At 40.9% G+C, this 135019-nt stretch overlaps 3 protein-coding genes across 6 annotated transcripts; all 3 read left to right on the forward strand.

Annotated features, from left to right (window-relative positions):
• Positions 1 to 34507: 34507 nt before the first annotated feature.
• Positions 34508 to 50779, forward strand: PABPC1 (poly(A) binding protein cytoplasmic 1). Its single transcript, XM_062570459.1, has 15 exons — positions 34508 to 35241; positions 40286 to 40479; positions 40581 to 40696; positions 42295 to 42434; positions 43304 to 43398; positions 44907 to 45044; positions 45141 to 45236; positions 45719 to 45991; positions 46179 to 46269; positions 46448 to 46558; positions 47398 to 47552; positions 48024 to 48108; positions 48347 to 48477; positions 48803 to 48898; positions 50341 to 50779. The coding sequence occupies exons 1-14, from the start codon at positions 35049 to 35051 to the stop codon at positions 48893 to 48895; spliced, it is 1911 nt and encodes a 636-aa protein (XP_062426443.1). The 5' UTR covers positions 34508 to 35048; the 3' UTR covers positions 48896 to 48898; positions 50341 to 50779.
• Positions 50780 to 57617: 6838 nt separating this feature from the next.
• Positions 57618 to 96471, forward strand: SNX31 (sorting nexin 31). The gene is made up of 14 exons (XM_062568551.1): positions 57618 to 57683; positions 57766 to 57840; positions 63663 to 63777; positions 64902 to 64966; positions 81807 to 81917; positions 85257 to 85347; positions 87064 to 87151; positions 88265 to 88334; positions 88834 to 88926; positions 89592 to 89795; positions 90268 to 90363; positions 91582 to 91659; positions 92712 to 92771; positions 95468 to 96471. The coding sequence occupies exons 1-14, from the start codon at positions 57618 to 57620 to the stop codon at positions 95561 to 95563; spliced, it is 1308 nt and encodes a 435-aa protein (XP_062424535.1). The 3' UTR covers positions 95564 to 96471.
• A 598-nt stretch (positions 96472 to 97069) lies between these two features.
• On the forward strand, positions 97070 to 121566 carry ANKRD46 (ankyrin repeat domain 46). Of its 4 annotated transcripts, none has more exons than XM_062568314.1 (4): positions 97070 to 97149; positions 113038 to 113381; positions 114639 to 114797; positions 119523 to 121566. In XM_062568314.1, exons 2-4 carry the CDS (start codon positions 113071 to 113073, stop codon positions 119737 to 119739), a joined length of 687 nt encoding a protein of 228 aa, XP_062424298.1. In that variant the 5' UTR covers positions 97070 to 97149; positions 113038 to 113070; the 3' UTR covers positions 119740 to 121566. The 4 variants fall into 4 exon arrangements, with proteins under 4 accessions (XP_062424298.1, XP_062424300.1, XP_062424301.1 ...); XM_062568316.1 differs by lacking the exon at positions 97070 to 97149 and adding an exon at positions 97731 to 97858; XM_062568317.1 differs by lacking the exon at positions 97070 to 97149 and adding an exon at positions 98990 to 99012.
• Positions 121567 to 135019: the final 13453 nt, after the last annotated feature.

A 135019-nucleotide genomic window follows, 5' to 3' on the forward strand; every position in this document is an offset into this window, starting at 1 on the left:
GAACTTCAATAGATGCAAAACACAGCAGGGTGGTTTGATCTGGTTTTGCTTTTAATGGGAGCTTTAAGCAGCGTGAACTATACAAGAGGTATATATACAACAGCAGATGTAGATTCCCTTTGGAGAAGAGAAGGGATAGTGTGTGCACGAGTAAGCCTATTCGCACTGGCTGAGGTCAGGATGACTCTTGGATCGTCGGGCAAGGCTGTAGCTAGAGCAGCCCTTATCCCCATCATTTCGATCGGGGACACATCTGGAGATGTTCACTGAAAGGAGTGCTTCTAGCGGTGACGCTTCGTCATGGGCTAATGAAGATTATCAGTGAAATATTTCACAGGATAGAGCCAAGTCTATTGTAATAGGTATCAAATTGGTTATTTAAAACCAGAAAGAAAATGGCTCTTTCAGATTGAATTCCCAAGCAAAATACAGCAACAGTTACACCTTGGAAAAACAAAAGCTCTTAAGTGCTTCAGGGGTTCACTGCACAAGCAGTACAGCACTGCTCGCCCTCTCTGGAACCCATGTTTTTGGAACACCCAGGGTTACTGCTGAGAGTAGGAAAGTTTTAGACATTTTTCAGAAAACTTTTTAGTAGAGCTATTCTGTAGAAGAAGAATTTTTAATGAAAGTTCTTCTAATGCAGCTACTGAGATCAGTGGTTAAGCTCTACAGGCAAAACCTTCAAAAGTTTAAGCTTGTAGTGACTGAAAGTAGCCTTTCAAGGACATTGAAACATACTGGGTGCCCAGAATGAACTACTGGATGTGGATCTGGAACACTATAATTCATTACAGACCCATAATTTGTGATTCACTAACTTCAGAGAAAAGGACAAAATGAGAAGATCCCAAGGACAGTACTTCAAGTATGTCAGGTCCTGAATTACATGTCTAGACACTTATCTTTAAAAATGCTTGGAAAATAGTTGAAGAGCATTACTATTTTTAATGGTAGGCTACCTTTCTTCCAATTTTTTCTTTTTTGGGGAGAGGAGGGCAGGGTGTTTGGAATCTTCTTTTATACAAAAGATGTGCTTCCCCAAAGCAACCAAACAGATTACTTCTGTTAATCAACCATTTCTTGTCTGACAGGAAACTTCGATTTGGTGGCAGATGTTTTCTCCTTACTGCCTATATTTTCTCCATGTTTTCTCTTCTCCTTGCTCTTAATCCTGTTACATTGTTTAAACTGTGCTGCAACTCTCTAAAAGCTGAAGCATTTCGTCAGGAATCTACGTATTTCTGGTGAGTATAGTGTTATCTCCATGTTGGAAGCATTCATTTACAGTGCAAGTGTGGCTGTTGGATTAGTGCCATCTATATAAAAATCACTGAATCAAGAACAGGAAAAGACCTCTTAAAATCTAGATTTCATGTGCTTGCACTCTCATCCCAGCAGACCTCCAGAAAGACTGGCAAGCATAAATGGGCCCCTGGTGACTGTAGGGCAGACATAGCAGCTGTCAACATGTAAAATTGCAGAGCCAAGTCTGAAGCTGCTGAGTGTTTGGGGATTGTTAAAGAGGAAAGAATCATTTAAATACAAATTGTTACCATAATAAAATGCCCTCATTCGTAGATGAATGTCAAATATAATTTGTTTGGGTTATTTCTTTGCCTCTCAAAAGTAGTATTTAGAAATGCTGTGATCTGGTTTGACGTTTTCTGCTGGCAACAAAGAGGAAAGCAGAAACGATCCCCAACTTTATACCACGTAGTATGGCGCTTGTCCATTGCGCTGAGCATTTTTAAGAGGCTCATTATAGTTTAACTTTCTGGGACAGGGTAGTTAAGCTGTTTGCTGTTAATACTAAGCCATTTAGCATCAGCATGTTTAATTCCCACTCCCATTGCCAGAAGGAACCGGAGAACCCTTCTAGGTCAGTCAGGTCACCTCTGGAATGCCAGCAAGTGGCATTTCATGAATGAGAATTGTTCTGGTCAAAAACATTGACGTACCCGTACCGTGGCCTCTGGCTACTCAGCAGGTCCTGGCGCTAACCAACGGTAACAGGTTGTAGGCATCCTAGAGAAAACACTAAACTTAAGCAAAACATCTGTATACATGTTTTGAGACCCGACAGCATTCCTGTACTCAGTTTCACAATTGGTAGGTGGTTTATTTCTGTTCATTGTACAGAAAGCTTAACCCTTTAGTGCATAAAGATGAGATTTCACCTAAACTAGAAGACGTGAGGCATTTGAGCATTCATCTCCCATGTTCTCATCTATCAAAATGTGCTGAGTTGTCCATGGACATACAGAAAGAAGTATGACTGTAGAAAGATGACATTTTGTATATTTAAAAAGAGAAAGAAAAACTTCATGAAAAAGTACTATGGCTTTCTAGCTTCTCCAGTTTCAGCCACAAAAAGGTTATAGAATCTTGTCAAGAATTTGACAAGAGTGAAGAATTATTCAGATCCTGAGACAGAGTGGCTAACTTCTAATTTTAGGCTAACAGCAACCTATTACCTAAAGCAGTGAACACTGGCAATAAATGGCTCTCTCCAAGATGAGGCAGGCTGATGATCAGTCTACAGTTCTAGCATAGCTTGAACTTTAGTCCTGATCTGCCAGGGCATGAGGATGTTTCTACTTACTGCTGCCCATCAGTAGCATTAAAGAAAACTAAGATAAGGAATTTTGCATACTATCCGTTTCTCACCGAACTATTTTGTCAGATTTTAAATTAATTGTGTGCTGAATCCCAGACAAAATGAAAGGTTGAACCACTGAGGCCATAAAACCATCTTTCATTTAAAAGTTAGAGAAGATAAGTTGTGGTGTTATGTATTCCAGAAGATGGATGTTTTATAGAGAATCCAAACACATACTTTGAGGTGAGCAAAGAAAGGTTTAATAACAAGACTATAACAAAAGTTGGGAATTAAGGAACTAAGCAGACATGCTAAGAGAGATAGAGAAGTGAGGTAGCAAGAATCAGAACTCAAAGCACACAGTAGATTACAGCACCCAACTTCCGAGCCAGCCACCTGAGCATTTCAGTAAGGGCAATTACATCAGTGCATTCAGTGAGACCTTTCCGTTTTGTAGGTTTGGGAAGTGTTTCACAAAATACTCACATGCGAACTTGTTAAATGAGAGTTTTGATACAAAATGTGACCTACAAATGATCTGGGCTTCTGCAAAATGAGATTATATTCATTAAATACAGCCTTCAGAGAGGAGCAAGGTTAGACTTACGGGTTTTTTTTTTTCCTCGCCTATTTCCTACTTAAAAACACTTATGCTCAATATATGTCAGGCCTGTGTTACCTACAAAACTGATGAGATTTTTGATTAAAATTTGGGTTTGATTTTACTGCTTTCTCCATTAGGAATTTAGGTCCTAATTATAGTCATAGGGCAACTTGTGAAATGACAGCATCATCAGTGTGAAAATACTAAGTGCTGCACAGATAAAGGTTTTAAAGGGAGTCCTTAATTGGATTTGATTTTTCTTAAAAAAAAAAAAAAAAAAAAAAAAAAACTTATGAGCACTGGGATGTATCTTTAAAAGCCCAGCAATCTTTCATGTTCCATTATTGCAGGAGCTCAAAATTATTATCCGGAGGGGTTGGTCAGCAAAGGGAATTTTTGCTTCGGAGACTATTGTGGTGGTGTAATATGCACATTTTTTTTTTCCTACTATTGAATCTGTAACATAAACAAGGCCTAAGATTTTGAATACACTTGGAAAGTAAAGTCAAAATTGACCAGGTTTGACATCCTGAACTGCAGTGGTTACCAGACAAGGACAATCTCCAGCCATCGCAGCAGAGCTACTGGCCTGCCATCTCCCCAGCAGAAGCCTGGGTGGAGACCAAAAGCAACTTGCTGCCTTCCTAAAATCTTACTACTGTCAGGAGCAACTGCCAGCCAGACAAACTGCCTGAAGAAACCCTTGGGTTCCCAGATAGGTTAAGTAGTTTGGTGGAGAGGTGTGGTAGAGGGCAAGTAAAAAAATGGAAGGACTGATGAACTTTCAAGGAGGGAAAAGGGTATAGTTCTGATAGGTGGGGTGCAAGGGAAAGTCACTTTATGATGGGATAAACATATTGGTAATAATGGAAAAATTCTCTGAGGAAGGCCTTTGTTAATATTTTGGTAGTACATCATTTTCTAAACTCAAGAAAATGCAAAGGATGGATCCAAGATGCCTTATCCAGTCAAAATGAACTTAATTAGGAATACCGACTGAAAGTAAAATGAAAGGCTAAAACGTATGGCTTCAGGAATGTTTTGTGGTGGCAGAAAATCTACATGTGGAGAGGAAGGGTAGGTTTTAATGGCTACAAGTCATGAAGTTGCTAATGAGTTTGCAGCCTCACCAGACTGTGCCTCATGCCTCAAAGATCCAGTGGTACATAAGCCAGCTTCTTCTTTATCCCAGTAGTACCTGGCTATCAATTACAAAGGGATTCAATTACAAAATCAATTACAAAAAAGCTGCTGTGCTTGTTTCAGCCAAGAAACTTGAGAAAAATCTTTAGCTTAAAAAAACTCTAGATTTTTCAGTTTCCAAATTTCAAGATTTTTATTTTTTCCCTGTCAGATGGATGAAACGAGATAACCAAATACCCAATGATTTGTTCAGTTTCTTTTAGTAATAGAGTATGTGTGATACCTTGCTGCAAAATAGAGGAATCCTTTTCTTCCCAAAAGAAGTTCAAGAGTTCAATGTCTCTGTTTTGTGTTGCACCCGTTTTTCAAGCTGTGCTGTTTTCCCATCTCCGTGATCATGTTAACTGGGGAATATACATGTTCAGCAACTATTCAGCAACTGCTGAACATAGGGATGCATCCCTTTGAGTGCTGCCATCTGTGATTAACTTCTCTGAAACACCGAACAAACCGATTTCAAGGGACAAATCGTGGCGATCTCCTCTTTGCAGCCTGACACAATGGAAGTCACTTTTGCCAGCTTGGTTAATGCATTGTGGTTGTTAAGACTTTGTAGCATGAAAATGGAATGATAATGATAAAGCCTAAACTTTTCTCTCCTTAAAAGCTGTCCCTAACGATCAAGGCTGAAGCAGATTAGTGGAAGAACTCAAGGTAGCTGCCTACCTTTCTCCTGTTCTTATTTATTGGCTAAAGGATGTTTGAGAACTCTTAGGAGACATTTGTGCCATTAATAATGTCAGCAAATGGGCCTTATAAATGGGCATATAAAACACATGCCTGGAGAGGAGGGGTTTTGTATTCTCGGGGGAATTCTCTGTAGAATTCCCGCTCTGACTGGTTTGGGTTCTGGAGTTCCTACCTCTGGTCGTAATTGCCTGGCATCTGCACCTGGCAAAGACAGCCTCAGTGGACAACTGGCCAGACACCTACTAAAAGCTTGGCACCTACAATGAAGTACCATTGGCAACTTACTCTGAAACTCCATTTTCCTTAGTAAAGAATGAGTTCAACCTTTATTAGCAGAGAGAGGCGTGTGTTCTCTGTCCAGGCATATCTTTACTCCTGATTTTTGCTGAGTTGTAAGGCAGCTTCAGTCTCTGTCTCATGGTGACAAACATGTGGTGCCCTGGGCCACACAGTGGGAGAAAAATGCCAGATTTCCTCGATTTAAACATTGCATTTAGCCTGAGGGCATGTTTTTGAGCATGAAGCCCCCAGACAATATTCCTCAGCATCAAGGCACAGAATAGACGAGACCGTCATGCCAAAACACACAACGTAGGGGAAGAGAGCGAAGAGTGAGTAGTACCATCTCAGTCAGCTGTCCATTTACCACCAGGAACAGGCCTCCCAGCAGCCAAGACTGGCCGTCCGAAATTCCTGTGCCTAGTGTAGGGTCGTGAGACCCTAAAATCAGCAGAAAAGAAAGGGGCCCCTTTACAAGGCGATTAATACTCTGAGATGAATGCAGACAGTCTGGATCTCCCGGAGCTGCTGCTCTCTCTTCAGTGAAGGGACAACAAGCCTCTGTTTGTGCTGGCTGGAGTCAGAGCTGCTGCCCCTCTGCACCATGACTTGGATCTACTTTTCAGCCCTGTCCTTTCTCCCCGTGTAAGAGCCCAGCTGCATGCGTTTGAAGGTTGAGGCCTTGGGAGGAAAGCCGCTCCAGCAGCACTACCAAGCCCCCAGAAAGGACATCCTCCATGCAGCCAGGGGAAGCCTGAGGGAGCAGGGAGACTTCTAACCCCAACGTTTCTATAACTGCCTCCCTTGTTGCCACACAGCCAGGAAAGCAGTTCCTGTCAAAGCCACCTTCTAAATTGCTCTCATTTCTGCACTTTTGTGGTCAGGGCAGGAGGCAGATGGAATAGGTCAACTCAGACTGTCCTTCATCTTTGTCTGCAGTGACCTCTGGGTTCACTGATGCTTGGATCTGACAAAACTCCCTGGGTCAGGACCTGTTTCTAGATAAGAGTCCTCCCATGGGAAGAGATGGATGTCATTTTTCCAGGAGAATCCATGTGAGGGATCCTCATCCATATGTCTCCTGTTGCCTTGCATTCCTTATGTTACTCTCTTCCTTGGCTCACACACATACTTCCCCACCCTTTACTACCGGGAAAAAGGCAGAAAGCACATTTGGGGATGAGGAGACTCTCAGACAAAAACACCTCCCTCAACCCTTGGCACAGATGTGGTTGTATCCTTCTTTTTACAAGTTCTCCTCATGAAGAACCAGCAAAAGCTATTTCTTACCAAAATGATGATCTCTGAATAAACACAGGAGCTGTGCAGATATAAACCCTTGATGTTGCAACTTGTCGAACATATGAAGCAGAGCACTCAAGCGAAATGGCATGCAGAATAAGTATTCGAGCAGAATGAGTATTCAAGAACACCGCAAATGGGAACTGGGCATGTTTTTCTTATCATTAATTCAGAGCTGTCTGTAGCTCAGTGATGTTCTCTGCATGCGGTGGGGCACATTGGGACACAGATCACATCTTCACTGTGACGTGAAGGAAAAGAGCCATACTGCACCCACCCATCTGATCAGGTCACTCTGTTTTTGGAAAGCTTATCCTTCCTTGGTGCTCCGAGGCATCATGATCCAGACCCAGCAAAGAGCTTCCTATGTTTGCAGTCCATAGGGCTCTCTCTGTTGCCTTTCAGAGAAAATGGATCGGAGGCTCAACAAGGCAGAAAGCATATTGCAATTAAAAAGCAAAAGCTCATATGCTATGGTAAAATTTGTGGTTTACGCTGGAAGGAAAGATTTATAGTTCTGCTGCATTTCTCTCCAGAGAGTACTGGGCCAACCTAAGAGCCTCTTCATGTGGTTTCACAATTAGAAAATTGATGTAGTTGAAGACTAATCTTTATTTTCAGCTGGATCGAGTCCCCGATCACAAGGCCGCAGAAACACCAGTGTCAACACCGGGCAGGTGCTGGTGAAAAGCAGGGCTGCCCTCTGCGATGCAGCTTGTTGTGCAACCACAGCCGTCGCCAGACCTCGAGCCAGAAAACTTGCAACAGCCGCTGCAGCCTCCACCCTGTGGAGCGAAGGTGTGCTGCTTGTGGCTTTTCTGACCTAAACCAGGATGACTCACCGCTGAGCCACTCCTGCGTAAAACAAGCAATGCAGTGTCCAATCCCACCCTGCATGGCCTCTACTTCTGTGTAAGGCAGAAAGAGTTGTAGAGCCTAAAAACATTTATAATTTTTCTAGCCTAAGAAGAAATAGGTTAGACAGTAAAAAGCACGTTGTTCGCAGACTTTTTTCTCTAGGGAAATGGAGAGGGTGAACTTCCTGTTTACAGACAGTATGTGAAAAGTGATTTCGTCTGAGAATTTATCTCATGCTCGTGCCACGTTGTTATTCAACACTAAACAACATCTTATGCCACGAGATTATGGTTTTAGTAACATGCTGCTGCAACCATCATGTGCTAAATATATAAGCCAAGAAGGGTTTGTAGGGAGATACCAACACATTTTATCAGACCAAGTTTAGACCATAGATGTTAGGCACAGTGTTTTTCAGTGTGTTTTCACTTGAGACTCTCTCCGTCACCATGGTCAAAAAGCAGAGTGATGAATACAGCAGTTTCTAGCAGTCATTGACTCCTGCCAGCTCAGTTAGAGAAAAACCTCCGTGGGGAAAGGACGAGATCAGAGTTAATTTGGTTTTCAATGCCCTGCATGAATTCCTTTTGTTTTTAAAACACTCACCCCTGACTTGCCCAGAATGGAGCTGGGACCAGTGATTCTTCCAGAAATGGAATTCCAGAGATCCTTCCACAGGACCGGTCCCACTCGATCTAATTTCTCGTTACAGCTCATGGTGTTGTCAGCGGTTCCTGCAAATGGAGGTATCACCTGCTTGTCAAGATTAACCATGGCAATGAGAGAGAAGAAAGTAGTCACTTGGGGTTCTTAGTATTTCAGAATTCCTGGAGTACATGTAGAAGGTAGAAAAGGCCTAGCACAAGTACGTACATGTAAGGTAGAAAAGGCCTAGTTCGTTATGCATTTGAGTAACTCCTTTGGCAAAGAACTTTGATTTCTCTAATCAAGAAGACTGTCAACACCTGCTGAACCACTGTAATGCAGTGAGGTTGTGCCAGCTGTGCAAGTCCACGTTGGGGGCATGGTCTAGTTCCTATACAGACTTGAGCTGGAGACCCCGATCCTCTGCCTCTGCTTGCCATTAGCTTGTCCCTAACATTGGCCAAATGCTTCTTCCCTTTGAACACAATAATGTATAAAATTACAGCTATGGCTTGGGAGTGCATCTCTGTAAAGCACCGGACACCCCCACAAGAGAAGTGTTCTAGACGTGTTAAGTGTTCCTTAGTAACGTGGAAAATTTAGCAGTCCTTCTCACCTGAGGTCCAAAATCAGTGTGAGAAATTGCCTTTAAAAATACAGTGCTAGAGGAAAAGGTATGCTGTAGATAGCTTTTTCACTCTTTATAAACACGATCATATAGCAGAAGTTGATGTCCTCATTGCAGCTGCTTGGAAGAATAGTGTTGGAAAACACAGCAAGACCACAAAATGACGAGCACTCAGACTTGCATGTTGCCTTTCACAGGAGAAGTGACAGTTCCACAAAAGTAAAAAACACCCAGTTGTTTACAAATATCAAATAGGGCAAGCACAGACAGTAAACGTGGGTACCCCAGACAGCACCCAGGGTGCAGGCGATGCCCACAGACACCACTAGCAGCACTGGAGCAAGAAGAGCTGCAGAGAGCAGCAGACACCCCATCATCCACAAGTGATGATGTGAGCTCTGGTTAGGTTTATAATTCACTATCGTTACTCTGTGCACTGCTTTTAGCCATACAGCTATGGCCCTCGAGCAGTCCTCGAGTTTTCCTGAGGTGGGCCGGGCCTGAGTTTTTCCAAACGCAGTTTCATTCCCACTTCCCCAAGAAGGGCCTGCGAGGTCATTGCTGCTGCCTTCGACGGGCTTTGGAGCAGCCTTTGAAATATGAGGCTGGCAGACAGCATGTTTCTTTGAAGGCTTCAGCCTCCCTCAGGTTTAGGTAGCCTTACAACTTTTTACTGAACGTCAAATGAATGAGAGAGAGACAAAGACCTGGACAAATCTCAATATTTCAAAAAAAAAAAAAAAAAAAATCTCATTAGAAATTTTGCAACTAATATATCAGATAATTATCAAACCTAAAACAGTCAATTCAATGCCTGCAATGCTGAAATGCTGTTAACTTTCAGCAAGAACTGCCTTAAATAGCCCTTTCATGGTGTGCACTTCCAGGGCACCGTGAGGAGCAAGCCATGCATTTTCTGGTCTCCGCTGTTTGTTCTGGTAATGGTGCAGGGCTGCAGCGGTGGGTGGGACAGCCGTGTCGGCCATGCCCTGCAGCGCCCGTCCTGAGGGGCTGCACAGGAAGGTGCTCAGGGTTGGCTGCCCCGGCCAGGGATGCCTGGGCCAGCCAACTGCAGCCATGTGCGCTGGCCATGCAGGGTGCAGCGATGCACAGCTGATCCTCAGCCGTGCAGTGATGAGGGCTGTGAGGGCCCCTGGGTCACCTTGTCCTGCCCCACAGAGCCAGGCCAGCTGGGAAGGTGGATCCAACTGTGGTGTTGGAGCAGGCAGCTCAGGACATGACACAGCTGCATGCTGAGCGTCTCCAAGGATGGAGGTGCTGCAGCATCAGCACTGGGTCACTGGCCCCCTCGGTAGGAAAGATGTCACCTCGCACCCACACCCTCGGCCTTTGGCTGCGCCCCCAGAGAAGGGCCTGCTCCATCGTCCCCACAGCCACCAGTGAGGCAGCCACAGACAGCAGCAAGGTCTTCCCAGCCTAGTCCTCGTGAGGCCCACCAGCCCCAGCGCTGCCATAGAGGTCCCTGTGGCTCTAGCTCTCTGCAGCTGCTCTTGCCAATGTCAGCTCCGAACCGCAGAGCAGCACCTCCACCATCCCCTGGACAAGCTGCCCAGCCCACGATGCCAGCAGGCGCCTGCTGCCATGCACAGGCAACGAGCCGTGCCCCAAAACACTGGCATGGAAGAGGCTTGTGCCACAGGAGCTGAGCTGACAGGTCTTGGTGGCTCTGGGCCAGGGGACACAGCCCATTGCAGCAAGGAGCATGAAAACCCCCCTCTTGCTCCCTGCCAAAAGGCAGCCCCTGTGCTCTGGAGCCCAGGAGCAGGGAGGTAGGACATGGGGGTGTCACAGGGCCAGAGGGTGTCTGCATGGGGCCACGGGGCAGCGCGGTGCTACCCAAACTCAAGCATGCAGAGCCAAGAGCATCAGTAACCACAAGACAGCAGCACTTTTTTTTTCCCACTTGGAATTTTACAAAACTGGATGGCTCTGAGCTCAAAACATTTTTCATAGTGGAAAGTAAATCCAAAGCACCTTTTAGGTGTCAGTGATAATTTATACACTTTTAAAAAGATCATGAGACATCTGAATTTGTTTTGTGAAGGGTTCTTAAAACTACACAGTTGGGGATGTTACGAATAATTTTCACAAAGATTCAGACGACCACCCAAGAGTTAATATGATTAAGATCATTTATTTTTTTGGTAATTCTATGAGAGCTTTCAGATTCCTCAAGTGCTCTGCTTCTGTTCATCTTGAAATCTATTTACCTATTAGTACTTGCTGTATGTCATTTTGACAAAGTAACTTTTCTGAGACTTATCTGTATAAAAAAATCCAAATTGTTACAAACATCTTTATTCACATCAAAAGCATTTTTATTTTGCAAGTATTTTCAGTTGTTTCTCACTTAGAACTCAATGCTAAATTTTAATTGTTGAGGGGAAATCTAGCTGTGCTGAACTACCAGTAGTTCCATTTCTGCACAGCGATGTCAGACCTACAGTCTATAACCAGTGAATTCCCCAGGGCTGAAAGTGCCTGAATCCTCCACATTCCCATTAAGGAAGTCAGGGAGAGCTGCAGCATCACGTTTTTCCATGTTGCTCTGCAACAGTTTGTCCATGCATCCTGCCCCATCTCAAATGCTGACGACCGGGCCAATGTCTCAGCAGGGACCCAGGAAGGAGCACAGGAATAGGGCAGCCCTCAGCCCTTACCACTTGGTATGTAGATTGCTGTATGTTGCCTGTATGTAGGTGCCTAATCATAATCGGACTCTGATATGGGCCCTATTTAGCCCTTCCCCAGAAACCCCAGGTTGCAAGGCAGCACTAGGCAAACCTAGAAAGAACAGGGAAATATGTTTGCTGCAGTATTTTAAGCATGAAGAGATACCAGGCTATGACTATCTTCCATTAGTATGTGAGCAGATAGGTTGTGAGCTCATATTAGTACGTGAGTGGGTGGTTGGGGTAAGAGAATGGGTTGGTCCTTGCCCAGGACCCCACCAGCCCACATAGCCCCGAGACAGCCTCGTAGCTCCTGTAGGCATGCCTGCATGTCTGCAGCATCAGTAGCAATGTAATAACTGAGTAATCTCACAAGGTAATTACAGGGTTATTTTTGCCCTCTAAATTAAAGAGCTACCTCATAATTAAAAATAAAGAGAATGGCAATTCTAATTATCAGGCTTTAATTAGGTTGACAGGTGTGTACATGGTGCTGCAAGGACTGTTCTTACCTCCTGCTCTCCACCTACACCCACACCTCCCCATGAACCATAACCACCTCGCTGCTGCTGTGGCTGTGGCAAAAGACGGAGCGGTGTCTGCTCGGGCCTCCACTCCTCCCTTGTTCCAGCTGATACTCCTTGGGAGCAGTGCCAAAGGGGTTCCTTCCCCATTTCCCAAGTGGAGGCACCAGGAGCTCCTGCTGGGCTTGAAAGCAAAGTGTGATTAAACCTAGAGAGCTGCTGAGTGACCCTGCCTGCCTGGTCTGACCAGGTTCGCATGCCACCGCCACCGACGCCATCCTGGGGCCCTCTGCACCGCACACCTGACAAATCTGATTCACTTGCTCTCTCCGCTTGTTTTCCAAAGGACAGATGTGAAGCGATGCTGCTTTGTGCCCGCTGCACATGTCACTGAAGGCCATGGCAAAGAAGTGTACCTGGCCCTTGGAGTGGAAAGTAATGATTTTTCAAATTCACTCTTCAGCCCTATGAGAGCTCTACCCCGAGAAAGACCAGTCTCACACTGGACACTGTGCTTTGAGAGTCAAGCCAGACACTCGGCCTGGCGCTTATTATTACCTGCTACTCAGATTATGAAGTATTTGGACGATAAAGCGATGAAATCCTGCTCCCAGTGAAGCCAAACTCTCCAACTGCATTCAAGGGCAAGACTTTCATCTCTGAATAAATCTCACCAAGTACCATACAGGTCTAAGGAATAAGCCCTGGAAACAGTCCTGAAATTCTGATGCCTACTACAAACCGATCTGAGTGCTGGTGCCCGACACTTGATCTTCAGACACCTTAGCAGCTCATACATTGCAAATTTAACATAAAGAGCATAATTATGCTGTATTTCATCCACTCACATACTAATGGAAGATAGTCATAGCCTAGTATCTCTCCATGCTTAAAATACTGCAGCAAACATATTTCCCTGTTCTTTCTAGGTTTGCCGAGCAGCCTTGCAACCTGGGGTTTCTGGGGAAGGGCTAAATAGGGCCCGTATCAGAGACCGATTATGATTAGACACCTACATACAGGCAGCTCCTGCTGCAGGTGGGAGGTATTAAAAGTCTCTCTGAGTTCAAGAATGCCCGTAAGTGTTGCTCACATTAAAACTTTATTAAAATGACCACAATATTGCTCTAAATCTCCAGTCCTAGAACTAAAAAAAGAAAGCATCTCTGTGCTGCTGGTAAAAGAATGTTGAAGAAATAGCATGTTATTCCTTTTCAAGTCTTTTTTTTTTCTTTTTTCATCTCTAACACAAAGCAGCTTTGTTTGGTTTAGCATTCTGCAGTTGTTGGACACTGCAGACCATTCTCTCCATGCAGACACAGTCAGGCTGGCTCTAATCTCAGCTTCCCCAGGAAAAGGACAGGGAGTAAGCCAACACTTCTTCACACCTCTTCTTCCCTGGGGGCCAACAGGTGTGAGAGATCTCTGCCATCTCTTTTCAAGAGGAACAGAAAAAAAAAAAGCCTTGAGGATTGCTGCTACATCATGATGCTTAGAGGACTCGTCACCAAGCGGAGTAGATAGGTTCATGGAAATACAGACTAATTTAGGTCAGTAGGGACCTCTGGAGGTCATCTGCTTATCTGTCCCCAGTTAAAGCAGGGACAACTTTAAAGTTAGACCAGGTTGCTTAGGGCCTTGTCCAGGTAAATTTTGAGTATCTCCTAGGATGGAGATGCCACCTCCTTGGGCAGCCTGCCCCAGTGCTTGACCAATCTCACTGTGAGCATTTTTTCCCTTGTATCAAATCAGAACTTACCTTGCTGAGACTTGTGTTTGTTACCTCTTCTTTATCCATGTACCTCTGAGAATAGCCAGGCTCCATCTTCTCCATGCCCTCCCTGGAGGCAGTTGTAGGCAGCAGTAAGATATTGTCTTGGCCTTCTCTTCTCCAGGCTGAACAACAAGGGTTCTCACAGCCTCTCCTCATATATCCTGTTCTCCAGCCCCACAATCATGTTCGTGTCTACCAGCAGACTACGTCCTGCCCATCCATCTCCCTCTTGATCTGAAGGCCCAACACTGGATCGAGTTTTCCAGAGGCAGCTTCACAAATGCTGAGGTTATATCTTGCATATATAAGATCCCACCATTACTTTAAGGACTTTTTTGCAAGCTTTAGTTCTTCCTTTCCCTTGCAAGGTAAAACTTTGCCCAAGCCTTGAAAGGTCCAAAGGGCTGACATGCTGGGAAAGATCCTGCACAGCACCAGTGGTAGCACCACCCTGAGCTCAGGAAACATAGGTAGCGCTTGAGTGAGGAGCAAGTGTTATCGCTGTGAGGAACAAACAGAATATCCCAAATAACTCCTGCCCCTGTGCAACTATCCTGCTATGCCTGAAGAGGTTTAACATATCCTTCAAGGGGGAGTGCGGGGATGGCTGACTAGGACTGGTTGTTAGCAGGCCGAATGACGATGCCACCTTGGGCAGAAGGAGAGACATACCGGTATTAATCAGCAACACAGCTCGGCATCTTCTCTACTGCACTCTGTCCCTCGGTGCACATATATGTGCCCCTCTCTCCGTATGTCCACCTCTCTAAGCTACCGATCCATTTCTTCTTCACAGTCTGGCATCAGAGGAGTCAGCATCAGCAGTAAATCCTGAAACTGGCCCCATGTCACGTTGGCAGTGGGTGAAGGACTAACATCAGTAGGCGATCACAATACAGGAGGAAGATAACAGACTTCAGAGCACACTGGGGAAGGCAGTGAAGAGGTGAAAATTGGGCTCCCAGAGGCATCTCAGCTTGAGCAGCCAGCAGATTTGCCCATATTCCTTTGTGAATCTATTTAGAAGTGCATGCGCGTCCCTTTTACTGACACACTTGGGTGCCTTCCGGCAGTAAATGCAATCAATTTCTAATGACCAAAACACAGCAGAACTCTGTTGATTAAACCAGAATCCTCTGTCCCTATTGCATTATAAAGCCAGTCGGATGCCTCAGAACAAATAGGGCAATTCTGATTTCTGAGAACATGCTGAACATCTGTGGTCTGAGGAGCAGCCCATGGGTTTACACTACAGCCAGGCAAACCTTGTGTCCACAGAGGAGCCCAGGAAAGCGGCCCATGCTCCGGCCACCCCCTCTCGCCTTGCGGGGCCCCGCTGCGGGCTCCCATGTCCGCTCGCTCCCCAGTGGTACAAGGAGCAGCTCCTCTCGGAGGGACGTGCCGTGGGGGCCCGTCGCCTTGGGAAGGTGGGTCTGGAGCCGCAGGTCGCAGCGGTGAGCAGCGCGCTCACCCCCCGCTCCGGCCCCGGGCTGGGGCTGCGATGCCAGCCCCTTGGCTACGACTGCGCAACGACACGCCGGCTACGAACAGCCCAGCTACCGCGCGGGGAGCGCGGACGGCCAGACCGCCCTCGCAGGCAACGCCAGCAAGCTGCCCTCCTGCCCGCGAGCCCGCTGGCCCCTTCCACAGGCCCCACTCCTCTGATACCCTCCACGTGTCCTCTGCAGCCACAGGGCTTCAGAGCAGCACGGGCTTTTGGTCTTCACCCCAGACCCTCTGCTACGGCCATCCCAGCTCTGGAGAGCAGTGCAGCTTTTGGGAAAGGGGAGGTACGGGGCCCAGCGCCGCCTCCTCCTCTCCCCTCGGCCGCAGAGCAAGGTGCCTGTCGCACCTTCTCGCCCTCCCCGGCTACCCGCCACCTCCTGACACATTTGCCCCCCACAGCCCCCGATGTTCACGAGGACCAGGGCGCTCTTCACTCCAGGGCGGCCGTTTGCACTGCCTCGATGACAGGGGATCAGAGCAGTGCCCAGCACCGTCCTGTTTTGTCTGTGAGCGGAGGGGGTGAAGGGGCAGAGCTGAGAGCCGAGTGGGGGCCCCCGCGGCCCAGCAGTGTTGCTGCGGGTGCGTGCAGTAGCGAAGGAGCACCAGGCATGTGGCAGGTGGCCAGGGAGGACAGCCGGAGGCACCCACCTGCCTGCCGGAGAAGGAAGTGGTGGTTTTCACCAGGGGCAGAGGGGAAATCCAGCAAGATTAGTGCTTTGTCAGAGCCTGAATGTCTGAGAGGGCCACATGATCCTGGTAAAACAGGGCTCATGCCTGCTGGGAAAGTTAAAAATTGAACTGGGATTAATTAGTCATTGGCTAGGAGCTGGTAGAGGCATTATGGGCTTGATGGTCCCCTGGCACCTTCACAGTTGGGAGACCCTGCTGCTTTCAGCAGGAGGCAGAGCTCTGCCTTTGCTCTCGTGGCTTCAGCACCTCCTGCCTGCAGCAATGCAGTAACTGGGCAGGCAGCTGAGGGCCCCGAGAGGCAGCCACAGCGACAGAGAAACACTGACCATCCACTCGCCACAGAGAGCTGTCCCACACAGCCCCCGAAGGGCCCAGACGCTCCACCGACCGCAGAGGGAGCCCAGGGCGGCCCCGGCTCCTGCTCCAGGTGCTCCAGGGAGGCAGGACAGCCCCTGCCCCCGTGTCTCCTAGAGGCACTCGGCAGTCAGGGTGCAGCAACCAGCTGCAGCCCGGAGAAAGGACCCTGCTCCGCTCACTTGTGCAGGACGGCACGTCCTGCCTCCAGCACCGGGGCATTTTCCAGTTGCCTGCACAAGGAATCTCTGCAGGAAGCACCAGCCCAGAGCACGCATCTCACCTCCGTGGCCACTGGCACTCCAGAACACAAGGCCAGAACACAGCATCCAGCCTCCCAAAACAAAATGTTGCACTGCCCACGCCTTCTCAATCCAGGAGAGGGCGAGACACAGAGGCACGGAGGACTGCCTCATGATGCCTCTGCATCCCTCGCTGCCAAGCTCTAGGGCAACACAAGGTGCCAACAAACCTCCTGGCTGGTAGGGGCAGATTGGTACTTTATGATTTAATTATTCCCATCCAACTAGGCGCAATCTTAGACATCCATCCAAAGCACTACATGATTCTGAGGTGAGACCATCCACAAGTGCCACATTTTTGTACACTTCAAGACAGGTGAAAGAACCCTCACCCCAAGCCAAGGCCACAGGAAGGAGCAATCCACTTCACCTTTTCACACAAAATAAGCCAGTCTGTGGTCGTCTGCACGGTACGAGATATCACACCACAAAAAATGTTGAGAGAGTGAACTTCCTTAAACTCCCTTTTAAAGTCACATATCCTGAATTTGACTTTCTATTCTACCTCGTTTCGGGGTAACAAGTTGTCCACAGGAGAGGTACAAGCATATCCACAAAGAGAATTCCGGTAAGAAGAAATAGGCTTGTATAGGCAGCTTGAATTCAGTCTCTCTTCAAATAAATGTAGATTAGGCTCAGACTAAAGCAGTAGTTGAGCAGATGAAATAAGAGAGGAATCTACATTGACACAACATGAGCTCCAGGAAAAGCTGAGCTCATCCTGGAATGTTCAGTCAAGATTTAGAGAACCAGCAGAGACCAGCAGCAAATTTCACAGAATCACAGAATGGTTGAGGTTGGAAGGAACCTCTGGAGGTCTTCTAGTCCAACCCCCCTGCCCAAACAAGGTCACCTAGAGTATGTTAGGGTTGCATCCAGGTGGGGTTTGAGTATCTCCAAAGAAGGAGACTCCACAACCTCTCTGGGCAACCAGTTCCAGTGCTCTGTCACCCTCACAGTAAAGAAGTTCTTCCTCATATTCAGGAGGAACTTCCTATGGTTCAGTTTGTGCCCAGTGTCTCTTGTCCCGTCGCATGGCACCACTGAAGAGTCTGGCCCCATCCTCCTGACACCATCCTTTAAGTTATTTGTAGACACTGATATGATTCCCCCCCCTCAGTCTTCTCTTCTCCAGGCTAAACAGATCCAACTCTCACAGCCTTTCCTTATAGGGCAGATGCTCCAGTCCTCTAATCATCTTCATAGCCCTACGCTGGACTCTCTCCAGTAGTTCCATGTCTTTTGTAGTGGGGATCCCAGAATTGGACACAGCACTCCATATGTGGCCTCAACAGGGCTGAGTAGAGGGGCAGGATCACATCCCTCAAAACCTGCTGATGACACCCTTCCTAGTGCAGCCCAGGAGACCATTGGCCTTCTTGGCCATAAGGGCACATAGCTGGCTCACGGTTAACTTGTTGTCCACCAGCACTCTTAGGTCTTCCTCCATAGGCTGCCTTCCAGCAGGTCAGCCCCTAGCTTGTACTGGTGCATGCGGTTATTCCTCCCTAGGTGCAGGACTCTGCACTTGCCCTTGTTGAATTTCATGAGATTCCCCTCTGTCCAATTCTGCAGCCTGTCCAGGTCTCTCTGAATGGCAGCACAGCCCTCTGCTGCATCATCCACTCTTCCAAGTTTGGTATCATCAGCAAACTTGCTGCGGAGGCACTCTGTCCCCTCATCCAGGTCACTGATGAATAAATTGAACAAAGTTGGACCCAGTACTGAGCCCTGGGGAACTCCACTAGCCACAGGCATCCAACTAGACTCTGCATCACTGAGGACAACCCTCTGAGCTCTGCCTTTCAGTAACTTCTCAATCTACCTCACTGTGCACTCATTTAGCCTGCACTTTCAGAGCTTACCTATGAGGATGCTATGGGAGACAGTGTTGAAAACCTTGCTGAAGTCAAGGTAGACAACATCCACTGCTCTTCCCTCATCAACCCAGCTAGTCCTGCCATCACAGAAGGCTATCAGATTGGTTAAGCATGATTTCCCTTGGTGAATCTATGCTGACTACCCCAAACACCTTCTTTACCAAATTTTGGATGTGAATAAGATGTTCCCAAAAGCATATGTGATTTTTGAAATCCTGGCTTCTGGTTCAAGCTCACCTGTAATTTATAATTGCACTTTTCAAAAAAGAAGGCAACATTTTTAGGTAGAGTGCTGAATGGGAACAGCTTCACACCCCACAACAGACTTTGTATGAACCTGGGCAAGTTTCCTATGACCTTGTGTTTCAGAAGGGCTGTCCTTGTTCCTTTTCTTCAGTGGGTGCCAACATCTCTGAATATACATTGGTTCCCTGTTCGCATCTCTGTTATTAAGAGTCTGAATCTGAAACTTCAGTTAAGACACATAAATTGTGCAAGAGCATATTGCCATGGCAAAGCTCGTAAAACTGCAGGGAGTGTTAATTGGCCTATAAAGCTCTTGAGCCAACCTTCTGTAAGCTGTGTGATAGGGGCATAATTCTCCATTCAGCTCTCTGAGAAACTGCTGAGATTTCATTCCCTTCTGTAATTTTTACTGAATTCCAGAGAATGCTTTGAATCCTTGCTTGTTTCTAGAGAAAGTAACAACTAGATAGGACTACCTGCCTGGGATATCTAGGCTCTGTTGTACTGTGCATCAAGCCCTCCAGCCTCAATACGATGTGCCAAGTAGAAAGTATGTGAAGAATCCCACAGAAATCCACAAAAGGGGTCTGCACCATCCAGATCAGACCACAAGTAACCCGTGAAGGAGGAGCCATCAATTGGCTAATACTGTCATCACTGGAGCTAGCTGTTGAAAGTAATCAAGTGGTGAGCCATGGTCCACGTGATCGATTCCTAGTTCATACAGATCTTGTCTATACAGGGGTTTTCACTGCAAACATTTTAGCTTGCTCCAATGCGTGTCTTGCTTATTTTTTATTTATCAGAATTTGTGAGGTACTTCAGGAAAAAAAAAAAAGGTCTTCCGATTAAAGCAAGGAAATGATGACAAAGCAAGAGATATTTGTGGAAAAAATACAGTTTGCCTAGCAAAACAGCTATCCTATTATCTCACCAACATGGCACAGACAGGAGAAATTATAAATAGTAGCAGTGGTAATGCCTGGGAGTTGCAACTTGGCACTGCTGCTTCTGGCCACTTCTTTCTGGTCATAATTCAAAATGACATAAAAAGGTGGGGTAGTAGCAGTTAATCGGAAAATACCCATCAACTTACTGATCCCACGCTTCTGCAGGGGCAAGACTTGAGCCACAGACAGAGGGTGCAGCAGGACTTGATGTTAGTCAAAAGAGCAGTGGAGAAGGCTCTTTTTTCAGCGCACAGATCTTGGTGCAAATAGCTGAAAGACACAAGGGGAAGAGCTGGGAGATGCAGAAGGTAATTGTTTTTAATTGGTTATCCTGACACTTGAGACAACAGTGTATAAAGCAGCCTTGGCTATAATAATCTCTGTTCACAATAGAAGAAATCAGTACAATACTGGAATATCAATCAGCATAATAGTACTAGCCATTAGTACAATATTGGAATAAAGAAAGGCAGGAGAGGTCCCAGCCTCCATGAGCTGGCTTGCACCCTGAAGTTGAACAGAGAGTATAATTTATTCATTTCTAATAGAAGGATTTGATTAACAATGTAACTATATTTCTTGAGAACAGTGAAGGAAATAGCCTGTGAGCCATCCTGTTGCTTGTAGTTTCTAGGAGATGCTGTAGACATGTATGTAAGTGAGCATTTCATCACATGAGCCTTGAGATATGGGACAGACACAGACTCCCAGATTCAATCTGGAATTTCAAAGTGGTTGCAATGAAAACGGTTCCATTTTCTTTCGGGTTTCAGACCAGCAGGTATCACTGAGGGCATAGGCAGTAGATCATACCTAACCAATGGCTCAGCTGACAGTCAGTAACTTCGAACCTAAGGTAACATGAAACACGTTACCTTGTTCAGGGTCAGGTCAAGCTCAGCTGATGAGTAGGAACCTGCTAACTTGACCAACTGCTTCAAATTCGCTGTCCTGATGCTAAGATCTATATTTAGCCAAGATCCCACTCCCTCTTTTACATCCAAGGACACCCTCCCCCCTGCAAAGGCCTTCCTCCCTCCCCCAGCCTCCGATATGGAGGTTATCTGCACATGGACTTCATCCCTGAGGTCATTTGCTGAGTGAGAACAGCTAAGCAAATCTCCAGCCCACTAAAGGCTTGACCATACTGAGCTGTCATATATCCCAGAAGTAGCCTAACACGGTCACTCAGCCTGCAGCAGGGTTGGGGCATCTGAGCCCTGGCTGATCGCCTGCCACTCAAGAAAAGAAAGAGTAATTGAGCCAAAAATATAGGGCAGACCGTATTTCCAGTGTGCGTCCTGGCTGTCAGCGTTCCAGCTGACAATTTGGTTGTGACACTGGTGTTTAGTACAGAAATCATCTTTGTGTGTTTATGTATGAGATACCACTAGGATGACTGGTATGTTGAGACAGTGTATGCTCCATCTCCTCGATGGCAGATGGGACTCTCTGCACCAAATATAACACAGAGCTCAGCCTATCTGAGACTGGATCAATCTGAGACCAATCTGCAGATTGTCCAGACCCCTCTGCTCCAATTTTGTCTCCAGTGCTAACTTCCTCTGTGACCGAGGAAGAAATTCTGCAGAAACCCCACCTCAATTTCACCACCTGCAAGATGTGGCTATCCACACTACCTACTGCCTAGAAATACCACGATGACAGCTAGGAAACATTTAAAAAACATACTGGGACTCAAATACTCTGCAGCCCAGAGGCTGCTTCCGGGGGCTGGGCTGGGGCACGGGCGGCTGAGCTGGGCTCTGAGACAGTTTCACATTGTGCAGCTAAGTCCCAGCTACAAACCTCGATGCCGACAGCTGGGCAGTGACCAAGAGGCTCTGAACAACCCAAGTGAACACTAGAGATCTGACAGAAAGCCAAGGGAGAGACAATCCAATAATGAAATCATGTTAAAAAAAAAAAAAAAAAAAGTAAAATGCAACTCGCAGAACAGGAAACTCTTGGGTGGGGCTTTTCTCTGGCCATCTTCCAAAGGGGAAAAGGAGGGCAAAGAGAAGCGATTTGCAGATGCCTGCAGCACAGGCAGCCCAAGGGGAGGGAAGGGAGGGCTGCAGTGAGCCCTGCTGCCACAAGCAGCCACAAGCAGTGGCAGCGGTGACTAGAGTGAGGGGTTTTACTCATAAATGCACTTTTCGCCCCTAGCAAAACTCTGCCCGTGGTCCTTCAGCGGGTGTCAGAAGATCTTCTGCAGATTACCCAGAGCGCTCTGAGATGGTCCAAAACCACACTCTGCATTGTGTGCTTGTAGCCTGTTGCCTTAGCCAGGACTCCACTATCTATCTCCAGGGCCTCTCTCTTCCATGGTGATTTGGTTCCCCCTTGGAGCAGGTGGGGAACCCCATGGGGAAGGAGTGTAGGGCACTTGACTGCTCTGACTTGCTCTGCTTAGGGTAACTACAAACTATTTCCTTCAGGAAAGAGTGTTGCAAAAACAGTTGTATATGCCTATCTTCTGCGGTTTCTCACCATAAAACCTTGCTTTCTGTCCTGTTTGCTTCCCAATAGCCGCAATTCTCAGGCAAATCTTGGCTTTCGTTGGGGCTGAGATAAAAACAAAGGTACAAAGAGGATAGGCAAGAAAATCAGAGAAATGCTGAGATGTGCGAAAGGCCTGGGTGATTAGGCATCTGGTATAGCATGAAGATAAATCACTTCCCAAGACAGAGAAACACAGAAGAGAAAGCCTTTATGAAGACGCTCCACTCCTAAACAACCACTGTCTGATCATAATGACAGAGAACTTTACCGTCACAAAGAAGCGAAGGTGGGACAAATAAGAAGAATTATACAGCAAATGAGAGCCAAAGCTAACTAGCAACAGCAGAACATTCTGTGGATTAGTCTATGTTAGGGCACTCACACCTTATTGGGGTTGGTCCTTCTGGAGCAAAATAAAGGATTGTTTTCACTCAGGAAAGTGAGAATCAGGACTTTCCAGAAGCCAGTTCTGCTCTTCTGTTCCACTTCCCCATAGACCAAGGGTAGTTGCAGGAGTAGAGGAATTCTCCTTAGTTTCTGTGGAGATTTTTGCAGTGATTTCCATTAAGATTTCGGGGCTCTGGGATTCTACTCTGGCAATATCCTGACTGTGCCTCTGTGGAGAAATTGAGCTGTCTTAAGTCTGAGCTGCCCCACTAACGGTGGGAGAGTTGCTTTTATGCAAAATAGTGAAACCAGTGATAATTTGGTTTTGAAAATAAGTAATTTGGCTGCAGCAGCACTGCTTGCAGCAAACGGCTGTCACTATTCTTCATCCCAGGGAAACTATGCTGCTGTCACTCAGGTGACAGGGTCATGCAGTACAGGAAACGCTGACCGTGAGCTCTGCGGGTGGGTGCGAGCTCCACTGGACAGTGCTGTTGGAAAAGGCAAGGAGGAGTTAGAGTCCTCCTAGTCCTCTCTGATGAGCCGTGCTAGTAACAACACCTTCAGGACTGTACTTTGCTAGCACAATACTGAAGATGATTTGGGATAATTGTGTTCACTCTTTATTGCAGATCCCTTGGGAATCTGCCAGCGCACCATACTAATACCTGCTTATTCATGCCCATGCATGGTGCACCACAACCAGGCAAAGACCACAGAAACAGCAGCAGCACAGCTAGAAGGTGCAGCTGGATGGAACAGCCTTATGGGAAAAAAAAACACCAAGCACAACAAAATGAGTAGAAAACAGGCTATATCCCTCTGTTAGCCAGATGCATGCAGCTATTGAGGCCTTGCTGTTTGCCTTTGTGTTTCTGCCTATCCGAATGAACGTGCATGTTTCCAAAAACTCCTCCATGCAAGTCCTCTGAAGTACCTGAGCATTGCTGCTCTCAGCACTGAGGCATCTCACCTGGGAAAGATCTTCACGCCTTGTAAGAGACATAGACCTTGCTGAAAACAGTGGAAGACGGCAGCAGTCAATTCCCACGGAGCAAGTAAGATCTCCACTAGGGTAGCTGTCTGCTGTGCCAGCTGCATATTCCCTTTGGTGTTTTATTCTCAGCTCAGTGTCCCAGTCGGCAAAAATGCTGTATTCCTCTGTATTTCTTAAAGGCAAGAGGCTTATGTAATCTTGAGGTCTTTCTGCCTGATTCTCTGCCACTGTCCCCAGAAAACCTCAATCAAATTTAGCAGAGGGGTAGATACCTCACTTATACTGGAGTTCCTACAAATTTAGTGAAAACCGGTGGCTGAGCAGAGGAGAGATGGCCTTGTCCTGAGAAAGGGAGACAGAATTCACGTGGTAGAAAACTGGTTTGGTGGCCAACAATGAGCCACTCAGCCCACCAGCACATGGGCAGCCCTGGGGTAGCCGTGCCATGCCTTTGGCCCAGCAACAGTATCACTGGCAGTGAGATTTAGTGGGTTGGACAGTTCAGAGGACTTCGGGAGCCCTTTTAATTAGTTCTGCTGCTCAGAACGTTTCCTAATTCTTTCAAAGAAGGGCAGCTCACAGTGCCCAAAGGAGAGTCCCTTTCAGAGTATTCATATTACGTGACTCATGATGTTCTTTGGATTGCTCTTACAATAATAATTTTAGTGTTTTTCTTTTGTCTTTTTCCTCCACTTGCTCTAGGTTTAACTACATCTGTGCTACTGCAGTTAAGAATCACTGGTCACTTAATGTTTAACTTTATTTTGGACAGCCACATTTTGTATGGCTTGTCCACAGGATTTTGCCCATCCTACAGGGCTGGAAGCTAACTTATGCTGGCTCAGGGGTCTCTGCCAACTGTAAGCTTAAGGGGAAAAGGCTGTATCTTAGTGCAACATGGTCTCTAACGGGAGAGTCTGCCTCAGATAAGCTCATGGTCTAAAGTCTTTAGGCCATGCACATCAAGCAGAGGGAATGCCATAGCTGTTTTTAAAGCCCTTGTTTTAAGGCTAGATTTAACTCTCTTCTTGCCCCCTTTCTCCGGGTCCTGTTTCAGATCCATTACGTACAGCCCAGATTTCATGCTTTGCCCTCCCCTTCTTCTGCCACCAGCTTCTGTGCTGGTTGCGCCTGATGACAGCTGCTGGTCTGGGTCGCTCGTGACAGACAGCAAGGAACAGAGTCTGTGCTGCCCCATGTCACCCCACAAGCCCCCAGTCTTGGCCAAGGTCAGACTGCTGCTGACTCACTTGCCTGGGTCAAATCTGTGCCTGGCTGTTTTATCAGGTAAGCAATGGGAAAGAAACCCTGTACCAAGCACTCACTGGAAGGCTCTCAAGCACATTGTAGGGACAAAATACAACCACAAGGGGTTGGTATTTCTCACTAAAATGTCCATAAGCTCACTGGGTGAATGCAAGATGGTCTGTGGGACAGGAGATCCAGGCCCAGAAACTTCCTCATCTTCCCAATTCATTAGTTACAATCCAAATTTAAAAGCAAGGAATTGAGGAGGGGTGCAAAGGGAACCCCAGATCTATTATTATGTGCTAAAGTAGCTCCTAATGCCAAGGAAAATGGTAGCCCAGCCTATATATCCAGGATGTTCAGCTGCAGGTATTGAGAGCTGGGTGAGCACTTCTACAGAGTGGAAAAGCCTCGAAATATTCAGATGACTCTGAGCCACACAGCACTAGGAGTGCACCTGAGCTCCCTTCCCTGCCGTGCTCTGCAGTTCTATGGGCAATGTCTGCCAAGGACTCCAAACAGTCAGTCCTTTAGCTCAACTCCTTTTCAGGGACATCTATGATTGAGGTGGTTCCAGTTCAATGAATACTTGAAAGTAATAGTCTACTTGGTTGAGCTCCATAGCATCTAAGTAAGGCAGTGGGTCTTCATGTTTTCCTAGAAAGGACGCAAATTTGTATAGCACTATGTTGAGATGAATAGCTAATTTGTGATTCAACAGGTATTTTGTTATCTTCCTGTTGTGGCTGACAGGTGACTGAACTGGTTTGACTCCTTTATCAATGGAAGCAGAGTCAGCAGGGGGAAAAAAGGCTGCTGAAGAATCAAAGATGCCTGACATATAGCGCCCAGTGGGGATTAGAGGCCCACTGCTCTCAGCCTGGGCCCTATGGTTATCACTATGCATAGGAGAGGTCATGGCTCCATTTCCAGGACAGTTTCCTCCTTCCTCCTCTCAGATTCTGCTTTTTAGTAGACTTGTACAAAACCTAGGGAGAAAGAAGCAACTCTGGCAAGAGGTATGGAGGCAGCTCTAGGCATCACTTAATCAGTGCCCTTGAAAGCAAGACAAAAATTAAGTGTGCCTTGTCTAATGCTTATAATGTGGCAGCAGTGGGAACTAAACTCGGCCTGCAAAAAAGAGGTCTTTATCTATTTTCACCATGTATTTTCCATACTAGCTGGGCTCTATCCTGCCCTTTTGTCAGGATAAAGAGGACAGGAAGCAAAGAGGTTAGTTGTTAAACCCTGCCCTTGGCACCTCTCCTGCTCTTCAGTTAAATTCCCCTTGTTCTAGAGGACTGTCCGTTCTCCCTCCTCCAGCCAGTCGGTATCTTCTTCCCATCAGATCACTTCTCAGTCCCAGGGCCTGCAGCCTTTCTTCACACATCATCCACCATCTCTCTTCAGTCCTTTTGCCAATACTTGACCCTTTCACCCATCACCTTCTACTCTACTCACATTTGGGTAAAACAGGCTGACGAAACAACTAGCGCTAATTACTCCTCTAGAATTGTGCCACAAAATATATAGTTTCCTAAGGGGCCATAAAGCTGATTAACACTTTATCAGCACTGGAAGATTCTCCCTTTGTCCCTGGGCCGTACAGCCACATGCTCTGCCGCTTATTTTGTGTCAGCTCTGACTCTATGAGCAGACTTAAACCATTGAAGCATCTGAAACTAACTCAAAAAAAAAAAAAAAAAGTGGTAAGGACAGTATAGGCTAAAGGGAGAAGGCAGTGAGGACAATGGAAAAAAGGTGCGGGAAAGGGGAATGGTCCTCCTCTCAGTGGCAACAAGTTACTGATCTGTTCAACTGCTATAGGAACCACAAATGGTCAGTCAGTGCCCTCTAAAGGATGTCCCAGCAGGGCCTTGCTCCCTGTCTTCTGAAAGAACCAGGTTTGGCCCTGTGTGTTCCCAGCTGTAAACCAAAAGCACAGTGGGAGCCACACCACCACAAAATGGACCTGAACTTAATAGTCATTATGATGCATAACAGGAGCACTCTTCACCTCGAAGGCTCTTAGAGAGCCTTACAGTCACCTAGGCAAGGAGAGGGTGGCAAAGAAAATCGCCTTTCCTCTCCAAGACATAGTGAAGTGGAAAAATGTCCTGCTGTTCTGTCTGGCAGTTATTAATTGCCTGTAGGATTTCTCTGAATTGAGAAAAGAACTTCACTGTGATGCCAGTAGCGGGGCGGGGGGGGAGGGGGGAGGAGGGGACACGGGACAGGGTCCCAGCTTTGGCTGGGAAGCCCACATTGTGCTAAGGGTTAAGGCAAGCTGGCTGAGTCCTTTCAAAACCAGGAGGCAGGGTTTGATCATACGCTGTAACGTCCTAAAACTGAGTTAAAAGCCATGTGTGCCATGAAGCACTCACTAATGTAAACTCATCATCATGGACCAAATTTCTCCAAAAAATTGTGATGGCTTAACTTCATACTAGCAGTTTTTATGCTGGGTCTGTCACTGTGTGTCACTGTGTGCCAGGCTTTCACAGCCTGACACCACTCTGCCTGGTGTCACCAGCTTCTTTCAAATGCAAGGCCTTTAGATTCTCTGTTTGCAGTTTATAGGCACTTGCTGTATGCATGTCTTCTCCATCCTCAGGCCTCCTGCCTCATGTCTGACTGCCACAACAGGTGTTTGTCCAGGCCCTCCTGCAACTGGTGCAACAGCTTCCAATCACCCCCAGAACAACTGGCACAGCACAGCATTTGCGGTAGAAGCAGAAGAGGGAAGCATGGCAAGCAGACCTGCACAGTCCTGAGCAGGATGCAGCATTGCAGAGCAGGCACAAAGCAAGGCGAGGAAGCACCTGCAATTAGCTATCCCAGCACAGACTCTACAAGAGCTCATTATGGAATCCTCATAACGAGGGCCGCATAGGAAGGCCTTAGCGCCACCAGGCCCCTCCTCAAACTGCATGAGCAGCATTCTCCATGCCCCCTGCATGCCTTCCTCACCAGGTGTCTTTCCTGTACTAATACTGCTGCCAAAGACTCACTCCTAGTGCAGCAACACCAGGCTGCAGGAGGCACTGTGTGGTCATGAGCAGAAACAGCAGTGCAGCATGGCCACCTTGCAAGCAAGCTACCCTGCTTCTCTCTGCCCTCTCTCAGGTTCACACTGGCCTATAAGTCATATACAAGTTTAGTTTTGTCTTGCCTTTCATTTTCCTCTTTGTACTTTGCATTTTGTTTTCAATCACTCCTCTCACTTTTCTTTGGCTTACCAGGCGAATTGAGATAATTAGTTATGGGCTGCTGGGGCTTGCAGGGATGCGCTGAAGGAGCTGCAGTCTGACAGTTCCAGAGCCAGCAGCAATTCGGCACTGGGTTAGAAGATCCCAGCCTAGTGATTCAAAGGCGGCAGCACTAGGATAAAAATGGTTGAATGGCCTAGACTGAGACTTGTGAGAGAAATTTAGGGCAAAGCGGCATCCATGGAACAAGAAATACAGAAACATGTTACACATAATGGACAGTCTCATGTTATAGTGGAAAAACTATAGAGGACTTCACATAAAGAACTCAGTAAAGCACTGTTTCTGATTTGGCCTTCCAGGTTCTCATGGCAAATGAGTGTACTGCAGCTGGTGCACTTAAGGTCCATGATTTTTCTGCAGCATCAGCCTGTACTACCATCAGCCCCACTGCAAAGTGAAGCTACACAAAAAGACCCACAGCACAAAAGGACCGGCACCCCATCGTGCACACAGTGTGCATGCGGCAGAGCAATAGCAACATGCTCTGGAATAGCAAGTGGCAGGCTCTGGCACAAAATCACTGTCACGTAAATGTGCTAATTCAGCAATCTCCATGTGAAACGTGATACCTGCTTGTGCCAGAATCCACTCCAGTCTGACCCACTTCCTCTGCCAACACTGCAAAACCAGGATGGACAATTCCCAAAGTCTAAGAAGAGCAAGTCTTTGTTAGGAGAAAAATAATAATAATAATGAAAAAAAAAAAAACAAAAACAAAAAACTTCTGCACTTCCACTGGGGATAGAACAAGGAACTACAACAACTGGAACTTAGGTCAGACATTAGGAAAAACTTTTCCAAGTTAAGAAGAGTATAGCACTGGAATAGACCGTCACAGAGGTTACTGAATTGCCATCCTTGGAAGATTTTTATGAACAGGCTTAAATTTCAGTCAGAGGTAGATACAGGGATCTCACTTGAGGGAAGGCAAAATGGACCAGGACATCTATTAAGCTTCCTCCAGTCTTATTTTTTTGATTCTGTATCTTTAACAGATTACAAACTGTCATAAGCTAGAGAGTTATATAAAAATATGGTAATAAGTCTGTTTCGCCCAAGGATGTAACACTTACCAGTTATTGTGTGGCAGCTGGAGGACTCAGGAACATACTCAAATGTTTTTGCTTCAAGTACTTGGTTCTTAAGGAGGAAACACATTAACTACTGGCGAAGGCATGAGGAGTTAGGAAGGAGTTAAACAGTTCTGATCCTAGCTAGTAAAGGATAAGTGCAGCTAGCAACACTAACTCGTTTTTCCTGATACCCTATTCCGGTGTTTTTCAAGCAAGAAAAGTGAAGTGCATCTGGTAGAGGAGGTCATGGGAACAGAACAGAGGATGTGGCTGAAAGGAGATGACTGTAACAAGGCCAGGGGTAGAACGGCCCTAAGACAGCTGTCAGCAAAGGAAGAAAAGGTGAGACACGAGCCAGCAGGACACAGCAGCTGAGCCTGTTCTGCAGGGCACTCAGCAACACCTGGGCATAAACTCTTCCCACTCATGCTTGCACTGTCTCTCTCCTCCAAACAGTCTTCTCAGCTTAGCTCCATATCCTTAGGTCCCAGATCCTACTCTAGGACCTCTGCCTCTGTCCATCCATCTTTCCAATCCTGAACGTGTCTCCCAATGCTTAAAAGTTAAACAGTTCTCAAAGTGAGCAATGGGAGACGGTACATTCTTAAGGAGATATGAGCAAAAAAGTATTGCAATACTGCTGACTAAACTCAGCACAGAACATTCCTTCAGCTGCACTTTGCATTTGGGAAAACAAAAATCCCATCACACAAACTGATTACTTTGTTCACTTCAGGCACATAATAAAGTAATTAACCATTACCTATCCTATGTCAAGGATGCTTGAGAATATGCTTGAGAATAACACTTCCTCCCCTATTACCAAAATGACCTATCCTTCACAAGCTCAGTAAACAGAAATACAGTTCTTCCTATGACTGAGGAATGCACTTACTAAATAGCCCCTAAAAAAAGGGAAACAAAACTGCTTTTGCCTGTGGCCTAAGAAGTTCCAAAATATGCAGCTGTGAGATCTTGTGATGGTCTTTTTTCCTACTGGGTTTTCTTTTTCCCCCTTTTTGAACAAGTTACTGAGAATTTGGGAATGGCACTGCTCAAGAAATATCTAGGACTGAAAAGCATATCTGGACTAAGTAGGCTGCCAAAGGCAAACACCATTATCAACGAGGCACTTAGTTTAAAGAAACTGACACTCCCCTTCGAAAGGTATGTTTTTACTTATCTCTTTGACACAGATCCTCAACCTTTTAGCTTTCATAATGCAGCTTTAGCATATGCCATTGCACTGCAGCTGAACAGAAAAGAAAAAAACCTGAAATGTGAAAGAGATCGTGCAGCTTCTGATCTCAGCAACACACTAGACATTCCTAAAAACTAAAACTTTCTTTTCTTAATCAAGTATCAGCTATGTTATTATTAAAAAGTACTATCTTTAACATTAGCACTTCTTCGATACAATTTAAAAATGCTTCCTGTGGCTAGCAACAAGGCTGGATTTGCATTGTTTTCAACAATTTAGTGTAATCCATCATATATCAGAAAGTCCTACTTCCTATGCAGTGGAGAGCAAAATTGTTGAAGTCTGAACACTTTTCAATAATTTCACTACTTCTGCTTCAGCCCAGAATAAAAAAAAAATGCAATTACAAATCATAACAGTGTTCGCATAAAGGAAAAGCTTGCATCTGCTTAGAGCTAACAATTTTGACTCAACTTTGCTTTAAGTTGCAAAGAATCTTTATCTTTGGTAGGACTCTTACTGTATCTGTGTAATTTAAAGTAACTAATCAATTGCTGCTACTGAAAAATATTGTGTAAACTTGAGTTACTTTCCCATTTAGTAGGTCTATTAATATTTAGCTGAAAGGAAGCAATGTATCCATCTGGCAAGCCTTATTACCTTGATTGTGAAATATTTCAAAGGTCTGTAATTAAGGAATTATCACCACTCACTCAATTCCTAGCTCACTTTGGCTTACGTTTACTCAAGCTGACAAAGGAAACTGAATTACATCTTCCAACTAAATCCCAAGGTTGTGATTAAAAAAAAAAAAAAAAAAAAAAAAAAAAAGTACTGTCAAGAAGGCCAATTTCTAGGCCCGGTCATGTATGTTTAACACCTGGGTTTGGGCAATACGCCCAAATGATGAGCTGAGCGTGCTACAGCAACTTTCATTAGTCATCATGTAGAATTTGAAGGCAGTAGAGCTAAAATGGATGTCAGATAGACCCCAGATTAGGCAACACTCAACATGAGCTCTACTGCCAGCTTTCCATTCTCACCCTGAACCTCACTCAGGGTTCTGAGCTCCAGTTCCAGGCAGGCAATTAGCAGAACTAAGCATATAAACATCCAAGTCCTTTACAGGATTTAAGATTAAGTGACTCATTAACAGAATTTGCCAGTAACACAATCTAGAGCTTAAGTAAAATCTTGTGCCTCAACCACAAAACCATCCTTTCTTGTTGCCCTAAAACACTTAGGCACATCTTAGTATCATCAGTTAACTATATCTACCTCCTGCTATGCAGTTTCTCCCTTTTATAAATTAAGACAGTCATGAATTTCCAGTTTAATGTTTTGTGCCACTATCAGGGTGGGGGGGGGGGGCAGGCAGCTAAACTTTTACTAACAGTTACATTCCTGCTTCAAGCTAAAGCAAGAGGTGTGTAATCTATGAGGAGAAGTCCAAAGAAAAGTATTATTTTACTGAAAAAAAGAACTACTAGAAGCATTTAATTAGAAAGCTGCAATGTTTTTCAACAATAATTTGAGATTTGCTGTATATTCATCTAAGGCCAAGAATATATTTTTACTACCCTGAAAACACTCAGTGTTGCAAAACTCTGAAGTCATGTATTGTTTAGAGAGTAACAACAAGATCACTGCAGAGCCCATCTTTGATGAAGAAAGTCTTGTGCCATTTTTTGGAAGGTCAGGCCAGAGAGAAATGCCATACTGTATTCTGGGCATTCTCTTGCTGTATCTAAGAGTGCTGAGGACGGAAAGGGAATGACCTGACCACACAGAGGAGCAGAAATATGCCTAGATGAGAAGGAATATGTAAGAACGCGCCCAGGTACCAACAACAGAGAAGTGGGAAAGAAACATCAGTAGGAAACAGAACAGTCTGGGGAAAAGAGGTCTGCTGAAGACAGAGAGAACCCTTAAAGGAAGGAAGGGAGCAGAAACAGGATAGTGCATCCTAGGGAGTACATTAAAGCCTAATGAACAGTAGTTTAGAATTTTTTTCGCAGCAAATCTCAGTTCAAGTTTTAACAAATATAGCAAACTTTACTACGAGCGTAACACATTTGACTCCAGCTATGTGTATTACTCTTCTGACAGAAGTAAGCATTGCTATAGCTGGATGAGCAGAACAGGACATGCTCATTTGTCAGCTGCTTCAACATAAATTCAATCTCTTAGTTCAAAATACTGGAGTAGGGGGAGGTTGAACTAAGATATCATACTTTGCTGTGAAGCAGATGGGGAGATGCCAGTTCTTCCGTGGGTTTGGTGACCTCCAGTAAGAGGCAATAGAGCTGTAGCAGCTGTTGAATGCAAGTGGAATCCTTTATATGTGACAGCTAAATTCCACAAGTACTCAGTGCGACAGCTCTATTTAAGACTCAAAAGGACAAATGTTGATGAAAGAAATAAAACAAAATACCAACTTGTAGACCATTCTTCCTCTTTCTGTTGAAAGTATGTAAAAGAATACAGAAGAAAAACTGTATTAAACATAAAGAGATGTTATCTCCAAGACTTCTGCAAATATAATATCTATTTGTACTCATTTATTAAGAAGTACGCTTTATCTGACTGTGTTTTCTTCAAAAATATGAAATCATTTAATTAGTTAGTAATACAAAATAGAGACTTCTTAAAGATAAGAAAATATTTTCCTTTCTTGTGAAGTGTTTTTTTTTAAGGAATGAATAAGTTAGCTAAAAATAAAACCGTCACAATTTTTCTGAAGTTCATAGCATGATCTCTTCTCACAAAAATTAATCCTTTTGTATGCCACAAGCCCTGATACTCATTTGACACACTTCTAATCCAACATTACTGCTTTTTATCACCTGCTCAAACTGAACAGAATAATAGCAGATACCTTAGACATGTATTAACACATGAAAAAGGGTCAGCTTAAGTATTGTCTGATATTACTTTCTACAATCAAAATTTAAGCATTCCAACACAAAATGTAGCTGTCAAATACATTGAACTTACAGAACCAGAGCCGAATCTAGATGCTGTTTCGATTAGAACAGCTAGTTCAACTCCTCTAATATCGATGCAGTTTCAAGACTAGTTTCTCTCATCTTTTTCCCCCCTCAAGAAACAATAAAGATATTTAAAATATTTTCTTTTTTTAGTTCACACAATTGCCACTGCTCTATGCTGTGGAAACTAATTAAAGGTACGCAAAGATTTTGAATATTAAGGCAAGTATGTCAAACCTGTCATCTGAGATCACCTAATATCAAAGTCAACCTGGATTTTTTTTTTTTTAATACGACATATGAAATTCCATATCTGAAGGCCGGTTCCTGCGGCGCAGGGGCCGGGGCGAGAGGACCGAGCGGCGGTTCCCTCCGCCACCCGAGGCTCCGGGGAGGAGACGCGCCCCCGGCCCGGCCCGGCCCCCGCGTGCCGACACCGCGGCGCGACACGGCGCCGAGGGCGGGGAAACGCGGGGCGCACGCAGCTCCCCGCCCCGCGGCGGAAGCAGCCCCTCTGGCGCATGCGCAGCGGTGACGGCGGAGACCATCCCCTTCCGGCCGGCACGCGACCTTCCCTGCCTGCCTGCCCGCGCGCGCCGTTGCCGCTTGCCCCCCACCCCCGCCCCTCCCGCGGGGCGCGTGCCCTCACCCTGACCGCCCCGGTCCGCCTCCGTCTTCAGCGTGGCGCGCGCCCGCTGACCGCACGGCCTGCTCGAGCCGCGCGGGGAGCGCTGCGCACGCGCATCCCCCCCCTCCGCCCCAGCGTTACCCGCTCAGTGCGCACGCGCCCTTTGACCTGGCTGGCTCCTTGCTGCCCCACCCCCCGCCTTGCACATGTGCTCTCACGTAAGCGCATGCGCCGTCGCGCGGAGCCCCAACCGTCGCCCGTGACGTCTCAAAGCGCATGCGTTCTAGCGTGTGCCTGTTTCCCCGGCGGCTCCGGCGCATGCGCCATTCCCCACGTTCCCCGGGCCGGGCGCCGGCGCCGCGCGTCTCTCCGCCTTCCCCTGTGGCGGCGCCTGCGCGCTGCGCGCTGTCGGTGCGTGGCGTGCAGTGCGGTGGGGGCGGGTGGGGGCGGGGCGGGTATATATAGTGCGCGGCCGGGGCGGCGGCCTCCCCCTTGTCCCCCGGCCGCCGTCGGTGCTGTGTGCGCAGTGCGTGTGCTCCGGACACCCGGACACGCCGGCCCGGCCCCGCCGCACCATTTATTACTAAAAATACTAAAAAAGCCAAAAAAAATCCAAAAATCCTAAAAAACCGACAAAAAAAATCCTTCCTTCCTCCCCTCCCGTCAACCTTCTGCAACCGGCCGGTTTGATATAAAATAACCCGGTGAAGCGAAGCCCCCGGACCCGGCGCAGCCGAGAGGAGACACTGAGCGAGCCCGACCCCCGCCGAGCCAAGCAACAGCCGAGACCTTCGCCAGGCCCCGGCACTGAGTGAGCCAGACCCCCCGCCCCCCCGCCGCGCATCCGCCTCCTGGAGCCGTTAAGTTTCGAATCCGCCTCCGAAGCGCCCCCTCCCCCTGCCGGCGCCTCCACCGCCTCCCGCCGTCCCCTTTCCTCACGGAGCCCGGGGCCGCCGCGGCCTCCTCGCCTCGTCAGCGCCCCCCCCTTGCCCTCCCGCGCCGGGAGACGGCGGCAGGATGAACCCCAGCGCCCCCAGCTACCCCATGGCCTCCCTCTACGTGGGGGACCTGCACCCCGACGTCACGGAGGCCATGCTCTACGAGAAGTTCAGCCCCGCCGGGCCCATCCTCTCCATCCGCGTCTGCAGGGACATGATCACCCGCCGGTCGCTCGGCTACGCCTATGTCAACTTCCAGCAGCCCGCCGACGGTGAGTGGCGTGGGCAGGGCCGTGGCACGCGTGCTCGGCCAGGCCCGGGGCGGGCCGCGCCGGGGGGCGACGCGGGGACCAGGAGGGACCTTGGGCCGCCGCCCGCGGCCGAGCCACGGCCCTCCGCCGCGCGCCCACCGCGGCCGCGCGTCCATTTTCCGCAGCGCCCGGGCTCCTCGCGGCCCTGCCTCGGGGTGGGGCGGGCCGCTCCGCGCCCCCCGGAGCCGGCGCGGCGTTGCCGGGACACGGGCAAACTTAGCGCCGCGCTCGGGGAAGTTTGCGGCGGAGGCGCCGCTGGGTGACATGCGGCCTGGGGCTGTCCGCGCCTCGTGGCGGGGGGGCAGGGAGGCGCTTCCTCGCTCCGCGGCCGGGAAGCGAAAGCTCTCGCGGAGCCCCTGCGACGGGCAAGGAAGGGCCTGGCGCCTCGCCGCACGCGTGGGGCCTCGGCAGCCCCCCGCGAGGCTCCCGCGGTCGCCGGCGCCGGGGAGGGTGGATGCAGGCGGCTTTTCCGCAGGCTGGCACGTTCACGTGTCGCTAAATCCAGAATCTGAAATGAAGGCTAGTTTGAAAAAAACATCAGAGGCATTAGCGCGTTTTAATAACTACGCGGGAGCTGGGTGTGTGTGCGTGAGATTAAGAGGCGTGAGAAGGAAGTGGGACGTACCGGGATCATTTAGTAGTTTCATAGACGGTCCGGTCAAAGCACAGGCCAGAGCAGAATACGTTAAAATGTATTTGTCAAATGTGGGGAGGAGATGAAATTACTTCGGCCTCCTTGCCTTGCTTTTTATGTAGCAAACTGATCCATTTGTCTTTGACGTTGTGTTTGCAATTTTTTAAATAAAATTTGCTTCATGTGTAATGTTGCTAGTATTCTAAAGTTATATCAACAAGGAAACTTTCTATATAGTTCTGATTATCTGTTTGTGCTAGACTTTGGCGAACCAGCTTGTTCATTCGGAGGGCTTCTTTATAAAAGGACCAAATATGAACTATTTGAAGTTTTGTGGGAGTCTTTGATAAAATAAAAAATAATTTGTCCAGCAAGAACATTTTTGATTTCAAGTGTAGTTAAGTAAACAGCTTTCTACGGTAATGATTTCATTTTTCAGGAGTATGAAAGTGAGAGATTTGAACTACAAACTTCTCAAGCAGTTGGATTAACTGGCTTTCAAAACTAGCTTTAGTATATGGATATTATCAGATAACACTTCTGGTGTACATGTATGGGTGTGTAGTAAAAGTTGTTTCATCTTTTTAGTTAGAAGGTATTTCACCTGTTATCAGTTCTCTCATTTCAAAGAGCTTTTAATTTGCTCAGCCATTGTTTAGAATGAGAGAATTTAAATGCTTGTTAAAAGTATGCAAAAGCATACTTTTGTCTGCTTTCTATTGACTAAAAGCTTACAATGCTCTCAAAAAAAGAAAAATAAGGAGTTAGCACAGAACACACTGGTATGATAGCATCAAGGCAGAATTTGAAGGTGATTCAAGTGCTTCTCTCCCTTTAGTAATGAAAGACGTCTATGAGTTGACCTTATCTTTGTAGTAAGTTAAGTTACATATTCAATCCTATCTTTTGTTGCCTCAGTTTTGGAATTTGCCAAAATATTGAACAACTATAGCTTTTTCACCTTTTAAGTGCTTGGATTCAGAGGTTGGGAATATGCTTCCTGCAGATTTGGGGCAATAGCATTTTTATACGTATTTTTTGGACTGGAGATAGAAGATCTTATATTTTATTTTATACTTCAGTTTTTCAGCTAGAAGTATTTCTCACATGTGTCAAGCTTGCATCTGGCACCTATTTAAAAGCACTTATTTAAAATAGCAACAGAGTAACTTAAATGACATTTTATGATTAAATTTTTGCAACTTTTTTAGAATTTGATATTGTTAGTAAAACACCTAAAAAGTATTTGCCCTTTTTTAGGTGGTAATAGCCATTTTATGAAAACTTGAAATCAGAGCTGAGAATAAATGGTTATTCCTACAGTAACACGAGCTTCCAAACTACAGGCATTTTCTTGGCTTAGCCTAATTCTTACCTGCATCTCAGGCTGTGTTTATTAAACAGCTAATAACAACTGGCTAGGGTTTTTGAAAAGGTCTTTGAGGTGTGTTTGACATTGCCAGCTGTCTGTAAAGTAGGGATCTCAAAGCTCTTTCAAAATCTAATTAAACTTGATGACACACTTGTGAGATATGCGTGCATTTTATAGTTGTGACTTTTCTGAATTTGAGTCATTGTCCAGACTAAAATCAAGGCAATCTTGCTTAATCACTAAACTAGAAACACTTAGCAGTAATCTAAAACTGCACTTTTTTCTTCAGAATTTTAGAGTACTTCTGTTTCCAAGGATTTGTTATTTCATATCTATTCCTATGCATATATAGTTCAAATCTAGCATTAGGTGTTTATTCATTCTGAAGTTGCTAAAGTTGACTGTCCAGCTCGTTCACAACTAAAATGGGAACTGGTGACTCATTCAATAAAGCTTGAGCAGAATCAGCAAAAGTATAGCATGGGTAGGTGTGTCCATTTGGAAACAAGTTAACCACTGAATGGAATTGTCTCCTGCAAACTAATGCACAGCCTTTTATGGGAAAGAGTTGAAATACAATGGAAGTAAGCCAATTTTAGTAGTTATGAATAGTGAATGGGTACCCTATACCTACTTTCAGATGAACAGTATTCTAGTAATGTTTTAAAATACATTGTGGAGGAGCAATGTGGTGTTGGTTAAGCAGAAATCTTTGCTGCTTTTACTTCCACTCCTCAGAACAAATGAGAAGAGCAGCTGAGACTTCCCATGCTATCATTGTCTTTATGGAGAAATTGCATCAGCCTAAGATACATGCTCACTATTAATTCAGAATGGCAACGTGTGTAAAGGCTAGCAAGGACCCGTTGTGGATCAGATGTTTGGGAAATGTGTGCCGGAACACACATTTCTCGGACATGTTGGGATTATTCTAGAAGCAATTAGCATGAATTAGAAAAGCCTCTTTTGTAGTGAAAGAAGCCCTGTAACTACTTCTGGAAATAATGAACTGTTTATTACTGGCACTTTTGCTGGTGCCGACAGTGATAATTCTAATGACTTCCAGGGTACACCAAAATTTTATATGTTCCTACAGTAGCACGTCAAATAGTCATGGTTCATTTTGTTTGGCCCTTAGTGTTCTGATAATTTAAGGTCTTCCCATACTTTCCATTTCTTGTTATCAGTGATGCAGGCTTCAGCTTTGTATCAGTTGTTTGCTTGCTACGGTCACATGAATAGCATAATAGTGTTACTAGAATACCTTTTTCACTCATAGTTTAACAGGAAAATGACTGATGTGTACCTAATTAAATTCTACAAGTATCTTTTGAAGTATATTATTTTCATGTACATTCATAACCTGAAAACACAGGAAGAAAGGAGCTGGATAGAATTCTGGTAGCAAATTTTCTTTAGCCATGATATCCAACAACATAAACGCCAGACTTAAACAAAAAAATACATTAAGTTTATAAAATGAGATGTAACAGTTGTGCTAAGCAATTAAATGACATGACTACTGGTTTTAAACTCAGACTGAACTGAATTTTGGCTTGCCATGAATACATTGCTACTGTACCACTTAAATTATTGTAAATGTTCTTTCTTTGTGCCTAAACAGAAAATACAATCATTCACTTTCAGTGTCAACTCTGCTCTATCAGTTAAAAAAAGAAACTTGTTACTTTTCTAGATATTTGCAGCAGGAAAATGCATTTTGAAATGTATCCTGCTGTTTAAGGACTCCAATGGGTTACAAAAATCTGTTCCACAGGAATGATATAGCTCCTGGATGAGAAAAATTCTAAAACATAATTCCTGGCAGAACATGTTTAGTTTTTTTTTGTTTGTTCGTTTGTTTTTTAAACTAAATTCAGTCTTGTTAACATTACATTGCCTTGCTTTATGCAGATTGCAGTGAGATGATTTAGTACCAATGGATGCGACTTCATGTATTTTGGGGGACTTTTTTCAATATGCTTCCAATTATACCAGATATAAAAATGTAAAGGAGCTAGTATAGGAGATCGTAAAATGTCTGTCATAATTTAGAACCATTGCTATTTTTTGCTTAAGTGACTTGTTAACTTAAAACATAACAGGCGTATCTTGTTGCTTTCAATCATGAAAAGCTGAAGATGCCCTGGCACTTCCATATCTAAATATACTGAGGCCTTAAATTCAGGCTTTGAAAAGTTAGTCATGGAGTTCTGCTGGAAAAAGTATTCCACTGAAGTAACAAAACCTGTTTTACATTACTTCATTCTGCTCTTTTAATGCTTGCTCTTTCATTGAGTTTATATGTATTTCATTGTGTGCTTTTAATATACATTATTTCATATTTTCAAAGTTAAATAAGTACTTGTTTGACTTTTTTACTTTATTTGAACTTTCACTCACCTGGAAGTTCTTTATTTTTTCTTTTTTTGCCATTAAAGAATTGAGGAACATCTACATGAACTAGGCTTGTAGTGCACCTAAAAAAGCAATTTTGTCAGATTAGGGATATCTGTGGTTTAGGAGCTGTGCCTGGTATAGACATAACTTACACCCGTAAAAGCCTTTTTATTGATATAATATGCATCTATATGTTGGGGAGAAGGGAGGAAGAGGTCAGCTCCTTTTTACAAATGTTAAAAACCTTTCCTGATGTGGATTAGGTCATAGTTGCCATCAGTTGATGCATTGCTTCTTCTATCATAACAGCTTTTCACAATGAGTGAGTTTCTGTCCTTTAGGCTCCCAGGATGTCCACTGCTTATTCAGCTGATTTGTGCACCTTCCTTTTTGTTAAAGTGTGGATTTTGTTGAAGACTTTATTTTTGCCTTCATAAACAGAGGGGCTTTTCTGTTGGAGGCTTGTTTTTGTATTTTGTTCGTGATACTGGACTTAAAATAACTAGAATTTTATGAAGAATTGTTGTGCTTCAGATGCTATTTGTGTGCTTATTGAAATAACTTTAGTGTTTCAAATAATTTCATGATGTTTTTTCTAGCTGAACGAGCTTTGGATACCATGAACTTCGATGTCATTAAAGGCAAACCAGTGCGCATCATGTGGTCTCAGCGCGATCCATCTCTACGCAAAAGTGGTGTAGGAAACATCTTCATCAAAAACTTGGACAAATCAATTGATAACAAAGCTTTGTATGACACATTTTCTGCTTTTGGAAACATTCTGTCTTGTAAGGTTAGTGCAAAATTAATAGCATGTATAATGGTTTAACATGAAAAAATCTAATTAGACTGGAGCCATTTCATAGCTCTTACAACAGGGTTTTTCTTTAATAGGTGGTATGTGATGAAAATGGATCCAAGGGTTATGGATTTGTACATTTTGAGACACAAGAAGCTGCAGAAAGAGCTATTGAAAAAATGAATGGTATGCTGCTTAATGACCGCAAAGTGTAAGTACATAAATACACAGTTTGGGATCAACAGACTGAAATTCATTTTACAAACAAACACATACTTAAAGCTTATCTGGGAAAGATATTGTTCTGAATATTTCTAATTTTAAAGAGGATTTAGAACTTTAATACTAGGAATACTACAAAAATATATTTTTTATGTATTCTAAAGTCAGAATAAATTCAAACAATGCTAATAATGATCTGTAAGGGAGGAAGAAAAAAAGTTTTAGTTACATCCTGCAAGTCAATGTTGCAATGAGAGTTTGGGAACTTTGTATCAGTAGAATTAGATTCTTGGGGCCATCTCTGGTTTTTTGATCCTACTGGTCTGAGATAATATACAATCCATCAGGTGTTCTGGACAATATTTCCTTTTAAGAGTTGTCTTTATAGGTACAGTAGTGAGCCATTTTTTTGGATGAAACTTAAAACTGTAAAGCTACTGAACCTTGAATAGGGATCTGATTGCACTAAATGTTCTTAAATCAATGTCTTAAGCACATGTTTAGGGAGTAGGAGTAGAAAACAAATTGCAAGAAGTTTTATTTTAATAGTGTAACTGTTCTGTGCTCCAGAAAAGAAAAGGCTTCTCAGCTATGCCAAAGAGATCATTATGGTATTTTGTACAGCTGGAAAAGAATAGCTCTATTAATACTTGCAAGGGTTTGGAGAAGGGATAACAGAAGTCAGCATCAGCCCTACTATCACATATAAATTTTATATGTTGAGATGGATGGATCAAACTATACCCAAGGAGAATGTATCTTTTGAAATTTAACTTTCCTGCTTGATCTATGCTTGACTGGCATGAATGTGGATGTTCTTACTTGACTTTTATCTTTACACAACCTTTTTAAATTAGTAAAAATTCAGCATATAATCATAATGTAAAAGCAAAAGTTGTGTACTGCATACCTCATTAGATTTACTAGAATTGGAACTATAAAGTTGGACAGTCCAATAAAATTAATGAGCAAAAGTCTACTATAGTCAGAAATCATAGTGTCAGCCATGCAGATTCTGTTCTGGAGCGAGTCCTTGGATTGTGGAGTGTTGTGTTCGACTGCTCTTCCTCCTTTGACAGTATGAACTGACCATCAGTGTTTCTAGCCAATTCACAATGGTATTTGACTAAAGCGCAAGCTGAACTATTTTGGGACAGAGGAGGGAAGAGGGAGGTAAATTAATCTCTTGCTTACCATGGGAGAATGGTAAGAGTTTTAAGACTGCCAAGTTTTTAGTATGGCAGAGAGGTTCTGCTGGTGTTTGGAATTTCAGTTTAGCCACTTAGGACTCTTCCTTGCGTAGCTCCTGATGTCAAAGAGGCTGTTTGACACTTACGAGAATGAACAATTTTGCCAACGGCTCAAAAGCATATTTATGCTAGTAATTGCAGTGAGCACACTGATGTAAAAAAGGATAGTGAAATTGTTTTTCCAATGGAGCTTTATCTTTACTATTTTATCTGAAGAATTTCATGCTTATGATGATCAATGAGACTGATTAAAAATAACATATGATGTCAAAGGATTAAAATAAAACTTTACATCTTAGCAGACTTGTTTTAATCTACACTGTTCTCCTGTAACTAGATTTGTTGGAAGGTTTAAATCCCGCAAGGAACGTGAGGCTGAGCTTGGAGCCAGAGCAAAAGAATTCACCAATGTTTACATCAAGAATTTTGGAGAAGACATGGATGATGAAAGACTTAAGGAACTCTTTGGCAAGTTTGGTAATGTCTTAAACTTTAAGCTTATATAAACGTCAGTAAAGTTCAGATTACTTCTTGTATCTGCAGGGTGTTTGTATTACGAGGGATCAGGCCGCTATGTGAAGGTGATACAGAAAATATGTAGTGAAATGTTAGTACTTGATTCCAATTTCAGATTCAAAAATTTAAAAGTGTGGTAGTATCCACTGATGAAATTTAAATAGCCAGAATAGTACCTATAATCTGCCCATCAGAGTTGCTTCTGATAATAAGGCATCTACTTAAATAATATTTTTAATAGAATTTGCACATTTTTGAAGATGCAGGTGTTTTTTCCCTTTAAGAAATGTTTTTTTGCTTTAATATAGATCTATTTAATTAAATATTATTAATCCACTGCAAAATACTTGACAGAAGTTTCCTGTTGCTTTTTTTCACCGTTTTGCAGCTTTATCTTTATTCAGGGTATCTCAGCTTTTATCATGCAATTGAATTTTCAATGTTGATTCCTTATGAAATTAAAAGAAACTTCACACGGGTAGAGGTTGGTAACGCACAGCCATGAACTAAAGGCCTCTTGTCAGGTTTCAGTACCTGTTTCAAAGGATATAAATCTTAATACTTCTTAAATGTCAGTTCTTTTAATGGAAAAACAAATTACATTAAAGTGAAATTTCTGCACCATTTTCATTGAAAATACAATAGGAAAAAAATTCAGCATGGCAGATTTCAGCCCAAATGGCTGATGTTCAGCACCTTGGTGGGAAAATCAGCAATTTGTATTAATGTGTGCTGTTTACAAGGCTATTACTGGTGCTGGAGTGTGAAGACAGTACACTCTGCATATGCAGTGTAAGTATTTGTATATTTATATACATTTTCTTTTTCAGGTCCTGCCTTAAGTGTGAAAGTTATGACCGATGAGAGTGGAAAATCTAAAGGCTTTGGCTTCGTTAGTTTTGAAAGACATGAAGATGCCCAGAAAGTAAGCTTTTGGACTTCATTTTAGGATATTCATAACTGCAACCTGAATAACAAGCTGCTTGAGTCGTTTAGAATCTTGAAAATTCATTAAGGATTTTTAATTGATCAAGGATATTAGGGAAACAAATCTGCTGTTTAATTGACTTAGCATGTTTTCTGTCATTTAAAATGCTTTCTTATAAATGAGCGAATGTCCATTAGTTTGAGGAGCCTGTTAAGCTGGCTTGAATTAGTGCAGAAATGAGGAGTCTTGACTAATTTAAGAACCTATTGTAGTTTTGCTTAAAGGTTTCACAGAGATCTGGACATACTTATGCTGAGCAATATACATGCATAGTAAATTATGACATCTCTGCAAAACCCAGGTGAATAATTGAATGCAATTTGTTTGCACAAATGCTTTGTGCGAGTGCAAGACAGGAAGAATTGTGTTTTCTAACTTCAACACTGCAAAGTCAGCAGGGAAGCTATTAGTTTTATGGAGTACATTTAGCACAGCTATAAGATGATACTCAGAGCCCTGTGATACTGCTTTTACTCTGAAGAATAACTTTGGAGAAAGGGTCCTTTTAATTTGTATGTATGTCTGTAACATGCCAATAAGCTGTATAAGTTCATTCTTTGATGGTTGGTTTCCTTTTTGTATCAGTTTACTGTGGCAGTAGGAATATAGTGTCAGGAAAAAACTCAGTACAAAACAAATCAGCACAATATATTGTTTGCTTTTCAAAAAGCATTTCTCTTATGTCAGTAGTGCAAGTATACAAACAGACTGGAACAAATGCTATCTTAAATCTAAAATGTTTAGACTTGCATATATTCTTTGATGAATTGCTTCTCTTACAGTAGTCAGGAACATATTTAGTATTTAAATAGTATGAGAGATTCCAATATTTCATAAAATATCTATTTTCTAATGACTTACTGTGAAGGTATAGAATAAAATGATGACCTCTGGTTTTAAACTACTTTAATAAATCTGTGCCAAATATTTCACATCTCACTGAGAAGTTGTAACTCAAAACAGTGTAAGAGAAAAGCCATATTTTCTTACTGTAAGTGGTTTCCTAATGAAAGTTATAAAAAAGCCAGATGAAGTTAAGTGTGTGAATTAGAGCTTTTCAACTTAATTTGGTTGCTTTTCTCTGCCTTTAGCAAGAAAAGTAAGGCTGCACAAATGATTCCTGATTGTGTTAGTGGATTTTAAAAAACCCAAAAAACAAAAAACACACACACACTTCTATAAGAGAAGTTTTTTGTACTCCTTCTTGTGACTTTTAACCTGGACAGAAGCACATTCTGAAGGCGATTGCCATTTTACATTAAGCAAGGGAGTTGCCGGGTGCTTTGTTCCAGCAATTGATATTTTAGGTGTTGTGGCAGGCAGGTGTTCTTTTTAGAATCCTTATGTACTTTTTTTTTATATATATTTAAAGTAGATATTTTTGTTTCAAAAAAAAAAAACCACTGAAACACAAAGCATGGCTAACTTTTTGTTCCTTAATAAAGGCTGTAGATGAGATGAATGGAAAAGAGCTCAATGGGAAACAAATCTATGTTGGCCGGGCTCAGAAAAAGGTGGAAAGACAGACGGAGCTCAAGCGCAAGTTTGAACAAATGAAACAGGACAGGATCACCAGATACCAGGTTTGGTTTTAATTTGAGAGGACTAATTTTTATTTTCTGATATTTTTAGATTCATGTGGGATATTTGATTTCAAAATAACTAGACTTTTTTTTTAGGGTGTAAACCTTTATGTGAAAAATCTTGATGATGGAATTGATGATGAACGTCTTCGAAAAGAATTCTCCCCGTTTGGTACAATCACTAGTGCAAAGGTAAAGTAAAATTTATGCATTGTACTTGTTCTTTCTCTAAAGATGAGCAGTGACTCTTCTTCAAGGAAGAATGATTTATTGCTTTGACTAACAATGGTAAAATGCAGAGATATGACCCATTCACCTGTCACTGCTACTGGTGTTATAGATGCATGGACATTACTTTCTTGATTTTTTTATGTTTTTTGAAGTTAAACATGTATAATTATTCTGTCTTGAAATGAATGGAGAGTACTGACATCAGTAAAAGATTACACCTTTTTAATGCAATGATGTGCTCATTGGTCCTTCACGGAGATTTTCATCTGTATTCACTAAACAATTAACTTGTAATTAAGAGATTACATTCCTTTTTATAAATCGATGCAGTAGAACAAAGTTGTGATCTCACTTCTAGTAAGCCGAAAAAAGGAACTCATGCAAGTTAAACAGGGATAGATACAACATCCTCTTGTTTTAAAACTGAATTTTTGTACTGACAGGTCATGATGGAAGGTGGCCGCAGCAAAGGATTTGGATTTGTATGCTTTTCTTCACCAGAAGAAGCTACCAAAGCTGTCACAGAGATGAATGGTAGAATTGTGGCTACCAAACCATTATACGTAGCTCTAGCCCAGCGTAAAGAGGAACGCCAGGCTCATCTTACCAACCAGTATATGCAGAGAATGGCAAGTGTAAGAGCAGTACCTAATCCTGTAATCAACCCCTACCAACCAGCACCTCCTTCAGGTTACTTCATGGCAGCTATCCCACAGGTATGTACAGAAATGAGTAACTGAATGTTTATACTATGAATACAATTTGTTTAGATTTAATAGTAAATTTAATATGTATCCATAATTTTCAATATTATTAATTTCTGATTTCATAGCAGAAAAGTGGTTGACTGTCTGATATGTCCTTTTCGTATTAACAGTTACATACCATTTTTACATTTGCCAGACTCAGAACCGTGCTGCATACTACCCCACTAGTCAACTTGCTCAGCTCAGACCAAGTCCTCGCTGGACTGCTCAGGGTGCCAGACCTCATCGTAAGTCACTTTCTTTACCTTTTTCTAGTGTTCAACATTTACCTTCAAACTTCTTAATACATTTTCACTGAATTACAGCATCATTTTTCTCTGGGTCATGTTATATAGTATTACTTCTGAACTCTTTTCACCGTTCAGTGTTTCATGGTGTAACTTTATACATTATTTTCTAAAACAGCGTTCCAAAACATGCCTGGTGCTATCCGCCCAGCAGCACCCAGACCACCATTTAGTACCATGAGACCAGCTTCTTCACAAGTTCCACGAGTCATGTCAACACAACGTGTTGGTGAGTCTCAGGTTTAATTTCTACAAACCTTTTAAGTATGAAAATAAAAAAAAAAAAAAGGTTTGCTAGTTCTGAATGATCTCTTCAAAACCTTTTGAAGTGTTACTACTTCCCTCTTTTATTGGTTCTTAAGAGATAAGTAAGCTAGCACCATCTTCTAATAGTTGCTCAAAATATTGTCCTAGTGAAGACTGAAAATCAGATCCTGAGGTCCCTCTCTTTAGCATGAACCATTTATTTTCTTAGCATGTATTTTAATAGTATTGTATGACACTCCTGCCATTTCTAAACATCGTTGTGGCAATTGTAATAATAAGTTGTGTGTAAAAGTATTGGAGTGGTATTACAATTTTAACTCTTTAATATTTTGTCACAGAAAACAGTGAGCAAAGTATCATATGTGCAGTGGCAGCAGCATTGCTGCATGAACCAGAATTCATTGTAATAGTTATAACATTTCTAGAACATACTAGGCTACTTTCTGAAAATACCTTTTCTAGGATGGCTTACTGCTATAACACATCTAGGAAATCAAGAGTCCTTTGAGGTTAGAATGAAATTTAGTTATACTCAGCCAAAAGTATTTTCTTACAGATCTTTTTTATATCACAAGTAAGAAAAGCAATTCATTAGGGAAATGACTGGAAAGTAACTCCTGGTAAACCTCTAGCTTTGAACCTTGAGATGTGACCAGAGGTCTGACAGTTGACAGTACCACTCTAAGATGAAGCTATGAAATAATACCTAAATTAGGTGTTGAGTTTGACTGTTTTAACTTCTGTACAGTGTATGCTAAACAAAAATTGAATTGTTCACATACAGAATTGTTATCTTTTCAGCTAATACATCAACACAAACAATGGGTCCACGTCCTGCCGCAGCAGCTACTGCAGCTACTCCTGCTGTACGCACAGTACCACAATACAAATATGCTGCAGGTGTTCGTAATCCTCAGCAGCATCTTAATACACAGCCACAGGTTGCTATGCAGCAGGTCTGTAATTTTGGTTTGGGGCATGCTTTTGCTGTGTGGGTTGTGGTATGTGGTTTTCGGGGGTGGTTTTTTCTCTCTCCAGAGGGGAAGGGGGGGCAGTTGTCTTTGTCTTTGTACTCTATAGAGTTCACAGTCCAGATTATGGCACCAGAGTTAGACTTGGGCCTTAACATACGCTTCATGTTCACATGGGATAGGATATGATCCTATGGTATTTCATATTTTTCAGTTGCTTGATACTTCAGCCTGAATTCTCCTTGTTTGCTCCACAGTGGAGGGGTTGATACTGATTTCTGGTATTACCCAGCATTTACAAGCACCATCTTACTAAATGGACCTAGTTGGAATTTTTTCCGTATTTCTGATGGTGTGCTCATTGTTTATGTTGAGTTGTGGAACATTGGATGTTTGAAACTGCATCTAATTATGGAAAAGAACTTAATTTTGAAATGATGTTAATTTAATTTGCAGCCTGCTGTCCATGTGCAAGGTCAGGAACCCTTGACTGCTTCCATGTTGGCTTCTGCCCCTCCACAAGAACAAAAGCAGATGTTAGGTATGTATGTGGTATCTTTCTTTATGCCTTATAGCAGAGGCTAAATGTTTTTGGGCCTATCTTTAGAAAAAAAAATAGACTTGTAAGAGACATTCAAAGCAGTTTTGTAGTAATCTTAAAATGTAGATTAAATGGGTTTAGTCTTAGAACAAGGAGGTATTTGCTGCCTTTTGCCCTTAAATCTAGGCTGCATTTGCCAGATGAAATTTATTACTGTGGTTAACTCTTTTCTCCTTAGGTGAACGTCTATTTCCTCTTATTCAAAACATGCATCCTACTCTGGCGGGTAAGATCACTGGTATGTTGTTGGAGATTGACAACTCCGAACTCCTTCACATGCTCGAGTCTCCTGAGTCTCTTCGTTCGAAGGTGGGTGGATTTTTGCTTTGTGCTAGTTTGTGCTGTGTGCTAGGTTAAATCTTCGCTGTCTTAACAAGTGTTTGTGCTGGCAGAGTGGAGTAGCAGCAATGCAGCAGTGGCCTAGGGCAAGGAGAAGTTAGAATATCCTCCTTCACTGGGTGGCAATGATTTAGGCTAGCATAGACGGGGCTGTAACCATTATCCTTTTCTTTTTAGTGGTGCAGGTATTGTTTGTATGTGCAATTTAAACTGCTTCATTAATTTCAATATTCAGAAATAATTAAGCTTACCTTTGTGTATTTGTTTTTATTTTATTTATTTATTTACTTACCAGGTTGATGAAGCTGTAGCCGTACTACAAGCCCACCAAGCTAAAGAGGCTGCTCAAAAGGCAGTTAATAATCCCACTGGGGTTCCAAGTGTTTAATAAGTAAGTTTTCCGGTTTTGTGTAGAATACAGTTTTATAGGTTGATTAGAGCAATAGTCCTTAGTCTGTGGCCTGTAAGCAAAACATTTCATTGCTCTCTATCACTTGCAGCCACAAAAAGCAGCATTTATTGTCACAGTTGAAACAAGTTTTGTTCTCAGTACTGTTCAGTTTTGTAGCTCATAAATGCAAGTCTTCAGGAAAAATAGAAGCTAAGACTGTATCCACTTGAGGCTGTTTTTTGAGATCCTCAGAGGACCGTAAGATTCAAATTTAGTTGATTAAAAGGCACTGCACATTTAATTTAAAACTTTGAAAATACTGGCAGGACTATTTCTAGAACTTGACATTAGCTTTTTTCAGTTCTGGGCATGCTTGCAAAAGATGAGCAGTTCTGTCCAACACCACCATTCATGCTGTTGTTAAAGAGGAACATTTAGCAAATTTTGGAAGAGAAGTAACATTAGAATGATCTCTACTACAGCCTTATTGTTCTGCAAATACAAAATAGCTTATTTACACTATAGTTTATGTAATTACTTGCCAAAATCTGAAATTACACAGTAATTAACTAAACTATATATAGTCTTGACTTTACATTTTTATGGATTTAAGTTAAATGTCAGTTAAAGTATTAGTCATCTTGATCATCTTCAGAGGAGTTTATATCTTAACTTTATACCTCAGGATGAAGCGAAAGGGTGATATCTTCCTTTTCAAAAGGGGAAAAAGTGTTGTAGAGTTCAGCATAATACAGGAGTCTGTTCTCCATTCAGACCAGTTAGCTTTTGCCTGCATATAAACTTACTTTTCACATTAATGGTTATTATGGTAATTAAATAGGCCTGCTTTTCAAGTTTGGTATTTTTTCCTTTCTCTTTGGCTTTTCATTTCTGAAACCCACCTTTTAAAGGCAGAATTCAAGTCATGTTTTCTTCACTTTTCTTCCCCGCCCCCTCACTCCCCCTTTTTTTCCCCACTACTGATGTTTTCACTCTGGAGATAAATACTGAATAGTTTTGTCATAAACTAAACTACTCAGACACAACTCCTTGTGTTTCTATAATTGGAATATGAAAATACTTGCATTAAGCATTAGTGTAATAGTTTCATGTTTTTTTCAGTATGAAACTTTGTAGTCTGGTCTTAGAGGTGACCTGCAGTCAAATTACAGTTACAGATTTTTGTGCTTAGCCACTGTCCAATGCCACACTGTGCTGAGTATTGTACAAAGAGGTTCTAGATTCAGTTGTCTTTCAAAGTAAACTTAAGATACCTTCCTTCTATATCTGTAAAAAGTGAAAAACATCTGTAATGTACTGCTTGTAAAATTTCTGCATGATATGATTGGTAGTGTGAAAGCCCAAAATGCTGTTGAGCTTACAGTTAAAATAAGCATACCAGAAAACAGAGAAAAAACTAACAACATTTTTTTTGTTTACAGAAAGATCCGGGACTACAATCTAGAACTTCGCTTCACCGAAGAAAAAAAAATCTAAACATGGAAAAACTATTAAATATTGAGAAAAACATTGCAAAATATAAAATAAATAAAAAAAGGAAAGGAAACTTTGAAGCTTATGTACAGAGCAATGCCGGGACTAGCAAAACAAATGTTAGTCCTAGATTACTTATTGATTTAAAATAAAAAAAAATAGTAAAATAAAAAATACAAATTAATGTTTTATAAACCCGGGGGAAAAGAATTTTCAGCACAGTACAAAAATTTAAAGCATTCCTTTCTTTAATTTTGTAATTCTTTACTGTGGAAAAGCTCAGAATATCACCACTGTTTTAGTTGACAGTGAGAATTGATAGCTGAGCAAAGAAACGTAATTTGGATTATAAAATTCTTGCTTTAATAAAAATTCCTTAAACACTGACTGGCTTGCGATAGTTTCTCTTTTGTACAGTGTCCTTCAAATAAGGTGGTGGTTCCAGAATACCAAGTTAGAATCTCACCCTAGAGTATGTTTTTGCAGTTTCTAGAGAAGATTAGCCTACTCTGGGCCACCTGTTACTGATAATATAAACTTAAGCATTAAAACAAATGAAAAGATGAGCTACATCCATATCTGTGTTTTAAATCCCTAATAGCATGTCTGATCTCCTGTCCCCATGTAATTATAAATAAACATTTAAGTATTATACCTTAGGATGATCAGTAGGTAATCATATTCTGTTATAAAAGGCCTGCGTCGGAACTGTGTAACTTATCAACACATGAGATCCCATTTGACTGCCAGCACAAGGAGAACTTGCTTATTGTCAGAGGGTTGTGATGGAAGGAACAATCTCTGTATAGCTCACTTGCTGCTTCTTGGGAAGGCCGGTTAAGCCTAAACATGTGAATAACTTCACTGTAGCTGGGGTAGAGGCTGATTAGTATGGATGTAGGTAAACAAGCACGGATTCCATCATTTGAGACACCCGAACATTCTCTGTCAGCATCTTGTTAATTATGTAACCTGGCAACAATAAGGTTCACAGTGATTGAAATACGAACACAGGATTTCCTATAGCAAAAACAGTGAGGCTTCATAGAATCATAGAACTTCAGGTGGTAATGTATTAAAAATTGAATGCATATTGAGCATTCAGGCTTAAACATATTAAGGTCTTGCCTTAAAAAAAGGTTAAAAAAAATCCTTTTGATGATAGGACTGCTTAATCCTTTGAATTAGATACTTCTGATGCTGTGCTCTCTAACGTGAGTAAATTAGTGTTAGTTATTTTTCCTGTTGATAAAGAGACCTATTGGTTTAACTTAGTCTTTTCTACACTTTGGTAAAGATATCCTTGTCAAAGGCAGCTTTGAAACAGCTCAGGTAGTTCTTCGCAATTAAATTATTGAGTTATTCCAATAAAGGAGTACGCTTAGGGAGTACACTTTAAATAAGCAGGTGTGAAAACAAAGACATCTGAGATCTAATACTGTTCTTGATTACATAATCTTCACTTAAAGATCTTTTCAATAACTTCCAGCAGTAATGTGTCACAAACCTCAGCAATATAGTAAGTTTATGCCAGTCTTGCTACTTCATCAAATTTGTGAATGGTGAAATAGTAATTCTGACAGTTTTACTGGCTAGAGGAATCTGCTGCTTCCTGCAAAAGGTTACCTTCTTCCTGAGTTTTTCCTTATATCTGACTTACCATTTAAAAAAAGGGGGGAGTTGATTTTTCCTTTTAAAATAAATAGTTCCTTAATGTATTCAGGTCTAGTGTAGAATAAAGTCTTCACTTGAGGCTGATACAACTTGCAGGCCAGCTTGGGTATTACATGTCAAAAAGGGCATCCAAGTGATTGAAAGGTGGCAAAACAAAAGAGCCAACACTGGCCCATGAGCTGTGGTTGTTATAGGACCATAGTGAGGTGAAGAGTTTCAGTAGGATTAGAAGTGTTAGAGGTATAGCAAGGCTACCTAGAGAGACAGAATCTAACGAGCTTTTGCTGCAACAAAAACTTCTTTCATTATGTAAGTTAACACACACTGAGCTTGTTCATCTGCAGATAGTTTTTCCTATAGCTGCCTTCTTGGCCTTCTTCCCCCTTTCTTTAGGGCAGCACTGCCTGCAGAATGAGGGTCATTTTCTACCTAGTTTAGCCCATAATTAGCTCTGTATAGGCTGCTTATACAAAGTTGTTAATGCAGGGGAGAAAGGAAGTGATGATGCAATTTTGCAAAAATTAATAAACTTGATAGGGACAAAGGGGCAAAGATCTATGATTCAGAGGGATTTCTACAGAATCAAGAGATTAGTGAGTTTTATGGAAGGTTGTCTGAAATCTGTATTTATGGGGGGGAGAGGACAAGGAAAAGATACTGGCATTCTCTGGATATATTATTTCAGTCATAAAACCCTGCGGTATCCTGAACTCCTCAAAAAAATAATTCAAAATCTGACCTTATTTCTCACATCTTGCAGTGATCTTCCAACTAGATTCTGTCTGTTAAGTGAATTTGAGAATAAGCATAGAGAGATTAGTTTGTCCTCTTTAAAATCCCTCTCTGCTATAAAAGTGGTAAGTTGAACCTGTACAATTCTTACGCTCAGTCCCATCTGGATGGAGGCAGACTGAGTCAAAGCTTAAGTTTTGATTTCTCACTCTTGCTGAAGTGTATGGTTGCCATTAAGAATTTTGAAATTGGACAGTAAATCCTAAGTAAATCCTATAAAGGAAGCAGTTCAAACAAGGTATGTCAATGGATCAGATAAGAAGTTGAAAGAATCATGATTTTATCTAATTGTCAATTATAAAAGCATTAAAGCTTCGGAGGCAGTTTTAAAGTCCTAAAAACCTTTGGTACCATAACAAAAATGTTGAAGAATTGGATGATATTTAAAGGTGGACCTGGAGGCCTCACTGTGTGCAGGAACTGAAGTGCCCTAGCAGGAAGCTGAGAGCCTACCTTACTTATGCTTCATTTCCTGAGGTAAGAGGCAGTGTGACTTCAATGACCCTGACAGAATTAAATCAAACTAGTTTTTATATTTTGTATGAATGTGCTATGTTATTTAACCTGCTGCATATGGGAGTGGGGGGGATGAAAAAGGAGGAAAAACAACTCTCCAGTTTCATACATGATTTTGTTTTGTGGGTGCGTCAAGCACTTGCAGGTATAGCAGCCTGAAATGCTAGGTAACTTCTGTGATAGAAGGAAAGAGAACAGGGCAATTCTGCTGATCATATCACTAAAACCTGTGAAAACAAAATCCTAGTTTTCTTCCCACTCTAGATTAAACAATAATTCTGCTCTGTATGCCACAGATACCTATTTAATCAATGTCTTTATATATATATGTGTGTGTGTGTGTGTGTGTAAAAAATAGTGAACTCTGTGTTAATGCTTTTATTAACATCTATTTAGAGTGCTAGTGTTACAATTTTAACAATTTACTACATAGAAAAGGCAATTTATTCAATAAAGGTAGGGTGTTTTTCCCTTGTGTTAATAGTCAGTCTAACTGGCAGTCACTTCCTTCTGCCACGCATTCCCTTACAGCATGTGTCAGAGCTTACCTCGATCCTCTAGAGCCCTGTAACTACTCAGACCTAAGCTGATTTTGTTGAATCCTCTGATATTTCTTCAGTTCTTCCCCATCTTCCATTCTAACCATTGCAAATGCTTCAGAACTTAGCAGTAAGTTGCTCCTGAAATGAAGGGTGCTTTGAATAACAGTGGTACCATATTCACCATCAGCTTTCCGAAGTAGAATGTTTTTTATGTGCAACCAAATAAAAGATTTGGTTCAGAGATAATTTGGATTGCACATATTTTCTTTGCAGTTCTGCAGAAGTCTAGAAAATATGAATTTCACTGGATGCTGCGAGAAGAGGTACGTGGTGCAAATCAAGACATCCCTGAGTCAGGCAATGTTATTACAAGTGCTTGTTTACACTGATTAGGTGTCTATCCTTCAATAAATAACTATCTTCATCATCTTCAGTCCTTCCACCTAAAAGCACTTTTTTTTCTCAGGAGTCATCAACATAGTTAATGGACAACTGCACTTGGTAGACAAGCCACTTACCACTTCAGATTAGGATTCCTGGTAAAAAGATTTTCTGAACTCTGTATCTAATAGACAATGGTTCTGTTTGGAATAACTACAAGAAACAAGATTTGTATTTAATCCTGAATGAGTCCAGGACCTGTGGTGCAAATGTCTGACATATTAAAAGAGACACAGTCTTGTCCTTTTTGGCACTGCAATTTGGCACTTGGTTTTTACTGATACACATTTTAGGCACGTGTCAAGGTTCTCCATCAGCAGCAGTTCTGTCCATGCTACTTGGGATTAAGTAAGAAGCTCTATTTCTATGATTAATCTTTCCCTTGGAGTTGATCCCCTAACACTAGCCATGTTTTCTCTCCCTGTTGCAGCAGCTTAAGCCTTGATATTGCATGAGTGAGCACTGAGAGCTCCCCTAAAACAGGAATTTTGCAGCATGGGCCTTGCAAGGCACATCAAGGTTAGAAATGCCACCTGTCACAGACCTGGAATTACTGGAATCAGAGACTATACCCCAAAAGGTCCCTGTTAATTCAAATGTACCCACTTCTCTCAAATTACTTTTTATTATGTGAAGTGCTTCTGCTTCCCTTGCCTCCTTCCCTCTTTCCTTTTAATCAAGTACTGCTTTCCTTGCAGTTAAAGGGAAATGCCAGATCCTATGTCCCATTATATCAATTAGTCAGCTGCTTATATGAGTATCATGGCGAATGATACAAAGAGCACAATTACACCTTTGCAGTAAAAAACCACGGGAGGGCTACAAAGTCTGACTGGGAAATGCTGCAAGTGTTCTCTTACGAGTTTCAAACTCTTACAAAGTCTAGGTCAGCATGAGGATCTAAAGATGATCTGTAACTCCAGTGCTAGCAGAGAAGGTGGGTCTATGTACAGATTCCCCCTATTTTTATGTGAAAATTTGAAACCTTGTGAAAATCCTTCTATACATTACTCTAAGGAGGTCATCGTTTGCATTTGGGATCCTGTCTCTTCAGAGACACAACTCCATGTCGTGCAACCTGACCCCCTCTTTACAAGTGTTTCTTCTGTCCTTCAAGACAGGAGTAGTACCTAAAAAACCAACACATAATTCTTCAGGAAGGCAGACAGAGGTTTCACCACGCAGTTAGCCTCACTGCCGTCACTCAGGCAACTGCACACAGTGCCAGTCAATGTTACGACTACTCTGTGAAGGAAAGTTTTTAGTCCCTCTTAACTTCTGTAGGATATTATTTATAACGATGGATACAAGCTGTATCCAAATGAAAATGCACCTGGCGGGGTTACAATTTCTTAGTATGTGGTATTTAAAACAAATACTGTCATGTTTTTGGCTACACTAAAACTGCAAAATGCACATATAGTTGTGCACCTTCTGAAGGACTTGAGCAAAAAGGAAGAAATGTTTCCCAAAAATAAAATAACGTGAAATATTTCAAAGATTTCTCAGTTGTTGAATTAGAACAGAATGTAATCAATAAAAAAATAAGGAAACAAGTTAGGCTAACATAATGGGCTTGTTGCTCATTATATAGTAAGAGCAGTATATCCATGCCAAATAGTCAGTCTCCTATTTCCTACATAAGCTGCTAAAGAAACATCTTTAATCAAGTTTTGTTCCAGCTGGCTATAGATGTCCTGAGATGCATACATTTTTATAGCTGAGCAGTCTTTAAAATGTTCCATATATTATCTGAGCATTCAGAAAACAAAAATGGTAACATGGGCAGGCTAACTGATTGAGTCACACTGTACTGATAGGGACTCTGGGTTACACATAGTCTAGGTTGAACCTGAAGTCAGTAGATGACATAAAACAGAGATTGCAGTACAAAATATGGTATTTGACATAGTACATTGTCACACCTATACATAGAAGGTTGGTTAACCCTGTCTCTTGCCACTGTTGGAAAGATTTGCAACCGAGGGTACCTAAGTACCTTCTGCTCTGGTGGTTTTCCAGAGGGGAACCAGATTTGGAAAAATGAGAAAACACCACAAAGCTAGAATAACAGCAGAAGTTGAAAACTCCAGCCCATAAGCTGGGGCAAAGGTATTTCCCCTATTTGCCTATACCTCACATTTTTCCAATCAAATTCACGTGGCTGCTTTGCCTCTCAGCTTGTAAATGGAAATGTGGATTTGCAAAGTGGCTTGGGATATGAATGAGGATGCACATCAGGGGCTTGCCCCAGAGGAGAAGGATATCTCTTCCAGAGCTCCCCAGGGTGCAGATGCCTCATCTCTCAGATACAACAGGGCAGCCGTGACATGTAAGAGGGTGGTTTCATGAGTGCTTTGAGGAGTTGTCAGACTGGTTATACGGGGCTGCACAGATGAAGGAACAAAATAAACCAAGTGATCAAACACGTTACACAATGTTACTTTCTTCACTCCTCTCCACTTTCTCCAGATTTCCTGAAGTTAGTGCTGCTTCTTCAAAAACGTGTACAAACCTTGCTCCATTGAGAAAGAGTTTTCCTCAGGTCACTTAACAAACCATGCCCTTCAAAAAAAAAAAAAAAAAAAAAAAAAAAAAAGAAGAAGAGAGAGAGAGAGAGACTTTTTCCCCCTCACACTTACAAAGAGTCTCTTGGTGAGGCCAAAGCACTGGATTTACAGGAGTTTGCAGGAGGGGGACTGCAGCCACACCGTTTTCATCCCGATTAACTCGCATCGCGTCCCCAGGAGCGCTGCTGCTGTAGGGGCAGGACAACTTCCACAGCGATTCACGCAAGAAGGTCCCACCGCGGCGGCATCTTCTCCTCAGCAGCGTCGGAGACCGGCTGAAGAAAGCGAGCAGTCAAGGAACAGAGCCGGTGGGACGAGTTAACGCCCCGTGATCAGCCACAGCCCGGGGAAGAGCGGGACGACGCAGCAGCGGCGATCGCCGCGCCGGGCCGGGCCGGGCCGGGCCGGGCCGGGCGGCCTCTCCCGCCAGGCGCCGCCGCCAGCCGTTAGCTTCGCCCGCCATTTTGCCCCCGGCGCAACCAGGACCTCCCCTCCCCTCCCCTCCCGACCCGCCAAACGGCGCCCCGCCCCCGCCCCGGGTTAACTTCTGAGCCTTTTCTGGAGGGTTTCAAGTGAAAGCGGCCGCCAAGGAGCCCCGCGGCCGCGCTCCGCCTCGCCGCGCAGTCCCTGCCCCGCCCCGGGCGCTCCCACCTGCGCCGCCCGCCCGCTCCAGTCGGGTTCCGCCGCGCCATGAAGCTGCACTTCAGCATCACCGCCGCCGAGGAGCTGCGGGAGAGGCGCGGGGGCCGCTACGTGGTGGGCGCGGGGCGGGGGGCGGCGGGGCCGGGCCGGCGGCGGGGCCGGGGCCGGTCCGGCGCTGACGGCCGTGTGCTTGCAGCTGTACTCCGTGTGCCTGGAGGGCTTCCTGCTCGGCAAGGCGCGCTACAGCCAGCTGCGCCGCTGGGACGCGCAGGTGAGGCCGCGCTGCCGCAGGGCAGAGCCGCCTGGCGCGGCGCGGCGCGCCCCGTCCGCGGGCAGCGGCAGCGGGAGGCTCCGCTCAGCGGAGGCCTCGGCGGGAGCGCCGGGGAGCAGCTCGCCGCGCAGCGGCTGCTGGTAGCAGAGGTGGCAACGGTGCTCAGGCAGCAAGAGCTGTGAGCACCCCGAGCCTGTCCTCATCCGTTTCTGGGAGAGAGGAGTCTGTTTTACTGAGGTCTTTAGTCCCCTAAACTGAGGTTCCAGAAGGTGCGCAGTGGTCAGGCCAGGTGACTTGCACAACTAGTTTTGCAGAGTTTCTTGGACTCAGCTTTGGAAAATCTGCGGTTAGTCCAGTGCTGAATCCCTTCCTCCTCGTGGATGCTGAGCTGCATAAAGCCGCACCTCTGGAGCGACCCTTCCCGTGCAGGCAGGTACCGCACAACTACAAAGCGGCTGGAGCGCTGGCTTGGAGTAACCTGATGAACAGTGAGCACCAGGGGCCACGCCGTGGTCCCAAACAGCTGGATCTCTCTCTTTGCATCTCATGTTTCTTGCTGGAGTTGCCTCTGTCCTGCCCTCCATTCCTCCTCTGGTTTTGTCAGGAAGATAAAAGAGCGTGTGACATCGAGCTCCTCTGTGGAAGTGAGCTGACTGGCCACCAGTCTCTTCACCAGCCTGATCTCTTCACCAGCCTAATCTCTCTGGCCTTTGCCAGTCCGTGGCTCCAGTAAAAACTCCCCCAGTTTTCCCATCAGTCTGCTCCAAGCTGCCATGCCTGCTGAGCAGCCTTAATTTGCCTTGACAATCCTAGTCTAGGGTGCCGTTTGAGCATTTTTTTTTTTGGTGCCTGCCTCTATGCTGTGCTCTCAGGTGTGGTGCTGAGATCATTCAAGATGTGTTTTTCAGCCAGGTAGCTCCTAATGGGGGATCAATCCCTTGCACCCATCCCCAGTCTTAGTGGCCCAGCTGAAGAGGTAACAGAGAAGGGAAGTAGTCAATGGCAGAGCTGATGCCGGAGGCAATGCTTGCTGAAGTGTGCTGTTGTGCCAAAGCTCTGCAATCCTTTTCCCTGGGGGAGCTCTGACAGTAATACTTTGCTTTGGTTAATATGGCATTTTGGTAAGGCATCTAAACTAATAAACCAGCTATATATTTTCTTGTTTTTTGTTTAAGGCTTAACATTTCTTGTTCAGGAGTTTCTAACTTCTTTAGGACTCCTCAGCAATTTTTTTCTCCTCTTTGCATCCCCCGCAACTGGTATTTTGCCTCTTGATGGACTTTGCAACTCATTAGCTGACTTTTTATTCCTTCGTTCCCACTGTTGGCAACTGCTTTGCTTGGTCTTGAGGCTTAGAAGTACACCACCATTTCTTAATAGTCTGTTCAATATTTATATGAGATTGCTTATCTATAATTATTGTGTCCTGCTCTGCTTGTTTTACTTGAAATCCTCTGTTAAGCTATAAAAATATTCATACAGGAAGCATTAAACTTCAGGATACAATAACTTCACCTTCCTGACCAGATCACACATAGTGTTCACAAAGCCTTACAGCAGATAAAATGATACTGTGATAGATGTAGAACATGCATTAGAAATAAGCTTTTCTTGTGGGCAGATTTTTGCATGGTTATTCTTGACAGTATTCCCTAGATGCTCCTCTGAAAGGTCTTTCTTTGGTCTCTTGGATCTGATACTGGGCAGGATGTTCCCCTGGTCTGCTCTAGTGTGGCAATTTTTAAAGTACTGCTATCCCTCCATAAGGAACCTCTAGAAGTTCCTCTCTTAAATTGAAATACAGAATCAGAATGTATAGTTTTTGCATATGGTGCTGTGCCTTACTTGTCCCTTCACTCTTGCTGTGCATTTTACTGCTCCCACAGTCTTTGTGCTGTGTGTGCTTCCATCATTTAACGCTCCCGAAGTCCATTTCTTGCTGTCTCCAGGACAGCTGCTCTCCACGAGGGCTCTCTGAAGGGAGCAACTGTTTGGAAATTGGTAGTAGGTATCGTAGTATGTGGGGCTTCAGATATGCTGTCAGGGAGCAGGGGAATGCTAGGTGAGTGGAAAGACAGAGGTGCTTAAGCTAGGTACCTAAGACCTTGTAAATAGTGTGTGAGGAGGTTTGAGCTGAAAGAGGCCTTGCTTGGAAGGTAGTTGGCCAGCCAGTGAGAAGTGCTGAGGAGAGCAGTGTATCTTCAGCTCTTCCCCTCTCAAGCAGATGGGCACTCAGCTGTGGATTGCCAAAAGGTACCTGCCTTGGTCTGGGAATTCACTCCCTTGAATTTGTCAGGAGAGTTGGAAATTTGCATCAGCTGTAAGGGATGCAGAGGCACCTCTGTCTTTTTAGCCCTTACTTTAGGAGCTGGAGCCACATTTTGTGAATTCCAGGTTTTGTTCCCTCCTCTGCCTGAACATTTTGGTATTAAACTTTAGCAACAGCAAGGACAACTGGAGGACCAGCCCCCCTTTGCCGGGATGGACACTGTGACTGTTAGGGTTAATAACTGTTCCTTATTGCACTTGCTGAACTATGACTTTTGTAGCCGTTCCCTGCAAATAACTGAACAGCTTCAGCGGCATCGTTGATGGCAGGTGGATGTGCATTTTAAGAATCTAAACTTTAGCCCAAGAGTTACCCAGCAGCAGCTAGGCTGGCTCCTGGGTCTGGGCTGTGTCCGTGTTCCCGTCTGGTCCAGCCCTGCTTTGGACAGTGCGCTGACAGTAGCACCCCAATAGAGCTGCCTGTCTCTATTCTGCTTACTGAGTAGTAAAGCTCTTCTGCAAGAAAATACGAGACACTGGGACTTCCTTGGAAAAGAAAGGTGAGGCTATAGGTTACTATAGCCTCCTATAGGAGGCTATAAACTCAAAACATTACTGGATTTCTTCAGGATTTAACACTTGTTAAAGATGCAGGCTCTCCTCGTTTTTCAACGGTGTGAAGTTGATTTTTCCATTTGGCTTTTCAGTTTGGCCACTGTTTAGCCAGTCATTTCACCATTGTGCCATGCATTGCTCTAAACAAATTATAATAATGAACCTATATTCTTTTGTAGGACTAGGAAGAAAAGATTATTTCTTGCAAGTGTTGAAGTGTTCACTGGTTTATTTTAAGGCAGGGAGTAAATAAGGAAAGTCTTCTATATGGCAAATAGTGAAACATAACACCGATGGATTCTGGTCATGGTCCCAGTCCTTACTAAGTCAGTTAGGAGCATCTGTGAATTATATGAACAGCTGTCTGAGAAATGAATCTAAAAATATGTTGATAATATACACACAATGCAATTAATTAAAAAATATTTTCCACATTTAATTTCTTTTTATTTCCTTTAGCCAGTCATGTACCAGGATGGTCTTATACTTTTGACTGTGCAGTATCTACATATGTGTATTTTCAGTTTCACCTGAAAGTTGCTTAAGTATTTTTAATTTTAGAATGGTACCTTTTTTCTTTTTTTCTCCTTTAATACTTATTCAGCTAACTGAAAAGGCAATGCCCAGAGCCCTGTTCTGTATATAATCCATACATAACAGCTTTATAGTTAGTTTTGCTTTGTTTTTTCCCCCAGGTTAGTAGTTTTGTCTCTGGTGCTCCGTTTGACCTAGGTTTCTCTACCTATGACGGAGCATGGCCCTGGGTGAAAAAGCTTGTCTAGACAGCACAGGCAGGATCCCACACCAGAAAACAAACCTGTGATATTAGCCTAGGTAGGAGATGATTAATTCTGGTCGACTACACTTCAAAACCAGGGAAGTTGCCTGCCAAGCAGGCTGGCGCTGCCAGGCGTGGCGTGCTTGGTTTGCATTTAAAATGTCACCTGGTCTGTTGGGTTTGTCAAGTTTTGGATACTTGGCTGTTTCCATTCAGCTAGTCTGACATTTCATGCCAATGGCTGCTACTCTGACAGGCTTGCAATGCTCTAAGCAAATATACACTTGAAAAACCAGCTAAGTTTATGGGGATTTTTCTGTAATTTGTTCAGATCTGAAAATGTCTGATAAGTTGGGAGAAATTTCTTTTCCCTGAATCCTAAGAAGAAACAGCTGCATTTCAGAAAAAATTTCCAAGTACCCAGCACTGAGCTGAATTGTTATTATTATTATTAAGGAGGCCAGATTCTCAGCTTGTGCAAACCAGTGATAACAGATGGTGCAGCTTTGTATAGGTGAGGTAAGGCTTGAACGCAGAGGGAGGAGAGAGGACTTTCGTGTTGTGGCTGTGGCTCTGGCTTTCCAATTTCTGTCTTTTTCTTTTTCTTTCTTTCTTTGCTTTCTATCCTCAATTTGCCTGCCTGTTGAGCAGAGATAATGTTTTTCAGTCCCTGGGGGAAGATCACATATGTGAAGGATTTTGAGGATGAAAAGCACTCTGTACTAGCTATTACTGTTAGCTTTACATAAAACCAAAGCATGTAGAGTTATCTAGCTCTTTTGTGCAGTGTATCTCTGAGCAACTCATGCATATCTAATAATCAACAACTCTGAAATAGCAGTGTGCTGCCAATGTAGAGAAAGTGGAGCTGTGAGAGGATGTCTTGCTCCTATTTCTTTCTGACAGGCCAGAAAAGGTATTGCTGATTCTTGCGATAGTAAATTTTTTTTATTCTATGTTTTTTCCTTCAAGATTCAGCTGCTGGAATCATGGACTTAAGCAGCTGTGTCCAGAGGAAAGATGTCTTTTTTTTTTTTTAACAGGATTTAATGATACTAATTGTTAAGTTGAATACTGGTGCTGTAAATTTAATTAGTAGCAATGTCTCAGCATACTGTAGGAATCTTATTTTGCTTCTTAGATGCCAGATTATTTAATTTAGATGAAGAAAGCCTTCCAGTTAAACTTACTGCATTTCATTATGCTTAGTAATGCATATATTGGGAAGGATAAATGTATTATTGTCTTGAGGCAATTTTCCGGAACAAAGTATTACAAATCTGAAATGGTCTACTGGCCTACTATATTGTGTCAAAATGAAGTCCTGCAGAGTTTAGTGTGGTTTGGCATCAAAGCCCAATAGCTAAAGGGAAGCATACTTCATGCAAAGCTTGCTGGCCCCGTTAAATCAGGTTGCAAAATGCAGTAATGGAGCCTTTTATACTACTGTCTTCTATTATAGTAAGATAATATAATTGTGGTTTTGTCACCCTTCCAGGTCTGTGTATAAATGAGGTGAGACTTGTTCAGCAAGACTATACTCTTACTAACCAGCTGATGCAGTTGGAGAAAAAGATAAGCTTTCAAATAGCTTGTCTGCCTGAAAGATTCTCTGGTTATCTCTTTCTTTTATCAGGTCACCTAATATTATTAAAAGGTATTACCTCTAACAAATAATAAAACCTCTGAGGTAGCACAAATCAAGGGCAGAAATTGCTGGCCCTCAAAAAGGAGGTTTTGTCTGTAGTTCTGTGGGTAGAGATCAAAGAAACTCCTGTATGGACTGTTTGGGAAGAGAAGACATCTGTAACCATGTAGGATTTGTGTACAGTATGTCTTACACCTAGCTAATAAAGTTAGTACAATGTTATTTTCCTGACTTAGAGCAGAAACTTAGAAAAAGCATCTCAATGGTGGTAAGACTGTAAAACCAAGAAATCAACCAAAAGAGAGAGGCTGCTCACGTGGGCTTGTCTTCTGGTGGCTGCCTGGGTGAAGGTAGTTGCTTTGCCCTCTCTGGGGGCTTTGGGGCTGGCAGGGAGGTGCTGCAGGAGTATCCCTGTGCCTCTGCGCATCTCGCCTTCAAAATGGGAGAGGGCACCGAAAACTCTCTGGAAATCATTTCTTCACTGATGTGAGCTGTCCTTTGGCGGTTTTGCAGCTGAGGCGGCTCTTCGGGAGCACCGTGCCTGCTTTCCCACCGAAGTTTTACCTGGCAATGACCAAGTCCATGGCTGATGAGAGACGGTCTCAGCTGGAGCAGTACCTTCAGAACGGTAAGCAGGCTTTTTGTTTTAACAACTTCATCAGCTTTCATATGCAGCTCTTAAACCTTTGAGAGTGTGTCCATGACTGTGACTTTAGGGTGCTTTACCTTTTACACTGGGTTTGAGCAGGGAGGCAGCTAAAGGGCTGGACTAAGCATTGCAGCTCTAGTGCTAAGCATAACTGGCTCTAGAATGGCAGCATATCATCTTTCTCCTCTTATTCCTGAGCTGGCTGCTCTTCTGCAACTTTTACAAACTGCAGTTTCATGTTAAGCTCAAGCCAATTTATCCTTCTGGTGGCAGCCCATAATCTGGTTGCTCTCTGCTCTTTTTGGATCAGTGAACAAAGCTGCCTGGCCCTGTTGCTTCCCTGTCTCAGTTCTGGCAATTGTCAGGCATGAAAACTTGTGACTGCAAGAGGGGAAGTGGTAAGCAAAAGAGAAGCTGCTGCTTGGATTGGTAGAAGCATAATATGGAGCTGGGCTCTGAGGAAACCTCTTCCCTTCAAGGGTTTCCAGGCAGACTTGTGAGAACTATAACAAGATAAGAGCGTAGGAAAATTAAATCTCTGGAGCACAGTGTGTTGTGTTATAAACCAGGAGTCCCTAGAACACATCTCACAAGATTCATATAAGCAAAAACAAAAACCAAACAAACAAACAAAAAAAGCCCTTCCACTAACCAAAAAAGTGTGGTGGTAGGGAAGAGCTTCTAGAGATTTTACAGTTTTGGCACAAAATATCTGATGCCAGATACTTACAAAACAGAAGCCTGTTTTTTAAACTCATTTTTAGCAGATGTATGTATGTGTATACGTGTTTTTTTTTTTTTTAATGGATATTCAGCAGTTCCTTTTTAGAGTTACTGGCCATGAGTGATCGTGGAGCCCTGTGGCCATTTACTTGAGTCAGAAGACTGTGGTCTTACTTTGAAAGAACAACACTGTATCTTGCACTATTCATAGTTCACAGTGATTAAATCATAGTCTAGTAAAGATAGCTGAAGAAAACAAAGGATGAGTAGAATAGCACTGTTTAACCAACAGTCATATTGTACATTTTTTCTGACACTGGCCATGTTTTTGCCTTTTAGCTAAGTTTGATTTCTTCCATCTCCTTTTTCTTGTTTTTCAGTTACTTTAGATTCAAATATTACCAACAGTGATGTCTTCATAGGTTTTTTCCGAAAGCTACAGCAGGTAAACTTTGAATGTTTCAGCCAAATAGTTTGTTGTATGAAAGAGCTGACTTCTTATCTCACCTCCTGAGTTCAAGGCTTCCTTTGCTATCTTTCTTCCTTGTGTTCTCATAGTACCAGTCTTGTAAAGTAGTGAATTCTGATGACTCTCTGTGAAGCCTAGGTGGTAATAACAGTATTACAATTGTTTTGTCCATGTGCTAGCTTGTTTCTCACGTGGAAAGAACCATTTGCTTTGTTTTTTATATTCTGTGGCATATCTGATGAATCTCTTGTCTCTGAACAGTTCCCAGAAGAGTCTTTGTGAGAGCTCAATAGAAGGATTACACACATTCTTGGATTTTGCAACTGTAAATGCTTTTTGGTTGTGTCAGTACTTTGGACTGATAAGTGTATTGATGACTACTGTGAAAATGTCAGCTTCTCTTTATCTTGTAACTGTAGTGATGGGCACAAGCTGGCATGGATTTGGGTTGTTGCAACCTGAATGACTTTCAAAGTCCATTTTAATGTGCTCCATGGCTTGTGTGAGTTTTCTTTGCCAGGGGTGGGGAGCTGGAATATCAGAATAGGAGACAAAGGGAAGAGAATAATCACCGAATTTTAGGAGCATATATACTCTCTGTACCTACTGTAATCCTAACATTGTAGCAAATGTAAAACCAGAAAACAAAGCATGTTCCCAAAGAACTTGCAGGTACGTTGACCTGATTTTGCAGATGGATATAAGCTCTGCCCATGCTACCTGGATGCAGACTTGCTTCACTCAAACACCTGCTGAGTCTTTTAGCGCAGCATGGAGCTGAAAGTAGTGAGTGCTACTGAGAGCCAGGTTATTTAGCTTTTGCTCAGTCCTGGGCTAACATAGCTGCTAGACTAAGCAGCTCTTGTTTCCGTTGGTCTGCAGCCTGGATAACTATTGTTTGTGTCTGACCGCCCTGAAATGCGGCTGTCTCCCTCTGCTGCCGTTACCGGTCTTTGGTGGATGATGATGTTCTGGAGTGGGAGGGTGCAATGCGACTTCAGCAGCGTTTTCAGGTGGGGGACACTGCTTTAGCCCTCTGGGAAGCACCTGGCATACTGCTAGTGCTGCTGTGTTATTGTTTGCAGGGAACTGTTTAAGGGTGGAGAAATTTTGAGGGAAAAAATTCAACATAGTGTGGGGGGGGGAGAGGGAGAGAGGCTATGTTGATTCTTCTTCACTGCCTATGTGAAATTAAGGCGTATAAGGAGAATTCTGGAGGGCTGTTGAAAACTTTGTGAAGAAACATTCCTAACAAGTTCTGGAAAGTGTTTCCTTGTATACAAATTGTAACTTTTTTTTTACAATATATATAATCTTTAATTCAAATTTTAGTAAAGCACTGAAGTCAGTGAACAAAATTCCTTTCTGCCTGGGGATTTCTTTAGTGAGAAGCTCTGGCTCTTCAGTTCAGATCCAATGCTTTTTGTGGCCCTTAAGATTGCTCCCAGCAATTACCACTGAGTCTTAATTAGTCTTGATTAGACTGGCAACAGGGCTCTAAAGAAATTTAAATGTATTGGGAATGTCTGTAGTTTTCCCTCCAACACTGCCAATTATTTTCTTTCTGTCAAAGTTCTGGCAGGAAGCAAGTTTTCACAGTGCACACTTGCAGTGTTTAAAAAATGTCTTACTGTGAAAGTGTTGTGGATTTTTTGCAACATACCATCAGAAACAATGTCTTATATTCACATTTCATTCTTTACTATAGACACTTTTGATGGAGTGATTGTTTCTAAAAGTGACTCTTTATAAGTACATGCGTAGTACTTACATATATAGAGAATCATAAATCAAGTCTATGCTTATGAAAGCATGTGATGACTGTGCTGCCAAAAGCAGTCAGTCATTTTGGAGAGTTCAAGATAGGCACTGAGTTATACTCTAAATGTTAGTGCAAGATTAATACATTCTCAAGATATAAAACCAAATTTCTGTTCCACTGTAAAATGGATTTTCTTATACAATGTTTAAGTTCCTGCTTGGCAAAGATAGCAGTTCTCCAGCTTTTTTGTTTATAACTTCAGCTTATAATCGTTGTGCTTACGTAAATTATTGCTTCATAATACAAATAGCAGTAGCGCTTTATGTGTTCTTTCATTATGGTAAAGAGCAAACTCGTGAGATCAAATAACTTTGCAGAAGACAGGATTGTATCCACAGTCATTAGCTGTGTACAAGTGCCTTTAATTGGTGTAACTGACAGCTGAATAAATCCTCGTTTTGGCTATTAAGGAATCTCAGTTAACAAGCTGGCTTTGTTGTGCACGTTCCAGTACTTAATAGTATACTAAATGACCTTTGAAATGTTTTATGGCAGAGTGGCAAAACTTCTGTAACACTTTTGGAAGATGTGGAGTGAGTTCATGTTTAAAGCACTCCAGTGTAGTCCCTCCCTTCTCCATTGCTGAACATAGGTAAGCATCACTTAAGTGCTTGATGCAACGTTCAGGAGTGAAACAGGACTAGGCCATTCCCCTTAAACTTGCTCTGTTTTGTGTTACACCACAAAAGGGATGATTAATACATGATTCAAAAGCAAGATACCACAAAATTTATGATGAAATAGTGTGCTCCCTTTCCATCAATAAAGTAGACTAGCTTCAACCACTCAGTCTTGGCTACCTGGCCAGATTAGTGGATGCTTGTACAGGCAACCTGCCAGCTGATGTGGGAGGAGTGCAGGAAGCCTCCGGTATCATCTTGCCAGCACAGATGAATAGGTGGTAGTCAGACTCTTAGGCTGCTACAGCTATTTACTGAGAACAGATCTGTCTGCAAGTCAAACTTGCACAGCTTTTATAATAATGTTTCAGTTTTAATAGAGTAAGATGGGGTTGTCCCAAAGCTGGGTTCTGTCACCCGGTGTGCAAGCACCCAACAGACACGCAGGGTCGAGATATTTGTTTATTTCAGTTCTGCGCAGAGATGGGTGCTAGGTGGTAGGTCCACAAAGCTAGCACACCTTCTCCCCTTCTCGTTCTTTATTTATACATGCTTTTCAGGGAGTACTTCATGCAAGTTTTTCTATTGGTTACAATTTCATTACATCGCATATTTGCTCTGCGCTTGCGCTTTAACATTGCTGCTAATTAGCATAGGAAGCGGAGAAGAAGGTGGTAACATCATTATCATGTCACTTCCATCTCATTATTCACGTAAGGGTGTGTAGTTTAATATGTTAGTAAGCCTTAATGAACCTAAGGTTATTCTGCTGTTTTTTTTTTTTTTTTTTTTTTTTTTTTTTTTTACCTACCTCTCTGTCTTCAAATTCAAGGTTATTCAGCTGGAGCTGATTGTCCTCTGCAGTAGTTTTTTATGATATCCTCTCTCCCTTGTCCTTGAGTCTTGTTAACTATTTGCAGGGTTTTCACAGCGTTGCTCCAACAGTTCCCCCCTTTGAGACTTGATAATATCACTTATCTAGCAAGTCTCATTTAAACAACTTCAGTTGTTCCCATTGCTTCAATTTCTATTGAATGGACTTACAACTTTCTATAACCTTTTATCCTATTCCATTTCCTGAAGATGGCTTAGAGTTGACAAACATCACTTGATGGGTGCTAAATGTCAAAGACTGTACGAGCATGTTTTTAAGACATCCAAATAGGATACAAAATGAAGTAATCATCACTATCATAATTAATTTTTAGCAGACTTTGTATCCATCAAGTTACCAGAATTCCTAGGCTGTGTAAGATTTTGTTTATCCATTCACTTTTCGTACTACCTCTCAAATCCCTACTGTTTTTTGCTATCTGCCTCATTCTGTTCTGTTGTTCATCCAAATTTTTGTTGTGTTGGGAATATGTATACAACTATCATTTTTGAGATCAAGATATCCACATACCCCGTGTTCATGCAGCAAAAGTAAATTCAAAGCTAATCTATTTTGCAGTGCCATTTTTGAAGTTGCCTGTAGTCGCAAGTTTACCTCTTGCATCCCCAGTCTGGTGACATCTGCCAAAGCATCCATCTGTAAAGTAAGATTATGTAAAATGAGCCTGTTCTCAAAAGAAACTGCCTGGGGTACAAAAATGGACTCTAAAAGCCAACCAGTGGTTGTCCCGGTACTAGGGTATTGCCACTGATCTGTGTCTTGTTTCGTTCTTCCCCATAGGCTAGTTGCTAGAGGTGCTTTTCTCCATAGGGGACATAATGTTAATAGTCTGGAGGTCCAGTATTGGCTTTTACCTGCAATGGGGAGGTGTGTTGTCCATTTCCCTTCACTACTAATCCAAACGGTATGCCCCAAAGCTGAAATTGTTACTTCAGTATAGTCTATAGATGCCCAAGTGTCATTATTTGTCAAATGAGACCAAATATCATTTATAGGAGTAGTATAATTCCTACATATACAAGCCAACCTCAAGACTTGGGCTATTGGAAGTAATCTTTGTATTTCTGGGTCTGAACTGTTACAATTGTAGATCTTAGTACAGTTCCAATTTTCTCTTGAATAATTGGATTTGATTCAAAATTTATTAAAATTGAGATATATTAGATCTACTGGTAAAGGATCTTCTGGTCTTCCTTCTATTCCTTCCCAAATGATACACCATTAGCTGCCTGTATTCCTGGTTGCCTGCTTGTGGAGTTGTCCAAACTAAAGGTATCTGATGACCCCGTGGAGTGTTAGTACATTGGTCTCCTAGTGGTCTATATATAATTTCCTTTGTCCATGGGATTTGGGGTTTAGTTATGTTATAGTTATCAGTTGTTTTATTTTTCTATGTCCACTTCAAGTAATATTTCCCTTCCTTATTATACCATGTTACTGTATTATTAGACCTACTTTTACACATATGCTCCCATATGGATGTTAAGTTAGTTGTAAGTATTCCCCATGGCATGGGTGATCTGGCAGATTTTGGAGTAGGCAAGCAAGCAGTAATCTGAGTCATATTATGGATTTTTCCAATGGCCTGTATATGCTGCAAAATCAGGTTAATTGTAACAATGGGCATACATAATAATATTAAGTGTCCTCATTTTCCATCTTATTAACTTCATAACAAGGATTAAATAAATCAATATTCTTATAAATCAGTCCTGTTATTATTTATAATAATAGTATCAGAATACAAAATAACACCAATAACCCCTGAGAGCAGTCTAATTCAATGTAAGAGTTCAAATTCTCAAGAACAATTCATTAATTTTGGAACTTCTGTATTCTTATCTTGAGAGGCCCTGTGGGTGTGGCAGTCCACAAGTCATTCAAAGGTGCCTTCTTTATTCAGGAATAGGGGGTCCAGGAACTTAGTCCCTCCACCTTCACAGCAGCATGAGTTGTCAGAAGCACCAGGTAAGGTCCTTTCCGCTTTTCTCTTAGTGGTTCTTCTTTCCACGTTCGAATATAAACAACATCCCCAGGCTTGAAGTCATGCACAGGGAGCCCAATGGAAGGGGGGTACGTTGATTAAGGTACCTATGTAAAGATGTTAGTACCCGGGACAAAGACAATAAATACTCTCTCAGCATTTCTTTCCTTCTTACATGCATTTGATCACTTTGTCCCCCTATTTCATTAATAGGATAGTTTCGTATAAAGTATTTCAAAAGTGTTTACCCCCTTTTTTTATTCTTGGGGTTATTCTTATTCTCATCAAGGCCATTGGTAATACATATATCTGTTTAAGAGGGGTTTCCTGTCACAGTTTCAAAATGTGCCTTTTAAAAGTTTGGTTCATTCTTTCTTCCTTACCACTAGACTGAGGTCTCCATAGAGTGTGTAATTCCCATTTCATCTGTAAAAATTCTGATGTTCCTTGAACTATCTCTGAGATAAAATGAGGTCCATTATCTGAGGATACACCTTCAAGAATCCCAAATCAAGGGGTTATTTCTTTTACTAAAATCTTAATTACTACTTTTGTGCAATTGGTGGAGCACGGGAAAGCTTCTGGCCAACCAGAAAATGTGTCTACCAAAACAAGTAAATATTTAAACCCACCACATTTAGGTAATTCAGAGAAATCTATCTGCCAGTGTTCTCCTGAGGTTAATGCTTTTCTTACTTCTTGCATAGGTGTTTTCTTCTGAATTTTGGGGTTATTTGCACAACAGGTGGGGCATCTCTTTACAGTAAGGTCAGCATTTGATTGCATCTTTGGTCCTACAGTGTATCTTTTTAGACTGCTTATCATAGCATCTGCTCCCGTGTGAGTTTCTCCATGCAGTCTCTTTAGGAGCACTTCTATCACTTTTGGCAGCAGTTAAAACTTGTCCATTTGAGGTGACGCACCACCCGTCAGTATTTTTTGTACATCTTGACCTTTCTGCCAATTGATTTTCTTTGAATATTCAGGAGGTCTCATTTGTATCCTGCTGGGTATTAAAGCTCCAATCACCTGCTAATGCTACTCTTTTGGCTGCCATATCTGCTCTCCTGTTTCCTTGTGCCACTTCACTGTTTCCTTTCTGGTGGGCTTTGCAATGCATTATAGCTACTTCTTTGGGTTACATTATTGCCTGTAATAATCTTAATATCTCTTGTCCATACTTTACATTGCTTCCTTGAGGATTTAAAAGCCCGTGTTCTTTCAAAATTGCTCCACGAGTGTGAACTACTCCAAAGGCAAACTTTGAGTCAGTATATATATTTACTCTCTGGCCCTTTCTGATTTCAAGGGCTTGCATAAGGGCAATAATTTCAGCCTTTTGTGCTGAGGTGTTTTGTGGCAATGGTTTAGCTTCTGCTTCCTTCCATTGAGTCACTACTGCATATCCAGCCCTTCTTTCTCCATTCTGTACAAAGCTGCTGCTACTGTCTGTATATAGCTCTACATTTGGGCTCTGCAAGGGTTCATTCTTTAAATCAGGTTGGCTGGAATATACTTGCTGTATAGTGGCCAAGCAGTCATGTTGTAACTCTTTTTGCTCTTCACCAGGCAGCAAAGTAGCAGAGTTTAGGGTCGATACTACCTTTAAGGTAATATCTCCTTGTTTCACTAATACAGCATGGTATTTTACCAGTTTGCTCTGGGAAATCCAATGATGCCCCCTTTTGATTTAAAATCGCTGATAGTCTGGGGTACGAAAACTGTTAAGGGCTGCCGCAGGGTCAATTTGCTGGCCTCTTGTATTAATAAGACAGTGGCTGCTACAGTCTGGAAAAAGGTTGGCCATCCTTTACTTACTTGGCCAATTATTTAGAAAATTATGCCACTGGTCTCTTCCAGCTCCCAAGCATTTGGGTCATTACTCCTGAGGCCACCTGCTGCCGCTCATGCACATACAATGGGAAAGGGTTTGGCAATATCTGGGAGTCCTAGTGCTGGAGCTTACATCAATTTCTTTTTCATTTAATCAAAACCAGCACAGCATTCCAGGGTCCACTCTATCCATTCTCCTGGACTCTTTAGGGCTGCATGTAAAGATTTGGTTATCAGCCCAAAATTAGAAATCCGTATACAGCAAAATCCTGCCATTCCTAAAATCCCCTCAGCTGTCTTTTCATGCTGGGTACTGCAATTCAGCGTATAGCCTCTTTTCTTTCTGCTCCTAGGGCACGTTGTCCCTTTGATATTTTAAAACCAAGATATTGGGCTTCCTTCTTTGCAATCTGAGCCTTTTTCTTTGAAACACGATACCTGGCAAGTCCCAAAAAATTTAATAGACTTACTGTCACTTCTAGACATATTTGCTCTGAGTCATCTCCAATTAAAATGTCATCCACATACTGTAAAAGAGTGGCATTTTTATTACCTTCCTGCCATTGGGCTAGTTCTTTGGCCAAGATCTCACCAAACAGGGTAGGACTGTTCTTGAATTCTTGAGGAAGAACCATCCAGCATAATTGCTCCTTTCTTCTCCAAGTGGGACTTTACCATTCAAAGATGAAAATTGTCTGGCTTTGTTCTTCTATGGGAATACAGAAAAAAAACATCTTTTAAATGTAGCACCGTAAAACAACTGTTAGTCTCAGGTACTGAGGCTAAAAGAGTATATGGGTTTGGCATGGTTGGATGTATATCTTTTGTTATCTGGTCTATTGTCCTTGGGTCCTGGACTAGGCAATATTCTTGGGAATGCGGTTTCCTTACCAGCAGGATTGATGTGTTGAACTCAGATCAACACTCTCTAAGCAAGCCATGTTGCAAGAAGGTATTAATTCGGGCTTCCAATTCTCTACATGCTTCTAGCTTGATAGGGTACTAATTCACCCTAACTGGCTTTGCCCCTGGTTGTAGCTCTGTTTTGCCTGGGGTCGCGTTTTTCACTTTACCTGGCTTCATTGAGGCCCAGACCGGGGGAGTCACTGCATGCAATATACTTTGTGGGATACTTGCACTGTTTTCCTCCGAAGCTGATTCCATCAAAAGTAGGTTTGCGCCCTCCATGCAGATTCTGGAGGGATGTGGAACTGCACGGCATTCTCGGAAAGGTTATCTCCACATTCAATTTGCATAGTAAATCCCATCCTAATAAAGGGAGGGGACACTCTGGCATACAGAGAAACTCATGAGTCAATTTAGTACCTCCAATCATACACTCCACTGCTTGCAAAAATGGCCTCAAAATTTTCCTTCCCGTAGTCCCAACAATAGTGGTAGTAGTCTTACTTAAGGGTCCTTTACAACTAGTTATCACTGAATGAGTGGCTCTACTATCTAATAAAAAATCTATAGTTTGATTCCCCAGTCTTACTGGAACCAGGGGATCAGCTGAGGAAATTCTGATTTTTCTCCCATGGTCCCCTTCATTCTATATTTGACTCCTCTAACATAATTAGGTAGATGTTTTCTAGGCTTTGTGACTTTATTATCCTTCTTTGGTTTGGACATTCATTTTTCCAGTGTCCTTTCTGTCTACAAATTGCGCATTGGTTTGCACCCAAAGGGGGCCTAGAGAGGCCTCCTCCCGGCCTCCCTCCCCTTCCACCTCTTCCTCCTCTGTTACCTCTTCCCCTGCCCCTACCTTGGAATTCAACTCCCCGAAGGGCTGCTGCCCAGAGAGAGGCCTGTAGTTTCATTTGGTTTAGTGTTTCTCTTTTTCTCTTTTCATCTCGATTATTATATACCTTATATGCTATTTCTATCAGCTGTGAAATAGACATTCCCCCAGCGCCATCTACCTTCTGTAGCTTCTTTCTAATATCCTGAGCTGAGTGGCCAATGAAGAACATACTGAACAGTCTTTGATTCGCTTCCTCGTTTGGATCCCAGTCTGTCCCTTTTTTGGCTACTTCGCATGATCTTTCATAAAAGGCCAAGGGATTTTCCTCAGGCCCCTGCCTTACTTCATACAACTTTGACACATTCTTTGGTTTTGGAACCCCATGTCGAACCCCATATAGAATTAACTGTTGATACTGCCTCAAGAGCTCCCTGCCCCTGCTCCTATTTGGATCCCACTCTGGGTCCCTTCTGGTGGGTAAGTAGACCTCAGGGATCCCCCTTTCTGTCCCTTTTCTCACCCTCTTCTTTTGCCTTATCAATTGCCAGCCTCTTTTCTTCTCCTGTCAGGTAAGTATTTAATAGCACCTGCACATCTCCCCAATTAGGATTGTGAGTTATCATAATAGTCTCCAAAAGTTGATGCAGCTTCTCAGGATTTTCCCTATATGATCGAATAGACTGCTTCCAATTTAATAAATCTGAGGTCGTAAAAGGAACAAATACCAGTAGCCCATCCAGTCGCGCTGTCTGCCTCAGAGGAGACTGTATAGCAGGTTGTTTCTGTCTCCTAGTTCGGCTAGAAATAGGGCTGGAATCTTTGTTTTCTAGCAGAGGGGCCAGTTCCTCAACTGACGTGGAATTATTTGCACAAGAGGGGAGCATCGTCAGTAATTGTACATCATCCTGTTCCTCTCCAGTCAGAATTCTCCTGTTAGCACAACATCTGTTCTCTTCCTTCTTTTCTACTGCAACCACTACAGATTCCTCTTCATTTACAAGTTTACATTTCTTTTGGATTTCTGGTTTCCTACGCAGTGACATAAAAGCCTCCACGTAGGGTACCTCATCCCACTTCCCCTCTCGGCAGCAAAACAGCATTAATTGCAATATAGTATTATAGTTCAAGGTCCCATTTTCTGGCCACTGCTCATCACATTCCAACTTATACATTGGCCACCATTGATTACGATATCTTTTCATTTTTTCTTTCATCATCGGATCTCCTCCAAAGATATCCCAATGATTCAAAATACACCCCAGAGGGCTACAGGGAGGAATCGTGGATTGGCTTGATCCCATGTCAATTACCTAGAAATACCAGCCGCTTTTACGTGTACCAGTAATCCCTGTATGTGCACTCAACCCTGACCCCCCTGCTCAATTAAGGCAACCCTTGCCAAGCATCTATGTGCAAATTAATCTTCCACAGAAATAAATAAACTTGTAAGTAAATTCTATACTCACCAATCCAAAGATTCATCCCCCCCTTTCACCCTGGCACAAATATCTCTGGTGGGTGTTGCACCTTTGAGTCTCTTGTCGTCCCGACTTCAGAGGGAGGTCGGAGGAGTCCCCGATCAATAGGTCGGTGTGCGCTGGAGCTCAATCCGATCTGATCCGCTGTCGGGAACGGCAAGATGATCTGGGCAAGGCCTTATGGTGTGTCCCATCTGGGTTGCCAAGTTGTTGTCCCAAAGCTGGGTTCTGTCACCCAGTGTGCAAGCACCCAACAGACACACAGGGTCGAGATATTTGTTTATTTCAGTTCTGCGCAGAGATGGGTGCTAGGTGGTAGGTCCACAAAGCTAGCACACCTTCTCCCCTTCTCGTTCTTTATTTATACATGCTTTTCAGGGAGTACTTCATGCAAGTTTTTCTATTGGTTACAATTTCATCACATCACGTATTTGCTCTGCGCTTGCGCTTTAACATTGCTGCTAATTAGCATAGGAAGCGGAGAAGAAGGTGGTAACATCATTATCATGTCATTTCCATCTCATTATTCACGTAAGGGTGTGTAGTTTAATATGTTAGTAAGCCTTAATGAACCTAAGGTTATTCTGGGTTATTCTGCTGTTTTTGTCTTGTCTACCCCTCACATTCTTCAAAGTGTTGTGGTTTCATCAAGGTTATTCAGCTGGAGCTGATTGTCCTCTGCAGTAGTTTTTTATGATATCCTCTCTCCCTTGTCCTTGAGTCTTGTTAACTATTTGCAGGGTTTTTCACAGCATCCATAGGTGAATGAGATTGTTAGACTGATTTTTAAATTCTGCTACTAACTTTTCACTTTCACTAACTTTTCACTTTCACTTGCTTTCTTTAATAATGAGAAAAGGTAAAGCTGGCCTCTTGGGTAGTCTGCTAATGCCTGCAGATGCTGCTTTTTCTCTGTTTGTCCTAAAACCAGCAGAATTTCAGCTTTTAGCTGGAGACTTGTGTATATATTGCTGATTAAAATAGAAAGAAAAAAAATCAATCCGAACTTAAGGCCTTCTTGGTTATTGTCCTATGTTTTGCTTCCAAATGGAGTTGTGAAGGATGTGCCAAGACCAGGACCCTGGTTGGGGAGTGCTGTGCGTGGATTATGGCCTTACTGCACTTGCCTAATGCCGCATTGAAGGTAACTCAGCCTTACCCGCACTCAGCATTGCACCAACCTGCTATGTTCCCTGTGATGGTATCTAACAGGGTGAACTTTTCAAGGGGAGATAAGCCCACAGAGGCTAACTCTGCTTTTCAAGCCCGTGTTTTTGCTCAGCATCACATTTACCTGTTGCAGAGGCTGTTGCTGTTGGCTCCTTAGAGCAGGCCTGCCCTGACTGTTTTCCCAGCAAACTAATCTCATAGGAGGAGTTGTCAGGTGTCAGCAGTCTCCTGACACACGGGGAAGCAGTTTGGCACAACGGATGCCTTACGTAAAACAAGCATCATTGAAATATTTACCAACGTTACCATGCAGCAGATGGTAACAACCTGACCCATGCTCCATGCCCCTCCAAGCTATATGGCCAGTCACCACACTGGAGAAGCAGATGCCGTACCTACCTGCTATTCCAAGCCTGTATGACAAATGGCTTAGTTTTTGCAAGAGGTCATTGCCCAGATGAGACTGTTAAAGTTGTGTTGTCTCATGCCCTTTTCCATCAGGAGAAAGAGTGTGAGCTGGTACGTACTTCCCTGTCAGCGTAATTTTGATGCATAAATACCTTTGAATGTAATTTATATTCACAGCCAGTCTCTGTGTATTGTGCATCCATAGAGTAATGTGGTATATTTGGGATACAGCTGTGAGGGCAGTCAGTCATGATGCATTTATAAATAAAGTTATAAGACAGCAGAATCTGGAGTGAATCTGGAGGCTGACCCTTTTCAGTCTGTTGCTGATAAACAGCAGTCTTTGTCACATGCAGAAGGATTCAGGTGTCACTGAAAGAGTAGATAGAAAACTTCTGAATACTTGAGCAGAGTCAAGCAATGCCTGGTGACAGACAAAACAGGATTCCTCTGTGATCCTTTATCAAAGGGCTGACATGTAACACTGTTCTCTTTTCTAGGAGCAAATAGGAGGCCCAGGAGTGAACACCATGGAAAGAGTTGTGGTGTGTATGTTATTGCAAGCGTAGGTAAAGCATAGCCCAGGAACCTGCAGATATTACTGGGAATCAAAGCTGTTCCAGCCACTGGCTGCAGTGTCTCAGAACAGAGCCCAGAGCTCTGACTCTGCAACCTTGGCTTCCCTGGGCACTTGCACAGCTATTTCAGTGCTGCCCTCCGTGCACACAGCGGAGGAGTTTATGCATGTAATATATTCCCCTATACCTGCTAGCAGTAATTCACAGATGTTTGATGTGTATGTACACAGATGGTAGTCAGGCTGAGAGTCTCTGATTTCAGCATGACTCTAAAAATGTTACTTCTTACCTAGCGACCCAGCCTGGGATTCTTATTTATGAACTTCTGTTTCAAAAGTACCACTGGCCAGAAATCTGAATTTCATGTGGGAAGCCTCTGTACTTTCAAGCTTTTGTTGTGTGCTAGGGGAAGGTTTCAGGCTTAGAAAGTTCTGAGGAATTTGAATTCAAAAATGTCTATTTTTCTTTCAATGCAAAGATGCAGTTCAGTCTACTGACCTGCTGTTTTTTTTTTTTTTTCAAGAAAGCGTAACTGGGAGCATTCATTCTTGTCCTTCTCCTTTTATGGACCATGCTTCCTAGATGAGCAGCGCATCCCTTGAGACATTGCAGAAGGTTTGAATTAGTGTTGACTTCATCTACAACAAATCATTTCAGTTTCCCAATGCAAAACCAGAGAGAGAAAAAAATTCTTTTTCCCCCCATGGGGAAGATTATTATTTTTTGCAAAAAGCGTTCTTTCCATCAAAACCAAGAAGCAAGAAAAATACTGACCAGCTCTGCCTAACATCTTGTTATTCTATATTCTTATATTAATAATTGAGCCATACTTCAAACTGCTGGGGCAGGCAAGGGGAAGGAGGCAGCAGCTGTAGAGGTTTCAAAAGATTTTACTACAGGTAATGATGAAAGCATTAAGGGAAGATTCAAATAAGTAATCTGAAGGAATGCAAAAAATATCAAATTCTAATTATGTGATGTGTTCCCTGGGTTTCAGGATCAAAAATGTAGGAAATGTAGAGAGTACTACTGGGCACATATAGTTGCCAAAATACAATATTTTTAAAAAAATGTTACTGCTTCGGCTTTGAGTAGATGAGGCAATGACTATGCTGCTTCTTTCAGAACTAAAATAGCAACTTGGAAAGGAGTCTGATACTTTCCAATTCAATGCTGCAAACTTCTTTCAAAAATATTGTGTCCATTTTGGAAATGGCAGTAATTGCCATAGGCACTCTCTAAAAGGATTGTTGCTAATGCTGATAAACACTCTTCCCCTTACATTTGGATTAAACTTACTCTAGATTGTCTTATATTGTTTTAAGAACATTTATTTAGTTGTCTGTCTTCACTTAGCACCATCTCCTGCCTACGGACTGCTGTATATCTTCCTTTTGTATGCAAGCAATTTTTTTAATGTCTGAACAGTACTTAGACGACAAAAATCTAAACATAAGTATTTATAACACTGAATAAGGGTGTTTAAAAAACTCCATATGAGGAACCTTCTGTGGTAAAAGTATGTGATGAAGGGAAGGGTAGGGAGAATCCCTAAACTCAACAGTATAAGACAATTTTTTTGTGTGCGCGCGCTATGCCATAGCCATATTAAGAAAATATTTATCATCAGAAGTAAGAGATAAGAAAGCAGGGAATTTGTCCTCAAGACCATGAAATGAAGCTTTGCATATTTGTTGGTTAGAATCAAATGAAATTAAAGCAGTTTTTATGTGGAGACTGTGGAAACCACTAGCCAAAGTAGTAAACAGAGTGGTACGTAATACGGTTATTCTAACTGGGATTGAGTTTTATTTTCTGATACGTCCTTTCTTGTAGATCTTCAAATTAATCTGCCCACTAATGCGTTATGTGGTGTCCTGGCAGAGCTCAAAACCAGCTTGGAAGTAGCTGAAAGTTTGACTTATGCTTTTTCTTGTGAATTGTGGAGCAGTGATGTGGCAAAAAGGCAGGATGCAGGGAGGAGTGACTGCCTCTCTCCAAGGGGCAGAAGGGTAAGGAGACACGAAGTGATATGGGCACTCTTGTGCCCATGGCTCGGCACTACAGGCCTGTACTGAGCCCAAGAGAGCTGCAGGAGCAGTGGCAAGGATCTTGCAGAAATAGATGTCCTCTGTGTCCTTTGCCTGGGGAACGCTCAGAAGCGGGGTGAGAATAGCCTCAGACAGTTGTTGAGAGCATGTGGGTCACACTGCAGGTCTCTGCTCTACCTGGCTCCAAACAGGATTAAATTGCTCCTCTGCAACATGCCCTGAAGGAAAGAGGTTGACACTATCACACCAGCATTATTGTGTGTTGACCTGTGCTCTTAACTGAGAGCTAATAATGAGTTGCATGTCTCTTTAATGTTCACATCACAAGCTTGTGTTTCACATTTTTATCACATGCAAAATGACGTTTCATGTGAAATACATGCACCAAAGGCACCTGAGGAAGTGTCTGCTCCTTTCCATTTGAGGAAAGGAGTAGATCGTCAGTTAAGCACAGGGGATGACTCCTGATATAAGAGATGTTTGTATCCCCACAGAAGCAAAGCAGCGCTTATTTTAATTAAGAGTAATGACCAGACATATCTCCTGGATAAGAAGAAAATTAAGTTCTAGGATAAAGATTAAATCCGTGTGGATCGTCAGAAGGACTTCAGACAAGACATTGGCTAATGTAATCCACAGAAGAGATTCTCTCTAATCCCTGCGACCAGATGTGTAGACATGTAGCTAGGTGAAATACTGGGTGTCAGGAAAATCTGCAAAAAGTCTCTTTAAATAAGAAAGGCTGCAGTGTAAGCATTTTTTTTCTTAACCTGAAGAGTTCTTTTTTCCCCTCAAATGTCTTTCTGCAAACTTTTGTCAATATGTTCTTAATGTTCATGTATTATAGGAAAAAAATAATTTTATTTGCATCTGCTCTTTTCTTGAAATCAGTCTTAACTAAGCCAGGTTACCTGGATAATAAGGTTTTTCTGACCCAAAAGTGTGATGAGTCTATGAATTGAGTTAGTTCACTGGTGTTGTACATCCTGACATGTTCTCAGGACACCCGAAGGAGCTAATGGAGCATGCAGCATAAATGCCAGCCCCCCTGCTGGCATTGCAGCAGTCAGGAGAGGTGGCAGAGGCCTCCAGCTACCCAGGCATCCAAAGACCCTGCAGCAAGATACCAAGAATACTTGTGAAACCTAAGGGCTCCTAGGGGGTTTTCCATATTCTCCAAAAGGCCAACAAAGGTAGATTAAAAAAAAAAAAAAATTAATGTTGCATGCAGCATGTGAGATTACAGTTATTTCCCTCCACTTTGATTCTCAAGGGGAATACCTCTCCTTAGTTAATAAAAATGTTAGAAGGTCCATTGCCATCCTGATATGGGGCAGTCATCAGGAAGAGTTTTTCACCATCTCATCCAGATGTGTCCCTAAAGGAATTCAAAAACTAGTATCCCTCCTCTAGCAACAAGTGGGTTGGCTTCTCATGCACAGCAAGACATGGGGCTCTCTGAGTTTGAGCTAAGGAAAATCTTTTATGGAAACATTCACCTGGGTTGATATAAACTCAGCAGAGAACACCCCATTGCTGTGTGCTACTTCACTGTTAGAACTGTGTGCCTTACTTCTAGTCTGTGTCTGTCGTGAGCTTACATGGCTGGATCTGGTTCTGTATTTTTGTTTTCTAGACTGCGAATCCCCCCTTTATTATGCACAGATAATAAATAAAGTTCGCTGGGTCTTTTATTGTGAGGCTTGTTTTCTCATGACCTAAATTGGGTTTCTTTGCTGAACTTCCTCTCATTTTGCAGTATTTTTCTTGAAGCTCGGGTGCTAGCACTGGATGATATTCCAGTAGCAGTTGTTCTGCTGTAAGTATTAAAATAACACAGCCTCATTGTTCTGTCTTGAGACTGCTCTATTTATACATACAGAGATGCTTTTTTCTTTTTGGCAAGATTGTGGCTTTGAATATTCACATTCAGCTGTTTATCCACCCACCACTTCTTGGAGTTACTGCTTCCTAGCATAGTAACTGTGTTGTTCCTGCACATACTTAAACTAGGTAGCTCATGCTCAGCTTAAAATCTGAGTGATTCTCCTCTAAGTCTGCAGTATCTTCACAGTTGCTGTCCTGTATGTTGTTTTTGTCATGTGCAAGCTTTAACTGTAGTGGCTTTTGACTGTTTATTTTAGTGGGATAAATAGGGAAATGGAGCATCAGCACCTTCAGAAGAACTCCAGTAATATGGGAAGCAATAAAAGCTTTCTTTTTCTACCTACAGGATACGTTTAAGATCGAAACCCAGAGAGCTTCTTTGGATGTTTACCTTGCTGATGGCAGCAATATTACACTTGATATCCAGACCTCAGACACTGCAGAAAGAATATTAGAGGTAATGGTTCTAAACAGGACTTTGTTTTAAATTTCGCATTTGCAAGAAGTGGGCAAAAATTGAGATTGTTTCAGTAAAGAAAGGGCAAAACTGTATTTGAAGTAAACACAAGAATATCTTCTCTGTTTCTTGAGAGTTTTGGGGGGCATTGAGAGGATTGCTGATTTTGCAGATGAATTTCTTTGTTTTTATGTTTGTAATTTTCTCTCTTCCTAATGTCATGCACTCTGAACTCCTATGGCTTTTTGGCTATCCAGTTCAGGTTTCCTTTGTTTATGATAGAAAATACATATTTTTCCTTTTGGGGACACATCCTCAAAATAAAACCCCTTTGTTTTAGTGAAATTGCTTGAATACTGTAGCCAAAAATGTTAACCTAGTCTTGGCTTAATGAACCGATGCGCTATTGTTAAAACTCATTGTGTGGCTGATATATCTTGTTTTTCTGCATGCTCCTCCTTTACGTGTTTTGTGTGCCCTGATGCTTACTGTGAAGTCGTGGGAATTTCTTTGTAATACCAGCACAATTTGAGCAGTGTGGCTCTGGAATGTCTGTGACTGCTGTTGTAATACATATACTAAACAATTAGTAGCTAAATTCTGAAAGCACTAGCAAGCAAATGTAATTTACACAACTGGCTATCTTGTGTTTGAAACTTCCAGCTGATTCTTTCCCCATCCCTGGGAAAGAGAAGCAGAGGGGAGTGGGTGTGCGTGTGTACACAGCAAGGCTAAAGCCACTTTCTTGGTTATTCCTCTTTCCTAATTTTAACAGCAGTAACAAGAAAAGCACACATCTTTCAGACTGGTACTTGTCATCTTCATAAGAATCTGAAATTTCTGCTCACCATTCAGAAATCTGTGTAATATATTTGTGTTGTACCTTTACAGTCTAAATTTGGAGATAGTTCTCAGCTGGCTGTAGGTACAAGCAAGCTGAAAGAATACTCATTTTCCTCCATCAAGCTGTGTGTTAGTCCGTCCACAGACTTCACACTGTGTGTCACAGTTACCATGGCTTGGATAACGTAGGGTAACCTGCTGCTCAGTGAAGGCAGCTGTTTGTCTGCCGTGGAGTTTGCACACCTGAGGCAATGCCAGGACCAGTTTTTCCAGGGGAAGGTAAGTCTCAGAGCTCGCTTTAGACCCTGCAACAAGATACTTACGGAGGCTGACAGCTGGGTGCAATAGGTTGAAGGAGAAAAGGGCTTGGGGGTGGCAGGGAAGTAGGAATTCTGATTTGGGGAGAGAGAGGCAAGTGCTTCCAAGGCAGAAGTAAGGAGATGTTTTAGACAGGAGATTTGCCTCGGACTCCTGAGGAAGGGAAGGATTTGCTAATATACTTTGAAAGGACATTAATAATTTGGGCCCTACTTCTTATTTTCCCTTAGGATGTACATTGTCTAAGACCAGCATTGGTTCTTATAGTCTTAGTTCTGTGGTGGGTCAAGGTCATCTCCAAGCCAGAGACTGGCATTTTGTGTTACTTTGTTTGTAACATTCATAGATTTTTAAAGTTTACAAGCACTTCAAAGAAATTACTACAGATTTGAAATACTGCAGACACTATTTCTTCTCTAATAGTCTTAAAGATGAGCTAGGACTTCCAGGTTTAGTTTTCCACACTGCAAGTATGCTGCTTTATTTGCTATTCTTTTGCAGTGCGGGTAGACTTTTAGACTGTCATTTCCTAACATCCTGACTTTCAGGCCAATGTATAACAGGCTTTTCTTTGATCCAACAAATAAAATAAGTCAAAATCTTACTGAATCTGATTTACGTGCTTGACATTCCTGGGAAATGCCATCTGGTGTACTTAGTATTATGCTACTAACATTTTAGTACCTATAACATTTTGAAACTTGGCTAATTAGAAAGTAATTTGCAGGGATTTTTTAGCACAGAGGCATACAGAAAGGAAGATGGTGATGTTAATTTCATTTTTCGTCTTTGTGTTTGGATTTCTAAAACTTTCTTCACTTTATACCTGGTGTCTGAGCTGACTGTGAGGCAAGTGATTTTTGTGCTCTGTTGCCCTCTCAGATGACAGTCCTGATATTAACAAATATGAGGAAAACTTCAAAGATGTGCTTATTTTAACTTAGTTCTTCTCAAACTATACTTAGCTAGTTGTCTACATTTTCCATGCAAAAAAAAAAAAAAAGCGGGGGGGAACTCGTCTCCCTTTGAACTTAGTTGTGTGGTCTGTGAAGACAAGTGAGTTTACAATGCTTTCACTATGATACTGGGCTGGAAATGTTTTTAGTGTTGGCAACTTATAGAAGGAGACCGAAAACCAGTACTTCCATTTCATGTTCGGAGAAAGGAAAGGCCATCTTCTGCAACCAAAGTGTGATTCTTCTATCAAGTTGTGCAGCCTGCCAGATGAATTGTGACAGGGGTGTTTTCAGGGATGGAAATTTTTCTATGGTTGCCAGACAGATTTCCTGAGCCAGCTCAGTAATTTATGATCACTGCAGAATTTGAGAATGCTCTGATGCCACTGTGCTCTTTTAGGCTGTGGCTGCTTTAACTTACACTCTGATTTTCAAGACTGGAAACAGAGTAAGACAGTTGCTGCAATCTGATCCAGCTGTTCCATGTTCACCTCTGCCTGTTTTCTCTGTCCCCGTTATCCTGTTATGCAGCTGGTCCTGTGGATCACTTCTGCATTTTCTGTTGATGCTATTTTTACCCTCTTTCAAAAAAGATGTAATTGGGCCATAGGAAGCTTTAAAGGGAAAAGAAAAAAAAAAGTTCAGATGTCAAGCTGGGTAAGATTTTCTTTCTTATGCACTGGCAATAATGAAAACTCAATAGAGCTTAAATAGGCTCTTGATAGAAGCCTTCGCACAGTATAGAAGAACTCAACAAGCAAGACTGGAGCTTTCACTAAAGGGGTAGGCCTCACACATTCTTGAAGTGTAAAGATTCTTTCAGCTTGGAAGGTGGACAAATATTTATTTTTACAGGATTTGTTTTGTGCTAGTAAGCAATGTTATTAGCTAAGGGCAGACGTGCTTACTGTACAACAGGGTTTGAAGATTCAGTAAGATTGGGAGGTTACATGTCAGATGCCTTGCACTGTAGTATATTTAAATTCATGGCAGAGTAGAAAACATTTTCTATTTTATTAAATGTTTATGTTCCTTTGTGACTTATTAAATTCCTCACAAATGCAAATGCTGCAATATGGGAACGGTTATATTTGTTTTTAAATGGGCAATTAAGTAGGGCATAAGGGAATGGTGTAAAAACAATTAAGTCGCATTAATAGGTATTGAACGTGCCTCTTCCTTATTCATGCTAATGGATAGCTGACTTTCTCTGTTTTTAAAGGTTGCATCATACAAGATGGGGCTATCAAGAGAACTAATAGGATATTTTACCCTATTTTTTATTCAAGATCACAGTGATGGAGCTCTCTCTGGTAAGCTGTACAGAGTGCTTAATTTAGCCCTCCCTTGGATTTTTGTAGGCCATGGTGATTGAATCTGGGATCTATGAACAGAGCTTGCATGAACCTGCTTAGGCTAAAAGACCCATTCTGTCAGATTAAACCCCCTCACATCATTCCCCTGTGTGGCTCAGCTGCTCCTTGCTGGGGAGAAGTGGTGGTGGGAGCACGGTTTGACAACAGATTGGTATGGTGCAGGGGTGAGACTTTCACGGGAGGATATAATGTGTCTCTGTTTACAAAATACATAGCAACTTTTCCATATGGGAACTGTAGGGTGGATCTTCTGTATAGGCATTTAATCAGATGGAAGAGGAAAAAAAAAGGCCTGTTTTTAATTCTACAGATCTCATACTGAGTTTAACAATGGGGCAGGAAACTCTTTTGTTAAGTTTATAAAAAATGTTTGTGGCTTGCTTTCCTTTATGTCCTGACATGTTTCCTTTCTTGAGTGATAGAAACTTAGAAGTTTAACCACAATGATGGCACCAAGCAAGCTGTAAATCCAGAGTGTGGGTTTCTTTAGAGTCATTAAATGTAAGGAGGCTTTTTTGCCCTCACTGGTTTACCTATGTTCTGTTTTCTGTATGGACAAATGTGTGGATGAGGCTAGAGCTTGGCCTGGGATTAGGATAGGCTGGGGCCAGATCTCTCTCCTGCAGGGAAGTGAATACCAGTTTAGCCATTGATTTGAGTGAAACTGGGCATCGTAGCTTCTCCATGTGACCTTGACAAGTCATTTAGCTTTTTTCAGTCTCCTTATTGGCATAAAGATGCTAATGGTCATCTTCTGAACTTTTTCAATATGAAGAGGTACTGAAAGTCCACTAATAAACTCTGACTTTCTCAGCAGGGTAGAAACCTTACTATTTTTGCTTATTTTATTTATAATTTCTCCCTCCCTCTCTCTGGCTGTGAAAGGTACTGCTGAGTCCACAGCCTCCCTGGCTGTTACTATGTCACAGGTGTCTTTGGATGCAACATTTTATATGGCATTTTATGACAGTCATAGAAAAATTTCTCTTTGCCTTGTATTGAAAATTTATTTTATTTTCCTGTATATCCAATTATATTGAAATCTATTACATTCCTGTGTATCTTGATACTCCTCACAAACACATCAAGTCAAAATGTAACCCACAGTCCACTGCCAAAAAATATTGAAGTGCTCACGTGCTTAAAATAAAGCACATGATAGTGTTCTGCTGAATTGGGGTTTTGGCTCAGAAATAAATACTTACAGGGTTAGGCCTTTAGACATATATTTTTTTTAAAAGTTACCTCTGAAGTAGCATGCTTTTAATTCTACATATTACTTACAGTGTTCTTGTGTAGTGTTTTGTTCAAGAAAGGTACTGATCTTGGAATTTTGTGGCCACAATTCTTTTGAAGGCAGAAACATCCATCTTGTTAAGCTGTGTTTTGAGAGAAGGATATTCTATAAGAGCATTCTCTAAGGAGGTAGAGAAATTATGTAAGTAAAAGAGCTACTGAAATTTAAACTTTCAGAGAAGTGAGGAAGATAACCTGTCACCTTGCTTTACTCAGGAATTCATTTTTGTGAAGTTGTTTTTTCTCTCCAAAAGCACACTGCTAATCAGCACTTTAATCCATCACCAACTGAAATAAAATACTAGCTGGCCTATTTCACTAGATTTCACCAAATATTTCATTTTCTTCTTTTCCCAGTGGTGAAAAAAGTGGCAGAATTTGAACTTCCTTATGTGAGTCTTCAGAGCATGAAGCAGTTGCACTGTAAGCTTGGAATCAGGAAGTGGTGAGCAAGACGCTTAAAAGGGACTAGTAAGATGCATAACAACTGCTATAAACTATGTCAGGGAAAGAAGTCCCTTGAATAACTTGGATACAAAGCCTTCAGCCTTAGTAACTTGACTGTTGTTCTTTGAGGCCAATTTGTTTTTGGAATTGACTGATTTCTGTGGCCCTGCATATTAATTTTATCATTGTACTATTTCTGAAGTGCTCTTCACTGCATTCGGCTCTTTAGTCTCTCTCTCTTTTGGAATCTCTAGAGAGAGGTGTTTTTGTGGGTGCTTGACTTTAACTTTTGTATCTGTGTAATGTCGTGGCCACAAATGGGAATGTAGCATTTTTACTGTATTTTAAAATTTATAAAAGCAAATTTGGGGTTCTGAGTTACAAGACGCAGCTCAGTTTAGATCAAAAGTAATCCATCTCTATCCAAAGTTCTCATTTCTATATATTAATACATAAAAAGCTTGAGGCTGTAGCCTGGGCGTTTCTTCTGGTGAGTGAGCAGGCTTAAAGAGCAAAGCTTTGTTCCCCTTTCATTTGTCCCATCTCTGGCTCCTCTTTATTTGTGTTGATAGAACTCTGTGGGTAGACATGAGGCCCCCAGGTCAGTTCGCCTAGGCTAAAAACTTGCTGGCTGTTTTTTTTGTTTTTGTTTTTTCCTGGCCTATTGTGGTCTACATTAGTCCCACAGTCTTGCTGATTGTGCAGTGAACAGTTGTGCTGTTGGTAGTAGAGTTAGCTGGCTCAAGGCTAGGTCTTGTACATCAGCACCACATTGTGGCAGTAGGTGACCTGATAGGCCTTCTGTGTAGATAAGACCTGAATTGTTTGGGCAAAGAAGGAAAAAACAGAGAAATGTTACAGTTTTAAATTGTAATTGTTGGGTACCAACAACTTTAACCAAAGTGAAAGTGAAGAGGTTAATATAACTTCAGTTTATGTCTGTACTGCTACAATGTGCACACTATATTGCACACTTCAAGGGTAAAACTGTTTATCTAGTAAGTAAGCAGATATTTCTGAGTGATATGATCCCATCATATTTGGCTGATGTGTCAAAGGGCTATATTTAGAATTACATCTTCATATGTTAGTACCTTTTTCTCCCTGGTAGGTATATGGATCCTTCTCTTGATGCATTGCTGATGGATTGTAGAGCTTCAATGAATTTGTTATATATGCAGGTAAAACTGAAAGATCTTCAGAATTTTAAAAGTTAACTTTCCCATGTTAATTTCTTATTTTATACAAGTTCTTGAAATGTTTGGGGTAGATTACATTAGTATTAAACATGGTCATAAATGGGTTCTTTTTAACACTGCCTTGTTGCACTTCTCAAAATGACGGGTATAGCTACTGTTGAACATTTGTGGGAGGGCAAACTCATCTATTAGAGATACTAACTCTTCTTTGTTTTGTGCATGGGAATCGCACAAAAGGAGTGATTTAGACATCTGTCCATTATATTTTCATCTCTCTGTAGGTATTCATCAATGATGACAGCATTTGAATTCTAAACTAGGTGTGCTGGGTTGTACTAGCTTTGGAAACTTAATTCAGGAGGAAGGAGCAAAGTAGAATGAACCTGTCCCAAAACCCAAGGCCAGTCTTGTTGATGGTGTGTGAAAAAGCAAATAAATTTTTACTGACTTTTTTTTTTCTATTTTAAAAACTTCATTTAAGGCAATCCAGGAAATAGAGAGGAATTGGATTAAACCAACAGAGAGGGAAATACAGGAGCTTGAATTTCTACAAAAGACTGCAAACAAAGTGAAGGTAAAATAGAATTTTAAAACAATACAAGCAGATTGAGGAGTTAATTTTGAAGCAATGGTACTTGAGGTTGTTACTGTTTAAAAATACAGCTTGGTTCTGCAGACTGGAGTGGGCTAGAAATCTAGGTCTCCCACCTCCTGGGCAGATGCTAACTATTGTGTTACCAGGTAGCAGAGATAGGAGCCTCCTCTTCTAGCATTTTGAAACATCACACAGAATGACTTGGATACCTAAGGACGGCAGGAAGTTTGTCTGCAAATCCCAGTATTCACTATTTGCCAAGATCAGACATCAAGGTTTCACATTCAGTTTAGGAAATGAGATGGGAATTCAGGCTGCTGAGACTTCTGTCCTCAGTATCTTCTGCAGATTAGTTTTGTCTTTCCCTCTTCATGGCTCATGTGTCTGTCAGAAGATCCAGTTTGCCATGTCTATTGCAAAAAAAAAAAAAAAAAAAAAAAAACAAACAAGAGAAACAGGTTTCTAAACTGGGACTGGGAGCTTTATTCCCTGAGTTGAGCACTAACATTTTGCAGTGGATTTCTGTTCTCCCATAAGAAAGTGGAATAGGAATCTGAAAGACTTACTTTATAACCCGTTTTTCCATTCACTAGCCCTCACTTGTCTTTAGTGTAAATCATTTTAGTTCTGTCTTTCTGATGCAGTTCCTGGAGCTGGTTCGAGAAATGCAGTTCTATGGATACATACGACTTGATCCTTGCATTTGCGACTACCCAGAAGTAGGTTGCTCAGCTGATATCTATGTGGGCAATAATGAAATTAACTGCTGCATAAAATTGCCTACTAAACAAACCAAAGAGGTCAGCTTTAAGATCAACAGGTTGAGACGTTGGCAAGTCACTTTTCTTGTAAGTATTTCACTGACTCTGTATCTGATTTTTTTTTTTCTGTATGAAAACTGAGGTTGTCAGGCAGTGGCAGATTTTGAGTGTGTGTGGGGTGTGTTTCTCTTAAATACCTCCTATCTATTATTCCCCAGCCCCCCAGTCCTATCTTGAAACAAATTCCTGCAGCCATATTCTGCTGTGCTCCCTTTCCTGACATTTTGTGTCTATCATTACCTGTTCCTCTCTCCTGGTGTTAAAGGTGGAATTGGCAGAGCATTTTGTGGGGAAGAACTGCTTTAGCCAGTTTTATCTTGCAAAGATTCCCCCTTCCTCACTGCTGCTTGCTCCCCTTCAGTAGTAGTACTCTGATACAGATTTTTCTCTATTTTTATTTATATACTGTATAAAATGAACCTGACTGACTAATTCAGGTTTAAGGCTGAACACCTTGATGCTGTTCACAGCTGTTTCCTCGGTTCCTTTTGTTTTTCAGGGTCCGGAAAAGGATGGTGAAGAAGAGACCCTGGAACTCAGATTTGAGTACAGAGATTCAGATAAATGGCAGTGGATAATTTTTTACACAAAACAGGTTCGTTCTCAATCACATTAGAAAGGGATCAGTGTGTAATATATGATCTTATAGCCACAGGGATTGGAATTTGTTCATCAAAAGTGATCAGTCCATCTCTTGTATCAGTGTAGATGCCATGTGTACAGCAGGTCAGCCTAGAGATATGGGAAAGGCATTTAAGTTTCTGGGACAGGTTTCCCCCTTCCCACCCGCTCCCCCATGCTGGCAAAAGAAATGCTTAGTATTCAGCAGCAAACTTGGCATAGTGCACGGAGGTGCCACTCACTTACTGGGCTCAGTGAGTATCCCAAATCATTAATCTGTCAAACTTGCCTTAGGTCAAAGGCTTTTATCTTCCCCAAGAAAGCCTATTGTTCAAATATATGCCATATAAACACAAGTTAATGGAGGATGCAAGTATGTGCCTTGATAACAAGTATTCTCTTTGCACATAAATAGTACTTAAATAGGGTTTTATAGGGTGCCATTCCTCCCTTTGTTTTCTAGCAGCTCTTTAAAGAGCTAAAGGTGTCCAAGAATTAAAGTCAGCCATCTGTGGTTATGCTGCCTAGCAAATAATCTAGGCTCTGCCATATCTAAGGGAGCTCCAGCCTCCATTTAGGTACTGAGCCTCTTTTTTTTTTTTTTTTTTTTTTTTTTTTTTTTTTTTTTTTTTAAGAAAAAAAGTCCTCAAATTGCTTTTTTTCTCTGTCCCACAGACAGAGACAGGATTTTCCGAGTAAAATCAAAATGCTTATTTTTTCACACATGACTTCTGAATTCCAAGGTGATGATGCAGTTCATAACTCTGTAGTAAGTGTTAGTTTCCTGCCACACTTAAGTTTTGTGAAAACATGAGTCACCACATTCAATACCATCAGTGAAAGCAGGAAGCTTTCTAGTTTCTGTGCTGTTGGGAAGGCAGAAAACTAAAATTACTTCAGCATTAATTCTCCTATGAAATCTATTAGAGTTGTGCTAGATGTAGACCAGTGTCCCACTTTCCTCAGAGGTGCGAGGAGGAGACAAAGGCTGGAATTGTGCTGCTGTGTAAAAGAAGCAAGGGTTTGATCTAGTTTAGAGGGACTGTAAGCACTTTAAGTGCAGAGTAAAATTAACTGATTTGGGAAAGTAATAGCTCAGTAGTTAGGGACTGTAACTTTCAGGTGGGGGAGGAATGGAAAAGTTCAGAGTATTGGTTAATAGAAGAAATTGGAATGTTGGGATCCCTTTTAGGCCTTTCTGCTGAGTAGCTGCTTGAAAAAAATGATTTCAGAACAGATGATGAAGGCAAGCAAAGAAGACCAAGAAATGGTGAGCATGTGTGCATTTAGGTGCCTAAATAGCTGTTTAAAGGAAACAAAACTATTTTTTTTTCTTTTTTCAAATGTGCTTGGAAAAGTCCTATTGATGGAAAAGGTCTTGCATGTTCCAACACTTCAGTACAGAATTACTTGACTAGGAAGTATCTTTGCTCAATTTTATTGGAAACAGTATTTATTCTGAATGTTAGAGATGGCTTGTCATCATTATTTTAGTAATGTTCTCCATTCTCCCTCTTGGACTTTAATTCTTGCTGTATATGATAAAAGACACTTAAGGAATAATTTTTATGTTCTGCTGTAGCCTGTTGCCTGTTTGTATCCATATCTGTCTGTCTTTTTCTTTTTTTTTCCACTTCACTTGCTTGCCCCATCTGCTGCAGTGTTAGACAAGTTTGAGATCTGTGACATTCCTACTGTGATACTTTCTTGTTTTAAATAGAAGAGTTAGTAAAAATATGATTTGTAGCTAAAACACTTATGTTATCTTTTGTGTTTAAGAATGAGTATATATTTAGGTATTTGTTATTTTAAAAAAAAAAAAAAGAAACAACTATTATTAATGTACCTGTAACATCTAAAGACTTTGAATGGCTGTTACGTCAAAACCTCCTAAAAGGGAGGAGAGAGGGAAGTGACGGGTTTGCTTCTGGACCCATGCTCATTACAGTGAGCAGGGAGGCAATGAACATCTAATTTCATAGCTTTAAACTATAAGCAGTTAAAAATAGTTACATGGAAACAAACTGATTTGAATTTTGGAAAGATTCGATGCCCCCTAAGTTTTATTTGTAATGGAAGTACAGTAAACCTTTAATTGTGAAGATTATTCAGGATTTAATTAATCAGCTGTTGATACTGCTGGGGTAACTTTGACTATGATCAGCCTTGTTTTAAAAAAAGGGGGGGGCAAATATGCCAGTTCATTTCCTAAGCTGTTTATAGTGGGTTTCATTGAACACCAGTTCATTTGCCCAACACATTTTGTTCCAATACTTGTGTGTGTGTCAAGCTTATTCTAAGTTAAATCTTTCAATCTATTAGGAAATCAAGATGCCTGAATCCACAAAAATTAGTAAGAAACCAAGCATCCAACAGAAACAGGTTAGTAAGTGAGAAAAGCTCTCTAAAATGTGAATATGTGGTGTTTGCTTATTAGTGCTGTTTAGCTCAATCTCTGTTTTTTTCAAATAGAGAGACTCCTAATAAATTTAGTGGAAATCTCTTTGAGTAGGAAATGGAGCTAAAGTTGAATTCTGAGAGGAGAAAGAGAGCAAGAAACATGTCAGAATAAAAGTATTATTTTGCTTTGTGTTTAGTGATAGTCTGCTTTAATTTTTAAAAACATATCTGAATTAAATTCTCAACGAAGTTCACAGAAAGCCAAAAGGTGTGCATAGATCATGTGTCTGTAATATCCACGTGCAGCTGTTCCTACGGTTTACAGACTTGTGCTTGGATTCATGCTGGGATTGTTTGTGTTCATCTTTACTTTTATTTGGGAGTCATCCATTTGGGAAATTGATCATGTTACATACCTGCACATATACACTCCTATCATGTAACAGTTAATTTCAAGTTGCAATGACTGTAATCAACATTCATAGCTAATGCTTCCTGAATAGTCTAATGTTAAAAATGTTAATTTTCTAAGTCATTTGTTCAATGTGAGGTAATAAATCAGTGGAAAGGAAATAATATAAAACAAAATAAATTATTTTGTCAGAGTGTATGATTGGCCAAAGGGAGCCATTTTTAAAAGAAAACCTAAAATCTAATTTGAAATCAGGAAAAAAAAAAGATATTGATACAGTTTTAAAAGGAAATTAAACAGCACAAAATCAATCACTATTCTTTCACAAGCAGATAGACTAGCTTGTGTGGCACATTTTCTTGCTGCTTTCTTTGAGGTGCTCTGTACTCACCACTCTTGGAGACTAGATTCTAGGTTCTTCAGTATTTGCAAATAATCTGCAAATGATAATAAAGGAGATGGCATTTTCGGAATAATTTGTTGTGCCTGTGAAGACTGAGTAAGGATGTGGTTCACTGGCACACAACTTCAGATGCTGGAGCTGAAGTAATGACTAAGTTGTATGGCATTCTGGGTTTGAGGCAATTCTGATTTAAATATACTTTAAAATACTTGGTTAGAAGCAAGATGTACTCTGAATGCTCCCTCTGAATTTTTGTGAGGAGAGAGGCTTCGGATAGGAAAAATATACAACCCCTCAGCTAGTCAGCTGTGTCTTCCTGGAGCGATGTCCAGCTGTTGAGATCAAACTCAGTGAAAGAAAATTAGAGCTGGTAACTAGAACATAGTTGTTTATTTTAAAAAAGTCAAGCTATGCTGCTGCTGCTGTAAATGGTGCTAGTATGGCATACTATGCCTCCTACTGTGCAGCAAGTTCAGCAGTGGTTTAGGTCGTCTTGCACAAAGCTGTTACTAGACAATCAATAAAGTCTTCAACCATACTTAATAGAACTTCTGAACTTTCTGTGATCACAATATCCAGTTTAAGACTTACCTTTCCTCCTCCTCTTTGTCTCTTTGCAAGAGGCTTGAAAAAAATGATGCGTTAAAAGTGTGCCTTTGCATGTTCTCATTTGAAAAAGGCTTCAGCTGGGTCATTATAATTTGGCCATTACTATCCTCAGGATAGTAATTTCATTTGGCCTGAGCTGGCTGAAAGTTTATCTGACTGCTTTCCAAAGATTCTGAAAACTTCTGCCAGATATTTTCTGCTGACTCATGAGAAGAAAAATTTAATCTTGGTTTTGTGATTCTGTACTTGCATCTTGTGTTACTACTAGATCAGCATGACAGCATGTAAATTCTTGTTTGAATAGATAATTCAGTGCAGCAGTAAGATTTAGTAGGAAAATCAAGAACAATCTGTGAACTGAGATAAAAATTACTTAACTAGTATGCAGTCCATGCAGACAGTAAGGCTATGCTATGGAATATGCCTGCATCTAGGCAATTATACTGTTTGAATTCTTTAGAAATATTGAGAAGAGGCATAAAGTAACTAATATTAGGAACCAGGCATTAGGAAACTGGACCAAATTTTGCCTAGCCTCTCTCTCTGTTAAAGTTATTGCAGCATGACTGCCACAGTGTTACAATAGACCCTTTTAGTAGAGTGCTTTAGGACATTTATTTTAGATATATCTCAGGATATCATTCTGTAAGAGGCAGAATAAAAATTTGTGCCAAAAGTCTCCTAGTACAACAGTCCTGCTGCAGATACATGCATTCTGAGGGTCTGGTTAGCTGGCTTACACCTTAAAAACCTGGGTTACCTGGGGTTGTTGGGATGTTTCACATAGTACACAGTAGCTTTTAGAAAGAACATTTAGTTCAGTGACAGCTTTTGGAGGAGGACAGAACATGATGCATCTATTTAAAATGACTGTATAAACTATTAATTTATGTAGGTGTCACTTACGCAGGTATACTTAACCACATCCATCTTTAACCATGTCCATCTAATTCAGAAGGCCTGGTACATAGTTAAAGTACCTGTACATGTGTGCTTGTGGCCAGTGTAAAGCCACAGAACACTATTAGCATGTTTAGAACTGCCTTTCAATCTGCACCACACTTAGTACATTGCAATAAACCTCTAAGAACAGGAGCAACTGTCTACTCTAGCAACAAATTCTGTCCTTTCCCAAATGCTAACATAAAAAGATCACCCACTGCCCCTGAACCACTATTATGTCAAATTTTCTAGCTTATATTTATATTTAATTATTGAAATGTGTATACTCTCTTGTTTCTTGTTTCTCTGCAGGTAGTTCATTCCAGTTTTATAGCAAGGAGAAGATTTTTGATTCAGCCAGATGAAGAGGATTATGTCTTTGAGAAAATAAGAGAGGAGGACCTGTGACAGTCTCATTTAGATATTGTCTTTTGAGATTAATTGTCTGAAAATCAAACTCTTTGAAATCTTGAATTATAAGAAAAGTATCTTCAGCATAATTCCGTGCCTTTGAAATGGTCTTTATTTATGGAATATATAACTGCAGTGAACAATCATTTGAGTTAAAATGTGCTATGAACCGGGAGACAGCCATCCTGTCTACATGTGGGCTTTTTCACAATGAAAGTATTGGGACAGAAAAGGAGGGTGTTAACTAGAAAAAAGTTTTAAGATATTAGAGGGAAAAAGTACTTTGCTTTAATGTATCAGTATATACTGCTTCTGTGAGTATTCATGTAATTAATGTGTTGGCTGAGTAGGCTATTGCTCTCCTTTGCTGGGACCCATCATTCCTTTTCTTAAGCAGAACAGACTATTGCAGTGCTCTTACTGTGCTTTGAGGTACCATCAGTGCTGATATTCAGGGGAAGCTAGACCCAACATTAACCATGTCACTAAGCTGTTTGCTAACTTGAGGAGACTGAAGTGCCTAAACCACAGTAGTCCGTATCGGGCTTCAATTCTTTGATTCTTCTTACCGTGCTTGCTTTGAAATGCAGAATCAGAGGAGAGAACAGGGAAGGGAAGTGAGAATCAAAAATTGCCAAATTCTGTTATGTTGGGGAAAATCAAGTAACTTCAGCTCTGGTTTGCTGACAGTTTTCCGCTTGCACTTATACATCAAAACATGGGGAGGAAACAACATCTCGCTATACATAGAGGAATTGCACTCTTGCCTGATTTTTTTTTTTAAGCTCGCTATTGTGCTGTAAATTGGGGAAGCTTTCCTTCCAGCACAAACGTGTGCTACCCATCAGAGAAGCACAGCTTTGATAACTAAAGGAAATCCTGAAGAAAGTTAACAAAAGAATAAACTGTTAGAACTTTAGAAAGTTATTTTTATTTTTTCCTATAAACCAAGAAACCTGCTGTCTGGTCAGTAAGACAGATCTTTACGCTAACCCTTTTAGCCCTGCTCCTACAGCTGCTGTCTGCCTCCGGGCTAGTCATGCAGGGACTGTCCCTGCTTGCCCCAGCCCAAAGGCCGGGCCTGCGCTTCCTTGGGCTGCCTGCCCGGGATGCTGACAGGGACCCGCAGGGGTGCGTCGCCCCGCCCGGAGCCCCGCTGCACGGGGGCCGGCGCGGTGCCCGCTCCCCCTTCTCCTGTATGTTCACCCGCGCTTAGTCTCTCTCTGCGCGGTGTGGTTCTCCCCGCGGACTGGAGGCCTTCAACACAGCCACAGGGGGGAAACGGTTTAAATGGGAAAAACACGGTTGTGGGCCCTCATAGAGCTTCGTCTCCGAGACGCGGGGAGCACCGCCGCGGCCGCCCTCCTCCTCCTCCCGCGGCGCAGGCCGCGCTTGCCGGGAAATGGCGGCGCTCAGGCGGGGGGAGGGGCGCCCGAGGCGGTGGCGGCGGCCGCGGCCTCCGCCCAGCAGGGGGCGCGCGCGGCCGCCGCACCGCGGCGGCGCCTCTCCACCCGCCGCGCCCGCCTGCCGCTGCCCGGCCCCGCGCGCCCTCTCCGCGCCGAGCCGCCGTCACGGAGCGGCAGGTACGGCGGGGCGCTAGCCGCGGCGGGGGGGGGAGGGGGTGCGCGGGCCTTTGGGGTGGGGGGGAGAGCGCGGCCGTAACGGCAGAAACGGCCGCCGGGGCGCGCGCTGGGGCGTGGCACCGCGGTGGGGGAGGGGGAGAGGGGGGCGGCCGGCGGCGGAGCGGCTGAGGCCGCTGCGGCAGCGCCTGCTGCCTCGGGGGGATCTGCGTATTTATTTATTTATTTATTTATTTATTTACGTGCTGTCAGGGTGGGGGGATGCTTGGTCGGAAGGAGAGTGGGAAGTGAAGTACCTGTCAAGCAATAGGAGGGGAAACCGTGATCGGTGTAACTGCCCTCCTCATAGGATGTGAATCCGTTAGCAAACCTTGTGGTATGCTGGCTTTCGAAAAGTCTTTTTTTTTTTTTTTTTTTTTTTTTTTTTTTTTTTGTGTGTGTGTGTGTGAAAAACAGGGGATATGAAAATAAAGAAAACTGAAAGGTAATGTATTTTTGCCAAGGTATTTTTGCCAAAAGTGGTTTGTGTTAGCTCACTGCATAACTGATAGAGTAATTACTGTTTTTTTAAAGGGAAATGAAACAGTGTTATGTTAGATAGCAGTGAAGTTTTCAGTTGGATGCTTCAAGGCAAATTGTTACTGTGCTGAAAAGGCAGGGCTCATTACCAGCCTTGTGGAGTGGATGAGGAGGTAACTGGAGACAAATTACGGTGAGTAATGTTGAGAAGAAAGCCATCAAATCTGAGTATAAAGGGAGGTTATAAAATGAGATCTTGGGAGGTCTATTTTAGGACTAATCTTATTACATATTTAATAAATTCTTGGTGCACAATTTAAAAGTTTACTGTTTAAATTCAGTGATGATACAGTGTTGGGAGAAAATGGTAACATAAAAGATATTTACAGTACTACATAAAGAACTGGATGATCTTGAAAACTAGAGAATGAAATGGGTAAAATACCATAGCAATTAAAAATACAAACTTAGGTAGTTGAAATGAGCAAGCATCTAATCTACAGATGAAATTCTTACCGGTTTAAAGCAACACAAAACCAAAATATGTAGATGCATTAGCTGGTTACAAGATATGTTATTGTGCAAAAGGTAAATGCAGACATACGCAGTTCTAGAAAAAGATGTTACTATTGTCCTTGAAAAAAACTCTAGAATACTTGTTAATCACCCTCCGATAAAAAGATAAAGTGGAACAGACTCAGGAAGGTTTGCCTAGGATAAATTGGGAAATGGAGATTCTATCTTGAAAAAAGTATTTGGCTTGTTGAATTCTGTAGAGTAAAGGCCATTTTGTTTTCAACTGAACCATCGAGGTAGACACCATGAAATTAATAAATTGAGTTAAACGACAGTATTGATTTACGAATAGTTTAACATATATTTTAGGAGTAGTATCACCTGAAAATTTCTAACCATCAGAGCACTGATGTTCCCAGCAGCCTTCCCAAAGGTCAGGGAGGAGCAGGAAACCAACAGATGAACTATGACTAGTTTAACTTGCTACAGTAGAGCACTAAATATTATCTGTAGCTCTTGGATCTGTTTTTATTTTTTGTTTTGTTTGTAAAATAGTTACGAGATCAGTTAGGTCATTAGCAGAAACTTGATAAATGTGTTTTTAGAAGAAAATTATTTATAATACTACTTGCAGTCTTAATAGAATTAGTATCAGTCAGAAAATGACGCTCTCTCTCTTTAGTTGAAGAAGAAGGTATTAGAGAGTAAGCTGAAATGAGTCAAAAACTGAAACATAGTGTTTGCATCTGCTGTCCTGCTCTTTTCCAGAGGAATGTTAGTTTGTGCCTGTGGGAAGGGACTACAAAATACTGTTCTGATCCACACTTAATGGTACGTTTCCTCTCGGCACTTTCTGGTATCCTTCATTTAGAGTTGCCTCACCAGCAAGAGCTAGGGTTTCCAAGTGGTGTTTTAAGTTAGCTTGGTCCATATTCACCTACTACAGTTTATATTCTTGTGGAGATAATTTTTGGGTGCACATGGCCTTGAAGTCCATATCTGGAGCCAAGGATCTGAGATGTTTTAATAATCCAAGGAATAAGTTACTAGTGGCTCTGTCGGGGGTTTAGGTATATTGGAATTTTGAGAGCTGTTTTCTCTTTTGTTTTGATCAGGCGGTTAGTTGGTGGCCTCCTACAAGATCTCAGTTGTTCACTGTATGCTCTAGTTTCAGATGGGACAACTAATATGTACATAAAATATTTCGTAGGATATTTGTTCATACATACTATATGGAATACATGATCAGCCATGCATGCAGCTTTCTGTAGAGACCATTTATAACATGCTATAAATGTAGACGACAGACTGATAGGCTTGCCTTGAGTGCATGTGCATGTTAAACCAAACTTCTCTCCTTGGTTGTGTACTGAGATGCCTCTGACACCTAAACAAGAGCACAGATACTGAAATATTTGGATTTGGCTTTGTTTGCTTTGCTGTTTAAAAGTGATATTCTGTAAGTATGTGGAAAAAAGTTTTACTTTGATCTAATGTAGTACCTTATTGAAGCTGTATCTATACTATAGAACTTTGTCAGTAAAATTTCAATTGATTGAGTCTTCAAATGTGGCAGAGCATGTGTTACTAGAGTTTTTTCTGACAATGCTGTTCTGGAAAAGTGGTATTGATAAATAAACTAAGGCCAAAGTCAAAGTGGGAACAGAGCTGTATAAACACCAGTTTTGCTGCTCAGTGAACTTCTCATATCCAAGTAACACAGCTACATCAGCAGAATTTTAAAACAGAGACCTAAATGAATAAATCTTTTACTCTACATTGACTAGGTTACATTCTCCAACATGTTTAAGCCCTCTTATGCGGTCAGATCTGCATAATGGGTGGGAACACAGAAGGGCAGCAGCACATTTCAGAGAAGGCTTCTAGTGTAGAGTTTTCCTGTGGATAGTATGTAATACTTGTCTTTTTTCTTCACCCTAGCATAGTTTCTTTGCACAGAGAGAGAGGCATATACCTGTGCTTGTTGTGCATTTAAGTATGTCAGGGACTAGTTCTGCTATGCCTGAGTATGGATTCATTTTTAGATGCTTGCTGTCTGTAAGGCTAGTCAGGTTTTACTGAGGATTACCAAGTAAGCTTGTAAATGCAGATGACCTGATTTATAATTTTATTTTTAGATATTTATACTTGGATTTTCAAAATTTTTTTTTTTTTTTTTTTTTTTTTTTTGAAAATCCAAGTATAAATATCTAAAAATAAAATTATAAAATGTTCTCTACCAGGGGCTTTTGATTCTGAAATCATCAGCTCAGTGTGCAGTGACAACCAGAAAGCCAGGAAAATGGTGAGTATCTTTAGAGAGGTATTGAGAAGAAGACAGAGGCCATCATTTTGCTGCTTTGCCTTGATGCACCCCCATGTGGAGAAGTTTGTGCTCTTCTGGTCTGGAGAAGGCTGTAGCGGGTTAGCGAAAGGCATCGGAAAGGGTCAAGGGGACCAGGTTCCTTATGAGGAAAGGCTGGAAAGCTGGGATTGTTCACACGAGAGAAGGGAAGGCTGAGGTGGAGACGTGGTCAAGATTTATGAAATCGTGAAGGTGCTGGCTGGATAAGGTGAGATGTACTCAACACAGTGCTGCAATACTATGACAGGGGTCACTTGAGGGGCCTGGTAGGAGAGTGGTTTCAAATGGACCTAGGGAAGGACTTCTTTAGGTGTCAGAGGTGGCAGGGCACTTGGTTCTGCAGCTTGGTGCCCCAAGCACTGTGGAGGCAGGTCGTGTTGGCGGGTTCAGAAGGGGATTAGACAGCTCCTGGGCAGGAGCTGTGGGAGGGGCTGCTGGAGGGACTAGGCAGGCAGGTAGCTAGTGTAAGAGCTGTGGGTGCTGTGGAGCCAGAGGGGAATGGACTGCAGAGCACAGCCAGGCTCGTGCGCTCTCCCGAAGTAGCATCTCGAACTGCCAGTGCTGAAAGCACAGTACAAACAGATCATTGGTTTGACCCTGGTGGGGAGAAGGAGCTTTTTATTTATTTTATTATTATTATTATTATTATTTTGAACTGATGATCAGCCTTTTCAGTGGAGGAATGTTACTAGAGAAGTTCTACAGGATTCTGTTCTGGATCCTGAACTGTTAGCATTTCCATAAGCAGTTTAGAGAAGTTGATGATCAGCAAGGTGATAAAGTTTTCCAATAATTTAGCTACCTAAGGTAGTAAAGAAAAGGGCTAACTGAAAAATTGTAAACAACCCTGTAAGACAAAGTTACTGTGCAATATAATGGCGGATGAAATGTTGTATTTGTGCATAAAATGACTCAGATAAGGTAAAAAGAAACCTAATTTCCCATATAGGATCATAGGTTTCCACTAATGAGCAATATTTTGGAATTATAATATATGGTTCCATGAAAATGTAACCACAATGCTCATGAGTAGTCAAAAACGTAAACCAAATAATAAATATTATTACAAAACAGAAAACAAAACAGAGAATGTTGTTACGCCACTGTATTAGTCCAACATATTATCTCAAATACTCTGCAGGTCTGTTGCTTCCCTTCCATCTCAGAAAGCATATAGTAAAAAGTAAGATTCAGACAACAAGAATGATCAGAGTTTTGAAACCACTTATGGTATAAGGAATGACCAAGAAAGCTAGGACTCTTCACTCTGGAAATGATTGAGGAATGCTGAGGGTTGGACTAGATGATCTCCAGAGGTCCCTTCCAACCTTACTGATTCTATGGTTCTATGATATGATAAAGACCTATAGAATCATGTGTGGCATGAAAAGAATGGGTAGGGTCTCCCAATATAAGAAGTTGGGATCATCAAGTGAAGCAAGCAAGACCTTGATTTGACAAAATAAAAACACATGCTTCTTCATAAGTAATTGAATTGGAAAATTTGCTAGAAGACGTCATGGATTTTAAAAATCTGCATGAGTTGAACAGGATAGTGGGCAGGTTCATAGGGGAGATTTGCTGAGGGATTCTGAATACGTAGAAACCACCTCCATCTCGAGGGGGAAGATGGTGATTGGAAACAGCAGTATCATATTTACTTGCCACATTCTGCTTTTTTCCCAGCCTTTGCTATTGGCCACTGTTTGAAACAGGATGCTAGGGTTAAATGGACCTTGGCAATGATCTACCATGAGTATTTTTTTATGTTAGCTTCTTGTTTACAAAAGTAATAATTGACATAGTCTTGCTTTTGTACTGTTTCTGGTCGTGCTTTCTTTAATAGAACTGAGAACCACTTGTCAAAGCTTTTAAAAGAAACCTGGGCATTGCTGTTCCTTGTTAGAGCAATTGTTATCTTAAGGTGCAACTTTTCCCTGTGCAAATAAGGTCTTTTGTTTCTAGGCTCATGAGGATCTGATTATAGTTGATGAACATGAGCTGCCTGTCTCCCTCAGATTCAGTAGTTACAATTTCAAATCTGTTTCACCTCTTTCCAGCCTTTTTCCAACCATCTTCCTTTACATTGTTGATCAATTCCAGCCTCTGTGAGGGTCAGGGGCCTAAACAGTGCATCCCTGATTCTCTATGCATGCATGCAGCTGTACACACACACACACACACACACACACCATAAATATGTGTGTGCATCCGTATATAAATACACTGTAAAACATGTAAATATATATTAAAATATACTATAAAAGTACAAAAAACAATGTATTGGCAAAAATCTTGCCAACCCCCTTTTGTTAAAAGTATGAATTGTTTAACTAATGATAGCCAAACATGAGTCATTAGAAGACATTTTAAAAGGAAAAACAGTATTACTGAAATTTGTAATCTCAATTTTCTGTGTACATGATTTGAGGATTTAACTGAACTCAAGAGACTAGTAATCACAGAAAGTTGAGGTTGGAAGGGACCTTTGGAGATCATCTAGTCCAACTCCCCTGCTCAAGCAGGGTCACCTAGAGCACGTTGCAAATGAGTAATCACATCCCTATTGTATAATTTTATTAGATATTATGAAGAATTTGGAAAGTAGAGATGATTCGAGAAAGGAGTGATGCTGCTTTAAATACTTTAATAAACCCTCTTGCATTTCTGATTTATTTGTAACTAGTGGATATCTGGAACTTCTGAGATTTGAATATCAGGTCACAAAGCATACCATAACACCTGGCACTAATAAGTTGCTTTTGATTTTTAATAATAATTGACTACTATTCTCCTTTCTGCTCATGTTGGGAGGGGATAACAGCCCACTTTGGGATCAGGTATATGATACTTATTTATCATGCAGTCAATTTGGTACCTTTCATGATTTAAAAAAGTGCATAAACTCAGAAAAATAAAACTGATTTCCTCAATTTTATTAAAACTTTTATCTTATACAAATCAAATGCAGTTTGATAGCAGTCACAGGTCTAAGATGCAAAAGAGATGAGTCTTTGCCGCTAAATCACCAAAGTTTTTCTAGACTGCTGATAAACCTCCTTTGGCCCCTAAGAGACAACGTTGGGCAGATGCTGGTAGTACTACAGGTTTGCCTATGTGGAGAAAATTGTTGAGCCTAGCATGGTGAAGTAAATATTTCTTTTTTAAAAAATTATATTAATTAGAAATGCAACCTAAGAGTTGTGCCACTTCATCTTACCATGTGTTCTAGTTAGATTCCTGGGGGCCAAACATCCAATTTGGCAAGCCAGCACAAACACACACACACACACACACACAAACACTCTTCAGTAGCAAGCAGTTTATTAGTAAATACTTACAGACCGACCTGATGGTAATCTCAAGAAGGGCCGCTCCAATGCTTGTCCCGATCATCTGCATGATGAGAGAGAGTCGGCAGGCACAATCTTTTCAGGTGTCCCCCAGGAGGCACTATGGTCCTCTGTTGTGTAGCAGCCTCCTTCTCCTTTGGAAAAATTGTGGTATTTATGATTATTTGCGGGAAGCGGGAGTCCCGGCACCTGGGGCCAACAAGTGCAGGGAATCTAGCCCAACTCCGCCCTGGTTCCTTAACTGGGCTACGATACTGCACACACATGCAGGCTTATTTCGGGGGCCACATTTGACTTTGGGGGTCGCTATTTCATTACTCTTCAACTTCTGACCTTCATGTTGACTGCTTCTCATGGTGAGAAGCATGTCTGTGTCTGTATGTAACCAACCGCTGTTCTTTCTCACAGATTTCCAAGACCTTGTTAGTTACTTATTTGCATTCCGCTTAGCACAGTGGTATTGTTCTGGGCACTAAGAAGTTACACCACTAGACCATTCTCACCAAGTATCAGGTAGTACAGATACAAAAGTTACAACACGGATGGTTCCCACCAAGTATCATGTAGTATGGATACACCATGTCACATAGCATGGTCCATATGATAAAAGTGTTTATAATCGTGCTTGGTAGAGACTGAGAACATCTGGAAAAAGTAAATGGTTTGGTTAACTATTCAGCTTTGATAAACTGGTTGCATAATTTACTGTGTAAGCATGAAAATTCTGAGCAAAAATATCTATATCCTGCTGCCATGGTAAAGTCATATACCTGACAGTGTTAGTTGTCTTGTCTTCGGTATTTTTTGGTAACATACAGTAATAATTTTGAACAAGCAAAGCAATATATTATTTATATTTTAAAAGCAAAGAGGGACAATCAGTTATATATAATCAATATACAAATTTAAGAGAGTTCTGCTCTTTAAAATTGACCTGCACCTGTTTGCTGACTATTAAACTGGATCTAATGTTACATTTATTACATGTAATGTTACATGTTATTTTTTTTTTAAAAAAGGAAACAGAAATACATACTTTTTTAAGGAAATACCTTTGCCTTCAGAACTCATGCCACATACCAAGTCCTCATTTCACTGGTATAGAGTCACAGCTTAAACAAGATTGCTGTCTACACAGCAAGGGAATAGCATTTTAGATTTCAGAATTCTTTTTCATCAAGGTATCTAAAAAATCTTATTTTCAGGTCTTGCATCACTTCCTTCCCAGAAAAATAGCTAACGCTACAAAAGCTAGAAAAAGTAATCTGAACGGGTCCAGGGTTATATATCACACTGTTTATTTCAGTTGCACAGTAATTTGTTAGGCCACATGGTGGCACTATTCATCTATATATGAATGGTACTTGCACAGTTTAAGTCTGACACACTTATTAATGATTTCCTGTTGCTCAGTTACAGTTTGTCTTTTTTTCCAGAAGACTGTTCCAAGGCCTGCAGCAAACTTGAACATAAACACTTCAGTAGCAATGGAACTAATGCTCTTTAGTCTCCTTAGAAAAAAACAAACTTCAGTGACCTTTAAGACTTTCTTGACCAACACACATTAGCACTCTTCACATTCCTGCAGAAGCAAAGAAGGAATTTGAATAGACGTTTCTGAAGCACTTGACAATTATGACAAATATGTATGATTTAGTGGCTTTCTATAATAGCAAATGTAGTCAAGCTGATAACAATGATTGGGGAAATATTGATGTGAAATCCTTCAGGAGCTTGCTTCAGTCACTTTACTGATTTACATGAGGTAGTTGTAGGAAGTTAGTTACAGCTAGTCCAAAGAAACCTGTTTATAACTCCTATAAGTTAGCTTTCTCCTTCAATGCTTATTTTGTAAAAGATTTTTTTTTTAAAAAAAAAAAGCAAGATTCAGAAATATTTAAATGTATATTTGATAAAGTGCACTGAAACAGTTAATGCAACTGAATTACCTGTTAAGTGTAGTAAGCATAAAATGTTTGTAAATATGCTTGTCAATAAAGTTTTATTAAAATTAAGTCCTATATCAGGGCAAATTGGGCAACTCCATTTACCCTACCTCTTTCTTTATTATATGTACAGATATGCACAATGTATTTACTCTATTATCTGGGCAAGGATTGGGCCACCCTGCATTAGCATTGGAGATATTTTTTTTTTAATGTTGACTTAGTGTACAATGCTGTGCAAAGTACTCTTGTTTCTCTACTGATCTATAAAAGATCAATAATTGTAGTTTTTCATGAAGCATTTTGCAGTCTGTAAGTATAGCAGTATATACCTAGTAAGTATATACCTAGTAAGCACTAGGTATATGTAGTGCACCAAAGTTTCTGTTTACAGTACGATTTTGACATCAAGAGAATATACTTGTGTATCTTGCACGTCCATTTTTAATACCCCAGAAGGAAATGGGGACGATTGTAAGCAACAACACAGGTAGTCTTGTTTTTGCATTACCACCTACCCACATGTCCTTCCAGAGATGTAAAAGGAGAGGTAGGTCATAAGAACCTGCTGTGATACCTTACCCCCAGGGACTGTTGGAAGAAATAGCTAAAATTAGGAAAAGAAAATGCTACAAAAGTTCACTATGTTTAAAACATCTTATACTATATTTATTGAGTCTGAGATGCTACTTGTTGTAGCCAACCCAATTTCAATGGTGCAATGAATTTCTGTTTCAGCTGGAAGGAGTAGGTAAAAGTTTTTAGTAGAAGATAAAGAACTCTCACTGGAAATACATGTAGATAATTGTAATCTTCTCCTTCCCCCTCCCCCCCAAAAAAAATGACAACTGATCCTATAATTTTCAGAATAAGTACAACATTCAGAGAAGTTTTTTAACTAACTTTCACATAAAGACAAATGTGCATGAAAGCTTGCCAAGGAATTTCTCCCTCTATGTAGAAAGGGAAGGAGAATATTTGTTGGGTATACATTTCAATGTTTGTTTCAATGTTTCAGTGTTCAGAAGATACACAAGCAAAACATTTTTCCCCTTATATGATTAAGTTACGTTTTTTCTTATTTTTATCTTATACATGCAAAGAGAGCTTATTCTTGCATAGTTTTTTTAAGAATGCATTTCCATTAAAGCAGGAAACCTTGCCTACAGAGGTCATGGCCATAAAGATGAACCAAAGTACTTAAGCTGAAATGTTCTCTCATTCATGTGAAACCTGAATAGGAAGAACTCTGCAGGCCATTGCCACTGAAGTACTGATGTGTGTAACACACTGAAAGTGTGTTACAGAAAAAAGCTGTTCACATTGAGGGCAAATGTAGATTTGTGTATGTAGAGCATGTTGTGTTTGCTGTGGACAGGGGGAAGCTGCTTTTTTTAGGCTTTATTTTCATGTCCATTTACTGTTAGTCATGATTTCTCTAGTGATAGTCTTACTGACATTTAAGATGTAGGTGTCAGAAGTGTGTATTAATATTGAGAAGTCTCAACTATTGTGTGATCTAATTAATTTTCATGGGGATGAAGTGAATGCTCTTGGAAATACTATAGTCTTGCAGAAGTGATAAATCATGTAACAGTGGTTGGGTAACTAATTACAACTTGTAAAGCTTAATATATTTGTGGTGAATATGAGAGAATCTGGTCTCATGAGTGATTCTCTTTCATAAACAATTTAGCCATGTATTTCTTCTTCTGGAGCTGTTTGGTAGCTGTTTAACATGCCAAGAAGCATGTAGAGGAAAGCATACAGTTACTGTAAAATAAAACTGTCCAAAATCAGTGCAAGTTTAAGAGTAGTTTAAAATTTGAAGAACTTCAGTTTAGCTCCATGATCTGAATTATTCAAGATAGCTCCTACCTTCTGCTCCTGCTGTTTTCAATGTGTTACATAATAGACAAATACTTGACTGAGTTACAATTCTGCACCCTACGACGATAGAAAATGGACTTCTAATAAATAATTCTCATACAATCACTTAGTAAAGCGTACCTTTTGAAAACAGAATATTCTGTTAGATTTTCTCTTCCTATACTAATTCACATGTATCATTGAAAAAGGCTTACAGTGTAATTTCTAAAAATAATAGTAAAAGCCTACTGTGATCAGGCTTTATCTATGTTGTATAAACTGAGGAAAAATGTATTCTAATATTCTTTCTTTCTAATGGGAATTCTTGCTTGGCAGAACATCTTTCCATTTGCTTTTTCCCAAAAGTAATTTGGCACTGTGACAGGAAATTATTTAAAGTTTGTTTTACGAAAGTATAATTTAAAAGACTCATTTTTGGTAGATAGTGGCACATTTTTAGAAACAGTTATTTACTGAATCAAGTTAGATGGTTTATTTGTATTAACTCCAGCAGTAGTAATTTACAGACATGTTCAGAATTTTCATTTTAGAGTACTTTTTTGTACTAACTGCTGCAAGTCCATTTGTTCTAATTTGTGTCTCTGACATTATTGCTTAATGGTAGTTTTCACAGTGTTTAGTTAGATACAGAGTTGCAATGTGAATTACCTTCCAGAAACAGTTTAAAAAGAAATGGCTAATGCTTTGGGTTTTTTTTTTCCTTTTCTAATTCACTTAATGTATTGCCAATCATTACAGAAATAACCTTTTTGACAATAATGTGGATACAAATATAACCATATCTTGTTTATTTAAAAATATCTAATTATTGTATTTTTTTTCTGAGTTTTTGTTATTTAGGAAGTTTTGCTAAACTGGATTAAATTTGAGGGAAGAACTGTTATTTGGGGACTGTTGTTTTAAAGATTGTAAATTTCACCTTTGTATACAGCTCATGTCTGGCATAGATTAGATGTGGCATAGGTTAGATAACTCATATATAAAATGGAACTGTGTTTGTAGAAAAGTCTTTTTAATTACAAAAATAAGTTAGCTGGTAAAGTTTTTTATATATTATTTATTTGTGAATAGGAAAATGTATTTGTTTAGTCCACAGTCCTCAAGTTTTGGCAAGAAGGATTTGTTTTGTTGTTTTTATTCTTTCTTACTGTGAAATACTTTGACACGTCAGTGAACAGTTCTTAGGAGTCTCATGATAATAGATTCTGAATCAGAAGAACAGTCAGTTATACTTCCTGATAACTGTTAACCTTTGTGCTCCTGCTTGTATGCAATGAGGGTTTTTTTTATTTTATTTTATTTTTTTTTGTGTGTGTGTGTGTGTGTGGTGTGTGTGTTAATATTTCATTAAAATGGTATGTGAAGTGATGAAGAATGGTATAAGGCTTTACCAGACATACGTCTGGATGAAAATATAAACATAAGCTTACATTTAACAGAACATGTCATTCTGTTTTACAAATAGCATACTTCTCTTCCAATGTAGTATTCTGTTGCTGATTTATATTAGGCCTTGTTTTTTTAAACAGGTTTAAGCACTCAAATATTATCTTATAAGTGAACTATGATCTTTTTATCAAGTACAAGTAGGATTTTGTGCTGTTGATATGCTTGATAATTGGAGGTTTTTAAATGATTTATGGTCATGCTTTAAGGAAGATTTAGTACAGAATTTAAAGGTCATGGACACATTGTACAGAAATTGGGCCTGCTATTTTCTAAGCAAAGATTACTCTAGCAGAGTTGAAGAATCATTCTCATGTCATTTATGATCAGAATGGGAAATGGGCAAGAAAATTGAAATTGATGTCAACTGGGAATCATAGCTTTGCATCAGCCAGGGATTTTGTAACATGTTCATTGGAAATACCAGGAAGTACATTGTCCATCCTTTCTATGTCTAGATATAAGAAAGCTGTTAGTGCCCTAAGTGGCACAAGTCTTGCATGAAATGTTCTATGGCCCATCAGTGAACTGGCCTTCTGCTATTGGAGGTGATTATGAAACAGGGTGCTTGAAACAGTGATGTAGTCACATGGAAAAAAACATATTTGCAGCCTTACAAAATGATCTCTACTTAAAATCATTTGTTGTACAGATACTGGGACATACAAGCTATTCCTATCTTCTTTTCTTCTGTGTCTTATGGAGAAAACTAATTGTATATTCCTGCCTTGGCAAGCTAGATAGTGTTGATACATACAACAGAATTTGTCCACATAGGAAATACGAACTAGTGAAGCTTAAATATAATTTATTAACTGAACAGCCCCAAATGGTACAGCTCATAATCAGACCAGTGTGTAATCATTCTGAAATGACCTCTCTAGGTACTTTCATCTTTAATTTAAAACATGGAAGAAGAGCTATAAAATATAAATGTTATAAACTCTTAAAAATACAAGAGGTTTTGAGTGTCACTCCAGTCTTCAAAAACAGCAAGAAGGAGGACCCAGGAAATTACAGGCCAGTCAGCCTCACCTCTATCCCTGGAAAGATGATGTAACAGCTCATCCTGCATGTCATCTCTGAGCATGTGGTGGAAAAGAAGGTGCTCAGGAGTAGCCAGCATGGATTCACCAAGGGGAAATCCTGCTTAACCAATCCGATAGCCTTCTATGATGGAATGACTGGCTGGGTAGATGAGGGCAGAGCAGTGGACGTTGTGTACCTTGACTTCAGCAAGGCCTTTGACACTGTTTCCCATAACATCCTCCTAGGTAAGCTCAGGAAGTGTGGGTTAGATGAGTGGACAGTGAGGTGGCTGAACTGGCTGAAAGGCAGAGCTCAGAGGGTCGTCATCAGCAGCAGTCTAGTTGAAGACCTGTACTTAGCAGTACCCCCCAGGGGTTAGTATCAGGTCCGGTCTCATTCAGCTTCTTCATCAATGACCTGGCTGAAGGGACAGAGTGCTTCTACAGCAAGTTTGCTGATGATCCCAAGCTGGGAGGAGTAGCTGACACACCTGAGGGCCGTGCTGCCATTTGGAGAGACCTGGCCAGGCTGAAGAGTTGGGCAGAGGGGAACCTCCTGAGGTTCGACAAGGGCAAGTGCAGAGTTCTGCACGTAGGGAGGAATAACTCCATGTACCAGTACAAGCTGGGGGCTGACCTGCTGGAAGGCAGCTCTGCAGAGAAGGACCAGGTGGACAACAAGTTGACTATGAGCCAGCAGTGTACTCTTGTGGCCAGGAAGGCCATTGGTCTCCTGCGTTGCATTAGGAAGAGTGTCATCAGCAGATTGAGGGATGTGATCCTGCCCCTCTACTCATCTGGAGTACTGCATCCAGTTCTGGGCTCCCCAGTACAAGAGAGACACGGAGCTACTGGAGAGAGTCCACCGTAGGGCTATGAGGATGATCAGAGGACTGGAGCGTCTGTCCTATGAGGAAAGGCTGTAAGAGCTGGATCTGTTTAGCCTGAACAAGACTGAGAGGGGATCTTATCAACGTCTACAAATATCTTAAGTTGGGGGAGAGTTTCAAGGGAACTGGGCTGAACTCTTTTCAGTGGTGCCATGCGACAGGACACAAGACACCGGGCATGAACTGAACCATAGGAAGTTCCTCCTGAATATGAGGAAGAACTTCTTTACTGTGAGGGTGACAGAGCACTGGAACTGGTTGCACAGAGAGGTCGCCTCTCCTTCTCTGGAGATACTCAAAACCTTCCTGGACACGATCTTATGCAATCTGCTCTAGGTGGCTCTGAATAAGTGGTGGGGGGGGGGGGGTTGGACTAGATGATTTCCAGAAGTGCCTTCCAACCTCAGTCATTCTGTGATTCTGAGGTTTAAATCGAATTCTCTGGCTGTTGGCCATGTTTCTGTTCCCCCAGCTGAATGAGTGCGCTGGTGTGGAAGGATGCCTTATATAGATGACAAAATAAAAATGTGTGTGTGACAGTCTTATAAAAGCTTCAGATAGTTAACTAGAGCACTGTTACATCACAGGCCTGAAATACTGAATCTTCAAAATCTGTCAGTTCATCTCCTTTCCCACTGGTAAAAACCTGATCACCTGAAAGATTCTGTTTCAAGTGAATTTCAGTTCTGTTTCCATTCAAAGCTTATCTAATAAAATTACTTTTTCTTCCTGTCACTTGAACTGTCATGTCTGTATTGAGATTTCTTCTATGAATTCTTACTGATAAATATGATTTTTTTGCCTCCTAAGGCAATACAAAGGTTTGTTATTCACTCTCCTAGATGTTTTCATTTCTTATCATCATTCTTGTGCATGTTTTATGAGCTCTTGCATAGTCATTCTCTTTTTTTCACCATATTGTTTTTGTCATCTTTATATGTCTCATAGGTACCCAGTGTTATGAATTATCTCCTCATTATTTGAATCATCTTTAAAATATTCTTCCGTAAAACTTAAATCATGCTTCATGAAAATATTTGTTATCAAAATATGCATGGTGAAGCAAGTTTTGTCATCTTCCAACAGGTCCTAATACAGAAAAGGATTTGCTGCTTCATCTAATGTTAAACCAGAGAAGCTACGTTTGTACTTCTCTGTACTAAGGTTCTAGTGGACAAGTTGAACCCACAAGTGTCCTAGATCCTAACTTGATTTTACCACTGTTCTCTTTGTACTCCTTGTTCTCCTGTTACCAGTTTTTGCTTTCTGTAGAGCTATTTTACATAAAACATTTGGCTTCCCCTGGTCCATGTCTCTTCTTGCTTATTCAGAAGTTGGTGCATCTATGGTACTATAAAAATAATGTACTGCAAAGAGTGCTGAAAATGTATTTTTTGCAGAATAAAGGAGTTAATATTCATACTAATCAAGCATTCTCAGCAATTTACTATGCTTTGTGCATCAAAATTCAAAATAGAGATGGAGGAAATCCCACTGGAGTAACTGTTAATACTTACTAAGAATTGCAGCTAGTGTTACTGTATCTGTTAGGTGACTTGTCTATAGTCTCTGGTTTATGAAATGTGATTGTTTTTCTCCTTTCCTATAGTTCTGATAGAAAATGTTTTGCCCTTTAATATCAAAACTACTAATTTGATCTCTTCCTAGGTGAAAGTTACTCAGCTGTCCTGAGGCATAGATTCAATGCAGTTTTCTGAAATAACGAAGCTTTGCTGCTGTTTTGGGAGGTGAATAAGACTTAAGAGGAGATCAGAAGAGAATGCAGCACATAAAATTAGTATGTAGGATAGGAAAATTTCAGAGTTTGTTTATAAGCTTGTTTGCATTCTTGTTTGGGAACCTCATTAGTCTACAAAATATTTACATTGTATTTATTTGCCTGGTTTCACCATCATTTCTTTCCACTTTTGCTTGCAGGTTTTGTAACATACTGCAGAGAGCATCAGAACAATGTCTTACGTTTTTGTAAACGACTCTTCACAGACAAATGTGCCACTGCTGCAGGCTTGCATTGATGGAGATTTTAACTATTCCAAAAGACTGTTAGAGAGTGGTTTTGACCCAAATATTCGTGACAGTCGCGGTCGAACTGGCCTTCATCTTGCAGCAGCTAGAGGAAATGTAGACATCTGTCAGCTCTTGCATAAATTTGGTGCTGACTTGCTAGCCACTGATTACCAAGGTAACACAGCCCTTCACCTATGTGGGCATGTGGATACCATCCAGTTCCTTGTTTCTAATGGACTTAAAATTGACATTTGGTAAGTCACTTTCTTTTTTTATTTATAGCACAAATCTTATAATATAATAGCGTTCCATCTTCAGAGCATTGTGTATACAAATTGGTTGCTGCTGAAATGTTATATTTAGTACAGTTCAATTTTTTAAGCTATCACTTAATAAAAAGACAGGATAACAATAAAAGGCGACTCTTACTGGTCACGTGCAGCAAACAGAGCAAATAAGAATAGCAGCTGGTGGTCTGGGCTGCTATATGTAATCCTGCCTCCCTGATAACCAGATGTGAGTGATTAGCATCAAAGAAGAAAATCACATTGACTACTTTAAACTAATTTTCTTTACCACATTTCTAATGTTTTAATTGCTCTACTGTATAAGAGAAAATACAGTATATGTGTGCATCTGTTCATACGCATACTCCCTTGGTGACAATGATTCCTTTCAGTGTTCTCCTCCTGCAAAGTCTGTGACTCAGTCCTTTTAATTACTGTATATTCTTTTCTTCTGGCTTCTAGCAGCTGCCAGTGCTCAGATGAAAGCTTTCAAACTGTAAAATAACTAGCTGTTTCAATGCATCAGCTACATTATATTGTTATTGACTTTTCTGCACTTTAGCAGCAGGTGAAAAACATCAGTAGTAAGTTCAAAATCTTTGAGTCTTTCATCTGTCCTTTGTTCACTCTTTCAGCTCAGCAAAACTAGTTATTGGCAGACCATATTCTTCATGGGTTTTTTTTGTTTTTTTTTTTTTTTGCTTTTGTTTTTTACTTACCTTGAATAACTTTTTGGTGAAAATCCTTAATCTGAGGGCAGCAGGTACTATTCATTGTTATTTTAATAGTAGCAGGGAGACCATCTATATTTTATTTAATTTTTACCTGTTGTCCTAACACCCATGTGGAAAAAGGAACTATGAGGAACCAGCCTGCACAATTACTTCTTGAAATCAAGCTTGGTCTTAAACGTTACCATAAACTTACTGTTCATTTATTGTTATAATACTCAAAGATTCTAGTTGGATTAATTTGCTAAGAATTTTTATTTGTCTGGAGGAAAAAATAGAGTTGTGTCATTTTAAAATGAAATATACTGATTTTTTTTTTCTGTAGTCAGTTATGCTATCCTTTCGTAGGTGGGAATTGCCTCCTGTCTTACATGGCAAAAGATAGGAGAACTTCATAAATTGTACACTGTATGTTACATTGAGCTGTCTTATTACAAAATTTCTATTTTAAGAGCATCTTTTCTTCTCACGCCCTTTTGTCGGGTTGTTTTAGCAATCACCAAGGTGCAACACCGCTTGTTCTTGCAAAACGAAGAGGTGTAAATAAAGATGTGATTAGACTGCTGGAATCTTTGGAGGAGCAGGAGGTGAAAGGATTTAACAGAGGAGCTCACTCTAAGCTGGAAACAATGCAGACTGCTGAAAGTGAAAGGTATTTACAAAACAGAAAGAATTATCAGGAGAAATAATAAAGTATATGTAAAGTATGTGTTTAGTAGTAAATGCTTATTGCTTTCAGATTTTTATGATTTGACTTACTTGTTTGTTCCTCTCAAAACACATATCAAGTGGCCTAATGTTATCAGACCAAATCAAAATCAAATATTACGATTTGGAAAAATTTCTTTAAACAGACAAAATGTAAGGAAAAAAGACATTTTTCTATTGAGGTTGTCATTTTATGATAGAAACAGTTTTAATAACTACTGAGTCTTCCATTACAGTCTCCAAAAACCAGATGCTTTACGACTTACCACGTAGCCAAAGTAAAGATGTGTCAAAGTGGCAGTATCAAAGACTAACCTAGCATCCTTTTGATAATATGTTGGATTTTCTGAAAGAATAGATAGCAGACTTTTCATCCATTTGAAACTGAGTAAAGTATTTGATAGCATGTCATACATGAAATTTCATTACAAAGAAAGGAGAAGAAAATAAGAATTGTATAGTGGCTAAAGAGCTATTGATAATTTCAGGAAAATTGCTGACAATTTCACAGGAAGTATTGGGTTAGAAGGAAGTTACTAATGAATTCCTGAAGACCTGATCCTGGTACTGTGCTTATCTAAAGTTCTCATGAATGGTATTGGCACACAAAGAAGTAATGTGTTAATGATACTTAGAAGTGAGATACAGGCAACTCGGAGGAAATTTAGGGTGCCAGACAAAAAGAAGTGGATGACTAGGGAGAAGAAAATAGTAGTAATGAATTGTGATTCAGTTAGCACAAAATGCAGCTTTATTTACTTAAAGTAATATGCCATAGAATGGGAATTCCTCAGTGGAAAATGATGGTACAGCAGAAAATGCTTGGTATATTATTCAGTAACAGGAGGTAATGCTGCCCTGAAAAAGGCAGTGAAATCCTAGAATGCACAAGGTGAGATATTTTCACTATGTATGGGAAACTGTTAATGCCATTGTAAAAAGCAATGGTAACTCCTTGTGTAATACATTACTGTGCTGTTTATCCCCATTCAGGCAAGTTACATTTATCCTTTAATAAGAGTGGATCAAGATTACTCAGGTGATTAAGGAACAGAGACTTTCCCTTGTGAAAAGAGGTGTATATAGCTTGTTTTAGCCTGACAGAGTGAAGGTTGAGGAGGTGTGTGCTTGCTGTCTAGAAACACTGTTTTTGAACAACATAAAATAGATGTTTAAGACAAAAGAGTCTAGCACAAGAGCCAGAGGAGACAGATAAAATTTATGATTGAAAACTGAGGGTGGCTTTCTACAGGGAGCTTCCAAGAGAGCTTTCTCTTAGGATTTGAATGAGGCAAGAAACCTTGCAAGTTTCAAAGGAGGCTAATCCTCTTCTGGAACCCACCGAATAGCAAGTGCACATGACAAAGTGTGGGACTGAGAGTAATAGCACAAGACATCCTCTGCCGTGCTCTTTTTCTAAAATATATATTACAAACCAGGATCTTACATTGTTTTGAAATGCTTGCTCTTGTACTGAATTTATCCAAACGCTGAATTTTTAATGTTTTCTAATAATGATGAACAGCTATGACTGCTGGACCATTATATCACAGAAAGCTGGGAGTCTTGTCACATTGTTTTGGTCCAGTTTGTATCCAAATGTATGCAGCCCTCACTGTAAATGATAATTAAACTGTCTAGATGAAATTGGTATCTAAAAATGAAAGCCAATAATATTACAGAAATTGTGCAAAATAAATACTCCTAGTGAGCAGATTGGAAGATCTTTCTTACATAACCCCAATAAAACCCCATAACCCCAACTCATCACAGAGACTGTTTTAAGTTCTGAAATACAAAGTTAAATATTATTCTCCAAATTACATTGATATTAATTATTAGAACTTATTGCATATTGTCTTTCTGAATCTTACTAAATCTTATTAAAAATTGCTTGTGGCGCAGAAATGCATTGAGGTTGTTTTTGTTTTACAAAAGGTGAGCCCCCTTTAAATTATGATTTTTGATTTGACAGTCTCCCTTTAATGAACATAGCTTCCTCTCTGTTATTTGACCTTCATAAATGTTACATTGTTTGATTTGGCAAGGAAGCCGGCAACTCTCCTTGGGGAGAGGTACAGACCTGTAAACAGTGCACTCCCCAGCTTGTTTGTGAACATATTTAAAATGTCTGAAATACATATTTTTAAAAATAACACATAGTAGATGCTGTCAGCAGCAAAAGCCAAGTTTGCTGTTTGCTTTGTAAATAAATAATGTCTTTGTAACAGTTGGCTTTTCAGATCTCCGCAGCTTCTCTCCTCCCTCTTTGCATCCCCCTCCTCCCCCAATTTAGAGACACTTGGAGTGTCTTTTGCCCTCTTCCTCTGCCCCCTCCCCCCGTTCTCTTCCAAGATGTGTGAACCACCTATGGAAGGATAATGATTGTTTTTTTCTGAACATGAACTTCACCCTTGAACAACAGTTTTCTGCTTCATGCTGCATACAGTTGCTGCTGACTTGGGAGCAAAGGTCAAAACAAGGTTCTCAAGTCAAATTTCTCCTCTCTCACTTTGCACTCCTCCCACTGTACTGTCAGGCAGGACTCTCTCTGGTTCAGCACAGACTTATCTTTTTTTTTAATCTACACAGCCCAACATGAGCTGTGACTGCCCACAAGTGCACCCAAACGTGAACTTTAATGTTTTGCTAGAAAGGAAAAAGAACATCTGTGCTATATGGCACGAACTCTTCTGTAGTATACATTGCTGTATTAGCATTTCTTCATAATAAGAGAAATGTCTTGAATAACACTGCTTTTAATTTGGTTGTAGTATAAAATTTCAAAAATATTTTTTGTCCATCCTTTTCTTTTTAACGAGCAAGCATATGATCTTTCATTTAAATTGCATTGCACATTTATATAAACCTCTCTATGGTTATGTATTAACTAGTTAATGAGTGAGTAGTACTGTTCTACACCAATAGCTGTCTTCTGTAAAACTCTCTGTTTTGCTTGGGAAATTATAATAAGCAAGCAAGATGACTAGCTCCTGCAGCTAAGGGCAAGCTAAAATAGCTTTATAGTAAAGTAAATATTTAAAAAGCAAAAATAGACAAGCTGTTTAATAAGTAATTTCTGAAATCTTCTGCACATGACATTGTGATTTTCAGTAAGCTATGGGAATTTTAGTCTAATTATTCTTCAGTGGCTGTACTTACTAAGAAAAAAAAATACTAGATGAACGGTGTGAAGTTTTTCTGCAAAGTTTTTCCACTGTGTAATATTAGAAGAGAGATTCACAAATGAGACTTTTTTGTAATAACAATGATTTGTCAATTTATTATCTCACCAAGCACAATAGCATTTATACAACTGTTTTTGACTAGGAAATTACTCTTCCCTAAAATGTCTTGTCTTATTACTGATGTGAGATACCTAGAGAATGTAGTAACTGAAAGCAGTTAGAAGAGAGGGGAAAAAATGTTTTTACTCTGCTTACCTTATTCTTTTACATCACTGTGTACCTAGTCAGCTTCATTTCCTTTCTACGCTTGTCAGAGCCTGATCATGTAAACACTTTTATATGTAATTACACTCAAGTGAGAAGCAGGACTATGCAGATGACTAAAATTGTACATAAGTGTTTATGAAATCCAGTGATGAGAAAATTTTCCGACTGTTCATGATGTTTGTCATACAGTAACAGAGAAACAGTTTCATACTATAAAGCATTTGTGAAACCAACGCAATTGGGAGCTTGTTGTAAGAAGCCATGTAGTATTCTAAACAACTTACATTTTTTTCTCAAGATGATTCATTGTCACGATGACTCTGACATTCTAATTTCATATTTGCCACATTTAAAAGTGAGAGTTCTGGTCCCTAATTTGTAGTCTGTCCGTTTGAGGGGACCTAATGGATTGGTAGTAGAATGTTAAAACTTCAGAGCAGTTGCTGAATGCTGCGTGGCAGAGAGCACAGCAATGCTAATTTATCTTCTAGATCAGAAAGTTTCAAAACTTGGTTTTTGTCCAAATTTATTGTTTTCTCTGACATTTTTATGCTAGAGAAGAGGCCTTGTAACAAAGAAAGCATAGAATCATAGATAGAATCAGTAAGGTTGAAAGGGACCTCTGGAGGTCATCTAGTCTAACCCTCAAATGAGTGGCCCATACGGGGATCGAACCTGCAACCTTGGCATTATTACCACCACGCTCTAACCAACTGAGTTAAACCTAACCTGGAGAGTAATGAGGATTACTACATAGTTTATTATCTAATTTATATTGATTATAGTTTCTATATATAGAAACTATATTCTATATTTCTATAATTTACATTTAAATTATAATTTACTGTTTGTTTTAGTAATACCAGCCGTGCCCCTTAGTTTTAGCTTATGGACCGTTACATTTACAAAACCTTTCTTAGGAATTATGAGGACTGACTTTTGAAAGCTTTGAAGTTGCAAGCCTGCAAACTGTACAATCACACAGGTACAAATATTGGTGTCATCACATAAGTTAATACGTATCTTTTCAAATAAGTCAAGTTTAGAGGTAGGATCCTTTTCTTAATCTACTTTGTCTTGATTTAGCAAAGGCAGTGCTATAAATCTCTGAGTGGGTTTAGACTTTTAAATTAAAATGTTTCAGTTGCTCTTAGTAGGATTACTGTCATACTTAAAGGTGCATTCCTTTGCTTTGTATTTTTAATTCTCCCTAGTGCAATGGAAAGCCATTCCCTTCTTAATCCAAACCTACAGCAAGGTGAAGGAGTTCTTTCCAGTTTCCGCACAACATGGCAAGAGTTTGTGGAAGACCTGGGCTTCTGGCGGGTGCTGCTCCTGATTATTGTCATTGCTCTTCTGTCTCTTGGAATAGCTTACTATGTTAGTGGGGTGCTTCCGTTTGTAGAAAATCAGCCTGAACTGGTGCACTGAAGTGAATGTGAAGAGCACTGTGCTTTTCTGTGTTGTAATCTTATTTTGAGCTTCTTGGAATTACCTTCTTGGTGCAGGCAGTGGCAGCTGTATATATACTTGCCTTTTGTATTTAATATTAACCCTATTTAAAGAGAGATTAATTCATTTAAACTAAAACACTAAATTCTAACGGATTCCTGAGCTACCTCTGACTTATCTTGACTTGTAACAAGATGTGTAGATACATGTCCCTATTGCTAAATTATTATAATTAGAAAAGGCCTTGCGTAATATTAAATTCTTGAACATGAAAAATGTACAAGACCAAATTATTTTATTTTTCCATATGAAAAGTAAATCTATTACAGCATTTTTTTTTTCTGTTTCAGTTGAAAGGAAAATATTATTTTAAAAGTTCTTCTTAAGTTACAAGAATAATACTATACTCTGATAAACATACAATGATAACTTGTAACTGCGTGGTTCTCTTAGTTCCTTTCCATAGTTTCACATCTCTTAGTGTATAAAAAATTGAGAAATATTTCAAACCTTACTACATCTTTAATGTATAGATCAATCCTTTATTTATTAGATTAACATAGTGTCTCTTATCCAAATGATTTTGATGTTTGTGTAATATCTGCCTGAAGCAAATTTTGTAAAATAAAGGTGTTTGTAGTGCTTTGGAAGCAAAGTTGTTTCAGCCTTAGGTTTTAAAATACACCTTTTTGTTGTAATTTTACTAAGCAAACTTTTCTTTGTAAGGGTAGATAAAAAGTGATTTAGATGTTCTGCTCTGTATCTAACAATTCTGTAATGCCTTGTCTTTGTGAAATATTATGTCATGAAGGGTGAGAGTTTTTTTTTCCTCCACAAGGACCAAACTGAACCATGTATTTGTATCATTTTCATATTTGTGGAGAGAGCTCCATTAGACAGAATTTCTTTATAGAATTATTTTCCATTTTGGTTGTTTTCACATGACACTTATAGGCTTGTGAACTATTTTCTGAGTACACAGAATACAAGTATTTAAAATGTTTAAGAATATTGTATGATATAGTATCCTGTCCCATTCTGTACTTCAGTTGTGAAATCTTTTGTTTATTTGTTAATAATCTAAGGATATGAATCTGTCAAATACTTTTTTAATGACATCTGTGAAGATATTACATAATAAGTTGTAGGTTTTCAGTTAAGATTCCTTCCTTCCATGGTGGTTAGATATCTGACTCCCTTGGTTATCCTATCAGACTTCCTTGGTTGTCCTTGAAAATCCCAAACAAAATGAATTCTACAAACCTAATAAATCAGTTTTTTAATTAATGGCTCTTAAACTGTTGCTATATGAAATCAAACATTTATAAAATTATAAATTACAGTAAGTAGTGATAGCAGTAATTGCCCCTCTCTAGTCTGCTACCGTGTGTATATTTTGAGGGGTTGAGTGGAGTCAGTTGTTGCCTTTGTTTCCAGTGTGTGACATAGGCTGCATTCTAAACTGCATCTGAATAATTCTTGACATTATTTCTTTAGTTAGAGGCTAACAAAACAATAGTTTACTAGCAGCTGCAATGCCACAAAAAGCAAAGACTCTTTTAGGAAAAAAAAAAAAAGTCTACTTCTCTTCTGGATATTTCTGTTATTATACAGGTGTTTATGAATAGAGAAATATAAGCTCATGGTGTACCTAAACTACATTTACTTTTGCAGGTAAGTACATTTCTGTTAATAATACTCTGTATCTTAAATAATCAAGTTTTCCTTCAATATGTGTTCTCTGCATAATTTGTAATTGTATTCTCAGTATGAATGAATGCCAAAAATAAATTAATATATCAAATATGTTATCTTTTTTATTATATTACTGCAATGCTAATGGTACTTCCCCTTTTTAGTGCCTTTTTTTTTTTTCATCGATAATGAACATTTTAAAGGCGGATAGTTTCCATTCCTGAGAAATGGAAACCATGCTAATGGTCTATATAAAGTTTTAGAACACAGTTACTTTAGATTTTCCTGTTTTATTTTCAGTTTAATTTTTAGTTAACTGTTTTCTCCCTGTTGTGTAAAATACCACATTTTTCAATCTGTGATCTAAAGGCCCCTCAAAATACAAGACTACTGATGAGGGGTTACAAAAGATAATTAAAAAAGCAAAAAGCAAACTTGAGTCTTAAATAGCCTTTCCTGCTTTGCTGTGGAGGGGTACGCACAAGCACTTTTGGAACTATGCACTGAAAATGTTTGAAAAATCATGCATTTGTTCTATATTAATATGCATCACTTTTAAACTCAAAGAAATCCAATGTACTGTCTCAGCTCCACTGTGTAATGACTGCTACTTGCTGAAATAAGGACATAGAAGAACATCTAACTGTAAAAGAGAAGTTTGTTCTATATATACCTTTGTTATTGAAAAAGGTAAGCTGTGCCTTTTCATATGTCCATAAACATTGAGAGCGCCCATCTCAAAGGTTGGTTCTCAAGGATGACTATACCTCCTGTATACTAGGATGATTTGTTTCTGGGTCAGCAGCTACTCTGGAGTGTTTTTTTTAGTGAGTCAGCTAATCTTTCTCTTGGCTGTTTTTCATCTCTTAAATAAGCATATTGTAGATGAAGTAGCTAGCTAGATAGCTCTTTTTCTGACCAAAAAGTGTTTGGTCACTAGAGAAATGCAAGTGAACCAATTCATTCAGCAATTCAATGGCCTCATTTTAAAGTAGTACTAAAAAGTATAGATTATGAGTGAAAACCATCCTGCAGAGTTCAGAAAAAATGGATAATGTTGTCTCTTGTCATACTCAGAATCTTTCAAAAGTTTAGCATATATTCAGAGTTAACGTTTATTTTAACGTTCACCTTGAATTTAAGCACAGTGTCAAGCATTATGACTGCAACTGGATCTGCTTAAGTGCAATTGCCTTAACTAAAGCTAACCTAAAGTTACCTAAAGGTAGCTTTTAACAGAATTGATCTCTTCCTCAGTTGACATAAAAGATAACTTGTTTCTGAAGCCACTCGTTTCTTAGGTTGTTCCAGTGTTTGAAGCCAGCTCTTCATTAAGTTATCCCTTGATTCGTATTTGAATTGAATGATCAAAATAAGTCTTACATGATCCAAGAATTCTTATAGGAGAATGCCTTGCCTTTCTTCTATGTTCTTTTCTTCTATTTCTAAATCCTTGTGGCTTGGTTACTTGGGATGCACTATGAAATTTCTTAAGTGATGCAGAATGTTACAGAAATTACTGTTGCAAATTCTTACTACATTTCTCATCCTTGATTTTTTTGTTCTGGCTTACTAGAACAAGTCAGGTGTCACTACACATTTTCATAACCTGCAGTTCTCTGTAAAATTGGTAAGTGCTGAAATACCCTTGTATCATAAATGTCAAATCTGTATTAATATTATGAAAATCATTTCTGATAATGTTAGAGATCACCTTGTACCTGTACTTGTAGGTAGTGTAATGCGTCTGCTATTTTAAGTCTATTTAAATACTTCAGCTGAATTTGTGTTTGCTGTCATCTTTTGTACTGGTCTTATAAATGCTTCAAACGAACATTTTTTAAATACATAGTTTAGGAAACAAATGCAACTAATTTGTAGTTCGTCACTGTTTAGGGCTAGGAAATTAAGTGTTCTCAGGGACAGACTGCAAGAGAAATCTAAGACAAAACTAGAAGTCTTAGACAGTGATCTGTTGTGTACTGTGATGCTGAACCAGTGCTCTGATGTTGCAACTGAAGCAGTTTGTTGTGCAGAACTTTGATAAATGTCTGTCTCCCATAGGTATTAATAGTATGTCAATCATTAAACACCCAGTATCTTACGAGACAAAACTATTGCTCTTCATTACTGACAAAGGGAATTGGAAATCTGTGATGCTGTAAGTAGGAGGCAACAAAATTAGAATTTGTTCCACGATCAAAGCGTGAGGAAGTGGCTAATGTGGCTTCAAGTGGCACATTATTTAGACTTGTGATTTTAAGCTACCTTCCCTGGGTAAGGAAAAAGGAGGTGTTTGGAAAAGAATTTGTGGTATGGTTTGTTGTACAAATAAAAATTTGTACGAATACAGCAGCCCAGACAGAGGTATAGAAAGCTGAACAGCAGGATACCTTTATGAATTACTGCCTTCAGGCCCATCCCAGTGCTTGTAAAAAAGTGTGAGGAGTGACCAGTAATAGTCTCCTAACATGAGGAGGATTTCACTGGCTTGTTTTAAGCCCGTTTCATAGGGGTGACCATGCTTTCTTGGCCCTAGCCCTGCAACCTGAGCTGGTTCTTCATGACTCTGAGTGTCCAGAGCGCTGCTATTTCAGACCACTGCATGTTTGAATGTGTGCCTGCCCCAACAGCTGCTCATATAGAAGTCTTACTGGTTCCTATTATGCAGGAATCCTTTTGCACATGGATTATCAAAGGAAGATTTTCCAAATGTGAGTAGCTCTTTGTAAAACATCAAGTATTTCTACTGTATTAAATTATATTTACCTAAATATGAGAAGGCATGGATCTAGATGAAGGATCAAGTATATGTAAAAAATCTCACTTTTTTGCCGAAGAAAAAAGAACATAACATTCTCTTCAGTGCAGAGCAAGAAGAAAATCAAATTAATTTGTTTTCAACTGTAGAATATGAATTCCTCATTGAGTCAACTTCATTAGCATAAGTAATTTTTCAGATAACATTATAACCCCCGGCAGGTAAGTTTTTGAGTGGAAAAGCTGACATACCCTTACAGTGGTGTGAAGTCTGTAATGTTTAAAGATTGTATGTGCTTAATGAAGTGCACAGGTTAAAGCAAGGCTCGTTAACAGAGATAGTTAGTATCTGCTCAGATATAAGAATTGAAATGCTGTGTGCTTTTGCTTGTGTTGTCTGATTGCATATTTAATGGCTGACATAAGATTTTTTTGGTGGATACATCTTCAGACAAAAAAAGAAATACGTAGACATCCATAGATTTAAGCTGGCAAGTACAGTTTCTGTAGCGAGAATAAAGAATGATGGAGTATCCTGCTAAAAAAACACAAAACACAGTGGCTTGTATGTGGGCTGCTCAATCCTGCCAGTTGTATTTCTTACAGGACTAGTGGTTTTCCCATTTATGGTGTTGGTTTGAATACTTGTGTCAGTAGATGGACATGGTGTTTTAAATAGGTCTTGAACTGAAGACTGTTTTCAGAATTATTAATTATAATAGAAGTGAAAGTATTCTTTATTACAAAGTTCAAGGAAATGACTTTTTTTATCTATTGTTTACAAGAATTGTAGCCGATGAATGTACACAGATATTGACCATGTGGGTGTCCTTACTCCGTGTACCTCTATGCCAAAAGGATATTTAGAGAATAGCAAGCAAGGCCTCCAGTGAGATCAGTTTGAAATAAAAGCCTGATTTAAGGAATTCTGTTTTTTGTCCTTCCTCATCAGATCACTACTTAATCTACTGTCAGCTGTTTTTATCATTACATTGACTTAGTGGCATATTTTCATGGTCTAAATATAAACTTTTGGGAAGTGTAGATCACGTATTACACTCAAAGGCGTGCTTCACCAACTGAGCTCTGTTATTTTGACAGTACATTAATTCCTCAGTTTCAAAATGTTAGTCAGTTCTCTCTTATTTTTTAGAGTTATGCAGTCTTATTTGCGAAGTAAGCAATGCATTTGTTAATGTGGTATTGTTTGTTCACTTAAGTTCTCTGTCTTTTTCCTAACTTCTGAGTGCAAAATGAAATACTAGTTAGGGGAACTGTTAGCCTTTGCTTTACTTAATCCTCCAGAATGCCTTTGCAGATGGAGCAAGCAGTTTGAGAATTAAAGGCTGTCTGGCACTAGAGCTGTCTTTTCCCTGTGTTTTCATGCTTTCTGGGACCCTAGGAATCACATGTTGGTTGATTATGTGTCAGCATTTGGAGTCCCTCTGCCAAAAGGATATTATCTTTGTAGGAGCTCTTGGCCTTTATGTTCTGAAATTCTTCTCCCGCCTAGTCACCTGCTCCTTTGGCCCCAATGTGCTTTCCTCCCCAGCTTTGTGCTGGTGCTAGCATGCGTATGACCCCCCAGGACCTGATTCAGGGAGCTGTGCCAATTACCCGACAAGAAATTTACTCTCAGGCCCACTGCATTCTTCCTAACGCTTTCCCTCTCTGTTGTTTCATCTCCTGCCCTCCACACTTTTGACATGCTTGCGAATTACCCCACTTTTTGTGTGTCAAGAATTCTCTTCTCAAAACATATTTCTTCCCCATAACTTCTTTCCATTTTGCCATGTATATTACTTAGAGCATACTTTCCTCCATCTTACTTGAACCATTGTTTTCTGCAGGATAACTGTATTTGACTAGTCTATGCTGAATGTTTTTTATGAAATTGAGAATTTCATATTTTGAAGAGTGGATTATCAGCTGCCTCCACTTCACTAGTTCGCTGCTAGCAGTAGTAGTAGTCTTATTTTTAATTCACACTTTCCTATAGTAAACATGCAAGAAGGTAACTCTGTGAGCCTTGTTTTCAGTTCTACTTCCTTTCTCTAATGTCTCCAATTCTTTTGGTGCCTTCACTAAATCAAACTAAGTCAAGTGTGAACTGCTTCAGCTTGCAACATAAAATGTCCAAATATTGAACTGTGGACAAACCGAGCTTGGCTCAGGTGAGTGAATGTGAGTGGTTTTAGTGTCATTTCGGAGACTCTTTGGATAGTGGTACCGGATATACTAAGTGGTACTGGATGTAGAAGGAGACCAGTCTCTTTATTCTGTGGAATAAGGTAGAGGAGCCAGTGATTTTTTTCTAGTTTTCAGTAGCAACACAGATCACAAGAACTGCATGCTTCAGGCTTACTACGCTTCATTTGGTTACCGCTCCATACAGGCTTATGCTAGGCATAGAGGATAATGAAATGGCCTCTGGAGCAGACATACAGCACTGAAGCTATTCCGTTTGCATTGCAAGATTTTTGGGTTGGACAGTCTGTAAAGGCAAAAACAGATTTAGAGGTGGGACCAAAGTGGTTCCTAGTTACTAACCAGTGTTAATGAGCTGGTAGAACCAATTGTGTTTTTACTGTAGTTTAGGAACATATCTAAGTATCTTTTACAGCAGTGCCCTGTCACTTCACAGCTGAGCCAAGGATGCACACCTGATGAAACAGCAGGGAGGAGTGGAAGCGTCGTCAGTACTGCATAGGCTGTCATCCCTGCGTGGCCAGTTCGCAAGCAGTCTGGGGCCACAGATCATGTGTGAAAACCACTGACACACAATATGGAACATGTTTTCTTTATGGAAAGTATTTTATGTGAGTAACTTCCCCTGTGGGTTTTTTGGTTTAAGATTTTTTTTTTTTTTTTTTTTTTTTTTTTTTTGGGGGGGGGGATGGTTCTTTGTAGGTAAGGAAGGAATCTGAGATGCAATGTGACTTTTCGACACATAAAGGAAAAATATTGAAAGCAATGGATCAAAAAGAGGAGAAGGATTCAGAGAGGGAGATCAGTAACTTCTTTAGGAACTGCAGATGTTTCTGAGAGGAAGGTTGAGCAGACTGACATGCTTCTGGCAGAAAAGAACAGTTTTGAGGGAGAACCGTTTCATTCTGAATGTATAGGTATCTAAATGTTATTTTACTGGAGCTCTTGAAATGAGCAAAACATTCCCAGTTTTGTAACAAGAAACATAAGTAGAATTAGTGCTTTTTCTCTTGGCTAAAATGGGTAAGATTTTTATTGTGACTTTATTTCTAACATCATTTAAGATGTTTATGTATACTGAAACTCAGAACTTTGTTTCTGAAATGAAAATATAGCAGAAGTAGTTTCTGGTTCTGACTATGCACTGAGTAAATTTCAAATGTCAGATTCTAAAAGAGGTATCAGAATATGTAATTTCCTCATCTGTTTTTTACATTAGGGTATTGGAACAGGAGCTCTTTCAGCTGCTTGATTTTGGTTAAAGTCAAGTTCTATAAGGGCCACTTAGTTCTTTATTCTCTACTTTCCTTTTTTTTTTTTTTTCCTGGGATTTTTTGGTACATCATTTACATAACCATAAATTAGATGAAGTCAGAAGAGGGTATGTGGAGCAGGCAGTTTGCAGTTTGATGTTCTTTATTCGTTAAGGTTGCTTCAAGTCCGTTTGAGTATTCTGAGAACTATGTCAGGTTGGGCATCTCCCTTCTGTTTACCTATGAAAGGAAATGAGTTACCATTTATTCTCACTACAGAATGGGATTCCAGACAACCTGGTTTATAATATTGTCACATAATCACCACTTTCTTTCACATTCAGTTTGTTTAATTTCTAACTTAAAGGGTCTTTGAAATTGCAGGGAGCGTTCTTCCTATTTAATTGTCTTAGTTTCTGTAAAATATTTCATCCTTAGGAAGAGAAAGTTAGTATTTAAATTCTTAATTTGCCTGAAACAAATTCTTTTTATGTGCCAGTACATACAAATAAGCCCAACATTGAGGAACAGCCTTTTAAAATACACAGCAGTAGCACAGAAAGTGTTCCAGAGGTAGAATAACAGTATCACTGCTGGTTTCTAACAATCTTGTTGGTGCCAAGATCTGTGTGAAAGAGAACAGTTCTGGCTCCTCTGAACATTAAAGCTACATTGGAATAAATCTCCATAAATGTCGTTTGAAATCTCAAGACATATATTAGGTTTTCTTTGTACTGGAAAACTCGTAACATGAGGCTGTTGTGTGTGACTTTCAGTGTTGTTAAAAACATAGTCAATACAGTCTCCCTTGTTTTATTCTAGTCTCCTGTTTCTGGCTAACACACTGGCAAGGTGTAGAAACTTGAAAAGAAGGTGACTCAACTTTTTTGAAAGGCAGAAAACATTTATTTTTTCAGAATTAATGCTTATTTGATCTATATCTACTGTTCTTTTTGATTCCTCTTGTCCCTTAAGAGTTCACTGGAAATGTGCATTCCACAGTGAGTCAGCATGGCCTGCGTGATTTGAGCAGAAGACAGATTTGGGAGTTAGAAATCCAAGTACTTGCTGTGTGGCCTTAGAGTGCTTGTTTAACCTCTGTTTCACTACCAGTAAAATCAGGATAACTTATCAGCCTCTGAGTAATGTCATGAATGTGCATGAAAAACTTTAAATAGAGATGCTGCTAGCTTGTAGGCTTTTTTACCATCATTTATTCAAACTAATTGTATTAATTTTATCCAATATATTGGATAAGCATAACCTAATGACAGAGGAGTATATATTTCTTGATATATCATCTATTAACCTCGTTGTTTCCTGTTATTCCCTTAGCACACTTAAATATACATGACTTGCAGAGAAAAGCTCTCATCTTGCACCATGACTCACCAGCTGAGACTCCTGAATCAGTGTGTGAAGTCCCACAGTTTTCAGTGGCTGTGTGCAAAAGCAGTTGGTGTTCAGAGATGATTCGGATCTAGAATCTTGGCTAAGTACAGAAGACCTTCCCGTTTTCAGCGAGACAATGAAAATGGAAGAAGACTATAGAAGCTGAGCGAGGTGTTCAACTTGGGCTCAGTGCAGGCAGAGTAGGAAGGACTGTGATCAAGGCACTTCCCTCTCTTCTCTCTGGTGGAGGCAGAAGTTCTCACATTTCCACATTGAGCAGGGAATCAGCTTTCATTCTGGAAACAAGTTTGGCAGCAAAAGGATGTATGACTATGGAATCAGAGCTTTGGAAAGTCTCCTATGACATTTCTCCATTCTTGGCACATTTAACGACAGCACTTGATGGCCAGGTCCTAAATCCAGCACCCAGTCTCAGAAGTCAGGCCAGACATTGCATATGTATGTGCGGGAAGCTAGGGGAATGATCTCCAGCCATGTCCTGGACTAGTTGCAGAGCTACTTAGCTCAGACTGCTCTAATTTCACAGTTAGAGAAACCTCTGCAGGGTGAAGATTAGTTTTAAAAAGGGGGCTTCTTTCTTTCTCCTAACATGTCTATGTCTGTCTTATTCTACTCCCTGGACTGCCCGGCAAGGTGCTCCCTCCCTTTCTCCCTCCCCTTGCAGCCGTGGAGGAAGCAGGTAGTGTGTTGTCACAGCAGGCAGGGGCTGGTGGCCTGACATGCCTTTGGTATCTGGAAGGGACAGGTCAAAAACATTGTGGGAGGGGAGAAGAAAAAAAAAAGTAAAAAGGACAACTGAGAGAGAGGGCAGGGGTGGAGGGAAGGAGGAGCGAGGTCTCCAGAGTAAAGTGAGCTCAAGGTCCTGATGGCAGTTGGTACTTTATGAAGCTTCATTTTGGCTGGAAAATTTCTGACTGCTTGCACCACCACTGTGCACTGTTGGGCTGTGGGAACAAAATGCCAATGTTCAGACTGCAGCACTGTGAAAAACTGCCCAGAGAGGATGCCTTGATTTTGGTGGGGCTTTTGGTGCAATATAGCTAACATCAGTGACATGACTCCAGCATGGAAACAGCCAGGTTAAAGTATATTCTCAAAAGTACAAGAAGTTCAAGTCTGTCAAGCTCAGAGCTCCTATATATGTTTCATTAGGTTTTTTTTCTTTGTGTTGTGCTTTGTAAAAAAAAGAACTTCTACCACAGACTTGATAGCAAACTCATTGGTGTTGGCAGCTTATATTGGCCATATTGACCACTAGTCAGTGAGTCAGTGATACCACTTTGACAGACTGTTAAATTTAATGATAATTCTGGTTCTAGAAAATTTTTCTCTCTCTACAATCTAATGAAGGAAGAGATTCATCTTCCTTTAGAGCAGTTATGTCCTTTGCATTCTCTTACTTGGCTACTCACTTATCTTTCATGAGGATAAACATGGAGTTTGTATGAGGGAATTTCCTAGGTGGAAACTCCCTATTTGTGAGAACAGTGTGTACAATGTTAACTGCGTGCAACAGCCACTTCACTTTATCTTTTGGTCCAGTAGCATTTTTATTAGCTTCACTGATTCTCTTGGGGACGGAGGGGTGTGGGGTATGGGGGAAGAGATGAGAAGAAGACTTAATGACCCTTTATTGGTTGTCCAGATTTCAACTTCACTTTTCTCACTGTAAATCCAGAGTAACACACAGCTTTTAGCTGTGGAATTGCCTGTTTGCATTGTGCTGGGCCCATCGTACAAACAGATACCCAGCAGAGATTGGCAAAACTGTCTAATGAACTGTACCATCTCCTTCCAGCTGTATGAATTGCAGGCAACTGTCCAACAATTCATAGGCCAGGAAAATATTTCTAGATATGAGCTGCTCATCAGTTCATCTGAGATATTTCTGTGCTTTAGCTGGGCAGCTAACTTAGAACAAGTAAGTCATTCAGTGGATTTTGCCCTCGTAGTTCTGCAAATGTAAATACCTAGTTATAATTTATGCTAGAAATACAAAAGGCCAGGAATCGTTAATGACAGTTATTCTGGAAATGGACGGGAAAGGTGGATAAGCCGAGTTACGTTGCTCAAATGCTGTTGCTTGCATACAATGAGCATCTTTAAAACCCTGTGAAAAGTTTAGAATCTCCATCTAAAGGTAGGATTTTCTGTTTTCTATTGTCAGATTAAAAATCAATTAAAATGCTTAGACTCTGGTCACAACAGCTTTAGCTTTAAACTTTGAACACATTTTTCTTTGTTATTGTAAGAAAAAAAGTAACATAGAACTGTAATGAGGTAATTTGAAGATGAAGCATGTCCTGAAAGCAGAAGAAAAAGGCTATTTAGACTATCAGAAAGTAAATAAAGTAAAGGCAGCCCTCCATAGGGAAAGGACAGAGTTGGCTAGCCACCTCAGCAGAGTAGTAACCAAAAAAATCTGAGTGAACTACATGTATCTTTCTACATTAAGTGATTTGCACCAAGTAAAAAGCCATGTGATTCAGGCAAGGAAAAATGTTATCTTACTGGGAATAACGAAGTCAAGCTCTTTTTAAAATAAAATGAGAATTCAATTCTGTAATTCCCTCACCCCATTGTAATGCCATCCTGCTATTGTGAGTTTTCAGTGGCTTTGTCTCTACTTTTCCATCGTTACTTGCCATTTATATTACACTGAAGGCCTTTTTGTGAGAAAGAGATGTTATCCTGCAACGATTACTTCATGGCTGTTAAAAAGGAAAGTCATAAATTCTATACTGTTTTCTTAAATTACATGTCAGGTATCCTTTTTGTCCCATGCTAATTATGAAGGAACAAGTCCAGTATAGACTCCTTAAAAGAAAAGCAGTATAGTTCAGAAATGCTGAGAGAATTGATGTGCATGAGATTATCATCGCAAACGTCTGCCAGGGAGCTTGTAAGTGCAGGATTCTTGAGAGGAAATGGCATATACTCTAGCTAATGGCAATGCAATATTTATGCACTTACTTGAAATTCTTTTCTTATCAGTGAATGCATGCAATATGCTTCTAGAGCTATACAGTAGAAATGTTATGGGTCAAAGTCATTTTCTCTGAGCTTTTGGCTTGCAAAATACAGTAAAGAATCAGTAAATATTCCAGCAGCTGCGTTGTAATCCATCTCCTGAGCAGCAGAACTGGATTCTGCTGGTCTCAGGTCATGCGTTATCAGCTCCAGCAATGGCATCTGCTGCATAGTTTCAAAACTACTTGGATAGCTGGACTCATCTGAAAACTTTCAGTTGTTGTTTCTCCTCAAGTCTGAAAGCAAGGATGGTATTCAGCAAACTTCACCATAGAAGTGACCCGATCATTGCTTATTTATGAGAAAGACTCTTGTTGACTTGAGGGGCATTGGTTCCAGCCCATTAGTTATGAGTGATGTTGAAAAACCTAACATTACCCTATTCCTTGTGGCACTCGTCTGAGGCTTGACTTCCCCCCAACACCCTTACGAATTTCTGGTTTTTCCCCTTTTGGAGCAATGCAGTTACTCTGGAAATCAAGATATAACAGCATGAATGGAACTTTGTAACACTATGAGATGGACAGTAGCATGTGCATAAACAAGATTTTATGAGTGTTACACGCAGTATTTATGTACATAATTGTATTGTGTTCAAGGAAAAATACAGAGCCAGTACAGAAGGATGTGAACATGGACGTGAATGGAATGGACTAAACCAGTAGCTTGAACTAAACCACAAGCCTGACTGCTGTATGCTGGGAGAGGATGCAGAAAAAGAAAACAAAAGGAAAAAGAAAAAAAGAAAATGCATTGTGGAAATCTATGGCCAGTTCTGTCAAACTAAAATTAGGTAAAAGCATGGAGCAAATTGCTTTCATGTTAATAGACCTGTTCCAGATTTAAATACCTGTGTAACTGAAAGCACTACCTGGCCTTAAGCTTGAATCTCATCCTTCTTTATGTTCTTCTAGTTGTTTCTGTGAGACAACCTCTTTCTATCTTTATAACATTTCTGATTCACCATTTTACAAAGAGTATCAATGTTCTTTAGCATACATAACTTAGTGTTCCCCAAATGAGAACAGGGCCACTTTGTGTTTGGAGTGGCAGAAGCATCCTGTTCCTCCATGACATGCAAACCTTATTCAGACATTCCACAAGTATTAATCACCACAGTACCCTAGAGCTGAGATTGCTGATGGCAAGGCTTGCTAATAATAATAATGGATATTTTCTATCTTCCAGAAGTGCACCCAGGAAGTAAACTGTTTCTGCGGAGATGCTGACTGACATTACAGGAGTTGAACAAGTCTGTAGGAGTCAACAAAGTGCTTTCTGTAGAAAGCAGCTTTTTGTGCTAAACAGAATGAAAAACACATACCGTTTGAGCATACGTCAGTATTCCTCATTCTCTTACAAACATATGTACACAGCAGTATTTCTTTATTGGGCAATTGTCATTTCTACTCCAAAAGTAGACTGAAATAAGTCTGTTTCTTGTCTATTGCATTACTTTACAATCAACTTTGAGATTTCTTGTGAAGGATGTAATTCATTTTTAATTTATATTTTTAAAGTGTCACTTACAAAAGTGTTAGCATTAACATTAAATAATACTATTGCCCAAACTGTCCAGCTTTTGAGTACACAACTTGCTGTAATGGTGATCTTCACAGAGAAAAAACAGAGTAAGTCATGACTTTCTTGGATCTCTTAGCTTCATTTTCCACCCAAAGCTACACCCATCTGAACTTAAGGAAAGCCAAATTTTAAAAAGCTTTTATTCTGTATGAGTTTTTATAACTAGTCACATCCCCATCGTCATTGAGTGCATTCCGGTAATGCATTAAACACTGTTCTAACATCTTCCAGAGAGGTTTGTGCTCTCACTGTTGCCATGGGTCCATGCTTTCCAGCTGAGCTTTTCAACAACAACAACTACAAAAAGTGTCAGGCTCTGTAGACCTTTTCTTGCAATTTTTGGTCAAACTATAATTTATTTTAATATAACACCCTTCCTCATCCAGCTATCCAAAGCAACTTAAGAGACTACTGAACAGCTCCAGCAGTTGTTATGTGGGAAGACAGAGACATCTTTTGTTCAAAATAGTTCTTCTGTGAACTTGTTTGTTATAGTCCTTTCCTGTCTTCTAAGACTTTAATAGCTCCCTAATTTTGGTTGGAAAGCTGTCACTGAGCCTTCCCATTGTCTAAGTAGAAACGCAATAGAAATTTCAGCTTGTGTGAGTATCTCAGAAATAGTACCCTCAATGAACCTGGGATTCTGGGATGGTTCTTCTTACTGGAAGACTTGATCCTAGTGGACAGTGATAGGTAAAGGTGCATTGACTTTGCTGTGTTTGACCCATTCTGAAAGAGAACTTCTTTATACGTGTCTGTACTGACATGCAGGGCTTACCACTACCCAAACCTGCCCCAGACACCGACAGTTAGTCCTGTAGTACAAAAGCATCTTCTCTAAAAGTTGATGTTTTATCCTTGGAAAGCAACAACTAACAGTGTCACTGAAGGCCCCATTTGCACTGAGCACAGAAAAGCTCCCCTGAACCTTTTCAATAAGTTTTTCTCACCTTCTGTATAAAAAGCTTTCCCTTTTCAAGTGCAATTTTTCCATTGCCTTGTTGTCACATTTGGTGTATGAGTAATCTTGTGTTAGGAATGAAGCCTAGGTGTGTAGTAAATTGATCATCTCTTCAAACCGAGTCCAAAATTTCTCAGCAGTGTTAATGAAGCTGATTTTTGCTTTCCCAAGGATGGCTTGCCCTGGCACGAGCAGAGAAGGGATATAGGGAAAGACTGAGATGGTCCTGAAGTCAGATTTGCTGCTTCTGCTGTTGCCAGTGCAGTTGGAAGGGGTTGGAGTAGTGATTGCTGCAGCTGGGCTGTCTTAATGAACCACAGACAGTGCAGAGAATAAGAACAAACACGGAACTACA

The sequence above is a fragment of the Rhea pennata genome, chromosome 2, assembly GCF_028389875.1.
Source record: "Rhea pennata isolate bPtePen1 chromosome 2, bPtePen1.pri, whole genome shotgun sequence".
NCBI classification, from domain to species: Eukaryota; Metazoa; Chordata; class Aves; order Rheiformes; family Rheidae; genus Rhea; species Rhea pennata.

Coding starts and splice junctions, on each gene's coding strand:
- ANKRD46 (XM_062568314.1), top strand. CDS start 113,071: ATGTCTTACGTTTTTGTAAACGACTCTTCACAGACAAATGTGCCACTG. Junction 113,382..114,638: donor GGACTTAAAATTGACATTTG/GTAAGTCACTTT, acceptor GGGTTGTTTTAG/CAATCACCAAGGTGCAACAC. Junction 114,798..119,522: donor CAGACTGCTGAAAGTGAAAG/GTATTTACAAAA, acceptor AATTCTCCCTAG/TGCAATGGAAAGCCATTCCC.
- SNX31 (XM_062568551.1), top strand. CDS start 57,618: ATGAAGCTGCACTTCAGCATCACCGCCGCCGAGGAGCTGCGGGAGAGG. Junction 63,778..64,901: donor GGAGCAGTACCTTCAGAACG/GTAAGCAGGCTT, acceptor CTTGTTTTTCAG/TTACTTTAGATTCAAATATT. Junction 88,335..88,833: donor TGAATTTGTTATATATGCAG/GTAAAACTGAAA, acceptor ACTTCATTTAAG/GCAATCCAGGAAATAGAGAG.
- PABPC1 (XM_062570459.1), top strand. CDS start 35,049: ATGAACCCCAGCGCCCCCAGCTACCCCATGGCCTCCCTCTACGTGGGG. Junction 45,237..45,718: donor GTACAATCACTAGTGCAAAG/GTAAAGTAAAAT, acceptor TTGTACTGACAG/GTCATGATGGAAGGTGGCCG. Junction 45,992..46,178: donor TCATGGCAGCTATCCCACAG/GTATGTACAGAA, acceptor TACATTTGCCAG/ACTCAGAACCGTGCTGCATA.